Raw genomic sequence first — 144,179 nt, 5'->3', positions numbered from 1 at the left:
GGTCGAACCGGAAGTACTTACTGACGCGCCATTTTAACTTGCGTCCCAAAGCTCTAAACGCTGCTGGAGGAGAGAGGAGAGAGGAGCGAGGAGCGAGGAGCGAGGAGCGAGGAGACTGATCCGAGGAGGGATAATCAAGGAAACACGAGAGCAGACTTTGCGGAAGTCTTTTCTCTGACAGACACGCCCCCTTATCGAATATCACTCACCGATTGGACGCTGCAGCGGCTCAGACTTAACCAAAACTTAACATCAGCTAAGTTTAATAACAGAGAAAAGATGGACCTTAAAACAGTCATTAAGGGTGCCCTGAAACAGATCATAAACATCCGTTGGTTTCTGATCAGTCTGTATTTGATGAGCTGAGATTGAAAAGTGTTTGATATGAATTTTAAAAACAAAATACTGATCGCAAAATCATAAATTCAATATAACAGAGGGTGGATTATGTTATATCTGATTGTTTTTGTCAGATTCACTGTCTAATGAAATAGAGTAATAGAGTCTAACATCATTGATAGAATATATATCAATGATCAGTTATTCCTCCTGTTAGTTTCCCCATTTGTTCTCGTTTTCTTCATGAAGGGAAGTCTGACAGTAAAGTTTGTCTGTTAGTAAAAACACTTGTTATATTTCCTGTCAGGTTAATAAAGTTTCATACGAGGCTGATCATTAATGAGCACAGGGTTTGAAAAGAGTTGCATGGTTTCTATTTTCCCTTAAAGTAATAAATAATTTAATAATGAGACATTTTACCGGTGAATCGATCCGTGATGCTTCAGGACAGAATAAACAGAGAGCTGATTCTCTTCATGTGCAAGTGTGTGTTAAACATGTAAACACAGAGACAGAGCTCTGTTACTGTTTATATTAATCAGAGTTATTACAGTGAACATGTGTGCAGACACAAACAGCTGTTAAAGCCGTCATCACAAACCGACGTCGCTTCACGTGACGCTCCGGAGGAGAGGACGTCTCATTTCTCTAAATACAAATCTCCTCTCTCCTCTCTCCTCTGGTTTCATTTCCTCGCATCTCTGGTGGGCGGGACTAAGACGCGAGGAAGAGACGCGAGGAAGAGACGCGAGGATGGACGTTTAGAGCTTTGAGATGCACCCTGGGTCACAGTAGGCTCAAAATCACGGGTTCAGTACCCCAGAAACTGTAGTATCAGGGGTCAGAGATCAACTGCAGAAGAATACTCCTCCAGGCAGTCGGGACTCAGGGCCAGGATGTCTCAGTATCAGGAGACGTTCTCTGGAGGCTTTGGTATCACTTCATCAATTCATTAGTAGACTGTGTTAAAATATTAGAAATACCAAGTGGAAGGAAAAGTGTGTGTGCAGCAATCCACACTTCAAATAAAAAGTGACCCTTCATTTTATGGATGTTTTTGAACCCTGTAGCCACAATAAGTGTAAAAACATGTTAAAGCTGGGGTTGGTAGTCTCGGAAAACTAGCATGAATTTGAATGTAGCTTTTCCTCATGACTCCGTCTAACCCCTCCCCTCCTCCCCTCAGAGCTCCTCCAAAACGACGCCCCCCCGCTCACATGCACGAGCGCCGCTGATTCTCGACCATATGATGGTGACTGATTCAAAACCGGTCCTCACCAAAACATTATCATAGTGAAAGTTAAAAACACAAACAAACATGGCTGCTGTTAGCACTCACAACTGTCATGCTAGCATTATCCAGTTGTACTGGTGACACGATATCAGGAGAAAAGTTATAACACATATATAATACTGTAACAGCTCTACTGTTTGTTAAACCTGTTCAGTGAAGATGTTCTTAATTCCTACAGTGTTGACAGTCAGTGAAGGCATCAGGAGAGGTGTAGAGTGTGTGAGTGGGAGAGAGGAGAGACAAGAGGAGAAGTTCTTCATTCATTCAAACATTGATTGTGGTTTTGTTGGTTGGCGTGATCACGGCCGACAGTGACCGGTTATTAAAGCTCAACGTGTTCACGAATCGGCTCGTCATCACTACAGCGTCCGGACGGACGCTACAATAAATATATATTTTCTGTAGGACTTACTGAACGTCATTAATTATTCTGCTTGTTGGTGAGAGCTTTTTAGACTCTGATCCGGACTACAGTCCTGAGCAAAGCACCTCATCAGGTCAGAGGGGACAGGCCCGAGGACGAGCGAGAGGGGCAGTAAATAGAGTCAGGGGAAGTAGAGGCAGGAGACGGGGACTCGGAGGAGTGAACGCCGGGGAAATGTACGCGCAGGAGGAGGGCAGAACGGCTGGACGGGATTTGATTGGTTTAAAATTTGGGGAGCCAAAAAACGGCGATTGGTTGGTGTTTTCCCAGGTTTACTCCGGCTGTAGATAGCAGCTTTTTTTCACTCTTTTTTAGGAACACATTATGTATTGATTACCATCAGGACATAAAGATCATTTTAACCAGTATTACAAAAAGCGTATCTAAATCTGATTACCAACCCCAGCTTTAAGCCTTTACCTTGTTTGTGGTAGTTTTTGTATGACCCTAAGTAACTTTTTCACAGCCCTTCACATCAAAGAATGGTGCAACTCTCGGTCAAATCTGTGCTTAGTTTGTCTTTTTATCCGCTCTTTCTGTTCCTTCTTCAGGATCTGGGTCAGTTTAATATCTAATAATGTTCCCTAAACTGGAGCAGCACTGATAGAATAACACTAAACACCAACTTCTAAAGCTTTGGGATGAATGTGTTGTGTTTTTTTTTTTTTTTAAAGCGGCAGCATGATTCAGCATGAGTGTGAGCTGAGGTCTGTGTTGTCTTACTACCTCCTCCATTGCCACCTATGGAACGATCATGGACATAGCAGGAGCAGCTCCCCTCAGGCTGAGCTGAGCACCCCAAGTTGTACTCTTCAAATGATGCTTGTTCTAATAATCTACTGAACTTTTAGAGTACAAGATGAGAAAGAACTTGATGTGATGTGATTCAAACATTAAAAATCCACCGTATTTGTAGTTTCTGTCTATGTTGATTTAAAAAGAATCTGTCTCTCCTTCATCAAACCACAGCACAGAGACAGCTCACAGACTATCTTAGACCTGACTGAGCGTTACCATGAGTCTCAACTCTTCTTTTCCTAGGATGATTTTTCATTTGCAGCCAAAACAATCAGCTGATAACCAGAATGAGAAATCAGAGAGGAGGTCGGGGAAGTCTTCGCAGTAGCAGAAATAAAAGATTAATCAAAATGAGCTGGCGGGGTTTCAGGGTTTTGTGGAGCCGACATGCTGCCAAGATGATAACCTTTTGCTGCACAGATTATATTGCAATAAAGACGAGAGTTAGAGGCCTTTGAAGCGACCCAGATCTAAAGCAGCTGCTCCAATTTTTTTCTTTCCATTTGTCTTTTAATGCTGCATTTTAAAATTTAACTTCTTGTTAGTTGCTGTTTAAGTGGGAGCAAAAAGAGCCTTCTAAAAACAACCTTCAACCCTGGGCAGTGCTTCACATCCTGAGGTATGTGCCTGATGTCCTCTTAAACTGGCTTTTTAAATTTTGTTGATGCAAAAACAAACTTTAATTGAATCTTGTCCAAACCAAAAGGAGCTCCCTTGTCGATTGTAAATCATATATAACTATAATTTTAAAGGTCTTAATGCAAACTATGTTGTATAACTGTATTGTTGTTTTCATTGTCATGCTATCATGTGTTGTTTCCATCTGGTTTTTTTTTTGTCTTAATCGTTTGTTATGAAGTCTGTTTTGAGCTGCCGGGGATGAAAATTAGACTTATGGTTAACTCTGGTATATTTGCATGGATGCTACACTGAAATGTTCATTATTATGCACTGTCCCTTTAAATAAATAAATATATATATACAAATACATAAACTGACATCTCCTCATCAGCTTCCACAGCACTTCTCCATTATATTAGTGCGTACACTAACTCCAGTGATGACGGCAAAATACTGCTTCATTTAGGATTTGATGCAGGATTCAGCACCTTTAGGAGGTTTTGAACAGGTTTTTGTGGTTTGCATTGGATTTAGAAGATTTGAAGTACTATTTGTCTTGCCTAAACATTTCATTTTAACCACTTTCTAATTTCTTTTTTTCTATTTTTCCCCTCAACAATTGTTTTAATTAGCAAAACGCAAACTTTAAAACACAGGTCCAATATAAAAAAAGAGTTTTAAACAGAGTTATAAAAAAAAAAAATTAGCTTACATTTTAAGATAAAAATATTTTTAAAATATTCTTTTAAAAATATTCATTAAAAATAACAATAATTATTATTTTGATAATAATAAAAAAAGGACCAAAAATATATAAGTGAAAAGAAGAGGGGAAAAATTATATAACATAGCAATATTAATAATAGTGATAATAATACAAAAGAAGAAAAAATATATAAATAAAAAGCAGAGAGATAAATATATATATAAATAACAACAATAATAGTGAAAATAATAATACTAAAGTAGAAAAATATATACATAAAAAGAAGATAAATATATAAATAACAATAATAATAAAAGTGATAACAATAATAATAAAAAGGAATAGAAATAGGTGAAAGAAGAGAAAAAATATATACATAAAAATAATCATAATAATAATAATAGTGGTAGTAATAATAAAAAATAAGTAAAAATATAAATACATATAAATACAAAAAATAATAAAAGTGATAACAATAATAAAAAAAGGAATAGAAATAAGTAAAAGAAGAGAAAAAAATATATATATAAAAATAACCATAATAATAATAATAGTGGTAGTAACAATAAAAAATAAGTAAAAATATAAATATATATAAATACAAAAAATAATAAAAGTGATAACAATAATAAAAAAAAGGAATAGAAATAAGTAAAAGAAGAGAAAAAATATATATATATACAAATAATCATAATAATAATAATAGTGGTAGTAATAATAAAAAATAAGTAAAAATATAAATATATATAAATAAAAATAATAATAAAAGTGATAACAATAATAAAAAAAGGAATAGAAATAAGTAAAAGAAGAAAAAAAAATATATATATATATATATATAAATAATCATAATATAATAGTGGTTATAATAATACAAAATAAGTAAAAATATAAATATACATCAATAACAATAATAATAATAATAATATTAGATATAATTATAATAATAAGGAAGAAACATATATAAATAAAAAGAAGAAAAAATATATATAATGAATTAACAATAATACTTGTGATAATAATAATTATAAAAAGGAAGAGAAATATATAAATAAAAAGAAGCTACAAAATATATACATAAATGCATATGCATACAACTCTAATAGTTAAAGATGTTGTTGATGTAGTATTCACAGTGTAATAACTAATCTTCACCATGATAATCATTTATTCTGCACGGTTAATATCTGAGCTCTGACCTCCTAACATTATGACATTTCTCTATAAGCAGAACGTGGAAAAGAACAACAAACCACAAAGGAATGCTGGTGACGTTTGTGACGTCTGTTCTTTAAACAGATCAAAAATATCTGACCCTGGATTTTTCCTCTCATTAGTGAAGCTATGCAGGTATTTGGGATCAATAGCTAAGCCGTCAAACCACCTTATAACAAGGTGTGCAAGCAATCAAAACTTCACACGCTGTTACTTTGCACTCTTGATTGTACATTAGCTGCTATCTGTCTGACACTTCACAGATAAGGTATCAGTGCCTCTGTCCTTGTAGGCTGTGCAGCAATCTGACTGCATTCTCTATCTGTTTAGAGAGGAGAGCGTGTTCTCTGTACCCGAGCTGTTGACTCTGTCCAAACCATCAAACAGCCTGAAGGCATCCGGAGTATGTTATGGTATACAGTATCTGCTGGAGATATGAACGCATGTGTCCAGGTCATGTTTGAAAAGTGTGATCTCTCATGCGGGGAAGGCAAAATGTCATCAGATATCAGGTTTCACTTAATCGCTGCACAGACTGAAGGGATGCCTACAGTGTTTGTTAAATAATACCCACTCTGGGCTTTCCTCTGACAGTCGCTTTCAGTGTGCATGTGAGGTTGATATTCAAAGCTTTGTGTTTTGGTAATTGTCACATAAACTGAAGCAAAAGTTTTCTGAAAATGAACGGAGTCACATGGGAAAGAGAACGCAGACTCAACTGGGGCTTATTATCCTGAATGCATGTCTCTAAATCACTTCATTGAGACTCTTATCTATGATTTTTTTAAAACGTCCTCTGGGTTAAAATGACACAAATTCAATTCAATCTGATGCATTTATTTTGCAAGAGCGTGCACACAACTTAGGGATTTCTTTCTTTCAGTGTGACTTCTTAAATTAATGAATGAATAAAAACAACAAACAAATAAAGTGAGTACAGCAAAGTATCATCAGGGCCTCTGATTACCCTCAAGTTTAAAAAAAACCCCACAGCTTAGTAGTCGTCTGCTTTAAAGACCTAACTAAGTATATTAAACAGAGCCATTTTCCTTGAAAATCCCATAAACACTAATGTCAGGCTTCCCACTGTCAGCCTTGATTGTGCAGCTTTAGAGAAGAAAAAAAAGATGGTCCTCTACAAGGTCTTAAATCTTGAAGCAGGTCCTTTTAGTTTCCCTATACAAAGAGGAGTGCTCTGGCAACTGCATGGACACGCTTAAATTAACATTATGTGTATTTACTGAGATCTACCTGCACATATAAGCTCTACTTAACTCACTTGATTTCCTTTAATTCAAGTTGAGCATGTCTCTTATCTATTCTAAATGTTATATTGTGTGGCAGAGCATTACTATTAATATAACTTTGGTTTTAAATGGACTTTTAACTGATTTAATATCATATTTTATCCAGTATCCACATTTAATATGTGCATTGTGGTGCACATGTTTCATTTTTGTCTACCTGGTTGTTTTAGAACCTGCTTTATAAATAATCTGACTTCAGCAGCAGCTCTCATCTGCAAGCTTTTTTTGGAAAGTACAACTTTTAACCAATCAGCTTCTCTCTTAAAGCACCTTCAATCTAAAAATCATCAATTTCCCATTTACACTTTAAAGGACCATTATGTACGCGTTCCTTAGCTCAAACACGTCTCTTATTGCATCATTACAAGGTGTGCAAAGAGTGTAGAGTGCTCCTGCAGAGCTCGCTCAAGACACTTACTTCTTAGTGCTGCTCATGTCTTCAGGTTGCGTGTGATAAATCTCCTTATACTGAAGGCGCTGAGCAGAGCTGATCACCAGAGCCGCTGCTGCTGCTGCTGCTGATGGACCTGAGAAAGTAACACATGGAGAGGTCAATGCACACTCACTGATTCTTTCACAGCTGAAGCTCGACCTGTGAGGTGATCAGGTACTGGTCTGCTTTCAGTCCCTAGAGTCAGAAGGAAACATGGTGAAGCAGCATTCAGTCATTATGCACCACATATCTGGAACACACTCCCTGAAAGCTGTAGGTGCCTTCACTGCCTTCCTATCTTACCTCATTTTAACCCACTTTCAATTAAAATTTTAATGTCATTTTTAATATATTTCTAATTTTCCTTTTCTTTTCTGTTTTATTATATGTGTCATTTTAATGGTGTTCTTTTATGCTTGTCTGAATGTCTCCAATGCTTTTAATGCTTTAATGTAAAGCACATTGAGTTGCCCTCCTGTATGATGTGCTATACAAATAAAGCTGCCTTGCCTTTCCTTGCCTTGAAGTCTTCTACCTGAAGGGGTCAGGGGGGAAAAAGTGGGGTCATTTTAAAGCACGGGGATCACAGAGACTTGCTGATCAACAATTTGAAAGAGTAGTTGAGCAGAATATGATCACATGTGCACAACAGGCATGCTTTACAATGGAAGAATACAAAAAATGAGCTTTGTTCAACCAACACTGTTACACATTTCTGGACTATTTGCTGAAATGCTCCCAACTTTAGAGTCCAATGCAGCTGTGGAGCCTCTGAAATCTTCCAGTAAACAGCACAGGAGTCTGACACTGCATCATAAATCATGCTTGCTGGCTCTCCTCAGACCGCTTCACCAAAACAAAACAAACTCCAGCTGCGCCTTTTCTGCGTGTAAGACATCTCTGAATCGAGCTGTAAGTCACTCAACTCAGATAAAACTACAGCGTGTGAGTGGAATAACACACAGCTGCATAGATGTCCAGAGCAAAACTTGCAGGAGTAGTATGTTGATCTCTGTCCAAGACGCGTCTGCACACACGCACATGCACACACACACACACATGCACACACACACACACAAAGGCCTGCAGAACTGGAGCTGTCAAAACTTCGTGCGTAAAAGTACTCACCGCTGTACTTCTAGTGCTCAGGCTCTGTGAGTTTGGCTCGTGTTGTCACCCCTGTGGTGGCATGAAGGTGAAGAAGTCTACTTCCACTGCTGGGGGAAGTTTCTATGTGGCATTGTGCGGCCACTGCATTCAGCATGCTGCCGCCTCTATCTGCTGGACCATCCTTCTGTCAACGCCACTCCTCCGGTGGGAGGTCAGACTGCTCCTCTGCTGCGCTATCATCGCCCTGCAGGGTCGCCCCTCCACGCCCCCACGCCCCCACCCACTCACTCACCCCCAGCACGCCCTGTAAGCCCTCATGGAGCTAAAGCATTGAACTCTGCTTCTGCAAGTGGAGTCACAGCTTGAGCTGCACAGCATGAAGACAGTAATCTCTTGACGTTTTAAAGCATAAGACAAAGGAAAGAAGCTGAAATAAAATGTTTTAAAAATGTTAAAACAATGATACATTAAAGTGCATTAAATGATTAATGCAGGCAAGGGTGTTTAAAATCTTAAAATCTGTATCTTAAATCTTACACACAAGATAGATCATTGAAAGGTGAATGAATAAACAAGAAATAGGCCTATAAATATAAAATCAAATGTATCTACACGTGTGCATTAAAAATTATAATTGTATATATTTTGACCCCATTGCTTTGAGTATATTAAAGTGTTTATTTTTAATTTTTAATCCAAATTCACACAGATAAAACATGGCTTACTCCCAAACTACTAAAATGCCTCAAAATTAATATTCCAGTGTCTGTCTTTAAAGTTTCTGCAGGATTCTTGTGATATCTTCATGTGAAACACTTGCTTACTCTTTATTTATGTATCCCACCATTGCCTTATTTGTGGACTGAGTCTATAGCGCCATCTGTTGGGGGTAGCTTTGCAGGGTAAGCTGACATCCATACCATAAATTGAGGCCTGCTTCAGCTGAGATGGGAGAATTTGGTGAAGTAAGAAAATTAGTGGATGCATAAAAAAATCAGTGTTTCAATCCACTTTAATTTAAGGCCATCTTGATTTCACTACCACTATTAATCTTATTCTTATATTAGTTTTATTTCATTCTACTTTATCTATGTATTATGTAGTTCAAATTTTAAATCACCTTTTTAAGCATATACTGTTTTATTTTAAATGAGTTCAGTTAATTTGTATTATTTATTTGCTTATTTTAATATATTGTGGATTATTCCCTTTTTTATTTAATATTTTATTCTGTTTTACTTTGTTGTATTTACTTTAAGTATAGCATCTAAGTCTCTTTTACTGGTTTACTATATTATGTTTTATTATCTTATTAATTAATATTACTTTGGTGAGTTTAATTTCCAGTGTTGACTTGGAACATCTTACCTCCAGTGTTTCCTCAATAAGATATCATGACAGCGTTTCCCTCAGTTCATTCAGCAACTCCTTTTTCATTTTTTCATTTTTTATTGTTAATAAATGTCTGTGTTCTAAAAATCTGTCTGTTTCATATCATCTCTGACTGAAACATATTAATACATAAATATGAACACTATAAGGTTCACATCATTTTTATCCAAAGTAACACTAAGAACAACGCTCATTGTTACACATGTTACATGTATTTCACATTCTATTGACCAGGACAGTAAAAAGAACCCTCCAAACACTAACATCAAACCACCAAAACACTTCTCCAAATAACTTTGCATTCCAATTAAAGCAAAAGTCTCAACATAAACCAAAAAAAAATTTGTTTTCAGACTTTCAAATGCCCAAATCTCCAAAAATCATCAGGCGGTGGCCAGAACAGGCGATGTTGACTTTCAGGCAGTGCATGAACGCACATAGAGATTTCAATGTGGAAATGTAGAAATTATTAAAGGAATTCTTTAATTCGCAGCCCCCCCAAGGGACACCCCCACAACACCGCCCCCACAGCCCCCCAAGACGGAGCCAAAGGAGCCACCAGGGCCGAGGGGGCCCAGGAGCAGACAGCCAGGCAGACGGGCAGGACCAGGACCAGAGCCGGAGCGGGGGGAGGGCGGAGGCGGCAAGGCCAATCCCCCCCCCCCACCCCCCCCCCCCCCCCCCCCCCCCCCCCCCCCCCGATGGCCCGACCACTCCCCCCAGCCACGCCCTGCGACTGATGGACCAGGCCGCGGGGGCATGGAGGGACACCCCAATGGCTGCCGTAGTAACACCCCCCCAGCTGCGCGCCACCCCACCCCCCAAAGAGGACCGCGAGGGAACCCCGGGAAACCCGGCCCCGAGGGGAGCCGCGGACCAGGCCCCCACAGGGGAGGGGGCAGCAGGGGGACGGAGGGTGACAGGAACACCAGCCACCCACCCAGCCCCGATGGACCCCCAACGAGTAGGGCCAAGCCAAACACTAAGGCCCCGCCAAACCTGATCTGTGTGTGTGTGATATGATTTGAATTTTGTTTTGTCTGTTTTTTTGTTGTATGTATGTTTGCTAGTGGGGTGGATTAAAATAGGGGGGGCAGGAAGGGAGGCGGGAGAGAGGGGGGAGAGCCGTAGTGCACTACTGCATCACAATCCGCCGCCCCCCCCCGTATAAAACCCGCCCCCCCAACCCTATATCTTTACCTATATCAGTATCTAGTGAGGTGCATTAAAATAAGGGGGTGGAAGGGAGGCGGGAGAGGGGGGGGGGGAGCCTTGGTGCACTAATGCCCCATCATCTGCCCCTCCCCCCTGTATAAAACCCGTCCACCCATCAGCACCCCCAACCCTATTGTCTTTTTTTTTTTTTTTTTTTTTGTCCAACTGTTCTAGTGTAGTGCGTTAAAAGAGGCAGGGCCTGTCTGCGGCAAGCCCACTCAGGGGGCCCTAGGGCGGTCGCACTCCAGCAGTCCCCGACCCCCCCAGCCCCACCCACCAGCCCCCCCACCCCGCGATAGACAGATTAAAGGAATTCTGTTCAGACTAAAATTGTGGGCGTGGCACACTGTCAAATTTGGAGGTTTTCTTGGCAATCTGCCAAAAACTTGGAACGTTTGCACCACCTAACGCAGCATATACAGTACTCTCAGATCTTGCTTTCGCATCACGCGGCGGCAAATATCAAGCGGCGGTTTACGTGTGGCGGCGGCTCGCGTAGGCAGCGGCTGCGGGTGTGTGAGGGCCCGTTCATCGCAGCTTGCGGCTTTAATTTATTGTTATTTTTTTATTTTTAATATTTTTAATTTATTCCATTTATTATTTTTATGTACAGCACTTTGTGTTATAATACCATTGTATGGAAGCACTTTACAAATATAAATTATTAGCCTTTATAATTAAAAAAATGAGGAATATTGCCTTCAGAGTTTTTAAAAAAAAAAAGACTCAGGTGAGGTACACATACATTAAATATATCTGGGTGTTTTTCAATTATTTGATTTGAATTTTTATTAAAGGCCTACAAAAATATTGTAATTTAAACAGGTTTAAAATGGTTGTAAAAACACCACTCTAACTTTTGTCACTTAGAACAAGTTAAACTACTGAAAAACATGAATTCATCATTTACTGGTTGTAATGTAAATAACTATTAGAGATTATATTATTGTTGAGCAGTTTAATATACACTGCTCAAAAAAATAAAGGGAACACTTAAAAATTACAATGTCACTCCAAATCAAATCACACTTGTAGGATATCAACCTGTCCAGTTAGGAAGCAACACTGATTGTGAATCAATTTCACCTACTGTTGTGCAAATGGAACAGACAACAGGTGGAAATGAGAGGCAATTAGCAAGACAACCCCTATGAAGGAATGGTTCTGCAGGGGAGGCCACAGACCATTTCCCTGTCCTCATCCTTTCTGCCTAATTTTTGGTCACTTTTGCATTTTACCAGTGCCCTCACCACTAGAGGTAGCATGCGGCGGTGTCTGCAACCCACAGAAGTTGCTCAGGTAGTGCAGCTCATCCAGGGTGGCACAGAAGGTTTGCTGTGTCTCCCAGCACAGTGTCAAGAGCATGGAGGAGATACCAGGAGACAGGCCAGTACACAAGGAGACATGGAGGGGGCTGTAGGAGGACAACAACCCAGCAGCAGGACCGCTATCTGCTCGTTTGTGCAAGGAGGAACAGAAGGAGCACTGCCAGAGCCCTACAAAATGACCTCCAGCAGGCCACTCATGTGCATGTTTCTGCTCAGACTGTGAGAAACAGACTCCATGAGGGTGGTATGCGGGCCAGACGTCCACAAGTGGGGCCTGTACTCACAGCCCAACACCGTGCATGCCGATTGGCATTTGCCAGAGAACACCAGGATTGGTAGATTCGCCATTGGCGCCCTGTGCTCTTCACGGATGAGAGCCAGTTCACACTGAGCACATGTGACAGACGTGAGAGAGTCTGGAGACGCCACGGAGAACGTTCTGCTGCTGGAAACATCCTCCAGCATGACCGGTTTGGCGGTGGGCCAGTGATGGTTTGGGGTGGCATATCCTTGGATGGCAGACGTCCATGTGCTAGCCAGAGGTACCCTGACTGCTATTAAGTACCAGGATGAAATCCTCAGACCCATTGTAAGACCATATGCTGGTGCAGTGGGTCCTGGGTTCCTTCTGATGCATGACAATGCCTGACCTCATGTGGCTGGAGTGTGTCAGCAGTCCCTGCATGATGAAGGCATTGATGTTATGGACTGACCTGCCCGTTCCCCAGACCTCTGGGGCATCATCTCGTTCCATCCACCGACGCCACGTTGCACCACAGACTGTCCAGGAGTTGATTGATGCCCTGATCCAGGTCTGGGAGGAGATCCCTCAGGAGAACATCCGTCATCTCATCAGGAGCATGCCCAGACGTTGTAGGGAGTGCATACAAGCACGTGGAGGCCACACACACTACTGAGCCTCATTTTGAATTGTCTTGAGGAATGTCCACAGAATTTGGATCAGCCTGTGATCTGATTTTCAACTTGGATTTTGAGTATGATTCTGAATCCAGACCTCCATGGGTTAATGATTTTGATTTCCATTGATCATTTTTATGTTATTTGGTTCTCAACACATTCAACTTTGTAATGAATAAAGATTTACAACTGGAATATTTCATTAATTGAGATCTAGGATGGGTTGTTTAAGTGTTCCCTTTCTTTTTTTGAGCAGTGTATTATGCACATGTTTTCATATTTAATTTCTGTAATAAAATGTTATTCACCACAAGATAAGAGGTGCTTCCATAACTTCAGGACTTTATTGTATTAAGTTAAATGCCTTGCTCAAGTTAGTAAGGACATCACATTTGTTGGTTTGTAAACACTTGCAGGCCTTCAGCGAGTCCATCCAGCTAGTGATACTCACCAGCTAAATGGCTAACCTGGAGTTCGGCTAGGGATCTAGGAGTCCTATTTGATCAAGATTTATCCTTCAACTCCCAAATTCAGCAAATCTCAAGGTCAGGCTATTTTCACTTCACAAAATTAGACACTTCCTATCTCAGAGCGACGCAGAAAAACTAGTCCATGCATTTGTTACCTCCAGGTTAGATTACTGTAACTCCCTCTTATCAGGCTGCCCCAATAAGTCTCTAAAGATTCTTCAACTAGTTCAAAACGCTACAGCTCAAATATTGACTAAAACTAGGAAGAGGGAGCACATTTCTCCAGTGCTAGCTTCTCTACACTGACTCCCAATAAAATGTAGTCTGACAAAAACAAAGGGGTGAGGTTAGATTGAGAGAGCTCCCTGATTTCTCCACCTGAGCTCAAAAGGAGTCACAACACTTGAGAAATACCTGAGAATCATTTCAGATTTTGATGAGATCTCCTTTTGAACTGAAAGGGAGACTAAGCTGAGACTTTCTGCAACTTTATTTCTGAAGGCAAGAATGAGAAACAGGAGACATAAGCTGTAGTCTCATTTTGCTTTCAAACAGATCTCATTGTTGTCTAGGAGACATAAATGAAACACTTTTGAGATCTCCTCTCTAAATGTATTTTCCTCTGGGCTGGGCAGGAAGATGTTAACAAATGTACAATACAAATAATAAAAAAACATACTATCATTTAGAACAATACATAGGCTACTCAACACAGTCCATCACTAATAACGACACATTTAAAATTACATTTCATTGTCTCTAATTTGATGCATTCAGATGATCACATGATTGTTTTTCCTTGAGCCATAATTTCAGTTTACGTAGTAGCTGGTTTATGACACAGTGTTAAGTGTTCGTCATTGTGATGGCCTGGGGGAAGAAACTGTTCCTGTGTCTGGATGTTTTTGCGAACAGAGCTCTGTAACGCCGACCGGAGGGGAGGAGTTTGAAAAGTGAGTGTCCAGGGTGTGAGGGGTCATTTATCAGGTTATTTTGACTGTCCAAATAACATCTTAAAAAACGGTTCCCAGTGTCGTAGTAGTGGACAAATAAAGGACACCATGACCATGACACTTTGAACTAAAGAGGAAGAAAATGTCAAATTAAGCTTTTTAATGTTATATGAAGAAAAACTCTCTCACTGTTAGCTAATATAGCAAGGCCAAAGGCTGCACTTCTGGTATAACTTGCACCAGAAGTGCAGCCTAATTAATGCTAAGTACTGATTATAACTATGTTTCTCTCTGTATGTGGATAACACTAATTGAACATTCATTCACTCTATGTCTCAGATTGTATGTAGGTGCTTGGGAGTTTCACTTTGGGTATTATGAACCCATTGAACTTAGTTGTTTGTTTGCTCCAAACACAAAGTAAATGAGCTGTTAAATCAAAATAATGACTACACAGATGCCAAGAGGCTCAATGGAGCCACAGAGACATGATGGCACACAAAGTTACATGACTTATTTTTCTTTTCTTGAAGCTAAAATATGTAACATGTGCTTTTCATTTAACTGGAGACTCGTGTCAGCCTTTTATTGTCAACACACTGACAGTAATTGTCATGAAACAGTGTGTTTAAGCAGTCTGCTTAGTTTGTGGATGTCAAATGTTGACTTTGCTTATTCAGTAACAGGAGAGAAATAATTCACTTGTCTGAAATCAAGACTGCACCATTACTTACTTGGGATTTTTAGTGTTTTGAGTGTCATCTACAGTAAGACACACTGATACCTGATACTTCTGGTTATATTGTGTCGTGATAGTTCTGGGGAAACAACAAGAGGGTTATTTAATCCAACAGTCCAACATGTGAGTGATATCATAGTTTAGTTGAGTTTCTATTCATTGTCAATCAATCAATCAATCAATCTTTATTTGTATAGCGCCAAATCACAACAAACGTTATCTCAAGACGCTTTTACAAACATAGGAGGTCTAGACTACTCTATGTCAAATTATGAACAGAGACCCAACTTCAAGACAGGGTAAGACTCAGTCTGACCCCACCTTAATCCATCATGAGCATTGCACATCGCAGTATTTAGCTAGTTACAGTGGTGAGGAAAAACTTCCTTTTAACAGGCAGAAACCTCAGGCAGAACCAGACTCATGTTAGACAGCCATCATGCCTCGACTGAGTTGGGTCTGGAAAGACAGATAGAGGGGAGTAAGAGAGAGAGGTGATAGTGATGAGACGAGTAGTAGAAGCTGTTGCCGCTGGAGTCCAGCACGTCCGTATCAGCTGGAGTCCAGATCGTCCGCAGCAGGAGGACGTCTACGGCAGCTCAGAGGAACCTACGAGACAATGGAGCTCAGGGACTCCAGAAAGGTCTATGGTTAGTAACTTTAATGGGACAGGAAGAGTTAAAGTAAGTGATGAGGGGGTTGGGGGGAAGGGGGTGAGCTAGGATCCCAGTGTGTCAGTGTGCCAGTTCCCCAGGCAGTCTAGGCCTAAAGCAGCATGACAAAAGCTGGTCCAAGCCTGATCCAGCTCTAACTATAAGCTTTATCAAAAAGGACACTTCAGACATTTGGCAGTGACCACAACTAAACCAAACATAGTGTCCTCATACCTGGTTTCTTAAAAAGACCTGTGTCAGCAATTTATCTGGATATTTAAAACCAATGTTTACACTTTTCTTTTTTTTTTTTTTACTTAATTTTTATTCATTTTTCTCATCAACAATACAATGTGAAAAATATGTTGTTTTTTTTCTTTTTCCAGCTGTATAGTTACATTCGGACATTATGACAGAATCAGATAACACAAATACAATAAAGCAAAATGTCCACTCCAGAGAATATACATACAAACAATATTACACACATACATACAAGTGTAAGGATAAATGTTCGTATGAGTAAAGGAGAAATGAAAATCATAATTAAATATTGTAATCATGAAGAAATAAATTCTAATCCACTCAGAAATATCGTGTGTCAAAGTACAGGTGCGAAGTTGAACCCAGGAAAAAGTAATGCATGATCTTGGTCTGCACCTAGATTAAACATCACTCTCTATTGCATTAGTAGAGCCAGCACAGGTCTCCACCTTGTTGTAAAGGTTTCTCTTTAGGTAAATAGGTAAATACACATCTGAGCGGATGAAAATCGTATGTGGAGTACCTCAGGGATCCATTCTGGGGCCTCTACTATTCAACATCTACATGCTCCCCTTAGGTCAGATAATAAGAAACAACCAAATAAAATACCACAGCTATGCAGATGACGCACACATTTACATCACCATATCACCAGGGGATTACAGTCCCATACAAACACTGAGTAAATGCATTGAGCAAATCAATGACTGGACGAGCCAGAACTTTCTTCAGTTAAACAAAGAAAAAACTGAAATGATTGTTTTTGGAGGAAGAAAGGTTAAAGGTTACTGCTCAGCTCCAATCTGCAATGATGAAATGTTCAAACCAAGCCAGAAACCTTGGTGTAGTCTTAGACTCGGACCTTAATTTCAGCAGCCACATTAAGACAATTACAAAGTCCGCCTACTATCACCTTAAGAATATATCAAGGATTAAAGGACTCATGTCTCAGCAGGATGCAGAAAAACTCCTCCATGCATTTATCTTTAGCAGACTAGACTACTGTAACGGGGTCTTTACAGGACTCCCTAAAAAGTCCATCAGACGCCTGCAGCTCATACAGAATGCTGCTGCTCGAGTCCTAACAAGGACCAAGAAAGTAGACCACATCACTCCAGTTCTTAGATCCCTACACTGGCTTCCTGTCTGTCAGAGAATAGACTTTAAAATCCTGCTGATGGTTTATAAAGCACTGAATGGTTTAGGCCCAAAATACATTGCTGATATGCTGCTACTTTATGAACCACCTCGACCTCTGAGGTCATCAGGTACTGGTCTGCTTTCAGTTCCTAGAGTCAGAAGGAAACATGGTGAAGCAGCGTTTAGTCATTATGCACCAGATATCTGGAACACACTCCCTGAAAGCTGCAGGTCTGCTCCAACTCTCACCTCTTTTAAATCAAAGACTAAGACTTTTTTATTTGCCACTGCCTTCCTATCTTAGATTATTTTAACCCACTTTAAATCAAAATTTTTATGTAATTTTTAATATATTTCTAATTTTCCTTTTCTTTTCTGTTTTATCATATTTGTCATTTTAATTATGTTCTTTTATGCCTGTCTGAATGTCTCCAATGCTTTTAATGTTTTAATGTAAAGCACATTGAGTTGCCCTCGTGTATGAAATGCACTATACAAATAAAGCTGCCTTGCCTTGCCTTTGGAGTCTTAATTGGTATGTAATTTGTTCCATTTGATAAATGTCCCAAACCTTCTGGATCCATATATTGTAAGTGGGAGGGTCTGGTTTCAACCAGCGTATGGTGATGCACTTCAGGGCCGCTGTAGACAGGATATTAAATTTGTTTACACTTTTCTGAAAGAGGATTCAGTGAAAAATCAACAAGTGACAAAACAACATGAGATATCCTTTTCAGTACTTATCATAAACACCAACATTTGCCTTCATTTTGAGCTTTTTTTGAGCTTTAGTCAGCGATTCATTGAGAGAGAGGTGACGGTGAAAGGCAATAATACATTCATGATGTAAAGTACAACTGATGTGTTTCATTTCCTGTTTTTGTATCATCCCTAAGCTGCAACCTTTATGTCTTAGAAGCTATGTAGACATCTTTTATGGTTGTCTGTTATACAAGAAGCAGTATCTTAGAATAAAATCATCTAATAACTGTGTGGTTAAAGCTCTTTTGACTGTATCTTATACCCCAGATGTCAAATTTTGCCGTTTGGATTCATGAGCATGACTTTGTGTTGTCTTGTGAGTGCATTATCTAAACACTTTTTCCCGAGCATGTTATTGTCAAAACCAGTAGAAATGCTGTCCTGTGCTTTTTCCAACACTTGCTGAAATTTCCAAAAGAGGAAATTTGTTCTCAAAACATTGTTTTATGTTTTTATTCATAACACAAAATATTGTTAAGGCTAACATCAGTACGAAATATCCGAGACAGGCTAGTGTGAAACATTGTGGTCCCTCATATGTGAGTGTATAATCCAAAACAGCTGCTACTACCAAAAACATGTCAGCACTTCCTCCATATGTGACATGTTTTATTTATGGAGCACATTTCAGACTCTGGGACTCTGTCAGTTTGCAGGTTTCCAACTTCACTTCAATTTCAATTTTAAAAGATAGAGCTGATTCACTTTTCCACCTGATTTCCACTTTAAAGGTGGATTTGTGGAGTATTTGCATGGGTTTGCTGGCCCCTTTGTAGTCTGCAGTGTTTTGGATGTGACTCTGATGCTGCTGTTTTGATCCCTGGTGTCTTTCCACCGGGTTTCATTTCATGCACCGCTCAGGCCTTTGATGTAACTTTGTTCCTGGAAATAAAGTTCCAGCTCCTGCTTTTCATCTGAATTCCTTTACGTCACATCACGACAGCTGAGAGAGCTGAGGAGATTTGTGCTGTTTTGTAATCAACCGAGTGTTTGGCTGCATTAATTCACAGAATCACAGCTGCACACAGTACACAGAAACTGTCTGTCCGGTCAGTTAATCCAAGTTTTGTGTGCCAAATGGAAGCTTTATGTCAAACATAACAGCAGTGTTATTGGTAAAAATGCTCCAATATGGGGGCCCTGAAGTGCAAAACACAACAACATGTAAGAAAACACAACAACAACAACAAAATCTTTAACATCCCTTTATTTATTACCTTCATTCCCTGCACTTCTGTACATCAGTCAATCAATCTTTATTCATATAGCGCCAAATCACATCAAATGTGATCTCAAGACTCTTTCCAAACAGAGCAGGTCTAGACCGTACTCTATGTTCTGTTCACTAGCAAGGACCACGCCACACGAGGATATAAGTTTGAACATGTAATGATTTATTGTGCGTCGTATAGCCCAGCAGATGGAGACTCAGGATGGGGATTACGTCTCAGCGTTATCCTAGCCGGAGCTGATCTTGATCCCAGGCAGTACCTGGAATTAGACAAGGGCACAAAAGAGCGAAGACAAGTTGAGTAGTAAGGGATAAGAAAAAAGGCAACTGAAGCAGAGCAAGGTGAGGGAGGGTGGGTTGAAGAGCAACAGACGAAAGGTTGAGCAGTCTTGCTACGTTTAAATAGGCTTGTCAGGTGATTGAGGGTGTGGTTTAGGCGTGGTCCTGCTCCCGAATTTAAGTTAACACCTTAACTTCATTTATTAACAAAGACCCAACATCAAGACAGGATAAGATCCAGTCCCATCTTACAGACAGGACTACCCATAGGAAAATACATTTAGAGAGGAGATCTCAAAAGTGTTTCATTTCTGTCTCCTAGACAACAATGAGATCAGTTTGAAAGCAAAATGAGACTACAGCTTATGTCTCCTGTTTCTCATTCTTGCCTCCAGAAAAAAAGTTGCAAAAAGTCTCAGCTTAGTCTCCCTTTCAGTTCAAAAGGAGATCTCATCAAAATCTGAAATGATTCTCAGGTATTTCTCAAGTGTTGTGACTCCTTTTGAGCTCAGGTGGAGAAATCAGGGAGCTCTCTCAATCTAACCTCATCCATTTGTTTTTGTCAGACTCAGTTTTTGAGTCTCAAGTTGAGCTCAGATGGAGCAAAGAAGGAGCCTGAGTTCATCTTTTCATGAACATTTATAGTGCCCTGCAAAATTAAGATTTCAATGTAATTGTCCACAAACTTACAATTCTCATTAAAACATTTGAACCACTTGCAAGATCAGCTATTTAGATGTGAAATGATCTCTTCTTTGACTTCACAATATGATCATTCCTTTACAAGTCTGTTTGGAACAAAATAACTTCACAAAGATTTAGTGTCTTTGAGAGAAATTGCAAAAGATAGAGATTTCATACCAGGTATGACAGACCATTTATTTAAAATATGGGCCACCAAGGGCTGACCAGATTTAGCCAGATTATTATGATTAAAGGGGAGGATTCTGTTGGAGCGCTGGTGGCCTAGCGGTCTAAGCGTCCCATATACAGAGGCTACAGTCCTTGTCGCGGGGGTTGCTGGTTCGATTCCCGGCCAGTTGAGCATTATCTGCATGTTGTCCCCCGCTCACTACTTCTCACATTTCCTGTCTCTCTTCAGCTGTCCTGTCAAATAAAGTAAAAAAGGCCAAAAAATATATTTTAAGAAAATGAGCCATTAATGAGATCTCTCATTTAAGTCTCAAATAAGACTCATGTCATGGTCTCAACTATTTCTCCTGGTGAATTTTAGGAGAAACTAATGAGAACAATTTGAAACTTGATTGAGGCTGAAGTGAGAATCTCAATTTTGTCTCCCGAGACTTAGAAGAGAAAGCCTTGAGCAGTAAAATTTTCCTCTGGATCAGTCTGATCTCATCTTAATCCACCATGAGCAGAGCACTTTGCAGCATTTAGCAAGTTACAGTGGCAAGGACAAACTTCCTTTAACAGGCAGAAACCTCCAGCAGGACCAGACTCATGTTAGACACACATCTCCTGAGACTGTGTTGGAGAGAGGGATAGAGGGAGATGAAGAGAGGGAGAGATGATAGTGGTAAAACGTATAGTAGTAGTTGTAGTAGTAGCTTTATCACAAAACTCCTGAAAGTTTCAAACATTTGATGGATGCATGTGTGAACACAAATGGACAAATTGTTTCACCCCAATCATACTCTTTGCTTTTCCCTGTCAGCCTCAAAATCCCCATGAGGACTGCTGGGGGTGATGATGTCTGTATCATGCAAGTGGAAGGAAGCCCATAGAGCGTCATGTCACAGGAGGAACTGAAGCATCTAAACCTAATGAGACTTCCTTATGCTCTTTTCTCTGTGTCCACTCATTCGTTGTTACTGTAGATACAGGTGAAGTATCTGATAGAAAATAAGTAACTGACATAAAACAAGTCAAGGAGAAAACCTATGTTGCCCCAGACTTTCAAGGAAATTTGATTGAGACCCCCATCCAATTTAGTGACATGCATGGATATGTTTTGTGACCCTTAGGCTAGCAGAGCAAAGGGGAGAACAATAAATAACTAGAGGTTAAGATAAGTTTGGACTCTCTAGTTGGCTATGTCATTGGCTCAAAGACCTATAAAAGGTCTTGGTCAACAGCATTCTGGGAGTCAGCAGATTTGCAGAGCTGTCTTCCAGGCATTCCGCGGTGCTTGTCCGATACTGGTATTGTTTTCTTGTAATAAATGCATTACTAAACAAGCAAGCCAGTGTCACGAAGATTCCTTTTGCATCTACACATCACGGGCGGTCAAGATACGACACAGGCAAAAACAAACAATGTCAACATTACACCATGACTACTGCAGCATCACTTTTTACATCATGTCCAATCTGGAGTTTTGAATTTGTGAACTCTTCATGACCTCCATGTTCAGATACGTAATATCTGCCTCATAGCCAACACCGTGACCCCAGACTAACACCAGACAGGAGGCCAGACGTCAGGCCACAGAAGTGTTGCTTGATTCTGAAAAAGCAGGAAATAAGAATTTCACGAGAGAGCTGGATTAATTTCCAACGGGAGGTGAAAAAATCCAGTGTTCAAGATTTGAAAGGAATCATAAAGTCTGCATCTGCCTTTACACAACACCAACAACTTCAAACTTAGAACACTGGGGGTCACAATCAGGTCAGGGAAGTCCTGATCTCTCATAAATGTTCGTTTGAAGTCGTCTGGAAAAAAAAAGCATGATGCCTACGTTAGCTTTGGGGCAGATGTTCCCATGCAGTATGTTATCTGGCAGAGGCCACTGAAGGGGAACAGGAAAGCCTCTCCTGATCCTCCTGCCGGGACCTGTTTGCTCTGACTGAGCACAACTTGACTGTGATATTAACTCTCCATCAGATCATATATTTAAAATCTTTTGAAAATATTCTTGCTCCTCTATGCATGTTTGTTTGTAATTAACTTGTGGTGTTGTATTCATTCATTTTTACTTTAAAGGGCCAAATCACAACGAAGGTGATCTCAGTACACTTCACATAACAATCATAGTAAGAGTTACATCATTTACATCCACTCAACTCAGACTTTAAGTGACTGAGAGGAAGGAATGAAGTCAGCAGAGCAGCTGTGGAGAAATAAATCACAAACACATCTGCCTGAAGTCTGGTTCATCAGTGCTGTATCTCCTCCTGTTGTCCATTTGGGGAATAACATGGGAGGAAAACACTGAGCACAGTGCAAACCAACATCTGAAGGTCCTAAGAAATATCACCTTGAACCAAAAACAAATATCTCCCTCTTGAATCTACTTGTTGCTTAAAAATTCTTAAAGTTAACATCAATACTGTATTTTGTGAATAGAAGATGAACTGATTTGATACTGTAAGAACTCAAAATACGTCCATAATTCAGCATGTTCTGCTTTTACTTTGCTAAAAGCTAAACTGTACTCTGTTTCCTTACTGAAGGAGCACCAGCAGGGATTCAGATTCAAGTAGACAGTATCACATAGGGTCAACCCCTTCCCTAACATTAGTTATCAAGGCCAAAATATTTGTTTAGGGTCACTTTAAAATGGTTCTTTCTTTCCTATTAACGTCAGAATTCTGAGAATTCAGTCAGAATTCTGAGGAAAAAGTTAGAATTCTGTTTACTTTTAGTCTCAACTGACGTCAGTCCATCGGCTTTTATTTTGAAATTCCAATTAGGTGTACCTGTAATTGGCAGCATCACATTTTGTGGTTTTCTCCTTTCAGCCTGAATCAAAACACATCAGTGGAAACTGAGATTAATCGTAATGCCGAATATATATATTTGCCAGGCATATTTTTGTATTTCAGACAGCTTTTATTTTGAAAATCCATCAGAATTCTGACTTTAATCTTAGAATTCTGACTTTTTTCTCAGAATTCTGACTTTTTTCTCAGAATTCAGTCATTAATCTCAGAATTCTGACTTCAATCCCATAATTCTGAGATTAAAGTCAGAATTCTGATTTTAATCTCAGAATTCTGACTTCTTTCTCAGAATTCTGACTTTAATCCCAGAATTCTGACTTTTTTCACAGAATTCTGACTTTTTTCTCAGAGTTCTGATTTTAATCTCGGAATTCTGATTTTAATCTCAGAATTCGGATTTTAATCTCAGAATTCTGACTTTTTTCTCAGAATTCTGACTTTTTTCTCAGAATTCTGATTTATTTTTCTCAGAATTCTGTCTTTAATCTCAGAATTCTGTCTTTAATCTCAGAATTCTGTCTTTAATCTCGGAATTCTGATTTTAATCTCAGAATTCTGACTTTAATCTCAGAATTCTGACTTTAATCTCAGAATTCTGACTTTTTTCTCAGAATTCTGACTTTTTTCTCAGAATTCTGATTTATTTTTCTCAGAATTCTGTCTTTAATCTCAGAATTCTGACTTTTTTCTCAGAATTCTGACTTTTTTCTCAGAATTCTGACATTTTTCTCAGACTTCTGACTTTAATCTCAGAATTCTGACTTTTTTCTCAGAATTCTGACTTTTTTTCTCAGAATTCTGATTTTAATCTCGGAATTCTGATTTTAATCTCGGAATTCTGATTTTAATCTCAGAATTCGGATTTTAATCTCAGAATTCTGACTTTTTTCTCAGAATTCTGACTTTAATCTCAGAATTCTGATTTATTTTTCTCAGAATTCTGTCTTTAATCTCAGAATTCTGACTTTAATCCCAGAATTCTGACTTTTTTCTCAGAATTCTGACTTTAATCCCATAATTCTGACTTTAATCTCAGAATTCTGACTTCAATCCCATAATTCTGAGATTAAAGTCAGAATTCTGATTTTAATCTCAGAATTCTGACTTCTTTCTCAGAATTCTGACTTTAATCCCAGAATTCTGACTTTTTTCACAGAATTCTGACTTTTTTCTCAGAATTCTGATTTTAATCTCGGAATTCTGATTTTAATCTCGGAATTCTGATTTTAATCTCAGAATTCGGATTTTAATCTCAGAATTCTGACTTTTTTCTCAGAATTCTGACTTTAATCTCAGAATTCTGATTTATTTTTCTCAGAATTCTGTCTTTAATCTCAGAATTCTGACTTTAATCCCAGAATTCTGACTTTTTTCTCAGAATTCTGACTTTAATCCCATAATTCTGACTTTAATCTCAGAATTCTGACTTTAATCTCAGAATTCTGACTTCTTTCTCAGAATTATAATTATAATTTTTTTTATTTGACCTCAATTTTTTTTTCAGTGGCCCTCACGCTCCTCCGTAGTTGATGAACGAACTAAAAAGTGAGTCAGACTTTACAGAAATATCAATTCTTTCCCAGCATTTGATCTATTTATAGCCCTGTCTTCTCTTCAGTGCCCTTTAAACACAGAAATATAAAAATACTTCATCAAAGAGTGTAAAAAATGAAGAGGGCACATCTGCGCATGTTTACTCCGCAAGGCATCATGGGTGTAATCCCCGGGTTCAGCGGCCCTGGATCTACTGCTCGTGACTCATCCTCCTCTGTGTTTACCATCTCTGATCCCTGCTGACACAGCGCACAAACTCTCGCGGAATCAGCAGCAGATCTGACCAAAACCTCTATGCGGAGCCATTTCCGGGTCAGGAGGAGGCTGAGGAGGACAGGACGACAGGCGGACTTGATGACTGGAGGTATTTAGGAATAAAGTGACCAGGATATTGGATGTGTTGCTAACCCCGGACCTAGCTAAGGTTCCTGTCAGCCTGCTCGCTGGTCACATGAAGTGAATCCACCGAAGGAGGAAGAAGGATGTCGGAGCAGGATCAGGATCCGGCTCTGCAGACCTCTTTGGAGGTCTCTGAAAGTTCTGGGAGGCAGAATTCATCAGATGAGAACGGACACGCTGACAGCCCGGATGAGACTCTTTCCCCCACCTCTGTGATTTACTTCAAGGAGGCTTTAAACTCCTCCAACTTGAGATTTGGGAAGGCTGGGTCTCTGTCACCGTCACCCACTCCACTTCGACGCTTTGACTTCAAGATCGAAAGGATCGACTCCAAACGCAGAGGTGAGTCCACTTTGGAAATCTCAGATAGCTAACACGAGAAGCCAACATCATGCTGATTCAATAACACCACAGGTTACAGTGTTGTTCTCTGACTTCTGACAACTTCCAACCTCCTGACCACTCCAGACCTCTGTCAGAAGCTCTCACAGCACAGGCCAACCAGGTTCAAAACAACACAGTCATCCCTGTCTCCATCAAACATGCTGAATTAAAGCCAAAGAAGGATCTGGTTGAGTCAGAGGGTTAGCTAAATACAACATGATGTGTAACCAGTCTCTTGTGAGCATTCCTCTGGTGGATTTCAGTGTCATGTGCTGTTTTTGACAGACCTGATCAGCTGATTTGTTGTCGAGGTTCACGTGTGGATTTATCACAGCTGGCTTCCATGGCCGTGGGAAGTAGGGGTGCTGAGGGTGCTGCAGCACCCACTGTTGGAAAAGGCATCACACAATTTTTTTTCTGAATGCATAAATAAGTTGAAATAAAATACATTAATTAACACAATAAATCAGTTTTTTTTTCCTGGTATTATTTTCTGAAAATGTAATGCCTGAGGAAAATTTGAGAAATAATTATAGCAATTTTGAATAATTATTCATTTTAGAGGTGACATATCACGCTTTTTTCATCAATATATATATTGGTCTAAGAGGTCCCCAAAACATGTCTTTAAAGGTGACATATCATGCAAAATTGAGTTTTTAATGGTTCTTTACCTGAAATATGTGTCCCTGTCTACAAACCCCCCCGAGAATGAAAAGAATCCATTCTGCCCCTGTTCTGATTTCTCCACCTTTCTGTAAATGTGTGCTGAAACGAGCCGTTTCAGACTTCCGTGTTTTTGTTACGTCACAACAATATCCGGTCTGTCACGGAGTCAGAGCTCGGAGCTTGTTCAGTCCATAGACTGTATAAAATACAACTCAACCCCTCCTCCGTTTTTCATTACCTGCACAAATGTGTGCTAACAAGGAGCTTAGGAGGGAGGCATGCTAGTTGTAGGCTGTCTTAATAAACACAAAGGTTGGTTTTACTCCCCACGTCTGCAGATTTGAAGATCTAGTGGATGATTTTTATTTATCATGGATAAGTGCTAGCGCTAATTAGCATAGCCACATAGCTATATGTTCATAGCTGTAGCTGTAGCTGTAGCTGTGTACCAAGACACACGTCGACATACTGACAAATAAAACAACAAGAAACACTAAATCTGTGACCAATCCTTCAGAAAGGTCCTGCTGCCTTTCTGGCAGAGGTCGGTTTTAGATCTAGTGGATGATTTTTATTTATCATAGATAAGTGCTAGCGCTAGTTAGCATAGCCACATAGCTACATGTTCGTAGCTGTGTACCAAGACACACATCGACATACTGATAAATAAAACAACAAGAAACACTAAATCTCTGACCAATCAAAGGTCCTGCTGCAGCCGCCTCTCCATCAGGATCAGATTCTGGATCAGATTCAGAGGGTTGAAGTAACGCGATCTCTGAGCAGCCGTGTATATTCAGCCAACATGTAAACATTAGATCAACGTGCTGGACAGCCGAGGCCACATCCACTTCCTGAGGGGGCGTGGTCAGAGGGAAAACAGAGTGTTCTGATGAGGGCTGAAGAAGAGGGTTTTTCAGGCAGACCAAAATCTGATTTCAAAGTGTTTTTTTGAGCATAAACTTTAAAGACATGTTTTGGGGACCTCTTAGACCAATATATATTGATGAAAAAAGCGTGATATGTCACCTTTAAAGTTTATGCTCAAAAAAACACTTTGAAATCAGATTTTGGTCTGCCTGAAAAACCCTCTTCTTCAGCCCTCCTCAGAACACTCTGGCTGTTTCCGAAACGGCCTGCTACATACTACTCACTAATGTAGTAGGCAGTAGGTATTGCCTACTACATACTGCGTTTGAATTTAGTATGTAGTATGACTGTTCTGTCCGATCTGTCATGCAGCATGCTGAGCCAGATTTCGCTGGATTTCCGGTTTTGGAAAGCGGAAGTAAACAACGGCGAAGCCGATACATAAAAAGCTTATTTAGCATCCATTTATGATTTAAAAAGTAAGGAAGTGGTTTATATGTAATTTGATAACTTTCACAGCACCCCAAAACGGATTTCCTCCCGTCAAAAAATGAGGAAAAAGCAAAAGCAGAACGAGCGCTGTACATTATGGGAAACAGTACGCGAGGAAGACTGGTCCGATGCACACTGAGATATTTTCCCGAATCAGTAGACATCCGGGGAGTTTTGGCTTACTGCAGATTTTGCTCTTGTTCACATACTACTTACTACATACTGAATTTTGGAAATCAGTACGTACTGCTAGTATAGTAGGCGATTTCGGAAACAGCCTCTGTTTTCTCTCTGACCACGCCCCCTCAGGAAGTGGATGTGCCTCGGCTCTCCAGCACGTTGATCTAATGTTTACATGTTGGCTGAATATACACGGCTGCTCAGAGATCACGTTACTTCAACCCTCTGATCCAGAATCTGATCCTGACGGAGAGGCGCCTGCAGCAGGACCTTTCTGAACCATTGGTCACAGATTTAGTGTTTCCTGTTGTTTTATTTATCAGTATCAGTGACATGCAGGAAAGGGACCGCAGGCTGGAATCAAAGCCTGCCTCTTTATGTCACAATTGCTGGACAGCAGCAATATGGCTGCCGCCTCCGATTGGCCTCAGAAAAAGGGCGCTTCAGAAACAGATGGGTGTCGTCACGGATACTACGTCCATTTTTTATACAGTCTATGGTTTTGGAGCCCAAATCTGACCCAGAAAGTCTGAAAAGGGACAAAACTTTCAGGCCTCCCCCGGCCTGATTTCAGCCTCCATTTGAAGTTAATTTTGGTACTGTCTCTTTAAGGCACTCTGGAAGCATCATCCACTGTTGCAACGCTTGTTTTGCACTCTCTCTCTCTCTCTCTCTGTATGTATACAAACCATAGACTGTATAAAATATGGACTTAGTATCCATGACACCACCCATCTGTTTCTGAAGAGCTGTTCTGAGCGAGAAATTATCCACCATTGCGGTCCAGCGTGTGGAAACACTTTGGCTTTTACAAAGACGGAGATGTTCTAAATAAGTCCAATCTTCTGCACTCTGGAAGCCTCATCCTCTGTTGCCATGCTTGTTTCTCTCTCTATATATGTTTTTTGAAGTTATATTTTTGGGGCTTTTGCACCTTTTATTAGAGAGGGGATGACAGTGGATAGAGCTGGAAACATGGAGAGAGAGAGTGGGGGAATGACATGCAGGAAAGGGACCGCAGGCTGGAATTAAACCCGGGCCAACCACTTCATGGGCGCACGTGATTTGGACACGAGTCTAAAAAATATGAGTCCAATGCAGAAGTGCTAAAAACTGCAGTTCATTGAGGATCCGCTTGAGGCTGGCTTTGAAAGTAGAGAAGAGAACGTAGAGATCCCCAGGGGGAAATTCAATTTTTTCACTCGTGCTATTTTTGGTCATGCTGCACACACAGTTTTTTTGGTATATACATACAATGCACACACATGCAGTGGACATGCACTTAGGGAGAGACGTCAGAGTGAGGATGCTGCCATCAACCAGCACACCCCGAGCAGTTGGGGGTTCGGTGCCTTGCTCAAAGAGCACCTCAGCAGTGCCCAGGCAAGTGAACCAGCACCTCTCCAGCCACCAGTCCACTTGCCTAACTAAGTCAATACTGGGACTCGAACCAGCGACCCTTCAGTTCCCAAGTCAAGCTACTGCCGCCCACAGAAGTACCGGAAACCACAATGAGTTGTGTCAGAACTAAGCAGTACTCCTCTCATGATGGAAGAGAAGATCAACAACCAATTGAAGCCAATGCTGAAATGCAAAAAAATTGCAGTTCCTCGAGTGTCCACTAGAGGCTGGCTGCAGAAACACCAGAAACCACATACACACCCATTCAAAGGAGACGATCTTTGCAGCAGAAATAAACATGTTTACAGCCTGGTACAAAAGACAAGCGTAGTCTGGATAGCTCATTTCTCGATCGGCACACACTGTGAGGGGGGGGGATTTTTTTCTAATGCAGCAATTTCAAAGAACTTGAGATTACAAGTCTTCCAATGAGAGGCACAGCTGACTTGATTGACAGGCGGGAACACTGTAGCTGTTGGCTAGGAGGCTCAAAGCCCGCCTCTTTACCTCACAATTGCTCGACAGAAGCAATATGGCCACCACCGCCGATTGGCCTCAAAACGGCGCTTCAGAAACAGATGGGTGACGTCACGGCTCCTACGTCCGTATTTTATACAGTCTATGGTTTTGGAGCCCAAATCTGACCCAGAAAGGTCTGAAAAGGGACAAAACTTTCAGGCAACCCCCGGCCTGATTTCAGCCTCAATTTGAAGTCAATTTAGCTACTGTCTCTTTAAGACCTCCTCTGCACTCTGGAAGCCTCCTCAGCTGTTGCCACGGGTGTTTCTTTATATTCAAAACGAAAAAATATGGAATGAGATCCTGTGTTTTGGACCCCAAATCTGACCCAGAAAGGTCTGAAAAAGGGACAACAACCCAAAAGAGCAGAGCAGGGAGCAGAGCAGGGTGTAACAGTTGTCACGCTCTTCTAAAAGAAGACTCAACAATCATGATGTCACGATTTAACCAGATCTCGTGTCACTCTCATAAAACTCTCATGTGACTTTCTGAACGAGCTGTCCGTCTCTTTGTCCTCCTGTGCAGTCATCCTCCATGGCTCGTATCATGTCCATGTGCAGTTTTGCTCCTGATCTGTGGTGGGTAAACCAGCAGCTCTGTCGTGTTTGCTAATTAACAGGAGAAAGTGAAGAGAATAAAGCGTGACGGGAAACAGACGTTCATGGCTCTGCAGGGAGAGAGACTGCAGCTGTGGAGTCAGTCTGTGTCTCAGCTCCTCTGGTAATCATTAAACATTCAATTGCAATGAATCCTTCAGTATGATCTGTGACAGGACAGTACTAAAGCTGTAAAACTTCAATCACAGTCAAGTCCAAAATGTAATAAAGTCCTAGCCTGAAAGTAGACTCAATTTTGACCCTCTCTGTTAGATCTTAACAGATTTAGGAACGAAACACTTCTGATTTAAGAGCAGAAAAACGTGCTGATTATTTAAATGATGTCTGAAATGGTTCATTTTGGTGGATTTTGGAAGTCTTGAATGAAATCAACTTTTGATATTTAGACTTCACGCAAGTTTTACACCCATATGATGATGCAGAGGTACTCAGAAGCATCACATCCTTTCATCGACTCCTGGACAAACTGAAGCGTTCATGTCATTATTGTTTCTGTGAGATTCAGACTTGGAGAACAACTGAGAGACTTCCGCAGGATATCTACATCAGCTCTGCACAGTCATCATACATACATCTCTCTCTCTCTCCTTATCCTTATTCCTAATGTTTAGGGGACTAAATGGGAGCAGGGATGTGTAACAGAGCAGTGTCTTCATGGAGAGCGAGGCATACATGACAGCAGCTGTATGGATTCTGCAGACTGGAGGAAAGTTGCTCAGAACTAGGGATGGGCATTTCAAGCCAAAATACTATTCAATGATCATTGGCACCTTTCTGATTATTCCAGACACACACACACACACCTGTCCAATTAACAGCCCGTTTGTGTGGCAGTCGCGTTAACCAGCAGCAGGACGAGGTGCTGCTAGTATCGGGCACTGAGAGCGTCTGTCTCGATCTTTATGTCGGCGTGGCGTGTGTTTACATTTTACAGCCATGCTCAGTCTCTGGAAATACATGTGTAGTAGTGTGAGATTCAGAAACTGAGACATTCACAGCGACTGTCGCGAATGCTTTCTTCTTCTTTTGCTATTTAATACAGTTAGCATTCTTCTTCTCCTGTTATTTAATGCGGTTAGCAAACAGCTTTAAGATGCTCTGAACCTTTTTCACTAACAGCCTGTCAGTCAAGAGAGCCATGCCCTTATTTGGGCAAAAATCTTGTAAGTTTGATATTTTCAAAAATCATTTTTGTACCAGGCTGTAAACATGTTTATTTCTGCTGTAAAGATCCTCTCCTTTGAATGGGTGTGTATGTGGTTTCTGGTGTTTCTGCAGCCAGCCTCTAGTGGACACTCAAGGAACTGCAGTTTTTAGCACTTCCGCATGAGCTTCATATTTTAAAACCAGAGGTTGCCGCTTGGTCGGACAGCGGTGAAAGAAGACATCGTGACACTTAATTAAACGACTGTTCAGCAAAACATCTTGACATCGTGGTCTGTGTATCCCACATGCTTTCATGTGTCACCATCATAGACCTTTCTGGGTCAGATTTGGGGTCCAAAACACAGGATCTCATTTCATATTTTTTCTTTTTGAATATAAAGAAACACCCGTGGCAACAGCTGAGGAGGCTTCCAGAGTGCAGAGGAGGTCTTAAAGAGACAGTAGCTAAATTGACTTCAAATGGAGGCTGAAATCAGGCCGGGGGTTGCCTGAAAGTTTTGTCCCTTTTCAGACCTTTCTGGGTCAGATTTGGGGTCCAAAAGCATAGACTATATAAAATATGGATGTAGTATCCATGACGTCACCCATCTGTTTCTGAAGCGCTGTTTTGAGGCCAATCGACGGCGGCAGCCATATTGCTGCTGTGGAGCGATTGTGACGTAAAGAGGCGGGCTTTTAGCCTCCTAGCCAACAGCTGCAGTGTTCCCGCCTGTCAATCAAGTCAGCTGTGCCTCTCATTGGAAGACTTGTAATCTCAATATCTTTGAAATTGCTGCGTTAGAAAAGAATTCACCCCGTCACAGAGTGTGTCGATCGAGAAATGAGCTATCCAGACTACGCTTGTCTTTTGTACCAGGCTGTAAACATGTTTATTTCTGCTGTAAAGATCCTCTCCTTTGAATGGGTGTGTATGTGGTTTCTGGTGTTTCTGCAGCCAGCCTCTAGTGGACACTCAAGGAACTGCAGTTTTTAGCACTTCCGCATGAGCTTCATATTTTAAAACCAGAGGTTGCCGCTTGGTCGGACAGCAGTGAAAGAAGACATCATGACACGTAATTAAACGACTGTTCAGCGAAACATCTTGACATCGTGGTCTGTGTATCCCACATGCTTTCATGTGTCACCACCATAGACCTTCCTGGGTCAAGTCCAAAACACATGCTATCCAGACTACGCTTGTCTTTTGAACCAGGCTGTAAACATGTTTATTTCTGCTGCAAAGATCCTCTCCTTTGAATGGGTGTGTATGTGGTTTCTGGTGTTTCTGCAGCCAGCCTCTAGTGGACACTTGAGGAACTGCAATTTTTTAGCATTTCAGCATTGGCTTCAATTGGTTGTCGATCTTCTCTTCCATCATGAGAGGAGTACTGCTTAGTTCTGACACAACTGATTGATAATAAATCAATCAGTGATTAATCAGAACCCTTGCCCTCATCATGACCCCTGCTGCTCCTCTGTCAGTGCCCTTCTTCTCAGTAATTGCATTGTCAACCATCAGTCCTGTGTGTATCAGGTCAGCGGACACTGTTGATGCTTGAGAGACAGATGAGTCCTCTGCTGCATCATTACCAATGGCTGGGTACTCCAGGGACCCCCTCCGTCCCTCCCTCCCTCCCTCCCTCCTTCCCACATTGCCTCCTCCCCCCTTTTTTTTACGCATGCACCAGCTGCTCACGTGACACTGTGTTGCTGTACCCAGCACTACTGTCAGCCATCTTGGTCGACACCCACCCTGTGCATTCACTGCAGCACAGCACAGGCAGTCCAATCAGAGCGAGCCGGTGCTGAGCAGAGCAGAGCAGAGCAGAGCGGAGGAGGGCTGTGATTTCCAGCACGGTGCTCTCTTGCATTTTAAAACCCCCAGTCTGCACAAAAGGGATAATAAGAGGCTGAAGAGGAGAAGGAGGAGGTGCTGGAGGAGAGGGGCAGGGCAGCCTTTCTCAAGACGTGTTTCCCTCAGTTGTAACAGAGAGGAGGAGGAGGAGGATGCAGGCATAAAGAGGAGGAAAAAGCAGCACCTTTGGAACACCTGCTGGAAGCTGCAGTAGGCCTTCACGTCTTGGCCTTTTTGTCCTCTTTGTTTTCATGCTCTCTCTCTTGTCCTCTGATTTCTGAGCTGTTCTCTTTTGGGAGCCTTCACCGGTTCCCAGGAAACAAAACCTACAGCTCCTTTTTTTCCTCCCCTCGGTGGTGCTGCTTCGGCCTGAGCATCAGCTGAGTCATCATGTCTGATCTGACGCCTCAGGGCGAAACCCCGACTCCCACCTCCGACAAGATCACCCAGGCCGCCCGGGAGACTATTTATCTCTGCAACTTTCGCGTCTCCGTCGATGGCGAGTGGCTCTGCCTCCGTGAACTCAACGACATCTCTCTCACCCCGGACCCGGAGCCGGCCCATGAAGGTAATGTGACGGATTAGCTCAGCGTCCGAGGAGGCTTGTGGACACAGTGGGATCTCTGTTAGGGCGTGGTGATGCACTAGATCCTCAGACACTACGTGTTTATTCAGAGTAATGTGGATCTGTTTGGCTGTTTGAGCGGTTTCATGGCGGATTCAGGCGAGACGGGGTGATGTCTGAGGCGATGCCGCGTGTAAATAAACACGGGCCGGTGACAAAACAACCAGGAAGTGTTGTGAGAATTCATTAGCTTGCAGTAAAGGAGTGTTTGATCGGTACCTGTTGTTGTAAGACGACAAACATCCAGCAGGGAAAAAAGCTTTGGACTCATTTAAGACCAGATGTGGATGAATCTGCCCGTGCACAGGGCTCACTTTGAACTGGACTTCTGTATATTATGCATATTATGAAGGACAGGGTATCCCCTTCCTGATTTCCTGCCACGCCTTCTCTCTGGGTTTGCAGATCCAGCGGGGGCAGGTCAGACCTCCTCTGTGGTCAGCTGGTGAATGAAACATGATGATCTCATCTTTAATGTGTCTGGTCTCTTTTAATGGATCTACCTGATAAAGCTTGATGCAAGTGCTTCTCTTAAACTTGGAACAACCTTTATGTTGATAAAAACACATTGTCAAAGTCTGGCTAGTTCACTGCCTGAAATATATAGCCTTTGAATATCACAGTATCAGACTATCAATCAATTAATCTTTATTTGTATAGCGCCAAATCACAACAAACATTATCTCAAGACGCTTTTACAAACATAGGAGGTCTAGACCACTCTATGTCAAATTATTAACAGAGACCAAACACCAAGACAGGGTAGGACTCAGTCTGACCCCACTTTAATCCACCATGAGCATTGCACCTCACAGTATTTAGCTAGTTACAGTGGTGAGAAAAAACTTCTTTTAACAGGCAGAAACCTCAGGCAGAACCAGACTCATGTTAGACAGCCATCTGCCTCGGCCAAGTTGGGTCTGGAAAGAGGGATAGAGGAGAATAAGAGATAATAGTGATGAGACGAGTAGTAGAAGCTGTTGCAGCTGGAGTCCAGCACATCCATCTCAGCTGGAGTCTGGAACATCCACAGCAGGAGGAACCTACGAGACAAGGGAGCTCAAGGACTCCAGAAAGGTCTATGGTTAGTAACTTTAATGGGACAGGAAGAGTTAAAGTAAGAGACAGGCAGACAGAGGAGAGAGATAGGATCCCAGTGTGTCAGTTCCCCCGGCAGTCTAAACCTATAGCAGCATAACTAAGAGCTGGCTCAAGCCTAATCCAGCTCTAACTATAAGCTTTATCAAAAAGGAAAGTTTGAAGCCTACCCCTAAAAGTAGAGAGGGTGTCTCCTCCCTGGTCCTTGACTGGTAGATGATTCCAAAGGAGAGGTGCCTGAAGGCTCTACCTCCCATACTACTTTTAGAGACTTAAAGTACGATGTAATGTTTATGATAAACCCTTAAATCTTTCTAAAAGGCTTTTAAGAGACAGGCAGAGAGAGAAGAGGAAAAGATAGGATCCCAGTGTGTCTGTTCCTCAGACAGTCTAAGTCTATAGCAGCATAACTAAGAGCTGGTCCAAGCCTGATCCTGCTCTAAGTATAAGCTTCATCAAAAAGGAAAGTTTGAAGCCTACTCTTAAAAGTAGAGAGGGTGTCTGCCTCTTGGACCCTGACAGGTAGATGATTCCAAAGGAGAGGTGCCGAATAACTTAAAGCTCTACCTCCCATACTACTTTTATAGACTTTGCGTACGATGTAGTGTTTCAGAGGGGTTTCTGATGTTTATGATAACCCCTTAAATCTTTCTAAAAGGCTTTTAAGAGACAGGCAGAGAGAGAAGAGGAAAAGATAGGATCCCAGTGTGTCAGTCTAAACCTATAGCAGCATAACTAAGAGCTGACTCAAGCCTGATCCATCTCTAACTATAAGCTTCATCAAAAAGGAAAGTTTGAAGCCTACTCTTAAAAGTAGAGAGGGTGTCTGCCTCCTGGACTCTGACTGGGAGATGATTCCAAAGGAGAGGGGCCTGATAACTGAAGGCTCGACCTCCCATACTACTTTTAGAGACTTTAGGTAGGATGAGCAGGCCTGCATGTTGGGAGCGTAGTGTTCTAGAGGGGTAACAGGGCACTCTGAGCTCTTTAAGATATGAAGGTGGCGGATCATTAAGGCTCTGTGGATTCTCAAAACACAGGAAACACCAGGCTGTCATAAACGCCACATAAACGTGTACGGGTTGTCATGATAGCAGAATTTATCGATACGTGTTTTGATACCACAGATACAAACGTTAAACACCGGGTAGCTAGAGTCGTTTTTATCACCGCGCTGGACATTCAGCGGACCAATAAATAACTTCTTCTTCTCTACAGTGCCTTGTTTTCATCCGCCCTGCTCACTCTTTTACAGTAAAAAGAATGGAGGTTGTGTCACTTTAAAACGTGTTGTATTGAAAAGTATCAAAGTATTGAACATTTTGGGGCTCGTGGTTTAAGCGTGCGCCCCATGTACGGAGCCCTTATTGCTGGTGTTGTCATCCACCAATCTCTACTCCCCACATTTCCTCTCTCTCTAAAAAGAGAGGGTATTGAAAATGTTGTTTCCTCACCCGGGACTTCCACCAGATCCGTGTCCGGTCCGTCTCCATGCTCTCTCGTCCGTCAACACCCACCTGTTGCGTTTTCAGAACATTGCACGGAGCAGGACCGCCGGACAGCTGGAGTCATGTGACCGAGGTTTTCCTGCAGTAATCACTGAATCAAGGATTCCCTTCCCCCTCTCCTCCTCCATGTTGTCTTTCTGGTCCTCTGTAAACCTCTGACCTGTTGACTCCAGGCCTGGCTCCGCTCATCATGACTTTGCTTTGTTGTTGTAGTTAAGTGAAATACGATCTGGTGATAACACAGAGTGTTTGATTCTGAAAATTAACCGGATGTTTTCATTTTGTTTTGGTGAAACCTGACTTCCTGTCCCTCCTCCATCTGCTCTGTTGAGATCGATGCATCATGATCCGGCAAAAATAGAAGTCTTGTGTGTCTGATCCGGAGGGCTCTGACCTGCCCGACTGCACTGGAGTGGATCCAGTGGAAGTTAACACATTGACTAGAATAGAAACCTATCAGATCAAAACTGAATCAAACTGAAAGCTTTCACTTTGATGAAATTGTCTCCAGATTTAATGAAAGAGAACAGAAACTGAATATTCCTCATGAACTATCTCTCTACTTTATCCCTGTGTTTTATCATTGTAGCGTATCACTGCTCAGATAAAAGCTTTAAAGCTGTTCAAATGAAGCTCTTAATGCAGACAAACCAATTTAGCCATGAAATATCAAAGTGTTCAGTGTTGGCAGTCCAGATTTCCAAGCTCTGTCCGTGCAAACAGAGAACCAAAGTGAACGTATCTCTGATTTCAACAGATGCTGAAGGGTCGAGTTACTCTGTGCTTGATGCTTCTTAGCGTCCTCACTCAGGTGCATGAATATTTGATGAGTCAGAGATGTAAAGGTGGATCAAAGGCTTCACGGTGGATTGAAATACTTGTAACATCAGGATCTTGAAAGGATCATTCTTTGTAATAACTTAATGCCAGTTGAATTGTTGCGTTTATCAGAGCATAATTCAATTTGAATAATGTGAATTAGGCTCTGCTCAGTCTCAAAAGCTCATCCTCGCTGATCAAATTGCTCCATGATCTGAAACTTTGACTCTGATCTCACTGAGGCCTGTTGGTTTGTGTTCCCACATCAAGAAACATGACTCAGCAGAATTTAAAGAAAAACAGAACTCACTGAAAACAGCTCTGAGTATATTTAGCTCCTGAGTCACTCCTCCAGCCGCTAACATCACTATCAGATTTAAAAGGATGTTTTCTCCCTGTGTGTGTCTCTTCTATTTTTAGATCCCAAGGACCCCATCGCCATCGAAAGGCTGAACTTGATGAACATGGCCAAACTGAGCATCAAAGGCCTGATCGAGTCCGCGCTCAACTTGGGACGCACGCTCGACTCTGACTATGCACCTCTGCAGCAGTTCTTTGTGGTGATGGAGCACTGTCTGAAACACGGGCTGAAGAGTACGTAACGCACCCCTCCTGATGTTTTTATTCTTACCTCAGACTCTTTCCAAACAGAGCAGGTCTAGACCGTACTCTATGTCCTATTATTAACAAAGACCCAACATCAAGACCGGATCAGATCCAGTTCCATCTTACAGACAGGACTCAGTCTGATCTCATCTTAATCCACCATGAGCAGAGCACTTTGCAGCATTTAGCAAGTTACAGTGGCAAGGACAAACTTCCTTTAACAGGCAGAAACCTCCAGCAGGACCAGACTCATGTTAGACACACATCTGCTGAGACCGTGTTGGAGAGAGGGATAGAGGAAGATGAAGAGAGAGAGATGATAGTGGGGAGACGGGTAGTAGTAGTTGTAGAGAGTCTGGCAGATCCACAGCAGCAGAGATCCAGAGGAACCTACGAGACAAGGGAGCTCAGGGACTCCAGAAAGGTCTATGGTTAGTAACTTTAATGGGACAGGAAGAGTTAAAGTAAGAGACAGGCAGAGAGAGAGGAAAAGATAGGGTCCCAGTGTGTCTGTTCCTCAGACAGTCTAAGTTTAATACAGCATAACTAAGAGCTGGTCCAAGCCTGATCCAGCTCTAACTATAAGCTTCATCAAAAAGGAAAAGTTTGAAGCCTACTCTTAAAAGTAGAGAGGGTGTCTCCTTCCTGGTCCTTGACTGGTAGATGATTCCAAAGGAGAGGTGCCTGATAACTGAAGGCTCTACCTCCCATACTACTTTTAGAGACTTTACGTACGATGTAGTGTTTCAGAGGGGTTTATGATGTTTATGATAACCCCTTAAATCTTTCTAAAAGGCTTTTAAGAGACAGGCAGACAGAGGAGAGGAAAAGATAGGATCCCAGTGTGTCTGTCTCTCAGACAGTCTAAGTCTATAGCAGCATAACTAAGAGCTGGTCCAAGCCTGATCCAGCTCTAAGTATAAGCTTCATCAAAAAAGAAAGTTTGAAGCCTACTCTTAAAAGCAGAGAGGGTGTCTCCTTCCTGGTCCCTGACTGGTAGATGATTCCAAAGGAGAGGTGCCTGATAACTGAAGGCTCTACCTCCCATACTACTTTTAGAGACTTCAGGTACGATGTAGTGTTTCAGAGGGGTTTCTGATGTTTATGATAACCCCTTAAATCTTTCTAAAAGGCTTTTAAGAGACAGGCAGACAGAGGAGAGAGTTAAGATCCAAGTGTGTCAGTTCCCCCAGCAGTCTAAGTCTATAGCAGCATAACTAAGAGCTGCTCCAAGCCTGATCCAGCTCTAAGTATAAGCTTTATCAAAAAGGAAAGTTTGAAGCCTACTCTTAAAAGTAGAGAGGGTGTCTCCTTCCTGGTCCTTGACTGGTAGCTGATTCCAAAGGAGAGGATCCTGATAACTGAAGGCTCTACCTCCCATACTACTTTTAGATTCTTTAGATACTATGAGCAGGCCTGCATGTTGGGAGCGTAGTGTTCTAGAGGGGTAATAGGGCGCTCTGAGCTCTAGGTATCTGAATCATTAAGAGCTTTGTAGGTCAGAAGAAGGATTGAGATGTGCTCTCTCTTCCTAGTTCTAGTGAGTACTCGAGCTGCAGGGTTTTGGACCAGCTGAAGAGTCTTAAGAGACTTATTTGGGAATTACAGTAATCCAACCTGGAGGTAACAGATGCACAGACTAGTTTTTCTGCATCGCTCCTCTTTAATATTCTGCCTTTATTCTTTTTGAATAACAAAAAGCTCTAATTTCAGTAGAACTTTGATATTTGTGGAGTTCAGCTTCAGGATATTTATAAAACTCATCATTTTGTCTTAAGTTGTGAGAACTACTTACAGTCTTTGTGCCCGGTCCTTAACTCCACCGCTCACATTCAAACAAACAAAGAGAAACAGGATACAAGAAGTCAGATTTACTGATTACATCTTCTGTTTTTACTGAAGCCAGCGTGTTTATCTCTAGTTGTCTTTGTGTACGTCTGACCCAAAGTCTTCGATCAAACAACTCAAAAAGAACTCTCTTCCTCCTCAGCCAAGAAGACCTTCCTGGGGCAGAACAAGTCCTTCTGGGGGGCGCTGGAGCTGGTGGAGAAGCTGACACCTGAGGCTGGAGAGATCACTGCCAGTGTAAAAGACCTGCCTGGCCTCAAGTAAAGACAGTTTCAACGATTCCCCCAAAGAAGAGGGAGATGCAGACTCTTTATCGACTTCAAATGACTTCAAATACACTTTAAGGAGTTGTGTGTTTTGTGTGTGTTTTGTGTGTGTGTGGTTGCAGAACTCCTCTAGGACGAGGGCGTGCGTGGTTACGGCTGGCTCTGATGCAGAAGAAACTCTCAGACTACATGAAGACCATCATCAACAGAAAGGACCTGCTCAGGTGTGTTTGTGTCTCCCCACAGAGACTGTGTCTCTGTTTTCCACTAAGAGCTTTGTGACGTCCGATCTCATGAAGGCCTGTCGATGCTCACAGATGTCTTTTGAATCTAATATATCCCTCTTATTTTTTGGCCTCTGTTTTAAACACAGCTAGTGAGGAAAACTGCAAACATGTCTGTTGTTACTGCAGTTTGTATCCTCTCTCTGTTCCCTTATGTGATGTGCTTCCACCTATAGCTGACCTATAGCTCTATAGATAGGCCTCGTGAGTGTCAAAGAACAAGAAGAATCTTACTTTAACTCTATCTTTCCACCTTGTCTCTGTAGTGAATTTTATGAGGCCAACGCGCTGATGATGGAGGAGGAGGGAGCTGTCATCGCTGGCCTGCTGGTTGGACTAAACGTCATTGATGCCAATCTGTGTATGAAGGGAGAGGACCTGGACTCTCAGGTGTGTTTCCTCTCGTACATCTAGTGGCTATATGTTGCAGGATAAAGGAAGTTATATGTTCTCTTAGACGACATATTGGTGTTAAAGAACGCTCTGATGTGGCTTTGGGAGCTGAGCAGAGAAAACAGAACCATCAGCAAGAGAGGGATCATTTCTTTGTAGTTAGTTTTTAATGCCTGAAACTGCTGCAGCAGGAGAAGTGTCAGACTGAGTGATTTAAAGAAACAGCCTGCTTTTAGATTTACACTGCAAAGATTCATGTTGGATGCTAGAAGAGAGCAGGACGAGGACATCAATCTATCAGACTTTATTTGTGAAGGACTTCTCAATACAATAGGAAGTGCTGTACATAATAATAATGATGGTAGTAATAAAGTAGAATAAATTAGTAATATTTAAAAAAGAAGACACCCCATCCCCTCACCCCTCAATCTTTATGCAAGGTTAACAACATGATGTATAAAATAATAATACAAAAATAACCATCAAATTAAATAAATCAATATATACATAACTAAATAAATGAATAAAAAATTAATATAAAAAAAAAAAAAAAATTAAAAGTAAATAGATAAATAAATAAGTAGATATATAGATAATAAAATATTAAAATAAAATAAAAATAACACTTAAATAGATAAATAAATAAGTAGATAAATAGATAATAAAATATTAAAATAAAATAAAAATAACAATTAAATAGATAAATAAATAAGTAGGTAAATAGATAATAAAATATTAAAATAAAATAAAAATAACAATTAAATAGATAAATAAATAAGTAGATAAATAGATAATAAAATATTAAAATAAAATAAAAATAACAATTAAGTAGATAAATAAATAAGTAGATATATAGATAATAAAATATTAAAATAAAATAAAAATAACACTTAAATAGATAAATAAATAAGTAGATAAATAGATAATAAAATATTAAAATAAAATAAAAATAACAATTAAATAGATAAATAAATAAGTAGATAAATAGATGATAAAATAGTAAAATAAAATAAAACACAACATTAAGTAAATAAATAAATACTATAATAAAAAGTTTAAATAAAACACAAGTATTATGAAACAAAATTAAATAACAATAACTTAAGAAATACACATACATAATCAATAAATGATCAAATGATAAAATCAAAATGAAATAAGATAAAATGAAATAAAAACACAACATTAAATAAATAAATAAATACTATAATAAAAAATGAAAAAAAAACACAAGTACTATGAAACAAAATTAAATAACAATAAGTTTAAAAAAATACACATACATAATCAATAAATGATAAAATTAAAATGAAATAAAATAAATAAAAAAAGACGTTGCTGAAGGAAATGAGGAAAACGCTGTCATGATATCTGTATGATGAAACACTGGAGGGTCAAATATGATGTGAAAACTTAGGACAGAAAATTAAGCTCACCAAAATAAAATAAATTACTAAGATATTAAGACACTAAAATATTAAACCAGTAAAAGGTACTAAAATGCTACACTAACAGTAAATACAGCAAAGTTAAAAAGGGTAAAATATTGAAATTCTGAGAGGTAATCTGTAAAAATCCTAAGCAGATAAGATCAAATTAATAATTTAATAAATAAGGAAATAATCCACAATATATAAAAAAAAATACAAATTTAAAAATTAGGTAAAAGATTATATATATATGTGTCTATAATAATTTGAAATAAGACAGTACCTGACTTTAAAAGTGATTAAAATTTGAACTAGATAAGAGAGAAATAAAGTTAGAAGGATTAAGACTCAGTTAAAAGAGAGACTAATATATGTAGGTATTAAGTTTGATGACCCGAGGCTTCTCACAGGCTCATATGGTAAAAGCAAATTTGATTAATAAGAAGGACTAAGACCATTAAGAGATTTAAAAACCAATAAAAGATCAATGCATTCTACATGCACATGTGCAGGACTACATCAGGAAAGAGATCAAATGTTCAGCTTTGTTTAAAAAAGTTGCCCACAGGAGCTTTAAATGTTTCTGTTCAACACCTGCAAACAGAGCCTCATATAAGAAACTGTTCCTTTGTTCCTGTAGTCATTCTGCAGATAATAAGCCACCTTTTCATACCCACTCAGGAATCTCAGTATTAGTTGTCGTGCTGGGACTGAAGCCAGGAGGACAGGGAGGACTGGCAGGCTTCCATTTTGTCATTATCAGCTCAGTAAACAAGTTTTGTTGTGAGCACACCGACGTGAAACCACTCCTGTTACAAAGCACTTCCTCAATCGGACTCATTAAAGATGTAGTTCCCCTGAATGAATCAAAGCTGGGATTGCACTTTCTAGGGTTAAATAACGAGTTAAAGTCGTGTTCAAACTAAGTGACACATTGTTATTTACATGTGATGTTTTAAAATCATGAGCTGCAGTGTGGGGGCAGGGAGATCTGTACGGAGCAGCTTGAGCATAAAAAACAACAAATGATTCACAAGAGTTTAAAAACAGAGAGGAGTTTAGAATCAACACTGGAGTTAAACAGCCTGATCAATAAATACACAGAATAAAATCAATAAATACACAAACTAAAATCAATAAATACACAGATTAGAATTAATAAATACACAGATTAGAATCAATAAATACACAGATTAAAATCAATAAATAAACAGATTAGAATCAATAAATACACAGATTAAAATCAATAAATACACAGATTAAAATCAATAAATACACAGATTAAAATCAATAAATACACAGATTAAAATCAATAAATACACAGATTAGAATCAATAAATACACAGATTAAAATCAATAAATACACAGATTAAAATCAATTAATACACAGATTAAAATCAATAAATACACAGATTAGAATCAATAAATACACAGATTAAAATCAATAAATACACAGATTAAAATCAATAAATACACAGATTAAAATCAATAAATACACAGATTAGAATCAATAAATACACAGATTAAAATCAATAAATACACAGATTAAAATCAATAAATACACAGATTAGAATCAATAAATACACAGATTAGAATCAATAAATACACAGACTAAAATCAATTAATACACAGATTAGAATCAATTAATACACAGATTAAAATCAATTAATACACAGATTAAAATCAATAAATACACAGATTAGAATCAATAAATACACATATTAAAATCAATAAATACACAGATTAAAATCAATAAATACACAGATTAGAATCAATAAATACACAGATTAGAATCAATAAATACACAGACTAAAATCAATTAATACACAGATTAGAATCAATTAATACACAGATTAAAATCAATTAATACACAGATTAAAATCAATAAATACACAGATTAGAATCAATAAATACACAGATTAGAATCAATTAATACACAGATTAGAATCTATAAATACACAGACTAAAATCAATAACGTGTTTCTGATTTCTGATCATTTGTGTCTCCAGGTCGGAGTGATTGATTTTTCGATGTACCTCAAAGACGGAGGTCACAGCAGTAAGAGTGCGGAGGGGTGAGTGCTGCATTCTTAACCTTTATTTTTTTGTGTACAGAAAATTCTCAAACTATATAAGAAAGTGTCTCTCTTGTTTTTTATAGGATACATACAAGAAAGTAAAAAGGTGGATAAATCAAAGAATAGCAAATTAGGACTAAAATAAAAAATGCATGTTAAAACATCTGGCATTCTCTGTAAGATAGTGTAGAGCATTACAAAATTACATACAGATTAATAATAATGAGAAAAAGAAGAAGAAGAAAAAAATAAATGGAATCATGAAAGAAATTAATTAATTAATTAAAATTGATAGAAAACAAAATAAATAATTAAAATAATTGAAGTGAATAAAATACAAATAAAATATTAAAAAAACAGACATGTTCAATGATAAATTAAAAAAGATAAAACAATGATAACAAAATATACGAAAAAGTAGTTAAAATTATTATAAAGTTATTTAAAATAATAATTTTAGAAGGAAAAAAGAATTATAATTGATAGATTTTTTTTTAAATATAATGCAAATAATAAAATAAATAATTTAAAAAACAAAGATAGTTACATAATAAGTTAAAATGGATTAAAACAATAATAACCTAAAAAAAATAATAGTTACAATAATTTAAAAAGTATGAAAACAATATTATTACAAAAAGAAAAATGGTTTTAATTGATAGAAAATAAAATTAATAATTAAAATAATTGAAATGAATAAAATAAAAATAAAATATAAAAAAAACAAAGATTTGTTCAATAATAAATTAAAAAAGATAAAACAATGATAACAAAATATATGAAAAAGTAGTTAAAATTAATAGAAATAATAAAATAATTTTAGAAGTAAAAAAAGAATTATAACTGATTAAAAAAACTAAAATAATAATATAAATAATAAAATAAATAATTTAAAAAACAAAGATACTTAAATAATGAATTAAAATGGATTAAAACAATAATAACATAAAATAATAGTTACAAAAAGAAAAATGATTTTAATTGATAGAAAATAAAATAAATAATCAAAATAATATTTGAAATAATAAAATAAATACTTAAAAAAACTAAGATAGTTAAATCATAAATTAAAATCGATCAAAACAATAATAACATAAAATAATTTAAATAATAGTTAAAATTATAAAGAAAAAATAATTATAAAGAAAAGAAAAATAATAAATAAAGATAATAATAATAATTGCCTTCCTGATCTTTAACCACAGATTGTTGATGTGTTGGTATAAAGGATTTATCTGGTTCCTGTTTGAGTGTTAAGGAGCTGACAGGTCACATAGACTTACTAACCTCACTGGACTTGTTTGTTTTGCTGAATGTTGTGAGGGACATGAGACTTAAAGAACAGTATTATTAATAATAGATAAAAAGATAGTGTTTCAGTCCATCTCATGGTCTTCACAACATCATAATCTGTGCTTGTTTACATTCAGGTAGTAGAGCTTATTAGCTTTACAGCAGTAGCTATTAACCAGAGCTCCAGCATGTTTCTCTACATCATGGTCTTTGTTTGCTCACTGTTGTTTCTCTCTTTATGCTCCCTCAGGGACGGTCAGATCACAGCCATCCTGGATCAGAAGAACTATGTGGAGGAGCTGAACAGACATCTAAGGTTGGTCAGAGTGTGGGTCTATCTTTTTGAGCAGCTTGCTGAGTTAAGTCTTCACAATGTGACTCATCTGCTTATTTATAGTGCATCAGTCAACAACCTCCAAGCCAAGGTGGACGCTCTGGAGAAGTCCAACACCAAGCTCACAGAAGAGGTGAGAAGCACTCAAACACTTTCTCCCCACCTGTCTGCCTCTCTGCACAGCTCCAGGTGTTCAGCAGATTCAGGTATCTCATGCTCACTGAAGTCTTTGCTGTCCTTTGTCTCCTCAGCTTGCAGTGGCAAACAACAGGATCATCACTTTGCAGGAAGACGTGGAGAGAGTCGTGGAGGAGAGCTCCTATCAGTTTGAGTCCAGGAAGGTGGGTGTCACACATTTTGTCAACTGAGCCGTCTGGGAGTTTTGTAAAGAGAAACTTTGGATGCAAAAGCACAGCAGTGTCATTATTGTCCATTACAGGCAGCAGGAAGCAGGAAATACTGCAGCCGCTGAGCTGCAGCGTGCCATAAGGGACAAAATATGACAAGATTCAGAAAAAAACATGCTTATATTTTGGATCTTAACCGCATATCAGTCAATGTGTTAGCGCTGACTGTCGTTTTATCGTCCTTCTCAGGCATCCAGAAGCGATTCAGTAGCAGATGGACAAGCTCTTGGTGAAACACGCAAGCAGCTCAAAGAGGAAACTTCGCTTCGATTGGTGAGTTTCAGCTCTTCACAATTCCCCTCCACTCCTTCATCTGGATTTGAACACTGTCCAGTTATTCTGTTACACATGCCATAGTGTTATAATCCCTGCAGGAGATATCAGGACGGGTGCAGTGGTGTGAAACTGCTTCCTTGTGCTGTCCCTGTATTTACTGTCTGCAGTCTTCAGACTGAGCAGTGCTTGTTTCCTCCCTGCAGGACGTGGAGAAGGAGCTGGAGGTGCAGATCGGCATGAAACAGGAGATGGAGTTGTCGATGAAGATGCTGGAGAAAGACGTCTGCGAGAAGCAGGACTCTCTGGTGGAGCTGAGACAGCAGCTGGAGGACCTCCGTGTCATCAACCAACAGCTGGGCCACAAATCGCAGGTGAGGCTGTGGGTCCACTTTAACACGACGTATAAGATATTTGAAGAACAGCCGGTCATCTACTTTTAGGACGTGTTTCAGCAGCTTCTACAGACCATGGAGGGTTTTTCTTACTGTCCTGGTCTTTGTTCTAAAGCCCTTTCAGTATGCACATTTAAAGCCACGAATAAAAACACATTTTTTAAAAGATTATTCTGTGGCTCTTTTACATTTTGGCTTTTATTTTGAAAGGACATCTTGTGAAAGAGACAGGAAGTGTAGGTCTAGACCGTACTCTATGTCCTATTATTAACAAAGACCCAACATCAAGACAGACTAAGATCCAGTCCCATCTTACAGACAGGACTCAGTCTGATCTCATCTTAATCCACTATGAGCAGAGCACTTTGCAGCATTTAGCAAGTTACAGTGGCAAGGACAAACTTCCTTTAACAGGCAGAAACCTCCAGCAGGACCAGACTCATGTTAGACACACATCTGCTGAGACCGTGGTGGAGAGAGGGATAGAGGGAGATGAAGAGAGAGAGAGAGAGAGAGAGATGATAGTGGGGAGACGGATAGTAGTAGTTGTAGCAGCTGGAGTCTGGCACGTCCACAGCAGCACAGATCCAGAGGAACCTACGAGACAAGGGAGCTCAGGGACTCCAGAAAGGTCTATGGTTAGTAACTTTAATGGGACAGGAAGAGTTTAAGTAAGAGACAGGCAGAGAGAGGAGAGGAAAAGATAGGGTCCCAGTGTGTCTGTTCCTCAGACAGTCTAAGTCTATAGCAGCATAACTAAGAGCTGGTCCAAGCCTGATCCAGCTCTAACTATAAGGTTTATCAAAAAGTAAAGTTTGAAGCCTACTCTTAAAAGTAGAGAGGGTGTCTCCTTCCTGGTAGATGATTCCAAAGGAGAGGGGCCTGATAACTGAAGGCTCGACCTCCCATACTACTTTTAGAGACTTTAGGTACGATGTAGTGTTTCAGAGGGGTTTCTGATGTTTATGATAACCCCTTAAATCTTTTTAAAAGGCTTTTAGGAGACAGGCAGAGAGAGGAAAAGATAGGATCCCAGTGTGTCTGTTTCTCAGACAGTCTAAGTCTATAGCAGCATAACTAAGAGCTGGTCCAAGCCTGATCCTGCTCTAACTATAAGCTTTATCAAAAAATGAAAGTTTGAAGCCTACTCTTAAAAGCAGAGAGGGTGTCTCCTTCCTGGTCCTTGACTGGTAGATAATTCCAAAGGAGAGGTGCCTGATAACTGAAGGGTCGACCTCCCATACTACTTTTAGAGACTTTAGGTACGATGTAGTGTTTCAGAGGGGTTTCTGATGTTTATGATAACCCCCTTAAATCTTTCTTTTAAGAGACAGGCAGAGAGAGGAGAGGAAAAGATAGGATCCCAGTGTGTCTGTTCCTCAGACAGTCTAAGTCTATAGCAGCATAACTGAGAGCTGGTCCAAGCCTGATCCAGCTCTAAGTATAAGCTTTATCGAAAAGGAAAGTTTGAAGCCTACTCTTAAAAGTAGAGAGGGTGTCTGCCTCCTGGTCCTTGACTGGTAGATAATTCCAAAGGAGAGGTGCCTGATAACTGAAGGCTCGACCTCCCATACTACTTTTAGAGACTTTAGGTACGATGTAGTGTTTCAGAGGGGTTTCTGATGTTTATGATAACCCCTTAAATCTTTCTAAAAGGCTTTTAAGAGACAGGCAGCAGAGATCCAGAGGAAAAGATAGGATCCCAGTGTGTCAGTCTAAGTCTATAGCAGCATAACTAAGAGCTGGTCCAAGCCTGATCCAGCTCTAACTATAAGCTTCATCAAAAAGGAAAGTTTGAAGCCTGCTCTTAAAAGTAGAGAGGGTGTCTCCTTCCTGGTCCTTGACTGGTAGATGATTCCAAAGGAGAGGTGCCTGATAACTGAAGGTTCTACCTCCCATACTACTTTTACAGACTTTAGTTAGCAGGATCAGCAGAATCAGACTCATGTTAGAAACACATCTGCTGAGACCGTGCTGGAGAGAGAGAGAGAGAGAGAGAGATGATAGTGGAGAGATGGATAGTAGTACTTGTAGCAGCTGGAGTCTGGGACGTAAACAACAGCAGGCCGTCTATGGCAGCGACTCAGAGGAACCTACGAGACAAGGGAGCTCTTATATATATATATATATATACATCATATATCAGATGTATCATGACACTGATGTCAGTTTTTTGAGTACTGAGGCTTCATTTCTCCTCGTTCTCACAGAGCACTGAGGCGAGCTCCAAACAGAAGAGTGAAGCCATCGCTCGCCTGGAGGAGAAAATCAACCAGATGACCGGGACTGTTAAACAGCTGGAGACCAGGTAAGGAAGAACCTCCCTGCAGCCGATTTTGGATAATTTCTACATTTCACAGTTTTTCCTCATGAAATCACAACTTTTTAACATCCTGCTTACTTTTCTCCCTCCTCTTTCATTGTCGTTATTTTTTCATCATCACTATCATTATCCTTTGAAATCGCCGATCAGTGAGAAACATTTGGTGAAGCAGGCCAGAAACCTGAACTCAGCAGCAGGAAAGCTGATCCAGCTGCAGCAGTAGCAGCTCCCCCCCCCCTCGCCTTCATAACTCTAAATACAAACATCCAACCCTGCCTAATATAGAAATAACCAAACTAGGATGTTATCTTTTCTGTACGACGCTCCTTTGTTGTTGAAAAAAAAAAAAAAAAAGAAACATTTTTCCACGACCTCCTGCAGTGGCTCTCCAGCATCAGCTTTGAGTAGTGTGGACTGAACTTAGCAGCCGTTATCCCTTGTGTTCTCTGACAGATGTGCTCGCCACATCAGGTTTATACTTTGGTTTGTATTTCTTACAAATAACCCATTAATGCTTTCTGGCAAAGGCAAGACGAGGCGACCAGGAGGAGTCCGAAAGTGGACCAGTAGACATATTGTTGTGCTAGCAGACGGGTCCTGGATATTTGGGAGGTATTGTCATGTTATCCAAAGAATTCAAGAACTACCAGAGACTGTGCTTCAATATTTCAGCCATCAGAGTCACACAAAATCAGAAAACGAGCAGATCTGAACGGGTGTTTTGTGCGGGATAGGAGCGAGACAAAGTGAGACGAGAAGGGCAAAATTAATTTATTAATTTTGGATTGTACGTGAACATAACATTGGTGTAAACTGTAGTAATCATTAGGCTAATAAAAGATTAAACAAACGCCGCCTGCTTCATCGTCTTTGGCTGAAGTTTCCCTGTTGTCCTCGTCGGGTTTCAGCTCCTCATCTCTCAGTCATCTTTGTGTTTTTGGTGTTTTTAAGTTGTACATGACATCTCTTTCCAACCGCCTTTCTTTCTTTTACTTTCCATCGAGTTTTTCTTTTACCATAAGTTTTCCTGACACCCCCCCCTCCACCCCTCCACCCCCCCTCCCCCCCCCCCAAACCAGATGCAAACAGGCCGAGAGAGAGAGGGACGTGGCTTTTGAGGCCAACCGGCTCTTCAAGCAGGAGTTTGGAGACAAAATCGAGAGTCTGCAGGAGGAGGTGGAGCAGCTCAGGAAGCACAGGTAGAGTCAGGAGGGAGTCCAGTATTCATAAAACCTTCCATGTGTGTGTTTAAGCATAGACTGTATGATAAATGGACGTAGTGTCTGTGTCGTCACCCCTATGTTTTGAAGCCGATCATCGGCGGGAGCCATATTGGAAATTCTGAACTCAACCTAACTTCTGTTGAGCTAGTGTGAGGTAAAGAGGCGGGCTTTGAGACTCCCCGCCAACAGCTACAGTGTTCCCGCCTGTCAATCAAGTCAGCTGTGCCTCTCATTGGAAGACTTGTAATCTCACATAAAAAATAAAAAAATAAATTGGCTGGATAAATGTTTCTCGAAAAATTGTCTACTATAGGTTGCCCTTGGTTTGGAGTGAATCAAAGAAAATCTGTGGAGCGCAACTACGTTTGCGTGCACCCTTATGCTAGCTGCGTTCTTTATGATAAAAGCTAGGTGGCGCTCTTCCTGTTGAGTTTGGGATATGGGTGCAAGAGGCTTTTTTGTGCGGCATGATGTCCTAAATATGCGTACAATTTTTCAGGCATGTAGCTCAAAATAACCCCTATGGGGAGTTGTTTTTGAAACCAGTGAGCACATTTTTTTTACTTTTTTTGCGAAACCCATAAAATGTCACAATTTTTCCATGGACTGATGAGTGAGTTGGAGGTCTTGAAATTACGTGCATATTAAAGTCACAAAAATCAATTTTTTGACGTTTTTTTTTTGATGCCCCGCCCCAAAGTCTGCCACGCCCACATCTTTTGTCTAATTGGAATGCCTTTACTTTGTATTAATCCTCAATGGGTTTGCTATAGAATGTGCCTAGTTTGGACTGAATCAGACAAAAGCTCTAGGAGAAGTGAGCAAAAGTATGCACCCTGATTTGGGCGTTTTTGGGCACTTTTTGGAGCAAATTTAGACTTTCAAAAGTAGGTGGCGCTCTTCCTGTTGAGTTTTGGATATGGATGTGAGAGGCTTTTTTGTGCGTCCTGGTGCCATTAATATGCGTAAAAATTTTCAAGCATGTAGCTCAAAATAACCCCAATAGGAAAGCGATTTTGAAAACTTTAGGGGGCGCTACCGAGCACATTTTTGCACAAAAATTTTGAAACCCATAAATTATCAAATTTTTCACCAGGCCCAATGAGTGTGCAAAAATATCCGCGCTTTCATTAAAGTCCAGGTGGCCAAAAGTCCCCTAGAAGTTGCGTAACAAAGAAGATAAATAATCCCTAGGGTTACAATAGGGCCTTCGCCCCCGGTGGCCACCGGCGGTGCTCGGGCCCTAAATATGCATCAATGAGTCACACTGTTGCACTCTGGGACATGTTCAGTCTTTAAAATCACACTGTTGTTTTTAATTTTTGCCTCAGTCCCACATCAACCATTGCGCCTCTGCAGATACTCACTGTGTTAATCCTCCTCTGAAAATAGCTTCTTCTTCTTCTTCTTACTGTATGAAACAAACACAGTGGCTATTTGGCTTCAAACAAGCTACTGACGTTTTTTTTGGGAGTGTTCTGCAGTGAGTCAGGTATTTTAAATTATGCAGGGAGCCTAATCATGTGTATCTTTGCAAATCGATCAACACTAAGCACATTTAAGACCGTCTCTGTTTGGAGTTCACATCCGTTATCTTGTGGATGTTGCACCGACCTTGCATGTCGTTAAAAACTTCCTTTAACAGGCAGAAACCTCCGGCAAGAAACAAACTCATGTTAGACACACATCTGCTGAGACCGAGTTGGAGAGAGGGATAGAGGGAGAAGAAGAGAGAGAGAGAGAGAGATGATAGTGGTGAGATGGATAGTAGTAGTTGTAGAGTCTGGCACGTCTACGGCAGAGATCCCGAGGAACCTACAAGACAAGGGAGCTCAGGGACTCCAGAAAGGTCTATGGTTAGTAACTTTAATGGGACAGAGAGAGTTAAAGGCAGACAGAGGAGTGAGAGGGAAATATGGGATCCCAGTGTGTCAGTCTAAGCCTATAGCAGCATAACTAAGAGCTGGTCCAAGCCTGATCCAGCTCTAACTATAAGCTTTATCAAAAAGGAAAGTTTGAAGCCTACTCTTAAAAGTAGAGAGGGTGTCTGCCTCCTGGACCCTGACTTTTAGACGATTCCAAAGGAGAGGTGCCTGATAACTGAAGGCTCGACCTCCCATACTACTTTTAGAGACTTTAGGTACGATGTAGTGTTTCAGAGGGGTTTCTGATGTTTATGATAACCCCTTAAATCTTTCTAAAAGGCTTTTAAGAGACAGGCAGAGAGAGGAGAGGAAAAGATAGGATCCCAGTGTGTCTGTTTCTCAGACAGTCTAAGTCTATAGCAGCATAACTGAGAGCTGGTCCAAGCCTGATCCAGCTCTAACTATAAGCTTTATCAAAAAGTAAAGTTTGAAGCCTACTCTTAAAAGTAGAGAGGGTGTCTGCCTCCTGGTCCTTGACTGGTAGATGATTCCAAAGGAGAGGTGCCTGATAACTGAAGGCTCGACCTCCCATACTACTTTTAGAGACTTTAGGTACGATGTAGTGTTTCAGAGGGGTTTCTGATGTTTATGATAACCCCTTAAATCTTTCTAAAAGGCTTTTAAGAGACAGGCAGAGAGAGGAGAGGAAAAGATAGGATCCCAGTGTGTCTGTTTCTCAGACAGTCTAAGTCTATAGCAGCATGACAAAAGCTGGTCCAAAGCCTGATCCAGCTCTAACTATAAGCTTCATCAAAAAGGAAAGTTTGAAGCCTACTCTTACATGTAGAGAGGGTGTCTGCCTTCGGTCCCTGACTGGTAGATGAGTCCAAAGGAGAAGTGCCTGATAACTGAAGGCTCGACCTCCCATACTACTTTTAGAGACTTCAGGTCTGATGTAGTGTTTCAGAGGGGTTTCTGATGTTTATGATCACCCCTTAAATCTTTCTAAAAGGCTTTCATTTATTTTGGTTGTAGTGTCTGTTTTTTGTCTCCTGGATATTTAGAACTACAAAGAAGATCTAAACCGCACACTTCTGCATGTTTCTCTTCTTTTCTCTGTCCATCATTTTCAGCTGACGTCTGTGTTTTGTTCTCTGGCTCAGGTCTCATCTGGAGCTGGAGCTCAGAAAAGAGCGAGAGCGAAAGAGTGAGCAGCATCATGAAGCTTCGTTTGCACAGTCCGGCCCCCCTCACAGGAAGAACCCAGAGAACATCCCTAAAGTAAACCTGCTGAGTCATGTAGACTTAATATCAGAGAAGGTCTTTTTTTTTTTGTTCTCATGCTCTACGTGTGTTTGTTACCAACAGCGTCACAGCGGAGGAGAGGACAAAACGAGTCTGAGCTCCAGCCTGTAAGTACTTTATAATCCTATGTATGAACATGAGAGGAAACACTGTTTGATCCCTGGTCCTTAATTCATTTACCCTTTCCCTTTCAGGTCCTTATCGCACCACGAGGACGAGCAGGAGGAGTCATTCGTGGAGATCAGTCAGCCTACCATCTGTACGATGTGTGAGCAGGAGGACTCGCTCTTGAAAACAAAGGTAGGAGACAGATTATTCTTCTGTGATTAAAACACTTTGAGCTGTCGAACGAGACGACCACTCTGTGTGCTGCTCACCCTGTCAGGATTGTAATCACCACACGTTCAATCAATCAATCAATCAATCAATCTTTATTTGTATAGCGCCAAATCACAACAAACGTTATCTCAAGACGCTTTTACAAACATAGGAGGTCTAGACCACTCTATGTCAAATTATGAACAGAGACCCAACTTCAAGACAGGGTAAGACTCAGTCTGACCCCACCTTAATCCATCATGAGCATTGCACATCACAGTATTTAGCTAGTTACAGTGGTGAGGAAAAACTTCCTTTTAACAGGCAGAAACCTCAGGCAGAACCAGACTCATGTTAGACAGCCATCATGCCTCGACCGAGTTGGGTCTGGAAAGACAGATAGAGGGGAGTAAGAGAGAGAGGTGATAGTGATGAGACGAGTAGTAGAAGCTGTTGCCGCTGGAGTCCAGCACGTCCGTATCAGCTGGAGTCCAGATCGCCCGCAGCAGGAGGACGTCTACGGCAGCTCAGAGGGACCTACGAGACAAGGGAGCTCAGGGACTCCAGAAAGGTCTATGGTTAGGAACTTTAATGGGACAGGCAGAGTTAAAGGCAGACAGAGGAGTGAGAGGGAAATATGGGATCCCAGTGTGTCAGTCTAAGCCTATTGCAGCATAACTTAGAGCTGGTCCAAGCCTGATCCAGCTCTAACTATAAGTTTTATCAAAAAGGAAAGTTTGAAGCCTACTCTTAAAAGTAGAGATGGTGTCTGCCTCCTGGACCCTGACTTGTAGACGATTCCAAAGGAGAGGGGCCTGATAACTGAAGACTCTACCTCCCATACTACTTTTAGAGACTTCAGGTCTGATGTAGTGTTTCAGAGGGGTTTCTGATGTTTATGATAACCCCTTAAACCTTTCTAAAAGGCTTTTAAGAGACAGGCAGAGAGAGGAGAGGAAAAGATAGGATCCCAGTGTGTCTGTTTCTCAGACAGTCTAAGTCTATAGCAGCATAAGTAAGACCTGGTCCAAGCCTGATCCAGCTCTAACTATAAGCTTTATCAAAAAGGAAAGCTTGAAGCCTACTCTTAAAAGTAGAGAGGGTGTCTGCCTCCTGGACCCTGACTTGTAGACGATTCCAAAGGAGAGGGGCCTGATAACTGAAGACTCTACCTCCCATACTACTTTTAGAGACTTCAGGTCTGATGTAGTGTTTCAGAGGGGTTTCTGATGTTTATGATAACCCCTTAAACCTTTCTAAAAGGCTTTTAAGAGACAGGCAAGACAAGTAAGTGATGAAGGGGTTGGGGGGAAGGGGGTGAGCTAGGATCCCAGTGTGTCAGTGTGCCAGTTCCCCCGGCAGTATAGGCCTATAGCAGCATGACAAAAGCTGGTCCAAGCCTGATCCAGCTCTAACTATAAGCTTTATCAAAAAGGAAAGTTTTAAGCCTACTCTTCGTTGACTTTGAGTTTGAGGTTAATGCATGACCAGTCGACAGCGGAGAAAGGCAGACAGAGGAAACCAGTGAGGGATTTTAAAACACACGAGGAGCTGAGTGAAAGCGATGTCGTAACCCATTCCTCATGACCCAACACCCCAAATGTCCAGATAGGAGCTTCATACTGCGTTCATTTAATTGAACAGTCCTGGAGTAAGCAACGTTCAAGAGCTGGAAGTCAGGTTATCCATTATTTTAAGGATCACAATGGCACGAGAGAGAGAACAATACTTGTAATACTACTAAATAGGTGGACACATAAAATAAAGATTTTTTTTTTTAATGTTCAGGTGAATTCTTACCAATGCTTCATTAAAAAAAAATAATCTGTCATTAAAGAAAGTCAAAATAATGTTTGATTAAAGGAAAGACTAAACTTTGATTGGGATTTAGACCGTTTAAATTCAGTGGAAACTGAGTTTGTGTTTCCTGATTTTACCTGAACTTTTATTTATTCCTTTATTTATTTTTGTATATATATATTTTTTTTTTTTTTACTTGAGTACTCCTTTAGAATTTTTTTGAAGGAATTTTATGTCTTTAAAAAATATGTTTAATTTCTTTATCTTGACTTGATTTTATGACACGCTTGTTTTATTTTGTTGCCCATGTAAAAAACTTTGTAACCTTTTTTCTAAAAGTGTGAAATGAATACAATTATTATTATTATTATTATTTATTTTATTTTATTTTTAATTTATTTTATAATTATATGAAATTATTATTTGTTATATTCAATGGTATTATTGTTATATTAAAATATTTGTATTATTAAATAAAATTATTATTATAAAAATATTATATATATTATTATTATATTAAATTTTACTATTATATTAAATTATTATTACTTTTATTATAGTTTATCACAATAAATTATTGGTATTATTATTGTATTTTATTATTATTACATTAAAATGTTGTTGTTATAATTATATTAAATTATTATTAATAATAATACATTTTATTATTATATTCAATTATTATTATTATTATTAAATATCCTGTGAAAGTTATCTTGTGATGACTTCTCTTCCTGGATACGTTGAAGTTTTGATTTCACCTCCCAGTCTTCATAAAGACATCAGCCCGTTCATCAGAGACTCGTTACCTCTCTCTAAACATCTCTCCTTCCTGTCTTTCTCTCTGTGCAGAAACAGTGTAAGAACTGCAGCGGGTTCTTCTGTCTGAGCTGTGTGTCCAACCAGCTGCCGCTACCCTCCTCCATCCTCCCAGAGACCGTGTGCACCGCCTGCTACTCCCTGTTACTCCAACAGTACGCTTCAACGCCTCCATGAAAAGGAGATCCTCTGTGATGAGTGGCATGAAACACCCCGAGGCATTTAATGTAAAACAAAAACAACAAAAAAAGCACTTTTTGACTTCATGACTGGAGACGATGTGAGAGAGCTGATGGAGTCGTGCAGGTTTTGAACTTGCACAGAGTTGAAAGCAGTTTCAGAACATGTTCCATACAGAGCTTTAAGATGCAGGGTTTTTATTTTGAAAAGACTCCTGTAGCTGTAACTCTTCCTTTGAATGCTGGGCTGTTGTGGTATTTCTTTTCTAGTGAAATGTGCATTTAAAAAGCGTAAAAATGCAACAAGCTGGAGGTTAAATCATCTCATATATATATATATATAAAAACTGACTTTAAAACGCGGGCACCAAGTGGATCACTGATTAAAGATCACCTGAGGGTATTCAACTCAGTTTTAAAGATTAGAAACTGGGTTATCTGACACAACTCTGATGTTAAGCTCATCTGTATTTATTAGTTTATACAGCGGTTTCTAATCTATCATGACAAAATCAAATACATGAAACACCTCTGACCAAAAACTCTCTTCTTGCCTGATTCTAAATAAGTGTTATAAAACTGCAATGCATGATTAAACAGCAGCAGAGGACAAATATTGAAGCTCTGAGTCAGGAATCTTGATCTGCTGCACTCTATTTATTCTGTTATAGTGGTGTTAACATGTGACATGGCACATTACATATCATCCAGGTTTGGTGTTCATGCTGCAGGTCAAAAGGTCATTCTGCTGTGCAGTTTTTAAAGGAGTTTGAGCACAAGATGAGAAGATTCTCTTGTCTTTAGAATGTAGCTTAGCTTAGTTTAGCTTCGCCGAAACACTTGAAAGGGGGAGGGGATGAGTTGTGCAATGAAGCACCTTTTAAAGATGTTCGATCTGGCTTCTTATGGTTTACATCGCTGAATATCCCGGGGTGTCACATTTATTTCGTGTTGCTTTGTGTCAGGTAGAAGAACGGCTCAAAAGTCCTCCTCTGTTGATCCTCTGCATCACAGCCTCGTTCCCACACTCTCCTCTTTCGGACCTCCTCAGATATCGCAGCACTTTTAAAAAGCTCCGCTCTCTGCAGCGAGCTCATCAGTTCATCTTCATAATAAAAGCTGTTTTTTAAGTTCTGTTGATTTCTATGAAGAATTATTAGAAGCTCAGTTTAATATGTAGATGTTGTTGAAGCTTATTAACACATGAGATAGAAGCGCTTCTTAGATCAATAAACTTTTATTGAATTTTACTCTTCTTGACTCACTGATTTATTTATTCTCTGTTTTATCTCCAGTTCTTGAGTTCTCGAGCACAAAGGCACTTCCTGTTGGTCTCTCACTGAAGTCATTTATTATTGCCACCCATTTTCTCCTCACATGACCCTCTCACTTCTTCTTTTACATGACTTCAAATGCAAATCAGATTTCTTTTTGGGGCATATTTGGAGAATAATAATGCAAAGCTATCTTCTCTGATGGTCGACACGTCACACCCCCTGCAGGAGACCATACAACAGTGGTGTCCAAACTTTTTTCAAAGAGGGCCACATATGATGTTGTCAGAATACTTCAGGGCCAGTGGCTCCTACTGAGACTTAGGAATCATAAAATTTACATATGAAATATCTATTTAATAACAGTAATAAATCAGTAACTAGGAAGTCCTCAGTTCTTCACAAGCAACGTAAACATGATCAAACTTTATCTTCTTCTGGAAGAGAGTTTTCATTCAGGTCATGCAATGTGGGAAAAAAATGGTATCATTATTTTTCCATGGCAGGATCACGATCTGGATTTCATCACACTTCTTTTTCATGTTGTTTTTCAAGACTTTTCTGACCAGCAGACAACAATTTTAGAACAAAATAATTATTTTCCTGCATTCTAAACCATTTTAATGCACCAAATTTAGCCTTTTCTGTTCAATTTCATAATTTTGATTTTGTCTTGTGTCCTCTTTTGTGCCTTCTGAACTTTTATTGACATTCTCACATCGTGATAAAAACATCAATTTGAAAACCTGTTCACTTTAAGAGTTCTTGTGTTTCTTCTTTATTGCTGTCTTGCAGAATTCCCAGAGCTTTGGCTTTAGACAGGTAGTCCATATGAAGCTTTTTGAGATGTTTCTGGATTGACTTTAGTTTTGTTTGTGCGCTTGAAAGAAACTGCAAATGTCCAGATGATTCAGAATGAGATTAATTTCTGTGCTATAAAAAACACAATTTAAGATGGAAGCTTGGGGCCATAAATAAATGGACCTTGGGCCGCGATTGGCCCCCGGGCCGTACTTTGGACACCCCTGCCATACAACAACACTAAGTAGCTTGTTCAGTGACAGACTTCTTCACACCCGGTGTCTCACAGAGAGATACGGCAGGTCTTTTCTTCCTGCCGTAGAGGCCGCCCTTCCTCCATAAATATAGAAATAAAAACATATCCAATAAGAGACGTTTAAAGAAAAAGTTCTGTATGTTGAAAAAGAAAACATTAATAACATCCTCTCGTTGGATAGAGGCAGGAAGGAAGCATTTCCTTTGATACTGTTTATTGTTGTTTGATTTTCAGTATGACAGGCAGGTAAATAAATAGATGTTATCTTTCTTCATGTTGACATTTACCTGCAGGAGATGATACGAATTACACGAGTTTGTGCACGAGAGAGCAAGAATAAAGACGTTTTTCTTGAGTATCACATGATTTTAAAGACAACCCTCAAACAGGGTTCCTTTGAAAATGTAGATCAGAATTATTAACAGTTCCCTTTTGAGTCAAGATGCAAGAATGTCCAACTCTGTCATCTTCTCATCTTGCATCACAATCTGGTTCAGAGTTCAGGAATAACTCGATGTATCTTTCTCCTAAAGAGAGGAGAGAGAAGGTTGAAATGTTCAGTTAAAAGATGACATCATATCACGTGTTGTTTTTTTTATTTTTTATTTCTAAGTTTGTTTTTGGTATTATAATAATAATACTAATTTATTTATTTTTATTTATTTTTCAATTTTTATTAAACGGGACATATCACGCTTTTTTCATCAATATATATATTGGTCTAAGAGGTCCCCAAAACATGTCTTTAAAGTTTATGCTCAAAAAAACACTTTGAAATCAGATTTTGGTCTGCCTGAAAAGTCCTCTTCTTCAGTCCTCCTCAGAACACTCTGTTTTCTCTCTGACCACGCCCCCTCCGGAAGTGGATGTGCCTCGGCTCTCCAGCACGTTGATCTAATGTTTACATGTTGGCTGAATATACACGGCTGCTCACAGACCCGCGTTACTTCAACCCTCTGAATCTGATCCAGAATCTGATCCTGACGGAGAGGCGCCTGCAGCAGGACCTTTCTGAACCATTGGTCACAGATTTAGTGTTTCTTGTTGTTTTATTTATCAGTATGTAGACGTGTGTCTTGGTACACAGCTACGAACATGTAGCTATGTGGCTATGCTAACTAGCGCTAGCACTTATCCATGATAAATAAAAATCATCCACTAGATCTTCAAATCTGCAGACGTGGGGAGTAAAACCGACCTCTGCCAGAAAGGCAGCAGGACCTTTCTGAAGGATTGGTCACAGATTCTGTGTTTCTTGTTGTTTTATTTGTCAGTATGGAGACGTGTGTCTTGGTACACAGCTACAGCTACAGCTACAGCTACAGCTTCAGCTACAGCTACAGCTACAGCTATGAACATATAGCTATGTGGCTATGCTAACTAGCGCTAGCACTTATCCATGACAAATAAAAATCATCCACTATATCTTCAAATCTGCAGACGTGGGGAGTAAAACCGACCTTTGTGTTTATTAAGACAGCCTACAACTAGCATGCCTCCCTCCTAAGCTCCTTGTTAGCACACATTTGTGCAGGTAATGAAAAACGGAGGGGGGATTCAGTATTATTTTATACAGTCTATGGGCTGAACAAGCTCTGAGCTCTGACTCCGTGACAGACCGGATATTGTTGTTACGTAACAAAAACACGGAAGTCTGAAACGGCTCGTTTCACACACATTTACAGAAAGGTGGAGAAATCAGAACAGGGGCAGAATGGATTTTTTTCATTCTCGGGGGGTTTGTAGACAGGGACACATATTTCAGGTAAAGAACCATTAAAAAGTCAATTTTGCATGATATGTCACCTTTAATATTTAAAAGATAAATCAGTGAAAAAAAATATTGTTTTATTTACAATATTTATTATTATTTATTAACCTATTTATCTTATTGTAGTTTCACTATTATTTATTTTCCTTTTTTATTTATTTATTTATCTTTTATTTCAAATTATTATCATTTATTGTGATTGGCTACTTTTTACCAGACAGGAAATGAAAAGCTGAAACTTCAACGCATGTACAAATGTAAGGGTGTAAAAACAAATGCAGGGTCGGCCTGTGCAGGAGGAAGTAGGAACCTCACAAACCCTTTCAACACCTACCCGAGTGACATTAAGACTGGTGCTAATAACGACCAGCAGGGGGCCACAGGTCTCACGGGAGGATTCTGTGAGAACCTTCTCTTCAGTCTCACCTATGTGCTGTCTGTTTTTGCTCATGGCATCCATGGCCTCCTGATGGCAGCCGAAGTAAACGTCAGCCTCTCCCAGAAACCCCCCGTCACGCCCGCATTCGATCTGGATCTTTGAGACGACGAAAGGAGAGAAGAACTGCAAGAGAAAGACAGAAACATGAATGATATGAAGGGGGTCGACGCAGTAGCTTTAGGGTGCGTGTTTCTTTTACCTTTATGATTTCTTCTACAGAAACCTGGAAGGGAAGACCTCGTGCATGGACGAAATGAAGAGGGGGTCCTGAGGGAGAGGATAGTTTAGACAAGTGAAGCTACACATTTGCTCCAACAGAGAGGGGGACACTTCAATTCTATTTCATAAACAAGTCATTTTATAAAACCAGTTTAAATGAAAAAAATGAGCCTTTAAATCCTCTCACCAGTCCTGTTAGACGTCTGAGAGACGGTCTGAGAAGTAACTGCACTCTTCTTCTTCCCCCGTACGGCACTAATCTCATCACTCCTGCTGGGAAACACCTCGATGTATCTGCAAATACAGAGAGAGAGAGCTGAAGACGAGCAACATGAGAACAATGCAGGATGATGAAGCTCATATCAGCCATTATCCACTCCTTGTTCCCACCCCCTTCAAATCTGCAGCTGTCAGTCCCACCCTGAAGAAACCTGGTACAGACCCCAACGACTTCAATAACCTCCGCCCCATTTCTCACCTCCCTTTCATTTCCAAAATTCTAGAAAAAACCATTGCCTCTCAACTCCACTCCCATCTCACCAGCAACAACCTCTACGAACGATTCCAGTCTGGTTTCCGTCCCCGCCACAGCACAGAAACAGCCCTCATCAAGATCACTAACGACCTCCTCATGGCAGCTGACTCCGGTTTAATCTCCATCCTCATCCTCCTCGATCTGAGTGCGGCCTTCGAAACCATTTCTCACCCCATCCTCCTCAATAGACTCTCCTCCATAGGCGTCACTGACACCCCCCTGCACTGGTTTCACTCCTACCTCACGGGCCGCACTCAGCTCATCCAACTCAAATCCTTCACTTCTCAACCCTGCCCCGTCACTTCAGGTGTGCCCCAGGGCTCTGTCCTGGGGCCCCTCCTCTTCATCACCTACCTTCTCCCACTTGGCAATATCTTCCTCTACCTTTCCAGTAAGCCCGACTCCACTTTCCCACCCTCCTCCCTCACCCTCTGCCTCTCTGAGATCAAGTCCTGGTTCACCTCCAACTTCCTTCAACTCAACAGCAATAAAACAGAACTCCTCCTTATAGGTTCTAAGTCCACCCTATCCAAAGCCGACAGTTTCTCCCTCACCAAAGACAGTTCAACAGTGTCCCCCTCCCCTCAGGTAAAGAGTCTGGGTGTCATCCTCGACAGCTCACTTTCTTTCAACTCTCACATCAATAGCATAACCCGGTCTGCATACTTCCATCTCTGCAACATCAACCGTCTCCGCCCCTCTCTCACCCCTCACACCACTGCTATCCTGGTCCACAGTCTCGTCACCTCCCGTATTGATTATTGTAATTCACTCCTCTTCTGTGTCCCTCACAAATCCCTCCATAAACTTCAACTGGTCCAGAACTCTGCAGCCCGCATCATCACCAGAACCCCCTCCTTTCACTACATCACCCCCGTCCTCCAGCAGCTTCACTGGCTACCGGTCAAACTCAGAATTAATTTCAAAATCCTCCTGTACACATTCAAGGCCATCCACAACCTCTCCCCTCTGTATCTGTCTGATCTCCTCCACATTGTCACCCCCTCTCGCTCCCTCAGGTCTTCCTCCTCCCTCCACCTCTTTGTGCCCCCCTGCCCGTCTCAGCACCATGGGGAGCAGAGCTTTCAGTCGCTCTGCTCCCCAACTCTGGAACTCACTCCCACCAGACATCCGAAACTCTGACTCACTACCCCGGTTCAAATCCAAACTTAAAACTCATCTGTTTCAAACTGCATTCCCTGTCTGATTGCACTGCCTCATTTTAACTTGGTGTAACTGCTTGTTTTTATTTATTTCATCACGTTGTTTTTATTTATTGTGTTTTAATCTGTCTGTAAAGTGACCTTGAGTGCTTTGAAAGGCGCTTCTAAATAAAATGTATTATTATTATTATTATTATTATTATCATGCATGCCTTTCAGTGAGCGTGTGCAGTGTCATACCTGTTCCCGATGAGCTCTTTGTGTCTCTGCAGAGCTTCATTGGCTACTTCTTGAGACGCAAACTGCACATAGCCCTCACCAGTCTTTCTCCCTCTGTTGTCTATGACCAGAGTGATTCCATTCTGCAGGATATCCAAACCTAGAGACACAAAACACAGTTTCACTTTTGGTATTAACATTCAAAAATCCCTCTCTGTGTTCTCTCTTGAGTTCTAGTGTTGTTTGATTCCCTCAATTTGTCAACTCAGCACCTTTCATACATTCAAGCATGCAGCCTAAAGTGCTTGACAAAAATACAAAATAAAACAGAGACAGAAAACTACAGCAACAGGTAAAATAAGATAAGATGGAGGAATGTAATATCAAATACTGAAAAATAAAAATAAATCAAGACATCATGATAGAATAAATCAATAAAATAAAATAATAAATACCAGTAAAATGAAATAAAATCACCTAAAAAAATCAATCGGATAAATACAAGAAAAATGAAATAAAATCAATACAATAAAGTCAATAAAATAAAATCAGATAAATATCAGAAAAATAAAATAAAATGATTATGATCAAAAAAAATCAATCAATTAAAATCTGATAATGGCCAGAAAAATGTAATAAAGATCATTATGATAAAAAAAATAATTTACATAAAAATCATGAAAATACCAGAAAATTTAATTTAATTTAATTTAATTTAATTTAATTTAATTTAAAAATGAAAATGATGCAAATAATGTGGGGTGATTCGTGTATTACAATTTCTAGTTTTCCTTATTGTAAAACATTTATCATCAACACACCCTCTACTCACGACCTGTACAACACTTTTGTTCAATTCCACATACCTGAGGGATCACCAGGTGAGATCCACTACCCCTCAGAGGCTGATATTGTAACTTTTTGCTGCAGTGTTTGTCTGACAGCTTTATTTTGGGTTTGTTTTTTTTATCAGGGATGTAACACAAAGAACGCAAGGACTAAAGTTAAAGAGTTAATAAGATATGAGAAAAAGAATAAGGACACTTTATTTGTGCGCTGACAGATCCAACAACCTCAAAATCAGAGCACTTCTTCTATTTCTGGCTATTAAAAATATGTCATTTTCACAAAGTGTGCTTTGTGTGCTTTGTATCGCTATTGTTGTCGACAAAGGTGATACCAGAAGTCCCATCCCACATAGATTCTGATTGGTGGGTGATAAAAAAGTGACTTTGTTGAGCGCTGTTGTTTCCAAAAGTGTTTGCAACTTCAAACAGCTGACCCTGATGACATTTATGCACTTAGTGTTTGTTTTGGTGGTGCCAGTTTTAGTGGACTTAGCCCCTCACTGTAACAACCACACTGAGCCTGCGGGGTAGATAAGGACTCTTCTTCCTACTCTTGCTGCTGCCAACAACAATATACAACAACAACACCTTTGCACTTTTGACAGGCCAGTGAATCCTTAAAGGTGACATATCACACTTTTTTCATCAATATATATTGGTCTAAGAGGTCCCCAAAACATGTCTTTAAAGTTTATGCTCAAAAAAACACTTTGAAATCAGATTTTGGTCTGCCTGAAAAACCCTCTTCTTCAGCCCTCCTCAGAACAGTCTGTTTTCTCTCTGACCACGCCCCCTCAGGAAGTGGATGTGCCCTCGGCTCTCCAGCACGTTGATCTAATGTTTACATGTTGGCTGAATATACACGGCTGCTCACAGACCCGCGTTACTTCAACCCTCTGAATCTGATCCAGAATCTGATCCTGACGGAGAGGCGCCTGCAGCAGGACCTTTCTGAACCATTGGTCACAGATTTAGTGTTTCTTGTTGTTTTATTTATCAGTATGTCGACGTGTGTCTTGGTGCACAGCTATGAACATGTAGCTATGTGGATATGCTAACTAGCGCTAGCACTTATCCATGACAAATAAAAATCATCCACTAGATCTTCAAATCTGCAGACGTGGGGAGTAAAACCGAGCTCTGCCAGAAAGGCAGCAGGACCTTTCTGAAGAATTGGTCACAGATTCTGTGTTAGTTGTTGTTTTATTTGTCAGTATGTCGACGTCTGTCTTGGTACGCAGCTACAGCTACAGCTACCACATGTAGCTATGTGGCTATGCTAACTGGTGATAGCACTTATCCATGATAAATAAAAATCATCCACTAGATCTTCAAATCTGCAGACGTGGGGAGTAAAACCGACCTTTGTGTTTATTAAGACAGCCTACAACTAGCATGCCTCCCTCCTAAGCTCCTTGTTAGCACACGTGTGCAGGGAATGAAAAACAGAGGAGGGGTTGAGTTGTATTTTATACAGTCTATGGGCTGAACAAGCTCCGAGCTCTGACTCCGTGACAGACCGGATATTGTTGTGACGTAACAAAAACACTGAAGTCTGAAACGGCTGGTTTCACACACATTTACAGAAAGGTGGAGAAATCAGAACAAGGGCAGAATGGATTCTTTTCATTCTCGGGGGGTTTGTAGACAGGGACACATATTTCAGGTAGAGAACCATTAAAAAGTCCATTTTGCATGATATGTCACCTTTAAACACTGTTCATCATGAGGAATCAAAATGTTCTCACACTCAGTCTGTCAGCGTTTCCAGCAATAGTGAGGTCATCATATAGAGAATCAAGTGTTTCCAGAGTACATGGAGGCGGTTGGTGCATACCTGAGAAGAACTGTTCAATGTCGCCCTCCATGCAGCTGAAGGGGAGACCTCTGACCCGGACCACCCCGTCATTAGCTGGAGTCCGGACAACTTTCTTCAGGATCTCTTCTGCATCCTTGTTCGTCACTTCATACACTAATAAAACACACAAAGACCGGCTCAACTCAATGCACAACACTTCAGTCTGCTGCTGAATGTAACATGTATTCATGGGAAGGTGCATCAGCTTCTGTATTATAACAAATAGACAAACCTTCAACGTAGCGTGGACCGAGGTACTGCCGGTGCTTCTCCAGAGCTTTCCTGACGTCCTCCTCGTGCTCCATCTCCATGAAGGCTCTGCCTGTCGGCCTCCCCGACCGGTCCACAGTGAGATGGATCCCTTTCTCTCCATCACGGATTCTACAGTCTGAAGCAGAACAAGTAAGTTAGTGAATATTTACTCTTAGTTTCACTAAATAATAATAATAATAATAATAATAACTGGTATTTATATAGCGCTTTTGAAGAAACCCAAGGTTGCTTCACAGGGTCAGGTAGGGGGTCTGGGGGGTAGGTGGGGATAACACTATCTAATGGGGAAAGACCTTGAGGAAAAGGTGCGTTTTGACTGCTTTTTTAAAACTGTCAAGGGTTGGGGTGCTGCGGATGTCAGGAGGGAGCATAGACTGTAAAAAATATGGACGTAGTATCCGTGACGTCACCCATCTGTTTCCGAAGAGCTGTTTTGAGACCAATCGGCAGCAGCAGCCATATTGCTTCTGTCGAGCCAGTGTGACGTAAAGAGGCGGGCTTTGAGCCTCCTAGCCAACAGCTGCAGTGTTCCCACAGGCAGCTGTGCCTCTCATTGGAAGACTGGTAATCTCAATATCTTCGAAAATTGCCGAATTAGAAAAAAATTCACCCCCTCACAGTGAGAGGACATCGAGAAATTAGCTATCCAGACTACACTCATCTTTTGTACCAGGCTGTAAACATGTTTATTAATGCTGCAAAGATCGTCTTTTCCCCATTCATGTGTATGTGACTTCCGGTACTTCCGGAGCCAGCCTCAAGCGGATCCTCGATGAACTGCAGCTTTTAACACTTCCGCATTGACTCATATTTTTAGACCGGAGGTTGCCGCTTGGGAGGGAGAGAGTTCCACAGAGTAGGGGCTGCCACACTGAATGCTCTGTCTCCAAAAGTCTGCAGCTTAATCCGGGGGAATGGAGAGGAGACCCAGGTCCGAAGACCGTAGGTTCCGGGATGGAGTGTGTTGGTGGAGGACGTCAGCCAGGTATTGGGGGGGTGAGGGCATGCAGGGACTTGTAAGTGAGGAGGAGGAGCTTATAGGAGATACGGTACTTTACAGGGAGCCAGTGGAGGTGAACGAGAGTGGGGGTGATATGCTGCCAGGGCTTAGTGTGCGGGAGAACCCTGGCAGCTGAGTTCTGCACATATTGGAGCCTGTCCAGGAAATTGATGGGTACCCCGAACAGAACTCCATTGCAGTAATCCACTGAAGCGCATTCCACCAAAGCGAGACACTCACCTGAGAAGAATTGCAGGATGTCCTGAGTTGAACACGACCATGGGAGGCCTTTCAACTGCACGATGTACACCTCCTTCTGCTCTGGTTCTGGATCAGACTGGTAGGCTGGCAGTGGAGGGTATTCGTCTTCGCATGATGCTCCTGTCTGCAAGACATGATGTGACATTTAACTCTCTGCTCATGTGCACTTAAACTCTTATTTACAATCTGAAACCACCTGTAGAGTGTTTCTATGAATGTGTGTTGCCCTGTTTTTATTGAATCTGCTCTTAAAATCTCATTTATCAGATGCATTGTACCCAAAAACATCATCATCATGACTGCTATCATCCTTTTAAACAGCTTAATGTGATATTTGTGTCTTAAAAATACCTTTTACATCAATTTAGAGTGTTAACTTGTGTATTCCCACCTCGTTTAACTCAGTAATGCACACATAGGAACACTTTGACAGCTGATGCAATGAGAATCAAGTGATCAGAGATGATCCTCCTCTGTATGTGACCTACCTTTGAACAGAAGCTGACCTGGCTGTTCCTCACTGCAGACGGAAGCTCACACAGCCTCTGCAGACACACAGCCCTGGGTGATAATGATGACAATGATCTCTGCTGGATGAACCTGCCTGTTAAAACGCTGCTTCTTGTTTTGATCCCCGCTGACAGAGCTACCTGTCTAACTGCGACACACCGCTGCATTAACAATAACAGAGACCTACTGTTACCTGACATTTTAGCCAAGAGTGTGAGATAAAGAACATCAGACTGGAACTAATATATGTCCGAAGAGTCTCTTTGGTGTTGGCTGGTTAATGTAGAAACCAAGCTGCCGGTTTACCCTGTTTCTAAGCAGCTAAACTACCTCACGTGGGTCAGTCAAGGGCAGTTTACACTGTGCTATCAAGCTAACGGCAACGAGTTGTAAACTTCCGGTTTACTTCCGGGTTCGTCTTCTTTTTATTTATTTTTTTATTTTTTTTATTTTTTTTGTCACGTTTTTTTTAAGGAATGAGGAGCGACAAAAATACAACAAGAATTACAATAAGAAAATAAGAATTAAAAATGTTAAATATTAAAAAGGAGAAAGGGAGATTGTATTATGTATGTATTAGCATAACATGAAAAGGGGTGTTAAAACTTTGTAGATGACCATAATTATGATAGCTCCTGTATTTATTATTTATTATTTATTATTTATTATTTATTATTTATTATTTATTATTCATTATTTATTATTTATTATTTATTATTTAAAAGGACCATACATATTAATTAACTAATCTGTAAATATGCCAGAGTTAGCCAAAAGGCTAGTTTACACCCATAGTCCCTTGCCAGATGGTAAAAAGGGCTCCCTAAAAAGATCATGATTAAACAAAGATAAAATAGAGGAAAATAAAATAAAAATAAAAAGGTATAGGAAAAACCAAAACACAAACAAACAAACAAAAAAGAGAAGAAAAGAAAAGTGCAAATAGCACCATACGATTAAAAATGACTAAAAGCTACATAAGGACATGATATGACAGTTTTTGAGAAAGTGTCCATGGACATAAAACACATGGAGCAAGACAATCAGGAAGTAGCAATGAGGAAATGTTAAAGAAGACACATGCAGACACAACAGGACAACATTTAACAGTGCTGTATATATTTGCATCTGGCAGTGACTATCAATCATTAAACTAGCTGCATGCAGATCAAATGAGGCAACATATAGACTAAGCGACAGATGAGCATACTGTCAAGCAACAGTATGTTTAAAAAACACAGGACAAATTCACAGATGGTCGACACAAGGTGGCATCAGCAGGGGGAGATGTGTTTAGTGCTGACAGATTTGGTTGCTTATGAGCCGCTGCTTCAAGTGAAAACTGAATGACCGGTATGTGTGTGCGGTATTTGTCAGTCCAGTTCAGTGTCTTCATCGTGTATAACTCTCCCTAGAATATGTTATTTTTAATAAAGAATAAAAATATAACACTGTAAATTAATTTTGGTCCTACATAGCATATTAAGATAAGATAAGATATTACTTTATTGATCCCCTGGGGGAAATTCAGTTGTTGCAGCAACCCAGACTTAAGTGCAATCAAGAAGAAGTTTCAATTATTAACATGAAATAATCAAAAATAAAATAGATAAATAAAGATAGAGTACAAATTTAGATATATACAAATGTTACGAATGGTTTAAATAGTAGTAATTTATTACAGGCAGTATTAAGAATGATTCAGTAGTGACAGGTTGACATGGTGTGATTATGGGTTGGTTATGACAGAGTAAGCAATATAATAAATAAATATGGGTTTATAATATGAATGTGAGTTGTAGTAAACAATAATAATGTAACATAATATAATATAACAATAATAATGTAATATAACAAAATATTATATATCATAAATATTACACAAATATTCAAAATTATTTTAAATTAATCTAACCGTAAGTCATAATTAATGAGTAATTGCCTCAAATCGACTTTTACAGACAACACAAGAATGAGAAAGATAATTGCTAAATGTTTTAATTGAATTATTAAATACAATTTTTATTATTATTATTAAATTAATTCCTCAAATAAACTGTATTCAATTCATACAAATTTATTGTTAACCAAACATTGTTGTTTGTTTGTAGTGAACTCATAAACAGTCCAGATACATGTCCTGTTAATGTTGTTAAAGGGACTATTTCTAAAGTGTCTGTTGTTACATTTGTTATCCTTTATAATTAAGCTGTTTACTCAAACATATGTGATCTGAGAAAACAGTGAAGTACACAATTCATGTATTCAGGCAAACTGCATAAATAATATTCCAGTCTTCTGTCTTTAACTTTGGTGGTATTAAGAGGAAATGGGATTCTACAAACCCCTGTGTGCTTGACGATCATCTTCCCCCTCAGTACTTCCTCTCTCTCTCTCTGCTCAGGTTAATGTTCCCCCTATACTGCCACCTAGAGGTTGGGATGCTGTTAAAAGCCCTCATAAAGTCCTATGTGTTACATTGAAATGATTTAAATTCCTCAGTCACAGAGCATTGTTTGTGGTTGTGAAACACTTGCAGCATTAAGATGATTATCACAAAACTAATTTAGATAAAACGGATACCTCTGACTCTAATGTCTGATCATCTCTGATACAACACCCCACGTACAAACGCTCTCAGTTTGAGTTTGTTCTGATTGGAGCTGCTGCAGGAAGCAGATTAATACGTTTCTAATTCTGATTTAGCCTGAGATAACACACTCAACATCATGTTTATGAGGAAGATTGACGATTACCTCTTCATGAAATTAGATTTTCTCTCATAATATGAAATCTGGTGTTCCTACTGTGAATATATAGCCTTTTACATGCTACTTTATTTCAATAAATACAATTTCTGGGGAAAAAGATCCTCCAATATGGTGTTTATAGTGTACAGCAGTTCAAAATCTAAAAATATTTCATTTAAATGTCACAGATGAGAGTTTATCTTTTGATTGAATGCACCATCAAATACAACTTTGTATTTTGTGTATCCCTGAGGGTTACATTTTTCTTACCATGGGAATGAATTTCTAAATTACAGTATTTTTCTGAGATAGACAAAATGCAGGTTATTCTGTTACATTCAGATACATTAAATTAGTTTCATTAGAAAATTGAAAAATTAATTTTAGGGGTGGACAGAAAAAAATAATCCAGGTTCATGTGGCAATGTTGTGAAGGCGATCCACATCCACCTCATCACCACCAAAGCCCGGACCTCCTTTGGTCTCACCTCCGTCCAGTTTTCTGCTGTAAATGACTGGAATCACCTGCAACAATCCCTAAAGCTGATCTCTCTCATTCCACTCGCCACTTTCAAAAACTTATTACATCCCATAACTCAACATCACTTTCTTTTAAGATAAGATAAGATAAGATAAAATAAGATAAGATAAGATACTCCTTTATTCGTCCCACAACGGGGAAATTCATGAAGTTACAACAGCACACAAAAAGGTGTACAGTACAAGAATTTCAACAAGAATATATATAGGAAAAAATGTTCATCAGAGACGACAGCTTGGCAACAACTCTCCAGTCAGCCACCACCTCCACAGGGTCCAGGAACGGGGATAGAACTGTGTGCACACAACAGTTTGAAACTATGTATGGCATATAGATGGCTATGACAAATGAAAGCCCTGTGGAATATGCATCAGTGGTTGCATTGATGGTTTCTCAAGAAAAATTATACGGCTAGGAGCAAACAAGCATACATTTATTAAATTATTTTTTTGACTTTTCAAAAAAAAAAAAAAAAAATGATTTTACTTTTCCTAAAAAGAATTTTTACTTTTAATTTTTAATTTTTTTTTTACTTTTCCTAAAAAAAAAAAGTCTTCTTTTTCAAATTTTTTTTTAAACTGGCGGAAACCAGCATCCATACAATTTGACCCGCAACATTACAGGAGGGTTAAAATCAAAATGGTTTCTCAAGAAAAATGATAGGGCTAGAAGCATACAAGCATACATTTATTAATTTTTTTTTAACTTTTCCTAAAAAAAAAAAAAGAAAAATAATAATATTTTTTTTTTACTTTTTTTTTTACTTTTCCTAAAAAAGATTTTTTTTTTTTTTTTTTTTTTTTTTTAAACTGGCGGAAACGGGCTTCCATACAATTTGACCCGCAACATTACAGGAGGGTTAAAATCAAAATGGTTTCTCAAGAAAAATGACACAGCTAGAAGCATACAAGCATCCATCCATCCATCCATCTTCTTCCGCTTATCCGGGTCCGGGTCGCGGGGGCAGCAGTCTCAGCAGGGAAGCCCAGACACTCCTCTCCCCGGCCACTTCCACCAGCTCTTCTGGGAGGATACCGAGGCGCTCCAAGGCCAGCTGAGAGACATAGTCTCGCCAGCGTGTCCTGGGCCTTCCCCGTGGCCTCCTCCCAGTCGGACATGCCCGAAACACCTCCCCAGGGAGATGCCCGGGAGGCATCCTAACCAGATGCCCGAACCACCTCATCTGGCTCCTTTCGATCCGGAGGAGCAGCGGCTCTACTTTGAGCCTCTCCCGGATGTCTGAGCTCCTGACCCTATCTCTAAGGTTGAGCACACCCTGCGGAGAAAGCTCATTTCGGCCGCTTGTATTCGCAATCTCGTTCTTTCGGTCACTACCCACAGCTCGTGACCATAGGTGAGGGTCGGAACGTAGATTGACCGGTAAATTGAGAGCTTTGCCTTCTGGCTCAGCTCTCTCTTCATACATACAAGCATACGATTATAATTTTTTTTTTTACTTTTCCTAAAAAAAAAAAAAAAAATTATAATTTTTTTTTTTTTTACTTTTCCTAAAAAAAAAAATCTAAATTATAAAAAAAAAAAAAATTTTTTTTTTTAAACTGGCGGAAACGGGCTTCCATACAATTGGGCCCGCAACATTACAGGAGGGTTAAAATCAAAATGGTTTCTCAAGAAAAATGATGACTAGAAGCATACAAGCATACATTTATTAAATTATTTTTTAACTTTTCAAAAAAAAAATAATAATAATATTTTACTTTTCCTAAAAAGAATTTTTACTTTTAATTTTTAATTTTTTAATTTTTTTCCTAAAAAAATTTTTTTTTATTTTTTATTTTTTATTTTTTTTACTTTTCCTAAAAAAAAAATCTAAATTAAGAAAAAAAAAATAAATTTTTTTTTAAACTGGCGGAAACGGGCTTCCATACAATTGGGCCCGCAACATTACAGGAGGGTTAAAATCAAAATGGTTTCTCAAGAAAAATGATACGACTAGAAGCATACAAGCATACATTTATTAAATTATTTTTTAACTTTTCAAAAAAAAAAATTATAATAATATTTTACTTTTCCTAAAAAGAATTTTTACTTTTAATTTTTTTTTTTTTTTTTTTTTTCCTAAAAAATTTTTTTTTTTTTTTTAATTTTTTTTTTTTTTTACTTTTCCTAAAAAAAGTATTTTTCAATATTTTTTTTTGAAACTGGCGGAAACGAGCATCCATACAATTTGACCCGCTACATTACAGGAGGGTTAAAATCTAAATGGTTTGTTTCCAACCTGTTTGATCTACCTTTCTGTTCCTTTCTGCAGTACCTGAAGGCAACACTGTTCACCAGGATGAAAGGGGGATAGAGGAAAAAAAGGAAAACACCGGATCACATGACCATCTCTGCTCTTCCCTGCAGTAACAATCTCTCCTCCTGCTCCTACTCCTCCCCCTCCTCCTCCTCCTCCTGCCTGCCTGCCTGCGACAGCTCAGCCCTGGTGTGGTCGCTCTAACTAACGCACGTCAACGGAAAGGAAAAACAGTCCGTCCGTCGTGAAGGCCTCTGCCACACCGAGAACTCTGCCCACAGCGACGACGGATTACAGACTCACATTATATACACACACACACTGTGCGTACAGAGGTGCTGCTGCTGTTATTTTAACTTCATAGCCGTGTAAGAGAAAGAAAAAGACAGTTTTCATAATGGCGACAGCTGCGGTGTCTGCCCCTGCGTGCAGCGGCCCCAGCCCCGGGCCGGGCACGGAGCTAGTCCGCGGGCAGGCCTTCGACGTCGGGCCTCGGTACAGCAACCTCTCCTACATCGGGGAAGGAGCCTACGGGATGGTGTGGTAAGTTCCCCCTCGAAAAGCTTCTCTACTTCGGACACATTTGGATACTTTACTGGGTGTATTGTTGAGACAAAGTTGTTTCTTTTTCGGTTATAAAACAACTAAATGTTTGAGCTAAGGAGCAACAGTGTTCTAACCGTCGGGGAGGCTTCTGTAGTTCTGATTCCTCGACTAGACCTTAATGGACTTACCTGGAAATCCACTTAATTAGGATACCAAACACTCACTTGAACAGAAAGGGAGCTGCTTATTAATATTATGTACAACCAAATTCATATTTAACATTTGTTCAATTGTATATTCAACACTAAAGACGATTACCGAATTAGCAAAATTTGGCATTTTGTCAATAACATGTTTTCAACAAGCACACACACAACAGGGTGTGTTCTTCTTCATCCCCCACTTTAGCTTTACTGTGATTTAACTTCCAGTGTAGTGGGTTATATCTCAAAGTACTATTATTCTACTTTAATACTTCCCCACTGAGTATTCCAGATGTGATCAATGTTAAATATATGTTGCTTTATTGTGGACACATTTTTTATTCAGGGTTATATTTCCACCTAGCTGCACCTTTGAGCTGCACATGTTGATGCTGTGTGGAGTACATTTGCATAATTGTGTGGAATTGTATTGTAAGAGACACCTCAAGGGGTTTGTAGTGTGTATTTGTTTCAGATATACTTCATCCTTGGGAGATATTCAGTCATTAAAGTTGCTCTATACACAATAATTAAGATTATCAAATAATATTAATTGAAGAAGTATTTAATAAGATGTAGATACAATGAAAATAATGATAATAAAAGTGTGTACAGAAGACAAAAAATAAGCAATGCAGGAAATAAATGGTTGAAGTCCCCAGAGATCAGGAACGTGAAAAATTCAGTACCTACTTACACAATATATATGACAGAATTTATTATTTTTTTAAATTATATTTTTTATACTTTATTATATATATATAATTTTTTTTACATATTACATTATTTTAATTATTTATTTTCTCTTTATAATTTATTCTTATTTCTTATACTTTATTATTTTTTATTCCTATTTTTATACTTTAATATTTTTTTATTGTTGTTTTTTTTAAAACTTTATTTATGTATTATTTTTTCGATAATACAGAAGTGCTACTTTTTTTCTCTAGGCTGCATAAACATTACACAGAAGTGACTTTATTTTTCAAACATTTAAAAAAATTATATTTTTTATTTAATACATTTCAAGAAATAAAAAAGAGAGAAAATACACATAAACAAAACAAGCCTGTCAGCATTTGCATGGATGATTTTTCTTATATATATATATTTGTTTAAGACTACAAAAAACAATTCGTTTTCAACACATCCATGATTATAAGGTTTGATTAGTCATGCAGTAACAAAATTAAGGAAAATGTACAAAGAGAAAAGAGAGAGCTATAACAACAATAATTAAAAATAATAATATTAAAAATAAAAAATAAGGAAAGTGGAAGAATCTGATTTTATTTAAGGCCTGGAAATGTTTTTGTTATTTTTCCTTTCCCCCTTTAGTTTTTTCGCTGTTTTGTTTTTATGCTACATCAATGTTAGTTATATTTTTCCATCCTTTTCAAACATTTTAAAGGATACAGGATGCAGAACAGCTCTGTTGCACAACATTAATACAAGTCCTGGAATGAAAAGAGTTAAAAACTCAAGATAAGAGAATAAAAATAATATAAATATATGTAAAATATGACAAAAACAACAATAATAATAATACAAAATAATTTAAAGGAAGATTAAAATGATATCAATTGTAAGAGCTTATCTTGTAAGTCATATCTTCCATGCTTTGGATGTTAATCACAATGTCTATCCACTGATTAGTAGTGGGTGGTTCCTTACAGAGCCATCGCCTTGTCATGGCCCTTTTTGGTCGCCATTATAAAGATTGCCAAAAGCTCTCTATCACTTTTCACTTTAAGGTAACTTTAAGTTCCCCAGGTAAAAAGTCAGAATACTAAATCAATCAATCAAACAATTAGACTTTATTTACAATGACATTGTAACACAAAGTGCTGTACAAGAAAAACAACTTCAAATAGAATAAATTAAGAAAAAGATCCCACCCCCAGCCCCGACCACAAACCCACCCCACAATCCTAAGGTTAACAACACAATATGCAACAATAGTAATAAAAACAATACAAATAAAATAAATAAATAAAAAATCTAAATAATTTGCTGAACGAACTGAGGAAACACTCTCATGATATCTTAAAATCACCAAAGTGAAATACATATCTAAGATAATAAAAGACTAAAATATTAAACTATTAGAAGAAAATAAGATGTGAGACTTAAAATAAATAAATAAGTAAATAAATAAATAAAGTAGAATTAAAGTGACTAAATTTGAAATAGATAACTATTAAGAATAAAAAAAATCATATCCCAGGACTTCTCTGGCTGTTCTGTGGACACTGCTGGGATGTGCATTGGGCTGTCTCCAGGGATTCAAGTATTGCCCCACAGCCGGGGCAGATTTTCCACAATATGTTAGATAAACCAAGCGGCAACGTCCGGTCTCCATATAAAAAGCCCATGCGGAAGTGTTACAAACTGCAGTTCATTGAGAATCCACTAGAGGCTGGCTGCAGAAACACCAGAAACCACATACACACCCATTCAAAGAAGACCATCTTTACAGCAGAAATAAACATGTTTACAGCCTGGTTCAAAAAACAGTTCAGGCCTGAATAGCTCATTTCTCTATTGGCACACTCTGTACAGGGGCACATTTTTTTTATAACTTGTTATTTTTGAGGATATAACAATACAAGTTTTGCCCAAAAAAGAGCATGGCTGACTTGATTCACAAGCGGCCGCCCTGTAGCTGTTAACGAAAAGGCTAAAGACCCGCCTCACACTACCTCAACATAAGCTAGGTTGAGTTCAACATATCCAATATGGCACCCGCCGACAATCTGCTTCAAAACAGCGCTTCACAAACAGATGGTTGACGTCACAGATACTACATCCATTTATTATACAGTCTATAGTTTAAATGTAGCTTACAGAATTGTACACGGCATCCTTTTGCATGCTTAAAAGATTTAATTATGATTACAGCTTCTCAAATTACGTCACATTTGCTAGCTTTTGTATTGTAGCACATTTGTACCATCCTCCACTAATACTTTACATTGATTTAAATGGACTTGGCAGCTGTTTCTATCCCCCAAACTAAAGTAACAATCATGGTTAATACTTCACCGCCGTATACAGAGGATTTCATTCACAATCAACAGATACAATAGCATTACATCCTGTTTTCCACTTATGTTCATATCTCCCAAGAAGAGCGTGTGCGCCTGCTTTTGTTTGACATATTTGCATAATACATAGAAAATGACTAGCAGGAGGCACCTCACGGGGTTTCCCTCTTATATTTGTTTTGTGGCGAGCAATATTTCCACTTAATGATCTTCTATAAGTGGCGTAAGGGAAGATAAACTCGTAAGTAAAGTCGATCTATGCACACTTTTATTGTTGTTGTAACATAGCCGGCCTTAAATGTGCACACTGTACCATGTTACATAATATATTGTCCTTGTGTCAAACAGCAGCAGAGTACTTCTTTTTTTTCCCCCCCGTGTGGTGAGAGGAGCTGTGTTTCCTGAGAACACTGCTTCAACACACAGCCTGCCTACAGTGCAGAAACACACACAGCGAGGCGTTCAGTGTCTTTTCTTGTCTGCAAAATGGAAAACCCACCAAAAACAAACAGCCCTGGTTTTTTTCCCCCCATGATAAACCTCATAAAACAACATTTAAGCTCAAGCGTAGAAGAAGACAATGAATCAAGCAACTGTGACGGTTGATTAATCAGTTAATCAGCTACCTTCAAAGAATAACAATTAGGGAAGTCCTCATCAGCTTTTTTGGCCCCCAATACGATTTTTTAAAATTGAATATTTGATGATACCAAGTCCTGATCCGATACTTGTGTTTGCCTAGATAATACTTGCACAAGAGATAAGAGAGTTGAGCTGCACACTGTTTTTTTTTTCCTTTGACAAAAATAAGTGATTAAAAAAAGAACTAAAATATGTCTTATGTTTATTCCATTCAACTTAATCCAGCTAGCGTTGCTGCAAAAAACTCAGCTCTGCTGTATGAGACCCACCAAAACTGGCGTGCATGCATTACAGCACTCTCACGAGACAATGTGTGATTCCCAACGCCAGCGTCCGACTGAGAGACGGAGAACGTAGATATTGGGAGTGACAGCGAGATCGGAACGCGCCCGGTTGCATGCCACAAGCTACGGAGCAACATGTCAGTATAGAGAAAGGCAGCTGCCGCTAGTTTAGGACAGGCGGCAACCTCTGGTCTAAAAATATGGGTCCAATGTGGGAGTGCTAAAAACTGCAGTTCATCGAGGATCGACTTGAGGCTGGCTCCGGAAGTACCAGAAACCACATACACACCCATTCAAAAAAGCCGATCTGTACAGCAGAAATAAACATGTTTACAGCCTGGTACAAAAAACAAGTGTAGTCTGGATAGCTCATTACTGGATTGGCACTCATTGTACGGGGGCGTGATTTTTTTCATAACGTGGTCATTTCGAAGATATTGAGATTACAAGTCTTCCAATGAGAGGCACAGCTGACTTGACTGACAGGCGGGAACACTGTAGCTGTTGGCCAGGAGGCTCAAAGCCCGCCTCTTTCCGTCACAATCGCTCCACAGCAGCAATATGGCTGCCGCCACCAATTGTCCTCAAAACAGCGCTTCAGAAACAGATGGGTGACGTCATGGATACTACGTCCATATTTAATACAGTCTATGGTTTAGGAGCGACATGTCAGTACAGACTGTCCTGTGTTTGTTTTATGTGTTCGTCTTTTTGAGACATACGTCCCCAGAGAGTTACCGTAGGGTGCGTAGAGCAGATGTTTTTTTTTCTGTAATGTGTCTGGTGGTGCTCACGTGAGTTCGACAATAATTTTAATCATAGCTTGAGTTCTACATCAATGTGTCTTTTATTATTTTCTCATTATGTATACACGGTCATTACCTGCACACGTGTGTGCTAACAAGGAGCTTAGGAGGTAGGCATGCTAGTTGTAGGTCTTAATAAACACAAAGGTTGGTTTTACTCTCCACGTCAGCAGATTCGAAGATCTAGTGGATGATTTTTATTTGTCATGGAAAAGTGCTAGCGCTAGTTAGCATAGCCACATAGCTACATGTTCATAGCTGTGTACCAAGACACACGTCTACATTCTGATAAATAAAACAACAAGAAACACTAAATCTGTGACCAATGGTTCAGAAAGGTCCTGCTGCAGGCGCCTCTCCGTCAGGATCAGATTCTGGATCAGATTCAGAGGGTTGAAGTAACGCGGGTCTGTGAGCGGCCGTGTATATTCAGCCAACATGTAAACATTAGATCAACGTGCCGGAGAGCCGAGGGGACATCCACTTCCTGAGGGGGCGTGGTCAGAGAGAAAACAGACTGTTCTGAGGAGGACTGAAGAAGGTTTTTCAGGCAGACCAAAATCTGATTTCAAAGTGTTTTTTTGAGCATAAACTTTAAAGACATGTTTTTGGGACCTCTTAGACCAATATATATTGATGAAAAAAGCGTGATATGTCACCTTTAAGACAATACTATTTTTGAGGTGAGTTCTAAGGCCACATAAAATTACCTGAGAATTAATCATGACGGCTGAATGTTTCAATATTTCCTTTAATTGCGTCTCTAAGCAGATTATATTCCTGCTGTGCAAAGAAGTTAAATCTGCTTTCCAAGCACACTCACATGATCAAAGATTCATGTTAACTGTCTCCTTTAGAAAGACGGATAGATAAACAATCATTAAATATTTATTCCTATAATATTTAAGCAACTATTGGATCACAGGCAGGAGCTGAGTGTCTTTCTCAATGACTCGGATCCAAGAAAAAAATGTAAACCGTCCACTTTCCGAGGAGGATAAACATGACTGTGAAAGCTTAACATGCAAGCAAGCAGATTTAGGTCAAGATACCTGAAACAAAGAGCGTTTCTTATTTATGTAAGTGAAACTGGGCATGCCGCCTCTTTGCCATCAATTACTGTTGAATGGTACAAGCAGTAACTTGCAGGATTTGAGGTTTGCTGTATCTACACTTCACCTTTCAGAGTTTATCCGTCAGTGAAACTCTCGGGAAGGTTTAGCACTTCTTCTTATCACGTTTCACTTTCTGTAAGCGCCGGCCGAGCTCTTTTCTTTCTCTGTAAACTCACATCAGTGCTGTTCAAGAAGTGCTTTCTTCTCCACTAGCGTTATTGCGAGTGCTGCTTCCTGATAACTCGCTGTAATTTCGGGTACATTTTTAGTCCAAAGATGGTCTCTTGATGTGGAGAAAAACCGGATTATTCATGTTGATTTGATTGAGGAAGCATGTTGTGACCAGTTTGTGTCGTCTTGGTATGTTTTAATCCATGTGTTTGCTTTGTTTGGGCAGGTATGAACCGGGTCATGCCGGTCATAACAAAAACCTGAGCAGCTAACGTGTCTTACATCAAAAGTATAATAAACCATATGAAGAGTAAGAATCATAAACTAATAACACAATAAAAACAGTACACCCAGTTCTACATTGCTAACTAGGCCAACTACGTATATATGTGATAGAAGTGGAGTGGCAGGTAAACATAGTAGCGTAGCAGAGTAATATGTGACAGACAACAACGTAGCTCAGACCTCCCTCCTCTCTGTGTTACCCTCTGTGACACCTCAGAGCAGAGCCACACTCATCAACTGCAGGGATCTTCATCTCTGTTCCTACGGCTTTACCTGAAAGTGTGTTGAAACCATAGACTGTATAAAATATGGACGTAGTATCTGTGACGTCACCTATCTGTTCCTGAGAGCTGTTTTGAAGCCAACCGATGGCGGCAGCCATATTGGAAATGCAGAACTCAACAAGGCAGAGTGTGACGTAAAGGGGCGGAGTTTGAGCCTCCTAGCCAACAGCTATGTGTTCCAGACTGGGAGTCAGGTCAGTCATGTCCTTATTTGGGCAAAAACTCAGAATCTTAATATCTTCTGAACTGTTGCTTTAGAAAAAATTCACCCCCCGTACAGTTTGTGCCGATTGAGAAATTAGCTCTTTCCCACATGTCATTCCCCCACTCTCTCCCAGTTACCTACACTATCCACTGTCCTCTCCTATATAAAATAAAGGTGTAAAAAAAAATATATATATATGACTTAAAGGTGACATATCACGCTTTTTTCATCAATATATATTGGTCTAAGAGGTCCCCAAAACATGTCTTTAAAATTATGCTCAAAAAAACACTTTGAAATCAGATTTTAGTCTGCCTGAAAAACCCTCTTCTTCAGTCCTCCTCAGAACAATCTGTTTTCCCTCTGACCACGCCCCCTCAGGAAGTGGATGTCCCCTCGGCTCTCCAGCACGAATATACACGGCTGCTCACAGACCCGCGTTACTTCAACCCTCTGAATCTGATCCAGAATCTGATCCTGACGGAGAGGCGCCTGCAGCAGGACCTTTCTGAACCATTGGTCACAGATTTAGTGTTTCTTGTTGTTTTATTTGTCAGTATGTCGACATGTGTCTTGGTACACAGCTATGTGGCTATGCTAACTAGCGCTAGCACTTATCCATGATAAATAAAAATCATCCACTAGATCTTCAAATCTGCAGACGTGGGGAGTAAAACCGACCTCTGCCAGAAAGGCAGCAGGACCTTTCTGAAGGATTGGTCACAGATTTAGTGTTTCTTGTTGTTTTATTTGTCAGTATGTCGACGTGTGTCTTGGTACACAGCTACAGCTACAGCTGTAGCGCTGTAGCTATGTAGCTATGCTAACTAGTGCTAGCACTTTTCCATGGAAAATAAAAATCCTCCACTAGATCTTCAAATCTGCAGACGTGGGGAGTAAAACCGACCTCTGTGTTTATTAAGACAGCCTACAACTAGCATGCCTCCCTCCTAAACTCCTTGTTAGCACACATGTGTGCAGGGAATGAAAAACAGAGGAGGGATTGAGTTGTATTTTATACAGTCTATGGGCTGAACAAGCTCCGAGCTCTGACTCCGTTACAGACCGGATATTGTTGTGACGTAACAAAAACACAGAAGTCTGAAACGGCTCGTTTCAGCACACATTTACAGAAAGGTGGAGAAATCAGAACAGGGGCAGAATGGATTTTTTTCATTCTTGGGTGGGTTGTAGACATGCCAGGGGGACACATATTTCAGTTAGAGAACCATTAAAAAGTCGCTTTTGCATGATATGTCACCTTTAAAAGAAAAATAATATCAAATATGTTGTTTTTCTCCTAAGTTATATTTTCCGCAGCAACAAAACGTATATATCTGACGGTATTAAATACGGGTACAACAAGTTTAACGAGCTGAGTATCAACAATCAGGCTCATAAAAATAATCTCCACGGACATGCAGTCTCATAAAGTGAAGGCTCGTTCACCAATTCTAGTTTTGCTGCAACAAGACACGTGAACAGAAAATAACTTCAGACTCAGTGTCCAGTTTTCTGTCTACTTGTTCTTATTGAGAAAAATGAGCATGTGTACGCGGGCGGGTGTCATCCGGGAGCGCAACCGGGTTATAATCTAGTGGCAGACAAGCTCAGACGGCTCTGATGTTGCTGCTCTGCAAACAAGACATACTAGCAATTCCCACCAGTCTGTTGGCTTTGTATCTAAAGTTGGAAATGTTCTGTTTAAAGTTGTCAGCCTTCGTGTCCGCGCTGTTATTGGCAGCAGTTGCGTATTGATCGTCTTTAGCCGCCAGCTGAGCGTCTCTGCTGCGCGCAACACCTTTACCAGCCGATTCACATGATAACATGTCTTAAACTTTAAACACCTCCCTGATAGCTGAACCAAATATGAGACCACATGATGGGAAATGAAAACAAAAATGTGTGTTTCGAGTAAGTTCTTAACAATCAATGGATCGATGCTTGATTAATTGTTTATATCCCTGCTTGAAACAGCTACACCAGGAAGCAGCATGTTGAGTAAAATAAAGTATCCATAGATGTCTAAATTATATCAACTGGGAAGAAACAGAGAAACAGAAATTCAGATCACACAGATTTAGTAAGAAGCTACAAAGTCTGAGTTCTGAACAAAAAGAGGATTATAAAATCGTCTCTCTGTGGTCTCAGGCTCAGACAAGAGTTCAGCATTGCAGACTTGTTTCATGGGGGGTCATAGTGAGTCAACATACTTTCACATGCATGATCCCTTCAAACTTTCTAATACTGCAAAAATCAGTTCTATAAAAAAAAGGAAATAATGAACCACAAACGAATGAGAAATAAATAAATAAATGAAAGAATGAAAAGGTCATAAAGTTTGGGAACCACTGCACTAATGGATGAAGATAGAGCAGACACTCGTGTCTACATTGATCCTACTTCCTGACATCAGTGATGATTAATTAAAGCAACAGGCACAGACAGGTCCATCATGCTTGACTAAGGTTTCCAAGACAGGAATGGCTTCCAGTAAAACCCAAATCTCTCAGCTGGCAGGATGACAGACCACTAAAACCCTCATGTAGTTTTGTTTCTTTTTATAACCCCTGTAGTCCCAGAAAGCAGTGAAGCTCACGTCCACCAATGTTCTCACACTCGCAGGCTTCTTCCCCTCACATTAGTAAGACCTGCAGTGACTCTTCCCACCTCGCTGTTCTGAATTATCTGTATTTACAGTCACCTTTTACCCGTAACAAAAGCAGTATAATCAGCCCGGCTCTCAGCTGTAGTGTTGTCTCTGTATTCGTGGCGTGCTAAGAGGCAGTTGGAGTGGGCGATGTGTCAGCTTCCTTGCTCTCGTCTCGTTCTGTTCTTTTTGAAACCTGTAGTTTTGACTCGGTCGGTCGTGTTGCTTTGATGTGCAGCAGCCAGAGAAAGTGTTGCAGCGTGTACTTCATGCTCGTCCTCTAGGTTTGCATAAAGTATTTTTAAACGGTATCAGGAAGTTCTTCCCCGTCCGGCCTCTTGCGATAGTATTTCACCATAGTATACAAGTGTTGCATTTCCTTTCAGCTGCGTACAGCATGTTGACACAGAAAAGACGACTATATGCCAATGCCTCATTATCTTCAGTTCATGCATTGTCGCAAGCTTTACTCACGTTTTTAACAAAGGGAGACAAAGTTTCCAAGACATAGAAAGATGACTGTGATAGCTGAAAACATGCATGTTTGTTTAGGAGTGCTGGTGTGTTTGTTGTGAGAGATGCTCTTGAATACTTCTTCATTTCTCCTCAGAATATGTTACATAGGTGCAGAGTACAAAGAAACAGGCGTTCACACACTGATTCAAACGTGCTTACTGAAGTTGATGGCTGAGGATCTGGTGCAGATTTTGGGATAAGGCTAAAAATAAAATCACAATGACATTTCTTTAAAGCTTACTTTGTTGTAGCTCTTACGGCCAAATTCCACCAGATCCGTGTCCGGTCCGTCTCCGATCTGTCACGGCACCTGATCTGATAGGTTTATATCCTAGTCAATGTTGCCCCTTTTCGACCGAGGAAGTGTCAGGGCCGGTTTTCGGAGCCGGCGCTCAATTGAGCAACGCTGTCCATTTTTTTTTTACTATAGACTGTAAATAAAAATGGACAGCGTTGCTCCGCCTCTTCCCGTTGTACGGTTCTGAAGCCAAAAAATCCCTCTCCTGGGCGCCGCCATTGTGCAGCCAGAGCCTGTGAAGCCACTGTAATAAGCTCCGCCCTACAGCGTAGCGTCACAAGCAAGCGGCAAACTCCGGTCTCAAACGATGAAGCCAATGCGGAAGTGCTATAAACTGCAATACATCGAGAATCCGCTTGAGGCTGGCTGCAGAAACACCGGAAACTACATAGATATGAATGGGAAAAAGACGATCTTTGCAGCATTAATAAACATGTTTACAGCCTGGTTCAAAAAACGGCTTGGCCCTATGAAGATAATCTCTCTAATGGCACACACTGTACGGGGAGTGAATTTTTTTCTAACGTGACGGTTCAGAAGATATTAGGATTACGAGTTTTGCCCAAATAAGGACATGAATGACGTGACTCCCGGTCGGGAACACACAGCCATTGGCTAAGAGGCTCACACTACGTCACACTCTGCCTGGTTGAGTTCCGCATTTCCAATATGGCTGCCGCCGTCGATTTGCTTCAAAACAGCTCTCAGGAACAGATGGGTGACGTCACGGATACTACGTCCATATTTTTTACAGTCTATGGTCACAAGACGCTGTGTGTCCTTTGAAGTTTCACTCCACGGCGGCTGTGAATCAAAAGAAACAGGAAGTAAAACCTTGTTTTTTAAACTCTAATAACTAACGAAAAAGAAACTTTTCCGAAAAAAGAGGACTTGAACACAAAACAGTCAAATACTAACTACATATCACCACAGCATACGGATATGAGAAACGTTCGTACGACGTGTATTTATTTTTTAAAGTTTGACTGAGACAGATTTTTTGACCTATACTGCAGCCAGCCACCAGGGGGCAGACACACTGCTGAAAGCCTCACCACCAGCCACCGGAACCTCTCTCTTGGTTTTGACTGTAAGCTGCCGGCCGGTAAAACCGGTTCCAGAGCGGCTCCAACTCTTTGCTGGTCTAGAACCGCGAACCCCTTATGTCAGGGGCGGGGGGGGGGGGGGGGCGGGGTTACCGTGATCAAATACACAAACAAAACGTGTTTCCACCATCGTCCTGCAGCGAAAAATAAAAGTCTAATAGATTCCAAGACAAAGCAGTGGTCGGCCGAGGGGACTAGGCTGCTGCTGTCCGCCATCGTTGTTGTTGTGAGGGAACGTTCGCGTTAGCGCTGTTGGGAAAAGCGCTCACGTAAATCTGACATCATGACGTGCCTCTTCCTCGGGCTCGAGCGGGTGGGAAAACAAACGGGTGCTTCGACCCCAGATCTATGTCTTCTGGGTGATAGATCTCAAATACAGAACGTTTCAAAGAGTGCTTTTTCTATCATTATGGTTGGTTTGATCACTGCATCCAGAATTATTTTAAGACTTTGGAAACCTGACACAAGCCCAAGACTGAAAGACTGGATAGATGCAATGATAGAGACGGCATCTTCCGAATCCATGCTGAACAGATTAAAAGGTAATACAGAAGGTGGGACCACCTCCTGGGACTGCTTTTGGGCTCACATAAAAACTGACCAAGACACTGTGCAGATCCCAATAGTATCAGGATCTCCTGTAGAACTATTGCTGTAACACTGTATTATTCCAGTCACCTTTCCATCTCTCATTATCTCTTTGAACGGATGTCCTGTCTGTATCCTTTATCCTATGTTTGTGACTGTGTCTGGCCTGTGCAATGTATCCCAGTATTTTGTATTTCTGTTTCATTTTGTTCTTTCTTTTCATTATTGTTTTATTTGTTAAACATTGAAAAGTTAATAAAAACTTTAATGACAAAAAGGATAACAAACGGGTGCCGAGCACCAGCCCGGAAATACAACCCGGTTCGCGTTGGTCGAAAAGAGGTACAAGTTAACTTCCACTTGATCCGCTCCGTTGCGTTCCGGCAAGACTTCTATTTGTTGCCGGATGCCGGAGCACGACGCATCAATCTCAACAGAGCAGATGGAGCGGGACAGGAAGTCAGGTTTCACCAAAACAAAATGAAAACATCCGGTTAATTTTCAGAATAAAACACTCTGTGTTACCACCAGATCGTATTTCACTTAACTACAACAACAAACCAAAGTCATGATGAGCGGAGCCAGGCCTGGAGTCAACAGGTCAGAGGTTTTCAGAGGACCAGAAAGACAGCATGGATGAGGAGAGGAGGAGGAGAATCCTTGATTCAGTGATTACAGTGGGAAAACCTCGGTCACATGACTCCAGCTGTCCGGCGGTCCTGCTCGGACACGGACCTGGTGGAAGTCCCGTGTTAGCTGTAGATGTTAAAAGTAAGTTGTCACGACTGACTTTTCTCAGTGATGTGGAATTTGATTGACATCAGTCAAACTCAGTCTTTATTTTTTAAGAAACTAAAGTCAGATGTTAACATATGATATAAAAAAATCTTGGGATCTTTTGTTGATTTTTACAGAAAGCTCTTGTAATCAGTCTGATGTGTTTTTAGTGCTGATGATCAAATGTTAAGAGGGCAGCCGGCTGTGTACTGCACGCTGTGTCATTTTCAGACTAGGCCTATTTTTGTTTACAACAGCCTCTTGTTGACGCTAAGGCTTTTCATGTCAGGGTTGTCTAGTGGCTGAGCCTCTTAACACGATCCTCAGTTCGTGCACGCCGTCTGCTTACACAATCCCCAGATACTGTATCACCCTCTGTGATGATGTTCAGAGGCTGCCGTGGTGTACTCTACCTCTTCAGCTCGCCCACAATAACAGTGAGATCATGGGGGAATTCAACTGAAGTAGCGTGTGTTTATAAAAAGTTCTGTATCTCAAATACTTTAGTTGGTTGGTCAGCTTTCATCCGATGTTCATGGTGATGTCAGACAGAGTAGGTTGGCGATCAGTGCATTTACTACACTCTTGTTGGTGCCTGTTGTTTGATGGTTTTTATAAGCTAAAGGAGGCGTTAGATCTCATCTAGTGCATTTGCTTACAAGAAGTGCTGATCCTCTTTATTCATTTTTCAAAAATGTGGATACCAAAATCAAAAAAGGCCTTTCAGGAATGGTAGAAATAGTCCTTGCACAAAGTATAAAACTGTAACACTAAGGTCCAAAACTAAACCTATTGGCTTTTACCTTTTATTTCATGGGACAACTGAAGAGAGACAGGAAATGTGGGGAGTAGTGAGCGGGGGAAGACGTGCAGGAAATGGTCGACCAGTCGGGAATCGAACTGGCGACCCCTGCGACGAGGACTGTAGCCTCTGTATGTGGGGTGCTTAGACCGCTAGGCCACCAGCGCCCCACTATGTTGTATTTTTTCTAGTTTCTAGGCCTCTTGTATAAAACAGTGGACATTGTCTCACTAACATCTACCATTGGTTTTCGAAGAGGCATTACAAAGCCAACACATCGTGGTCGCCATATTGGAAATGCTGACTCCAGCTTCCTTCAGGAGTCTCGGGATACAGACCAAGCAGCAACCTCCGAATATATGAAGCCCATATGGAAGTGTTATAGACTGCAGTTCATCAAGTATCCACTAGAGGCTGGCTGCAGAAACACTGGAAACCATATGCACACCCATTCAAAGAAGACGATCTTTACATCAGAAATAATAATAATGTCTTAATAGCTAATTTCTTGATCGGCACACACTGTACGGGGGGGGTGAATTTTTTCATAACGCGACAGTTCAGAAGATATTAAGATTACGAGTTTTGCACATTTAAGGACATGCCTGACTTGAGTGACAGGCAACCTGAAGCTGTTAGCGAAGAGGCTCAAACTTCGCCTATTTACCTCACCCTAGGTTGGGCGAAGTTAGGTTGAGTTCAGCATTTCCAATATGTCACCCGCTGATGATTAGCTTCAAAACCGCGCTTCAGAAACACATGGGTGACGTCATGGATATTACGGCCATTTTTTATACAGGCTATGATGCAGACCAATTAATTATGCCTAGGTAAGCGTAACTCGTAGCCTCAATATGAACAGATGAGTTATAAAATGAATCACCCTCTGTACAATTCTTATGAATACAGAAATGACACTTAGAGACCAAGCGGCAACCTCTGGTCTCAAACTATGAAGCCCTGAAGTGTTATAAACTGCAATTCATAGAGGATCCGCTTGAGGCTGGCTGCAGAAACACCGGAAACCACATAGACCCCAATTCAAAGAAGACGAAGTTTGCAGCATTAATAAACATGTTTATTGGCTACGTAGGACCAAGCCCTACGTAGCTAACCTCTATCGGCACACACTGTACAGGGGGTGAATTTTTTGCCCAAATAAGGACATGACTGACTTGACTCCCGGTTGGGAACACATAGCTGTTGGCTAAGAGGCTCAAACTTTGCCTGGTTGAGTTCCGCATTTCCAATATGGCTGCCGCCATCGATTGGCTTCAAAACAGCGCTCAGGAACAGATGGGTGACGTCACGGATACATACAGTCTATGATCGAGACCAACATTCATTTTTGTACCAGGTTGCCAAGCTGTAGAAAAAAAGGCACTTTGATATGGACTCCAGTGGAGATTCCTTAGCTTTTGGAGCCAGCCCCCTACTGGACCATCAAGGAACTGCAGTTTTTAGCACTTCCCCTTTGCTTAATTCTTCATCACTGCAAGTTGTCCCGTCTGTTTTTGAGTTGTAATAGCAGATGAAAGTAACTTAAGGCTACAAGACTGCCATTGTGCAGTATCTTAAAGTATTTTTTACCATCATTTTGTTCATTCTGGACAAAAGCTAACAAGTCAATATTCAAATGATCTTATTAAGTTGGGAAATGTGGCGTCAAAAAGACGGATAAAACAGTTAATTCTGTAACTTTGTAAAGCTGTTTGTAGTGAGTGTTGTTTTTTATCTTGAACGTACATAATTGTCCTTAAGATCACAAACATTCAACACATTAATTTACATGTTATCTGCTTGTTAAAACTTTTAGAGTTGAGACAGAGCTCACCAGGATATTTGGGTCAGATTAACTACTTACCGGGAAACACAAGATCTTTTTCTGCCATTTTTACCGTTGACCATAAATAATGTTGTTATTTGTCCACTTGAACACATTTTATGTTTACTCAACTCACTGAAAGTAAACATCTCATCCAAAAACCCAAGTTCACTGCCTCCGTCATTCTCCTTCTCCCCCCAATGACTCCTTTTAATCTCGATCCGGGCTCCTTGACCCCCCTGATTCCCAGCCGTTGCCGACGCTTTGCTTCACTCTGCCACGAGCTGTCCTCTTGAAATGCCACCATGGCGCCCGTCTCCATGGCAACCTCTCTGCCTCTGACATCAGTACCACCGCTCGGCAGCCAATGGGAGCTGGAAGGAGATAAATGAGAGCCTTGACACTCTGAAAAATCCTGTTGTGCAATTCACAAGGAGATGTAATTTGGGTGATTACGCCCGCAAAGACGAACACAGCGTCTTCTGGTTCAACAAATAAGCAGATCTGTGCGCTCGGCTGCATGCTGCATTGATATCAGACGTTCATCATCAGTGCCTCATGGAAGCATCTTATCTCTAAATTGCTCCTGCTGCATGCTGGCTTTTAACATGTTGCATCCACATATTGAAGAGTTCTAATGAGCACAAACCCTTCTGATTGAGTTACAGTGAACAAAATAACTCTGTGTAGCAATGTTATGTGAGATGTTACGCAAAGTGAAACTTGCAGAAGTGGTCAGATGGCTTTGATAGCATCTCCTGCTCTCGTCTTTGTATCAGAGCGTGCTTGCAGAAAGTGAAGATGCACTGAAATACGCGCACAGGAGGGCTGTCATGATGAGTTTTTGCAGTTTTTGACTCATTTTTGCTGCCAGCGTCGTCGTGTTTCTGCAGACAAAAAGCCTAAATGTTAGATTTACATCACTGACTAATTCAATGAACTCTATTCTTCATACTAGGGCTCTTTTTTCTGACGTATTATCTGCAGCCTTGAGTGTTGTGCAATGTTAGAGCACAAGAAAGACGTCTTTCTTTTAACTTTTCTTTGTCTTGACTACAGACTATGGAATAAATGGACGTAGTCTCCCTGACATCGCCCATCTGTCCCTGAAGCGCTGTTTTTAAGCCAATCGGCGTGTGCCATATTGTAAATGCTGAACTCAACCTAACTTTTTCTGAGGTAAAGAGGCGGCTTTGAGCCTCCTCGCCAACAACAACAGTGTTCCAGCCTGTTGATCAAGTCAGCTGTGCCTCTCAAATTGTAAAACTTGTAATTAGGGATGCACCGATCCAATCCTGGTATCAGATATCGGGTACATCGGCCATGTGCGTCTCCTACGTCATCAGCGCCGGCCGGTCTGTGCATGTTTGCCCGGTGGAGCATGATGGAGGATAACTACAGAGACTCTGCTGTTTAGGTGCATGTTGCACTTCTTTTGCTAGCAACTCCACCGGAACATGTGCAGCGGTAATGTTTCCACGGATGGCAGTCACGCTGAAAAATATTATGGAAGCCCAAGGAGGAAGTCAGCTGTAGCCGACTGCAAAGAAGGAAGAAACCTTCTATTAATGGATTCAAAGTGTGAAAAAAACAGACAGGTTACTGGATTTAATTGTTCCGACAAAGTCAGAAAAGCCTGAAGTTTCCAAAACATGATTCTATTCTCACATTAAAGCTGGGGTTGGCAGTCTTGGAAAACTAGCATGAATTTGAATGTAGCTTTTCCTCATGACTCCGTCTAACCCCTCCCCTCCTCCCTCAGAGCTCCTCCAAAACGACGCCCCCCCCCCGCTCACATGCAGGAGCGCCACTGACTTGCGACCATATGATCGTGACTGATTCAAAACCGGTCCTCACCAAAACATTCTCATAGTGAAAGTTAAAAACACAAACAAACATGGCTGCTGTTAGTACTCACAACTGTCATGCTAGCATTATCCAGTTGTACTGGTGACACGATATCAGGAGAAAAGTTATAACACATATATAATACTGTAACAGCTCTACTGTTTGTTAAACCTGTTCAGTGTAGATGCTCTTAATTCCTACAGTGTTGACGGTCAGTGAAGGCATCAGGAGAGGTGTAGAGAGTGCGAGCTGGAGAGAGGAGAGACAAGAGGAGAAGTTCTTCATTCATTCAAACATTGATTGTTGTTTTGTTGGTTGGCGTGATCACGGCCGACAGTGACTGGTTATTAAAACTCAACGTGTTCACGAATCGGTTCTGGACGGACGCTACAATACATCTACATTTCTGTAGGACTTACTAAATGTCATTAATTCTTCTGCTTGTCAGAGCCCCCGTGGTGAGAGCTTTTTAGACTCTGATCCGGACTACAGTCCTGAGCAAAGCACCTCATCAGGTCAGAGGGGACAGGCCCGAGGTTGAGTGAGAGGGGCAGTCAGTAGAGTCAGGGGAAGCAGCGGCAGGAGACGGGGAGTGAACACTGGGGAAATGTACGTACAGGAGGCGGGCAGAACGGCAGGACAGGATTTGAATGGTTTAAAATTTTGGCACCCAAAAAACGGTGATTGGTTGGTGTTTTCCCAGGTTTACTCCGGCTGTAGCTCAGCTTTTCTTCGCTCTTTTTTAAGAACACATTATGTATTGATTGCCATCAGGACATAAATATCATTTTAACCAGTATAACAAAAAGTGTATCTAAATCTGATTACCAACCCCAGCTTTAAGGAATAGAGATTGTTAAACCAATACCAGGATCGGATTGGCTAGTATCAGTATCGGCAGAAACCAAAGCCCAGGTATCGATATCGGTATCGGGACCTAAATAGTAGGATCGGTGCATCCCTACTTGTAATCTTAATATCTTCAAAACTGCCACATTATGAAAAAATTCATACCCCATAAAAGAGAAATGAGCAATCCAGACTACACACATTTTTTGAACCAGGCTGTAAACATGTTTATTTCTGCTGTAAAGATTGTCTTCTTTGAATGAGTGTGTATGTGGTTTCTAGCACTTCCAGAGCCAGACTCAAGTGGACACTTGAAGAACTGCAGTTTTTAGCACTCCCGCATTGGCTTCAATACTCGCGGCCGGAGGTTGCTGCTTGGTTTGTAGATGAAGTGCATTAAGGCGAACATTTGCAGCAGCCATGTTTGAATCTTTTATAAGTTTTAGCTGCAAACAAGCACTCATTTTTATTATTGATTGTTTAATAGGAAGAAGAAGAAGAAGAATAGGAAATCACCAAATTCTTCATATTTGTGAATATTTAACCAGATAATGATAATTCCATGAAGGGCTTGAACCAGATAGACATATAGTCGACTAACTAATGGTGGTTTAACGTCGTCACTGTTGCTATTCAGCCCCAGAATTCGCCAGGGAGCTGTAGCTCTGGTTGGTAGCTACTTTTATAATGCTCTACTACCCGGATGTAAACAAACACAGATGAGAGAATATTTATTTATTACATTGCAGAAGATCTGATTATAAAGGAAGGAAGAAGGGTGTGTCAGGCCACCAGGCTTACACAAAAGGACCTCGCCTTTCTTAAGAAATGCAACTACAATCAAACCACGGAAGAGCAGCAATAAAACACAGGATCTAAGCTTATCAATGACATAACTGATGATCTCTTGAAATAATAAAAATGTAGGTCGTATTGTTGAACCAAGATGGAGTTCAAGTTTTATGGAGGCTGTGACAGGTTAAACTGGCGCACTACTTCACCAGAGCAATGCATAACCAGCAGAGGAATGTTGACATTTACTTGCAAGGAGGACTGAAGGCTGGTGGTGCTAGCTCTTCTAATGGTAGGCACACTTAAAAACCAATTTGACATTGTTTAGGGTTAAGGGTTTTCTGTAAATAATAAGGAAATTAGTGTCTTCGAACATCTCTAAGTTGGTTTTGCTTAAAATTAGTCTTTTGCACCTTTTATTTTTTTTTAGCACAACACAATAAAAAACCTATCATCTACATTGAATCATTTTATGGATACAAGATGGGACTACATTTAATTCAAAGTATTTTGATCAGGCAGAAAAGACTGCAGGCTGTAAATCTAGAACCTTCTTGATAACGAGCTCATGCAGAGAGACAAAGGTCTGCGAGAGCTGCACTTCATACAGTAGTTAAATCTGGGAGTGGCAGAGCGCGTATAGGCCGAGGAATGAAAGAAGATAAGTGCTTTTATAGGAGGGCAGCTCTACTTCACATTAAACAGTACTCACAGTGTCGGTCTGCGTGTGGGTTACTCACACACCAGCAAACCTCTGTTGCATTTGAAGGCTCAGACGAATAGAAATCATTATTCTCACAGATCTGTGTTGAGATTGTGTTAAATGTGAACAACACAAAACCAAGACAGTACACAGACAGAATGATGCACAATAATAACAACAGCAATGATAATAATAGTACAGATTATATAGAGAAGTGTATACAAATAATACATGTTTATATATATAGCAAAATAAAATAGTAAATAAATAATAAAAGAATAAAATAAATAAATACAATTTTAATAAATAAATAAATATAATAAAAAATAAAAATCAGTCTGCCACCCTAAACATCACTTTCAAACACAAAACCAAGACAGCACACAGACAAAGTGATACACAATAACAACAACAGCAATAATAATAGTACAGATTATATTAAAATCTTAATTATATAGATAAGTGTATACAAATAATATATGTATGAATATATAGCAAAATAAAGTAGTAAATAAATAATACAAAAAATATATATATATATATATATATATATATATATATATATATATATATAATTTTAATAAATAAATAAATACAATAAAAAATAAAAATCAGTCTGCTACCCTCAACATCACTTTCAAACACAAAACCAAGACAGTACACAGACAGAATGATACACAATAATAACAACAACAATAATAATAATAGTACAGATTATATTAAAATCTTAATTATATAGAGAAGTGTATACAAATAATATATGTATAAATATACAGCAAAATAAAGTATTAAATAAATAATAAAAGAATGAAATAAAAAATATATAATTTTAAGAAATAAATAAATAAATACAATAAAAAATAAAATTCAGTCTGCCACCTTCAACATCACTTTCAAACAACACAAAACCAAGACAGTACACAGACAAAGTGATACACAATAATAACAACAGCAATAATAATAATACTACAGATTATATAGAGAAGTTTATACAAATATGTGTAAATATATATCAAAATAAAATATTATTTGTATAAACTTCTCTATATAATGTGTAAATAAATAAATACAATAAAAAATAGTAAATAGATAATAAAATAAAAAAATAAAAAAATATAATTTAAGAAATAAATACAATAAAAATCAGTCTGCCACCCTCAACATCACTTTCCAACACAAAACCAAGACAGTACACAGACAAAGTGATACACAATAATAATAATAGTACAGATTATATTACAATTTTTAATTATGTAGAGAAGTGTATACAAATATGATAATAATATATGTATAAATAGATAACAAAATAAAGCAGTGTATATTAAAATAAAATAAATGTAATTTAAAAAGATAAATAAATGAAATAAAAAAATAATAATAATAATGAAAATAAAAAAATGAAAATGTTATTGGCCAGTCTGCCGCCCTCAACATCACTGTCAAAAATTGCCAAACTAGGTAATCACCTAATCAGGGATCTCAGAGAAGTCTAGCCCCTGTAGATACTTGAAGAACAAGTCCCACATCCTGTGAAAGCCTCTCACTGAGTGTCTGATTCTCTCCAGCTTCTCAATGTTAAAAAAAAAATTATTTTCTGTTGTATCAGGTGGAGTCTAAATACGTGTTTCAGCGTGCATTAAGAGATCATGTATTCTTTATAGTGGACACAGCTGTTATTTACACACCACCTTTCTTTTGGTATACATTCAGTGTGATCAAACTGGGAGTGCAGCCAAGTTTACTCACCAACATCTAATAAAAAAATATTTAAAATATTGCAAAGATAATAATAAATATGAATGGAAGTCAAAAAGCCAGCTTTCTGTTTATTAAACAAAGAGGTATTCTATGTTTGGCGGGATTATGTTTAAAGTGCGGACCCTGTTAAATTGTGTAATCCTGTGGCTGTGTGAAGAAAGAGGGGAAAGTGAAAGCTTTGATCATACTTGATGAAACAATACAATATACATATTTGTCATTTAGTAAACAAGGCAGTATAGAAAAGCAGGAAACAAAAACCAAAGGTCTGAATGTTGAATTTAGCTGATATCTACTTGAGCTCCAAGATCCAGTTGGTCACAATAAATCGCTAACAGATTTTTAAATCAGTTTAAAGCTGCTGTGAGGAACTTTTGATTTGTATTGATTTTGGCGCCCCCTGTGGACAAAGTGATACCTCTTATCTCTTGTCCTGTACATGCAAAAGTAGTGTTTTGTACAAAAACATTATCCTGTTGTCTTCCAACAGTCAAATTTAGATGTCAATCATCCAGTCTGACACCTACCCCCTCTCAGTGATTTCAAGCCAAGCGTGCCGGATACGGCCCTGGTGGTGAGGCTTTCAGCAGTGTGACTGCCCCCTGGTGGCTGGCTGCAGTATAGGTCAAAAAATCTGTCTCCCCCATTCATTTGAATGGAGGAGCAGTCAAACTTTAAAAAATAAATACACGTCGTACGAATGTTTCTCACATCCGTATGCTGTGGTTATATGTAGTTAGTATTTGAGTGTTTTGTGTTCAAGGCCTCTTTTTTCTGAAAAGTTTATTTTTCGTTAGTTATTAGAGTTTAAAAAACGGGGTTTTACTTCCGGGTTTCCTTTGATTCACAGCCGCCGTAGAACGAAACTTCAAAAGGCACACAGCGTCTTGTGACGCTACGCTGTAGGGCGGAGCTTATTACAAAGGCTTCACAGGCTCTAGCTGCACAATGGCGGCGCCCAGGAGAGGGATTTTTTGGCTTCAGAACTGTACAACGGGAAGAGGCGGAGCAACGCTGTCCATTTTTATTTACAGTCTACGATTCAAGCATTAAAAATGTCAACAGAGCAGGCATCAGTTTTGATGCTGATGGTCTTCTTTGCTCTTAAAGGTTATGAAGAAGCATCAGTATCAGCTTCAGTCTGTTTCTCAGCCAGTTCAAAACTCCTCACAGTGCCTTTAAGAAAGAGGAAATCAAATGTTTCTGATTAAAGCTACTTCAATGCTCTTTTTTACTTTTCTGCGACTTGAACTTGAGTATGACTCTTTTTTTTTTTTTTCCACAAATCCCATCAGTCACCATTTTCTGCATTATAAAAAAAAATACAGGTATACAAGAAAACCAGAAGGCTAGATGAGAAACTATTTGATTTTCAAAGTCATGGACCCACCATGAGTATTCTGGGGTGTTGAGTCAGTAATCTGTTCAGGCCATGCGATCGTGACTTATCACACTCTGATATTTGGTCAACTTTAGACATAAGTTCATGATTTCAGATACAAAACAGTCATATCGAGCAGTTATTTAACAACCATCTATCAAGGGCCTGGTGATACCCAGCCCTAATGATACCGTAGACTGTATAAAATATTGGACGTAGTATCCGTGACGTCACCCGTCTGTTCCTGAGAGCCGTTTTGAAGCCAATCGACGGGGCAGCCATATTGGAAACGCAGAACTCAACCAGGCAGAGTGTGACGTAAAGGGGTGGAGTTCGAGCCTCCTAGCCAACAGCTATGTGTTCCCGACCTGGAGTCAAGTCAGTCATGTCCTTATTTGGGCAAAAAATTCACCCCCTGTACAGTGTGTGCCGATAGAGGTTAGCTACGTAGGGCTTGGTCCTACATAGCTAATAAACATGTTTATTAATGCTGCATTCGTCTTCTTTTTGAATTGGGGTCTATGTGGTTTCCGGTCTTTCTGCAGCCAGCCTCAAACGGATCCTCTATGAATTGCAGTTTATAACACTTCCGCATGGGCTTCATAGTTTGAGACCAGAGGTTGCCGCTTGGTCTGTATGCGTGATTTCTGTATTCATAAGAACTGTACAGAGGGTGATTCATTTTATAACTCATCTGTTCATATTGAGGCTATGATTTACGCTTACCTAGGCATAATTAATTGGTCTGCATCATAGCCTGTATAAAAAATGGCCGTAATATCCGTGACGTCATCCATGTGTTTCTGAAGCGTGGTTTTGAAGCTAATCATTAGCGGGTGACATATTGGAAATCCTGAACTCAACCCAACTTCGCCCAACCTAGGGTGAGGTAAATACAGTGTGTGCCGATAGAGAAATTAGCTATGTAGAGCCAAGCCGTAATTTGAACCAGGCGGTAAACACGTTTATTAATGCTGCAAAGATATTTATCGTCTTTTTTGAATTGTTGTCAAGCGGCAAACTCCGGTCTCAAACGATGAAGCCAATGCGGAAGTGCTATAAACTGCAATACATCGAAAATCCTGCATTAATAAACATGTTTACAGCCTGGTTCAAAAACCGGCTTGGCCCTACAAAGCTAATCTCTCTAATGGCACACACTGTACAGGGGGTGAATTTTTTTCTAACGTGACGGCTCAGAAGATATTAAGATTACGAGTTTTGCCCAAATAAAGACATTACTGACGTGACTCTCGGTCGGGAACACACAGCCATTGGCTAAGAGGCTCACACTACGTCACACTCTGCCTAGTTCAGTTCCGCATTACCAATATGGCTGCTGCCGTCGATTTGCTTCAAAACAGCTCTTAGGAACAGATGGGTGACGTCACGGATACTACGTCCATATTTTATACAGTCTATGATTGTTGTCTATGTGGTTTCCGGTCTTTCTGCAGCCAGCCTGAAGCTGATTCTCGATGAACTGCAGTTTATAACACTTCCTCATGGGTTTCATAGTTTGAGACCGGAGGTTGCCGCTTGTATGACACCCACCAAACTGGTGTGCTTCATTACAGCACACTTAAATCCGAGTCTGCTCTGAACGCAACTCTCACGAGACAGTGCGTGATTCACAACGGCAGCACCTGGCTAAGAGACGGGGAACGTAAATATTAGGAGTGACAGCGAGATTGAAACATGCCTAGTTGCCGGTATAGAGAACGGACTGTCCTGTGTTTGTTTTTGTCTTTTTGAATTGATGTCCCTGGAGAGTTAACCGTACGGTGCGTAGAGCAGATGTTTTTCTGTAATGTGTCTGGAGCTGCTCATGTGAGTTCTACAGTAACATTTAAATCATAGCTTGAGTTCTACATCAATGTCCCATTTATTATTTCCCCATTATGTAGACACAGTTAAGCAACCTCAGAACACTCAATTACACTCCCTTGTTATCCTTCAGCTGCAAACTGTGTTCAATGACAGCGGACGTAAATGATCGGATGAGATGATCGGCTCAAATGCCGATCACCAATCAATTAAAAAATGCCCAGATCAGCTCTGATCTGATAGTTGAGATCGGAATCAGGACGTCCCTACTAATGGAATTTGATACCTGTGATCTCAACTGCAACTGAATCTGTTAGTGCATGCAGTGTTAGTCAAAGTTCTTAAATCCCAAATCTTTGTCACTTGTAGAGTCGTTTTTTGCAATAAACAAGTGCATTCAAGGTAAACTACAGCTGGAAGTAAAGAAATAGGTTAGATAAATAAGATACAAGAGGGGGTTGGAGCTCAGGCCTGTCACACCGGCGCCCATATGTGGGAAAACCTGTTTGTTTTGAGCTGTAGCTGTAGAATGTGGCTCCAACCAGGACGCTGTTATTGTTTTATTTGCTTTTAAAAGCTAAATGATTAGAGGCTTAGATTCTGAGAATATAAGGTCATAGGATGTCTCTAAAAGTCTTGAGAGATCTTAAATTCTTTATACTTTTAGTCTTTGAGTGAGGACTGTAGTTACTTAGCTTTATATGACTTCTTATGAACCTTACTTTGAGGTCTTTCTTGTTCACGTAACAGTTTACAGCAACAACAACAATTATGAAGGACTTATATGGATAGATATACCACATGTCAGGTACGGTAATAAAACATTAAAGCTACTGTAAGGAGATTTCAGCTGGTTGCAAATCAGACTGAAATGAATGCTGATGTCTCTTTAAGACCTGAAATAGCCATGAACACAGTTTACTAGAGGTGTAGTTATTTCTAAAATGTACATTTTTAACGTCTGAAAACACCGGCAGGGAATAGCTTTCAGGCCAAGTCATTCAAAGTTCCTCACATGAGCTTTAATTTAACCTGCAGCTGTAGCTTATGGTTGGATCAACACTTCCAGGAATGGTTGAGAATACCCGATAAAGCTTTTCAATCTGGATAACGCAGCCACTCAAACTTTCACACATTTCTTTAAACGATGTAATCGTGTGTTTTAATCTCTGTTCTCATCTTAATGAAGATGCTCTGCTCACAGTAGACGCTGCAGGCTCTGGTATGCAACAGTGAATCAGCCTTGAGCTGCCTTTCCTGTTTCCTCTGCTTCTGCATTGTAGGAAGGCGCACAGAGGGGAGGTGGGGGGGGGGGGGGGTCTGTTTCCAAGGAGACGGACATACAAGGCTTTACACTGCAGCCGCTGCTGTGTTATGCAATAAGGCTGTTACCATGACTATTTTCAAGGGGTTGGGTTGAAGGAAGAAGGGGAGAAGTTCACTATGCTTAAGGGCAACGCATACCAAGAGGGAGCAGATATGAAAGTCCGTGCAAACACTACACAGACGTGACGGAGTACCACGCTGAGAGCTGCCTTCAAATCCCTCACAGAGCGGAAGGAGCGTTACACATTGGTACAGGAGGATTAAAGGGTCCTTACATTATGCTATTTACAGTGCAGTCCTATATTTGCATTAACTAATGTAGCATGACACCGAGTCACACCGGATTACTGCTCGCTTCACTGATTGTTCACCGTTATCATCATCTCTGCAGAGCTTTACTCACACTTCTGCAATGATCTGTAACTACACTGGGATATAAATTTGACCACTTCAATAGTTCACCAATAATTGGTTTGTGAGAGCTGCCAGCTCTGGTTTCACTGCTCCTATTGATCATGCAAAATTCATGAACGAACAACTCAATAACCAGCTGGCTTGCAAATGTCCGTCAAATATCTTTGGATTTGCTGGTTGGACAAACTGTAAAGCAGTGTTGGAGATATTTAAGTTTAGAGCTCAATTTATTTTAATGAAAAAGATCAAATCAAAAGTTTAAACCACAGCTGTTTGTCTGTTTTGCTACAGAAGAGGATTAGGGCCACTGAAAAGAAAATACATAAATTAAGATCCAATATATATTTGTCATTATTATTCCAAGGAAAAAGTCAGAATCCTGACTGTAATCTCAGAATTCTGACTTAAATCCAAAGGAGAAAAAAAAAATTAGGGTCCAATATATTTTATTATTATTGTTCTCAGAAAAAAGTCAGAGTTCTGAGAAAAAGATCAGAATTCTGACTTTAATCTCAGAATTCAGCATTGAATCTCGGAATTCAGACTTTGATCTCAGAATTCTGAATTTATTTTAATAATTCTGAATTTAACCTCGGAAATTCGGACTTTAATCTCATAATTCTGAATTTAATTTCGGAATTCAGACTTTAATCTCATAATTCTGAATTTAATCTCATAATTCTGAATTTAACCTCGGAAATTCTGACTTTAATCTCATAATTCGGACTTTAATCTCAGAATTCGGACTTTAATCTCATAATTCTGACTTTAATCTCATAATTCTGACTTTAATCTCATAATTCTGAATTTAATCTCAGAATTCGGACTTTAATCTCAGAATTCGGACTTTAATCTCAGAATTCTGAATTTAATCTCAGAATTCGGACTTTAATCTCAGAATTCTGACTTTAATCTCAGAATTCGGACTTTAATCTCATAATTCTGACTAATCTCATAATTCTGACTTTAATCTCATAATTCTGACTAATCTCATAATTCTGACTTTAATCTCATAATTCTGACTTTAATCTCAGAATTCGGACTTTAATCCCATAATTCTGACTTTAATCTCAGAATTTGGACTTTAATCTCAGAATTCGGACTTTAATCCCAGAATTCGGACTTTGATCTCAGAATTCTGAATTTAATCTCAGAACAATAATTATGATAAAATATATTGGACCTTTTTTTTTTTTTCTTTCCAGTGGCCCTCATCCTCCTCTGTAGTTTTTTCAGCTCTAATTTCCAAGCTGCAATCAAAACAGTAGCTTCAAATGAAGTTCTCATATTTCTCATTAATTTGCATTTAAATCCCACGTCACATAATCCAGGATCTTTGAATTTGTGTCTTAACATGGTTTATGTTTAAGTGCTCATTCTACATTTAAAGTGTGTTTTCTTTAGTTTAATCTGATTCTGTTTCTGCATTGGTTTGTCGTCTGTGTGGTTGCAGTAGTAAAGCCCCCGGGCTGCACAATCGCCCACAATAGTTCACACAACACGGCCTGCTTAGTTTAGAAAGAGAAGATCTCAAGCATGAGAGGGTCTCACAGTTTGAAGACAACATGTGCATCTGCATCTTTGATTATCAAGATATGTTTCCTGTTTCTGTATGTGCTGACCACAATAACCTGTTATTAGTGTGAGAGTTCCACTTCACACTCAAGGCTTCTTCAGGATCAAAATGAGCTCAATGTGTTAAAGTAGCTCTATGATGACCTGGAAACCTGTCAGGTTCTCACCTATTCTGCAAAATGCAAGACGCAGCAACCTTCTTTTGAACTAAGACGACATAAACAAGAGCACAAACAACCCCAAATTTAACTTTCAAGAGCTCTACAACATATTTTCTACTAGTGATGATTTTTAATGCAGAATGAAAATCCATAATCAATGTTTAATAATGCAGAATACAAAGAAAAGAGAGGGAACTTTTAATGACTGTGATGAAACTTGTCAACTCTGCAAACCACATAATAAAATGTAAACGCTTAAATGAAGCTAAAACAACAACATTAGAAAAAGGAGAGAGAGAGAGCATGGGCTCACATTGTGTTCCCCTCATCAACAGGACAGAGGTCACTTGCAGCTACGCTTCAGTAAAGCACTTGAACTGAACTGTCTCTAAACTTCTATTTGACACGTCTCACTCTATAAGGCACCTTTAAAGGTGACATATCACACTTTTTTCATCAATATATATCGGTCTAAGAGGTCCCCAAAACATGTCTTTAAAATTTATGCCCAAAAAAACACTTTGAAATCAGATTTTGGTCTGCCTGAAAAACCCTCTTCTTCAGTCCTCCTCAGAACACTCTGTTTTCTCTCTGACCACGCCCCCTCAGGAAGTGGATGTGGCCTCGGCTCTCCAGCACGTTGATCTAATGTTTACATGTTGGCTGAATATACACGGCTGCTCACAGACCCGCGTTACTTCAACCCTCTGAATCTGATCCAGAATCTGATCCTGACGGAGAGGCGCCTGCAGCAGGACCTTTCTGAAGCATTGGTCACAGATTTAGTGTTTCTTGTTATTTTATTTATCAGTATGTAGACGTGTGTCTTGGTACACAGCTACGAACATGTATGTGGCTATACTAACTAGCGTTAGCACTTATCCATGATAAATAAAAATCATCCACTAGATCTTCAAATCTGCAGACGTGGGGAGTAAAACCGACCTCTGCCAGAGAGGCAGCAGGACCTTTCTGAAGGATTGGTCACAGATTCTGTGTTACTTGTTGTTTTATTTGTTAGTATGTCGACGTGTGTCTTGGTACACAGCTACAGCTACAGCTACAGCTACAGCTACAGCTACAGCTACAGCTACAGCTACAGCTACAGCTACGACATGTAGATGTATAGCTATGCTAACTAGCGCTAGCACTTTTCCATGACAAATAATGATCATCCACTAGATCTTCAAATCTGCAGACGTGGGGAGTAAAACCGACCTTTGTGTTTATTAAGACAGCCTACAACTAGCATGCCTCCCTCCTAAGCTCCTTGTTAGCACACATTTGTGCAGGTAATGAAAAACAGAGGAGAGGTTGAGTTGTATGTTATACAGTCTATGGACTGAACAAGCTCCGAGCTCTGACTCCGTGACAGACCGGATATTGTTGTGACGTAACAAAAACACTGAAAACTGAAACGGCTCGCTTCAGCAAACATTTACAGAAAGGTGGAGAAATCAAAACAGGGGCAGGATGGATATTTTTCATTCTCGGGGGGTTTGTAGACATGCCAGGGAAACATATTTCAGGTAGAGAACCATTAAAAAGTCGATTTTGTATGATATGTCACTTTTAATATACATACTATATATCAACACAAACTGATCACAAAATAAGACTCGTCCAGATTTATGCAGTCATACTATTTACATGACTCTGCACACATTTCTTGAAGCCCATCGATATCATCCAAACGTAAGCATTCAAAAGTCCTGATGGTCTTGAAAGCACCATTCCCTGTTAACGCCTCCAGTGATAAGGCCGAACAAGCAGAGTCTCTCGTAGAAACGCCACACACTGACACAAGACGGTGTACTTTGTACTTCCTCAAAAAGTTCCCTCTGTTACATGCCTGGACAAACTGACAAGGAACTGAAGGGCTCGCCTCGGTAAACATGATGACATGTAGAGAGAACAAAGACGGGCTTCACTTTGTCAGCACTGACGTCAGATGTTCATGTTCCTTCTTTACATCCAAACAGACTCCTGTGCATTTCAACTTCAAGGGTCGGGAAAAAAAGGATTACTGCTATGATTTAAACCACAATCTGTGTCAATTTTGTAAAGTATCATGGGAGTTTTTTAAAATTGAATTCACTTGAGTATTGCAGTATCATGTTTTGTGATATTGTAGCTTTCCCCTGAATGACTGCATCAATTTCTGATCAATGCAATGTTTTATTAATTTTTTTCTAAGCAATTTTAACTACTGCTTACTTTGTTTTATTTTAAGTGTTACATTTAAATTTTTTTTTATTATATTACATAGTAATATATATTATAATATTATATTTTAGTATATTTGTATTACATTATATTTTATTTTATTATATTTTATTATTATTTATTTTATTTTATATTTATTGAAACGGAGCCTACCTGCAAAATATTTTTCACACAAAATTTTGGAGTGGCAGTACTTATTAAATCTTGGATCTACTAAAAGTATTTCTGTAATATTAGATGTCACAGTGACTGAGGTAAATATCCATTTAATACAATAATAATAATAATAATAATAATGCATTTTATTTATAAAGGCGCCTTTCTTATCACTCAAGGTCACCGTACAGGGCATAGTTTAAAAAACAACATACAAATTAAGCTTATAAAATCAACAAGGCATTATACAGTGCAATTAAAATACAAATACAATGAACAGGATCAAATACATTGCAGTGAAGAGGTGTAATCAGAGTGAATATGACAGATTAAAAAGATGGGTCTTGAGATGTGATTTTAAAATGGAAAGAGAGGCGATGTTATGGATGTCTGGTGGGAGGGAGTTCCAGAGGCGGGGGGCAGACCGGCTGAAGGCTCTGGACCCCATGGTGGTTAAACGGGCGGGTGGTGTAGTGAGGTAAGTGAGGATTTAGATCCCACCATTAGAATAAATGTAAACTTAATTTTTAAGTACTTAAAAACACAAATTCCTGCACTCATTTTCAATGACATATGAGCATCCTATCAGTCCTAAACTTTGTAGACAGTAGAGCATGTTAAAAAGACTGGTCCTGTGACAGGGTGTCATGTGCAGGTTTAATTGAGTGAACCAAATGGTATTTATTTATGTGCAACTTTCAACTCGTAGTCGTCTGTCACTGTTATTTTATCTGGTCTGTGACTCAGACCTGATACCACGATGTTGATTAGTTGCAGACTGGCAGCCACATCCTTTTGAAGACATCCGGCCCTGTTTGACAAACTGTCTGTCTGATGAAGGTTTAGGACAAAACTGCTGCTACTGATATACAGATTATGTATTTTAGATCTCCTCCTTCCTCTCCTTTGCGCCTGTCCTATGATAAAGATATTAATACAATAATAATAATAGATTTATTTATGTAGCACCTTTTTATAACAAATGTTTACAATGTATTTCGACAAACAAAGCATGGCAGGATTCGGATGACAAAATAAACCTTTCTACAGCAATAAAGTGCAAAAGGTTAAAAAGAATAAACGCAAATTAAACAGAATAAAATGGTAGACAGTATACCGAAAAAAATAAAATAAAAATAAAACAATAATAAATTAAAACGAATTAATTAATTGATAAATTAAAAATATATAAAAATAAGAAAATAAAAGTAAATAAAAGCGTTAAAGGACAAGAAACATTTTTTAATAAGAGATAATAGAAAAGGATAGTTTAGAACATTAAAAAGATACATGGAAAAAGGAAATAAAACAATAAATAATTCAATAAAATTAAAATAATTGGTTAGATAAAAATATATAGAAAAAAAAACAATTAAAAAGTAAATAAAAACATTAAAGGTCACATCAGATGATATAGAAAAGGATAGATTAAGAACATTAATATATTAAATGAAAAAAGAAATTAAACAATACAAAAATCTGTTTAAATACAAAATATTTAGTAAGAAAACAATAAAATAAAAAATGATATGTACTAATAAGTTGATTAAAAAGTAAATAAAAACATTTAAGGACACATCAGATTATATAGAAAAGGATAGATTAAGAACATTAATATATTAAATGAAAAGAGAAATAATAAAATGATAAAAAAATCTATTTAAATAAAAAATATGTAGTAAGAAAACAATTAAATAAAAATAAAAAAAATGATATAAACAAATAAGTTAATAAAAACATAAATGAAAGCTTTAAAAGACAGTAAAAAGGGTTCCAGAAAAAGATGACATCACATCAGATAATATAGAAATTGATAGATTAAGAACATTCATAGTAAATGAAAAAATAAACAATAAAACAATAACAATCTATTTAAATTAAAAAATGTAGCAAGAAAACAATTAAATAAAAAATGATATAAACGAATAAGTTGATTAAAAAGTAAATAAAAACATTAAAGGACACATCAGATGATATAGAAAAGGATAGATTAAGAACATTCATATATTACATGAAAAAAGAAATAATAAAATGATAAAAAAAATCTATTTAAATAAAAATTATTTAGTAAGAAAACAATTAAATAAAAATAAAAAAATGATATAAACAAATAAGTTAATAAAAACATAAATGAAAGCTTTACAGGACAGTAAAAAGGGTTCCAGAAAAAGATGACATCACATCAGATAATATAGAAATGGATAGATTAAGAACATTCATAGTAAATGAAAACATAAATAATAAAACAATAACAAAATCTATTTAAATAAAAAAATGTAGTAAGAAAACAATTAAATTAAAAATGATATAAACTAATAAGTTAATTAAAAAGTAAATAAAAACATTAAAGGACACATCAGATGATATAGAAAAGGATAGATTAAGAACATTAATATATAACATGAAAAAAAAAATTATAGAATGATAAAAGAATCTATTTAAATAAAAAATATTTAGTAAGAAAACAACTAAATAAAAAATGATATAAACAAATAAGTTGATTAAAAAGTAAATAAAAACATTAAAGGACACATCGGATAATATAGAAAAGTATAGATAAAAAACATTCATATATTAAATGAAAAAAGAAATCTACTTAAATAAAAATATTTAGTAAGAAAACAATTGAATAAATAAAAAAAATGAACAAATAAATTAATAAAAACATAAATGAAAGCTTTAAAAGACAGTAAAAAGGGTCCCAGAAAAAGTAGACATCACATCAGACAATATAGAAATGGATAGATAAAATTAAATTAAAAAAAACAATGAATTATCAAATAAAATAAGATAAATAGTTCCATAAAAAATCAAAATATTTAAATACCAAAAGTGGTGCAAATAATTACAAATAGTAACAAATAATTTGAATACAGTTGAATATTAAAAATGAAAGCTCTTTTTTCCCTGATGTCACAGTTATGTTTTCAGATCTTTCTCTTTCTTTCTTTCTTTAACCAGGTAAGAGACTCATTGAGATTTAAACCCTCTTTTTCAAGAGTGACCTGGCCAAGACAGCAGGACAAAATAGGTTACAACACACAAAACAACACAAACAGAATACAGTCACATTTTCACATGGTAACACAGTGCAATCACAAGATCCAAAGGAGCATATTTCTCTGTCTTTGTTTTGTCCATTAAACAGTCCCCAAACACAAAGATATTAACATGTATGAGAATGAAACAGAGTTCTGATCTATTCATCTGCAGGCCATTTGCACTATTTGTGTTTCTTCATGCACGTAGATGTAGCAGAACACTGCAAAGACATTCTGCTCCTGAGTTTACATAATGCATTAGAAATAAATTCAGGGGGCTGTATCATTGTCTGTTCTAAAAAAAAAACAATGTGAGGGTCTGTCGGTGCCAAACTGGCTCTGCTCTGGATCACATCTCAGCTCTGATGAATAAGTCTTGTAGTGGCTCTCTGCTCCTCTGTTCACGAGGGTATCTGCTGCTGTACAACAGTTACATGGAGGACTCTTTTTTTTCTCTCTCTCTCTCTCTCTCTCCCTCCCACACACACATTCCTCTCACACAAGTGGAAAGGAAGGTCACTCATATTTCCCTCACAGAAGGCTGGCACACTTGTGTTTACATTTCAGTCCCTTCACCACCATCACTATAGCAACTCCTTTTCTTATTCTCCCGTACTGTGTGGGCAGTCTTCTTTCATTCCTGTTGTTTGTAATGTGCAGAAAATAAAAATCACACTTGGCTGGATGTAAATGAGGCTGCTGGAGAACTTCAGGAAACCGTTAGAATGCAGCTTTTTGGAGATCTTGGTTTGTGATGGCACCGAGAAGCAAGACCACCCGAGAAATACAGGAAATGAAAGCTAGAAGCAGCTATTTGCACTTCTGGGTGTTGATTTTGCTTTGGTTTGGATGCATGTTTGGCCTGTTTGCACCAAAACTGGACTAATATTTACGACTCTCAAATATGTGAGGTGAATGATATGTAAATAGCCCTTGAGGGACCTTCTTATTTTGCGCTTATGAGATGATTTCTGATCGCAGGTTAAACCTCCACAGGGTTGCGATTCAGATATCTCTCTTTCTACGTTGGAGTGAGGAAGTGGAAACAGCCTGAGTAAAGAGCGAGAAAGTCAACAATAGACGTGTCTGTACCTGGGAAAGTGTGGAGGAGTTGAACTGTACAATTAGTCTGCTGGGTGTAGACGCCCTCAAACAATCAGACATTTCCTCACATGTGAAACTCTATTTTTTTACTGCACTGTGCTTCATTTGTGGAATCGGCTTATTATTGAAACATAAAAAAAAACCTTTCCATGGTAGTTATTAAAGGTGACATATCATGCAAAATGGACTTTTTAATGGTTCTCTACCTGAAATATGTTTCCCTGGCATGTCTACAAACCCCCTGAAAATGAAAATAATCCATTCTGCCTCTGTTCTGATTTCTCCACCTTTCTTTAAATGTGTGTGAAACGAGCCGTTTCAGACTTCAGTGTTTTTGTTACGTCACAACAATATCCGGTCTGTCACGGAGTCAGAGCTCGGAGCTTGTTCAGCCCATAGACTGTATAAAATACAACTCAACCCCTCCTCCATGTTTCATTCCCTGCACACATGTGTGCTAACAAGGAGCTTAGGAGGGAGGCATGCTAGTTGTAGGCTGTCTTAATAAACACAAAGGTCGGTTTTACTCCCCACGTCTGCAGATTTGAAGATCTAGTGGATGATTTTTATTTGTCATGGAAAAGTGCTAGCGCTAGTTAGCATAGCCACATAGCTACATGTTCGTTGCTGTGTACCAAGACACACGTCGACATACTGATAAATAAAACAACAAGAAACACTAAATCTGTGACCAATCGTTCAGAAAGGTCCTGCTGCAGGCGCCTCTCCGTCAGGATCAGATTCTGGATCAGATTCAGAGGGTTGAAGTAACGCGGGTCTGTGAGCAGCCGTGTATATTCAGCCAACATGTAAACATTAGATGCACATCCACTTCCTGAGGGGGCGTGGTCAGAGAGAAAACAGCCTGTTCTGAGGAGGGCTGAAAAAGAGGGGTTTTCAGGCAGACCAAAATCTGATTTTTTTGAGCATAAACTTTAAAGACATGTTTTGGGGACCTCTTGGACCAATATATATATTGATGAAAAAAGCGTGATATGTCACCTTTAATTTCATGAATCTGGAACTGTTAGAAAATATGTTTTGGATGAACCATGTCATGGAATCTTAGATAACTTCCTACGTCCAAAGTCTCACACGTCGTCACTGTGAGCGCTCCAGCTCAGAGAAGTTTGCACCGTGAGTTTTCAGTGTCTGTAACCTGGTGGGAAACCACAGTCAGGTCAGGTTTATCTCGATCAGGAAGTGAAAGCTCTGTCTCTCCCCCCCCTCCTGCGTGGTGCAGCACACTTTGAGTGCATCGTGGTGCGCAGTGGCATGGCGTCTTCATATTTAATTTCACTGCATCCTGTCTGCTGACTTGCAATATTTTGGACCTGTTTATGCTCTCTGATTCAGCTGAGCTGTGTCATTGCGCTAAACTGGTCGGGTATCATTGCTCGGGAGTTTTGTTCCACTCCTACATTCCTGTTCCTTTTGTTTATCATTCAAATACTGCAGCAGTCTGTTTACATCAGAGGTGTGTTTAAAGATACTGATCATGCAAACCCAACAGTATCTGCTTCGTTCCCTCACTTTGAAAGCTCGAACAAACCAATGGAAGGAAGCAGAGTTAGCTGAGGTTACATCTGACTGCTGCTGTTCCATAAATCTTTTTTAATGAAACAGGCTGTAGAAACATTTGCATGAGGAGGGACAAAGTTAGGCGTCACTCTTCTGGGTATTTAATCACCTTTTAAACATCAAGTATCTACAGGATTCTCACGACAGCAGATGATATCCGGTACATAACCCACAATAACGACACCACAGTGCAGCCATCGTGTGATACGTCATGATATGTGATTAACTGTAGACAGCAAAATGCCCCTGAAAGGTAAAGTGCAAGATCGATGTCTTTGCTGCCACTGAGAGGACTCATAAAGTAGTACCCCGATGAGTCGAAGTGAAACTGAAATCTGTTTTCAGCGTCAGAGAAGCAGGAATTGTACAAGAAGAGTTAAATGTCACGTCAAGTGTCTCAAATAAACACATCCAGATATTTAACTCTCTGGACTTCGATGTCTAATTGTTTGCTTTTGTGTCTTCTTAAATTCTAGCTCTGCCTATGACCGGGACAACAAGATCCGCGTGGCCATCAAGAAGATCAGCCCCTTTGAGCACCAGACGTACTGCCAACGCACCCTGAGAGAGATCAAAATCCTGCTGCGCTTCAAACATGAGAACATCATCGGAATCAACGACATTATCCGCACACCCACCATCGACCAGATGAAGGATGTGTATCCTTTTCCAAACAGAGCAGGTCTAGACCGTACTCTATGTTCTATTATTAACAAAGACCCAACATCAAGACAGGATCAGATCCAGTCCCATCTTACAGACAGGACTCAGTCTGATCTCATCTTAATCCACCATGAGCAGAGCACTTTGCAGCATTTAGCAAGTTACAGTGGCAAGGACAAACTTCCTTTAACAGGCAGAAACCTCCAGCAGGACCAGACTCATGTTAGACACACATCTGCTGAGACCGAGTTGGAAAGAGGGATAGAGGGAGATGAAGAGAGAGAGAGAGATGATAGTGGTGAGACAGATAGTAGTAGTTGTAGCAGCTGGAGTCAGGCACAGCCATAGCAGCATGTCCTCTACAGCAGAGATCCAGAGGAACCTACGAGACAAGGGAGCTCAGGGACTCCAGAAAGGTCTATGGTTAGTAACTTTAATGGGATAGGAAGAGTTAAAGTAAGAGACAGGCAAAGAGACGGGATCCCAGTGTGTAAGAGGAAGTGAAGAGAGCAAGCGCTGCTAATGACACAAAGTGATCAATCAGTCTTTATTTGTATAGCACCAAATCACAACAAACCTTATCCTCAGACTCTTTCCAAACAGAGCAGGTCTAGACCGTACTCTCAAGACCCAACATCAAGACAGGATCAGATCCAGTCCCATCTTACAGACAGGACTCAGTCTGATCTCATCTTAATCCACCATGAGCAGAGCACTTTGCAGCATTTAGCAAGTTACAGTGGCAAGGACAAACTTCCTTTAACAGACAGAAACCTCCAGCAGGACCAGACTCATGTTAGACACTCATCTGCCTTCATGTTAATCATGTGGTCTCCAGTGATCCGCCACAGACACTTTGTTTTCATGCTAATGGACGGTTAGAATAACTTCTTTGTGCTCACAGCGAGTTGGTCTCACACCTCAGTGTTTGTTGTTCCTTCTTGTTCTTTCAGTTGTGTTTTATTGCGTAATCGCCACCTGTCACCTTTTACTTGGCAGAGACGATCTTCACTGTTGCCCAGAAGCGATTTGTAGCAAACTGGTTTGAGTCCGTAGTTAGTCAGTTTCATAAATCAGTGTGGGAAGTTTTTACACTCTCCCTCACCTAAAGGAAATATCTCCGACTTAAGCTCTCGGCTTAATCAGCTCACGCTTCCTGCTCGCCAGATAACACGAAGCAGCCACCCTAATACAGACCCTAAACCCTTCCAGATACGATATCTCTCTTTCAAAGAAACAACGTCCTTTCTAGGAGGGGATTCAGGCACTGTTGCAGCATGTTGTAGCATCAAGATTGCTACGTTTTTTGATGACTATTATGCATGCATTGCTGATGAAATCCAATATGAGCAAGACAGCATCACATTTTTAGAGTTTAGCTTCTAAAGGAGGAGATTAGGACTCAAGTCATACAACTTTCTTAATCCCTCTAAGTACAAATGATTTTGAGCAGCTTGTTCAGAAGAGCTAAAATATCAAATAAGAACTAAATATGAATACTGATTTTTTGCTGACTACAACAAAAATAAATACACTCACAAAGACTGATATGACAGCTTACAGTGAGCAGACACATTGAATCTATAAAGGTCATATGTACTGGGATAGAACTATATGAAAAGAACACATTTAAGATAAGATACTCCTTTATTCGTCCCATAATGGGGAAATTCATGGAGTTACAGCAGCAAAGTTAGTTACTTTAATGGGACAGGAAGAGTTAAAGTAAGAGACGGGCAAAGAGAGGGGATCCTAGCATGTAAGAGGAAGTGAAGAGAGCAAGCGCCGCGAATGAAACAAAGTGATCAATCAGTCTTTATTTATATCGCACCAAATCACAACAAACCTTATCCTCAGACTTTTTCCAAACAGAGCTGGTCTAGACCGTACTCTCAAGACCCAACATCAAGCCAGGATCAGATCCAGTCCCATCTTAAAGACAGGACTCAGTCTGATCTCATCTTAATCCACCATGAGCAGAGCACTTTGCAGCATTTAGCAAGTTACAGTAGCAAGGACAAACTTCCTTTAACAGGAAGAAACCTCCAGCAGGACCAGACTCATGTTAGACACACATCTGCTGAGACCGTGTTGGAGGGAGGGATAGAGGGAGATGAAGAGAGAGAGAGAGAGAGATGATAGTGGGGAGACGGATAGTAGTAGTAGTCCCTCTAAGTGCAAATGATTTTGAGCAGCTTGTTCAGAAGAGCTAAAATATCAAATAAGAACTAAATATGAATACTGATTTTTTGCTGACTACAACAAAAATAAATACACTCACAAAGACTGATATGACAGCTTACAGTGAGCAGACACATTGAATCTATAAAGGTCATATGTACTGGGATAGAACTATATGAAAAGAACACATTTAAGATAAGATACTCCTTCATTCGTCCCATAATGGGGAAATTCATGGAGTTACAGCAGCAAAGTTAGTAACTTTAATGGGACAGGAAGAGTTAAAGTAAGAGACGGGCAAAGAGAGGGGATCCCAGCGTGTAAGAGGAAGTGAAGAGAGCAAGCGCCGCTAATGAAACAAAGTGATCAATCAATGTGTATTTTTACAGCACCAAATCACAACAAACCTTATCCTCAGACTCTTTCCAAACAGAGCAGGTCTAGACCGTACTCTCAAGACCCAACATCAAGCCAGGATCAGATCCACTCCCATCTTACAGACAGGACTCAGTCTGATCTCATCTTAATCCACCATGAGCAGAGCACTTTGCAGCACTTAGCAAGTTACAGTGGCATGGACAAACTTCCTTTAACAGGCAGAAACCTCCAGCAGGACCAGACTCATGTTAGACACACATCTGCTGAGACCGTGTTGGATAGAGGGATAGAGGGAGATGAAGAGAGAGAGAGATGATAGTGGAGAGACGGATAGTAGTAGTTGTCCTTCTAAGTGCAAATGATTTTGAGCAGCTTGTTCAGAAGAGCTAAAATATCAAATAAGAACTAAATATGAATACTGATATTTTGCTGACTACAACAAAAATAAATACACTCACAAAGACTGATATGACAGCTTACAGTGAGCAGACACATTGAATCTATAAAGGTCATTTGTACTGGGATAGAACTGTATGAAAAGAACACATTTAAGATAAGATAAGATACTCCTTTATTCGTCCCACAATGGGGAAATTCATGGAGTTACAGCAGCAAACAAAAAGGTGTACAGTACAAGAATTTAACAAGAATATATATACATATATAAAAGAAATGTCCATCAGAGACGACAGCTTGGCCATAATCCTCCTGTCAGCCACCACCTCCACAGGGTCCAGGACTGAGCTGGTCTTCTTCACCAGTTAGTTCAGTCTTGCTCGCCTGTATCCTGTCCGCCCACAGCAGGTGAAATCCTTCCAATGTGGCGTTCGTGTCCGGTGTTAGCTCTGTTAGCATGATGCTGCTCTGCCAGTATTCCCTCTGGTGCTAGGTTAGCTCGTCCACCTTATCGTAGACAGATCTTACAGTCCCCATAACGGTGGGTGGAAGGACAGGTCCATGTCGTCTTTTCCTAGCTTGCACCTCAGTACCAGCACGTCGTCCTTGCCTCCTTCTCCTCAGCTCGCAGGGAACATCAGGCCTAGCATAGTTTAGCATCAACATGCTACGGGCTGCTAACAGCTGATCTCGTATGTAAACAATGTTACCATGGTTACACAGGATCTCCAGACACACACAGGAACAAATATAGTGAAAAGACCACTGCAAACGTGGCCAGTTTGGTGTCTATGGCCAACAAATGAGTCATTAAAAGTCATGACAGGCTCCAAATACAAAGAGAACTAAACAGATGTGAAGAAAGAACATCGAAGAGATAGCCGCCAGCCACTGGAGCGGCGCTAAGCAACGGAAACATTGACATGGCTCACATGACAGTGCAGTGGTCACAAAAATGAAGTGCTAGTTTCTTTAACCGAGCTGTGTGCAGATATATCGTCCAGGATCTCATGGAGACAGACCTGTACAAGCTCCTGAAGACTCAAAATTTGAGCAACGACCACATCTGCTACTTCCTCTACCAGATCCTCCGAGGGCTCAAGTACATCCACTCTGCCAACGTCCTGCACCGTGACCTCAAGCCCTCCAACCTCCTGCTCAACACCACCTGTGATCTCAAGGTAGAGTACAGCTAGCAGATTTCATTGGCCGAAGCACACTCAGACAACACACAAAAATATCAATCAATCAATCAATCTTTATTTGTATAGCGCCAAATCACAACAAACGTTATCTCAAGACGCTTTTACAAACATAGGAGGTCTAGACCACTCTATGTCAAATCATGAACAGAGACCCAACTTCAAGACAGGGTAAGACTCAGTCTGACCCCACCTTAATCCATCATGAGCATTGCACATCACAGTATTTAGCTAGTTACAGTGGTGAGGAAAAACTTCCTTTAACAGGCAGAAACCTCAGGCAGAACCAGACTCATGTTAGACAGCCATCATGCCTCGACTGAGTTGGGTCTGGAAAGACAGATAGAGGGGAGTAAGAGAGAGAGGTGATAGTGATGAGACGAGTAGTAGAAGCTGTTGTCGCTGGAGTCCAGCACGTCTGTATCAGCTGGAGTCCAGATCGTCCGCAGCAGGAGGACGTCTACGGCAACTCAGAGGAATCTACGAGACAAGGGAGCTCAGGGACTCCAGAAAGGTCTATGGTTAGTAACTTTAATGGGACAGGAAGAGTTAAAGTAAGTGATGAAGGGGTTGGGGGGAAGGGGGTGAGCTAGGATCCTAGTGTGTCAGTGTGCCAGTTCCCCTGGCAGTCTAGGCCTATAGCAGCATGACAAAAGCTGGTCCAAGCCTGATCCAGCTCTAACTATAAGCTTTATCAAAAAGGAAAGTTTTAAGCCGACTCTTAAAAGCGGAGAGGGTGTCTGCCTCCCGGACCCTGACTGGTAGATGATTCCAAAGGAGAGGGGCCTGATAATTGAAGGTTCTACCTCCCATACTACTTTTAGAGATTTTAGGTACAACTAGCAAGCCTGCATGTTGGGAGCGTAGAGTTCTAGAGGGGTAATAGGGCGCTATGAGCTCTTTAAGATACGAGGGTGCCTGATTTTTAAGGGCTTTGTAGGTTAAAAGAAGGATTTTAAATTCTATTCTACATTTTATTGGGAGCCAGTGTAGAGAAGCTAACACTGGAGAAATGTGCTCCCTCTTCCTAGTTCTAGTCAATACTCGAGCTGCGGCGTTTTGAACTAGCTGAAGAATCTTCAGAGACTTATTGGGGCAGCCTGATAAGAGGGAGTTACAGTAATCTAACCTGGAGGTAACAAATGCATGGACTAGTTTTTCTGCGTCGCTCTGAGATAGGAAGCGTCTAATTTTAGAAATATTGCGCAAGTGAAAATAGCCTGACCTTGAGATTTGCTGAATTTGGGAGTTGAAGGATAAATCTTGATCAAATAGGACTCCTAGCCGATACAATAAAAACACAATAAAAACAGAAAAAACCTGAATACATGGACAACATAAAAAAATACACATAACACAAAAAGTATAAAGAACCTGTTGAAACCTCCCACATGAAATGCTCCATACATGTTAAAGGAGACAGCAGGGGTAAAATTCACTGTAAGATTTTGTCTTCATTTAATATGTAGGTGAAGAATCTGTCAACTTTTATTGATAAGTCTCTCGAAACCCCATGATAACAGTGAGTCATCCTCAGGAGTAAAAGCCTGGTCACACACACTGTTAGGCCGAACAGCAGTGAGGCATGAAACTCAGGAGTCATTTAAAGAAATGGAGGTTTTCTATTTTATGCAAATCAATGAAACCAAATTTAAATTTCCAAATGATAACAACTCGGCCTTTTGATGAAGAAAGCGTAATATGTCACCTTTTTAAAAACTGAAACGGTTTCTTCTGTCGCTCCTCTCTCTGCAGATCTGTGACTTTGGATTGGCTCGTGTGGCTGATCCTGACCACGATCACACCGGCTTTCTAACAGAGTACGTAGCCACTCGTTGGTACCGGGCACCTGAGATCATGCTCAACTCCAAGGTGAGAGTCCTTACCTGCCGTGGAGAGTGAAGTCTGCAGGCTGGGGGTATAAAGATGAGGAAACATGTCCTGAAGCTGTTTTTACTGTGACACTTTTGATCAGGGTGCTTTGACGTTTCTAATTCTAGTTTGCTGTAGTCGATCTTTTAGATGATGGTGACTTAACCTAGCACCCAGTGTTCCATCTTCTGTGTTAATGCTATCTATGCTACAATCAGCCAATAATGATAATATTATTTAACGCTGTACTCGTCTCTGTTTCTATCTCAGGGCTACACCAAGTCCATAGACATCTGGTCCGTGGGTTGCATCCTGGCTGAGATGTTGTCTAACAGGCCGATCTTTCCGGGGAAGCACTACTTGGATCAGCTCAACCACATTCTGGGTAATTATGTTCTTTAACATCCAAGTCCATCTAGTTAAATCAAAGAATCTCGTGAATTGAAATTGGGCTAACAATTTATTTTATTATATCATTTTCTTGATTGAACTATTCTTTGTCTTGGTTGATGCAGTCATAAGATATCTTAGGGCTTCTAAGAGTCCTTTTAACCAGGGATCAGATTCAGGTTTACCTCCTCAGGAGTAAAGAAAACCAGAGATGGTCACATTTAAGAAGCTGGGATCACATTATTCTGATTTCTAGTTTTCTAAAACTGATTAATAACTCAAATAGTTTCACTTAAATTTGATGTTTGACTTCTTCTGTAATCTAATTAATCATCTGCAAAAGGATCTTTCTGGATTAACAATGATCAAGTTTTACTTTTTGCATCCCATGCTCAACAAACACTGCTTCTTTCGATCTGTCTTTTAACTGTGTGATCAGGGTGACGTTTTATTCCTCAAGCAAACATCAACATACAGCTAAAAGTTTAATTCAAGGCAGCGTGGAATAGTTAACCGTGCATGTGCTAACTCTCTTTGTTGAGTTTAATCAATCTTCTCTCTCTCCTTCAGGGGTCCTGGGCTCTCCCTGTCAGGAGGATCTCAACTGCATCATCAACATCAAGGCCAGGAACTATCTCTTGTCGCTGCCGACACGCTGCAAAGTGCCATGGAGCCGCCTCTTCGCCAACGCTGATCCCAAAGGTCAGAGCCCAGAACCATGTCTTCATCTACACACAGTTTGAATTCCTGCAGTCCTGCAGTGCACAAATCTCAATCAATCAATCATTCAGTCAGTCATGCAGCTCACTAGAGGCAGAATTCAGGGTGTACGTCTGATGGAGCATCAAGCTGTAGTGAGTGTAGCTGCAGCTCTTACTCCTTAAAGGAGGACCCAGAGCACTTCTTGTCTCTCCCTCAGTAGAACGTCTCACTGGCAGGTAAACAGAAACAGCTGTGAGCGCTGAGTGTTTGAAGGATGCATGCTACAGCTTTGATATTCTCTGCTGACATTACTTGTGTGTGTTCAGGGAACAAAACTTGATTTCATTACGACTTTAAACATGCAGAAGCACTGAGTCTCAGACGGCTGTGAGTAATCTTGTATCAGTTTTGTTTTTATGATACTTTAAATTCAAACTCTTTGTACCTCTGGATAAAATCCTAACAGCACACTGGGTGTAATAGTGCCCTCAACTGGACAGGAAGGCTCACTGTGGTTTCCAAATCACTGTAAACTAATATGTTTAATGTTCTTGTTCTTGTGCTGCAGCTCTGGACCTGTTGGACAAGATGTTGACCTTTAACCCTCACAAGAGGATCGAGGTGGAGGAGGCTCTGGCGCACCCCTACCTGGAGCAATATTACGACCCCACAGATGAGGTGGGAGAGTCCACCTGATTATTAGAAGTCATACTTGATGTTTTGCTCATTAAGACATTTATTGTGTCTCTTGATTTAACTTTCTCTGTAGCATCAACTCAGAAACACAGAAAGTCTCCCCTCTGCTCTCCTTTCCAGCCTGTCGCTGAGGCCCCCTTCAAGTTCGACATGGAGCTGGATGACCTACCCAAAGAGACACTGAAGGAGCTCATCTTTGAAGAAACTGCACGTTTCCAGCCCGGCTTTAGGTCCTAACGTCTCACACAGGTGAGTCAGTGCAGACTGCTGCATAAACAAAGAGAGATATAAAAACCACAGCTGAATCACAACGTTGTCATGAGCTGCACTGAAGTCTTAAAACAACCCAACTTTGAAATGTCAAAAAGATCAGGATGATCCTCGCCGCAGTCCCACCCCCACTACTCAAAAACACGCAGCAGCGTTGAGAGTCCATCAGCAGAACTACTTTAAGCTTTAAAACATGGAGTGAGTGGTGTTCCAGCTTCAACACCACTGATTCAGTCCTGCTAAATTTAACAACTCGCCACTGAAGAGCTGAAGTAAAGACCTCGCAGAGTACACATGGTATAGATTAGAGTTCTGCTTTTGCAGAGTGTGAATAAGAGGCTCTTCAGTGGGATGAAAGCTCTTTAAAAACCATCAGTCTAAACTGGTGCTTTAGAGGTAAGTCATCACAAATCATTCTGCAGCCGCAGCAAAACCTGGAACAGTCCTACGTTTGAGTTTACTGGTTTTCAAAGACTAAATGAAGTCTCAGGTGGATGAACGAGTGTTATTCTTTTAGATAATATATAATAATAAGAATAATAATAATACATTTTATTTATAAAAGCGCTTTAAAAGATTCTCTAAGACACTTTACAGGAAAATAAATCATACAATAGAAAAGCAAAGGAAAACAGTGCAAAAAAAGCAAAGAAAAGCAAGGCAGCAAAATAAAACAAAACAAGAAACAATAAAACAAAACAACAACAAAAAATCAATCAATTCTAGTTTAAAAGCCTTTGTTAATAGGTGGGTTTTGAGTCCTGATTTGAATTTGGTGAGTGAGGGAGAGAATCTGAGGTGTTGGGGGAGAGAGTTCCAGAGGGTGGGGGCAGCGACAGAGAGATCGGTGATCGGTATCGGTGATCGGCACTCATGGCTGATCGGTATAGGAATCGGCAGCTATTGCTATTGCAATAATCAAGTCTTGAGGTGATGAAGGCGTGGATGAGAGTTTCAGGGAGGGGCAGAGACGGGCGATGTTTTTTGAGGTGTTAGAAAGCGTTTTTTGAAGTATTGTTAATGTGTTGTTGAAAGTTGAGTGACTGATCAAAAATGATACCAAGGGTACGGATGTGGGTGGATGCTGAAACAGTGGATTTATCAATAGTGAGTGAGAAGTCAGGGCAGGTGGAAGTGAGGGATTTTGGGCCTATGGTAAGAATTTTGGATTTATTACAATTGAGTTTGAGAAAGTTTGTTTGCATCCAGGAGTTTATTTCAAGTGAGGCAGTTTGTGAGGGTGGTGTGGGATATAACATAAATGTAACCCTGAGGTCTTCTTCCTTTAAATGCTATAACATTTGAAATAATGATGATTGATTGAAACTCAGGGAGTGTGTTTTAAACATCACTGATATGTAGAAGGTGTCTCTTATCCCCCCAATCAGCGTCTTGTGACCCCCAGGGTGTCCCAATCCCCACTTCTGGAACCAACACTTATCATAACGAGCTTCAAATCTCGAGAAGCTCAGTACGCAAGCACTGCAAAATAAGGTAGCATGAAACTTTAACATCTGTGAGTAAGCCTAGTAAAGCAAATACCTTATTTGTTGTTTATGCACCAGGAGCATGAACAGTAAACTCACAGTAAAGGATGTAAATGTTGCAGAATTTTAACTAGGGTAAAAAAAAAAAAAATGCATATTCGTCGCCACACAGCGTCATTTCTTCCATTACCTGAAATGACAGAGATGCAGGACCAGGAGTGACCTCATGAACTGATTTGTGGTTTTAATGTAGCTTACAATGTGCTCTGATGCAAAGTGAGTCATACCAGCCAGAAAGCTACAGCTCACAGTGACCATGACGACACAAACTGACTGGTTTGATCACTGATTTGAGTCATGACATTTAGAGGGCAGTTATCCACTAATGTTCAAAATGTTCCTTTAATATTCAAACTTAATTATCTAAGGGATGTGAAGTCATTCAATCAATCAAGCTTTATTTATACAGCACCTTTCATACAAATCAAATGCAATTCATGGTGCTTTCATCATCCAAAGTCCTCAATAGACTCCAGAACTCAGCTGCCCGTCTACTCGCTCACTCCCGTTCCCGTGATCACATCAACCCTGTCCTCCAAAACCTCCACTGGCTTCCTGTCCCCCAACGCATTCACTTCAAACTCCTCCTCCTGACTTAGAAAGCCCTCCATCACCTGGCCCCCTCCTATCTCACTGACCTGCTTCACCCTCACAACCCCTCCCGTGCTCTCCGCTCCTCTGATGAAAACCTCCTCTCCCCACCCTGTAGGACCAAGCACCGAACCTGGGGCGATAGGGCTTACTCCATTGCTGCCCCTGCCCTCTGGAACTCCCTCCCCACACACATACGCAACTCCACTGACCTACAAACATTCAAATCAAACACACCTCTTCAGAACTGCTTTTAACTGTTAATGTTTTTATTTCCACTGTGTTTCTAACTTGTTTCTTTTATTGTGTCTTTTATTGTGTGCTATTTGTGAAGTGTCTTTTGAGTTCTGTGAAAAGCGCTATATAAATAAAATGTATTATTATTATTATTATTATTATTATTATATGTACAGCGGCTGAAAACAAGAAAGAAGAAATAAAATAATGGCAAGCTGTATTAAAAAAAGCAAAAATGGATTTTAAAATAGAGGCTAATGCACACCAACAACAATAAAATATGTAATTAAAATAAGTTAAAGCATCAAATTAACATTAAGAATATTAATAGTTGAAATGAATAAATAAAAAAAGGGGTAAGGATAAGAGCTGAAGATAAAATTAAGGCTAAAATATCAATAAAATGTAGTAGATAAATAAAAAAATATATAGTTAAAATTAATAAAATAAAAAAAAACAATATTCAAACCAATATAAAAAATTAAAGTATCAAAATTGATAATCCCTACTTAAAAGCCAGGCTGAATAAAAACGTTTTTAATTTATGTTTAAAAGTTCTCACAAATATAAAGGCCTGTTCTTTTAAAGGAGCTGCTTGTTCATGCAAATACAATATCTACAAAATACTAAATTAAATCTAAAACTGAATTCAGCTTGTGATGAATGTTGGAACAAAAAATAGACACATTTAAAAGATTAATTCAACACTGTTTCTTAAAGTATGAAAGAGTTAACACCTCTTTTAAAACATGCTTTTATTATCGGGCCTTTCCTGATTTTATCTGAATTTTATTTATTTCAGTTTACCTGTTTAAGGAAATATATTTTTAAATAATGTATTCCTTTAGAATTCTTTTAAGGGAATTTTATGTCTTTTAAAATATATTTTTTTCTTGACCCTGACTTTGTATCTTGGTTTTTGAAAAGTGCTCTATAAATACAATTATTATTATTATTATTATTATTATTATTAACAACAGGTAAAGGGGATTAATGCTGTTAAAAGGCCAGAATACAGAAAAGCATTAAGCAATAACATCATCACTTCCTGCTGTAATGACACTCCTTAGATGCAGTGGCCGCCCCTTCCTGGTCTTTGCTAACCACCAGCTGCTCTGGTCCAGGCCTCTGGGTGTGATAATAACCCTCAGTGATGTGTTTTATAGCCTGTAATCTGCTTGGTGTCAGAGTATGTGATTACTGTTTCCTCTCTGCAGCGCTTCAATCTGTAACAATAGTTCACTGAAAAAAAGAACAGAGTGTGACGTCTTCTCGATATGACTTTCTAAAACAGCAGCTGTGCGCCACTACTGGATGTGTCACTAATAGTCATCGCTACAAACTTAAAACAGGAAACTCAACACCAGACACGGATCAATGATAAATATGTAGGCAGTTATTTTAGATTAAAGGTGACATATCATGCAAAATGAACTTTTTAATGGTTCTCTACCTGAAATATGTGTCCCTGGCATGTCTACAAACCCCCCGAGAATGAAAAGAATCCATTCTGCCCCTGTTCTGATTTCTCCACCTTTCTGTAAATGTGTGCTGAAACCAGCCGTTTCAGACTTCAGTGTTTTTGTTACGTCACAACAATATCCGGTCTGTAACAGGAAGTCAGAGCTCCGAGCTTGTTCAGCCCATAGACTGTATAAAATACAACTCAACCCCTCCTCCGTTTTTCATTCCCTGCACACATGTGTGCTAACAAGGAGCTTAGGAGGGAGGCATGCTAGTTGTAGGCTGTCTTAATAAACACAAAGGTCGGTTTTACTCCCCACGTCTGCAGATTTGAAGATCTAGTGGATGATTTTTATTTATCATGGAAAAGTGCTAGCACTAGTTAGCATAGCTACATGTCGTATCTGTAGCTGTGTACCAAGACACACGTCTACACACTGACAAATAAAACAACAAGAAACACTAAATCTGTGACCAATCCTTCAGAAAGGTCCTGCTGCCTTTCTGGTAGAGGTCATTTTTACTCCCCATGTCTGCAGATTTGAAGATCTAGTGGATGATTTTTATTTATCATGGATAAGTGCTAGTTAGCATAGCCACATAGTTACATGTTCGTAGCTGTGTACCAAGACACACATCAACATACTGATAAATAAAACAACAAGAAACACTAAATCTGTGACCAATGGTTCAGAAAGGTCCTGCTGCAGGCGCCTCTCCGTCAGGATCAGATTCTGGATCAGATTCAGAGGGTTGAAGTAACGCGGGTCTGTGAGCAGCCGTGTATATTCAGCCAACATGTAAACATTAGATCAACGTGCTGGACAGCCGAGGCCACATCCACTTCCTGAGGGGGCGTGGTCAGAGAGAAAACAGACTGTTCTGAGGAGGACTGAAGAAGAGGGTTTTTCAGGCAGACCAAAATCTGATTTCAAAGTGTTTTTTTGAGCATAAACTTTAAAGACATGTTTTGGGGACCTCTTAGACCAATATATGTTGATGAAAAAAGCGTGATATGTCACCTTTAAAGAGACACTCCTCTTGATTTGGTTGTTCTGATTAAAAACAGATGTGTGACAGCTCCTCTCTCTCTCTCTCTCTCTCCTCCTTTCAGATGAATCTGTGGACTGGCTTCTGCATTGCCACTGCTCCTCCTCGCCTCCACACTGTTGCTGTGATGGGTTTTCCGTTTTTTTTTTTTTTGTCTCTTTGTTTCGTTTTTTTTTTTGGTTCTTCCTCGCCTGTTGTCCTCATCACCCGGATTCCTTGGGTCTCACTCGTCAAGTCCACTTTGCTCAGGAATGGCGTCAGGAATCAATCAATCAAATCGATCGCCCTCTGCCTCTCTCTCCCTTTCTGCTCTCGCTCTCTCGGAGCGGAGGGGGGGTGGAGGGGAGGAGACGGAGGGTGGGTATTCACATCACAGCTTACAGTGTGTGTGTGTGTGGGGGGGTGATTTTGTGTTTTAAGCCAAGATAAACAATTTGTGTGTGTGTGTGTGTGTTTCAAAGATGTTTGACTCTGGCTATTCCTATACAAGACCTTCTCTGCTGTCCGGTTGAATGACAGTGATAGATTAGCTGTCGTGGTTATAACTCTGCCTGCATTGCACAAAAGCATCAGTGGATTACTTCTCTAATCACATCCGTCATAAAAATAGAGGTCTTTTGAATTTTCTAACCTTTGTCGCACTGTTACGAGGGATCCTTGATCTGTCTTTATTCTCTCTTTGAAAAAGGTCAAATCCCAAATTGATTTATGCAATGACACCACATGATCAACCCCGATCCTCTGCAGGCCACAAGCCATCACTTAACCAAGACCTTTTACTTTAACTCTTAGAACACATGCACACAAAGGCCCACAAATGCAAATATATAAAGATGAAAAATGATTATAAAAAGACATATATATCTATAGCCCAAAGAGTCTTAACGTATTATAAAGGCAGGCGATCAGATGAGTGTATTCCTGTTTTTTTCCTTGTGTTAAAAACAAAATAAAAAGCCCGTTTTCATTCCTCATCAGCTTCAGTAAAGCATCAGGTTTTGTGTAAGTGCGTAAAAACAAAAAGATCCCCCCCCTTCTGTGTCTGCCTTAGCCATGAGAAACTAAAAAGGAAAAGTTAGTTTAACTCCTACAAGTCTGTATGTACAGTAAGATATGTTTCTTTCTTCTTCTTTGGTCTGCGTTGATCTCTCTCGCCTTGTTAGAAGAAAAACTGTGCCCTCTGCATGACTGTTATAAGCTCTGTATACAAAGACGACCATGTTAAAGTGCCACAGACCGAACGGGGCTCTTTGTGGTGTATCACACGCGACTCTCACATGGTGCTTTTTTTGTTTTCTCTCTCTTCAGCGCTCACTTTCTTTCTTTTCTTTTTCTTTTTCTTGCTTTTCCATCGTCGGGAGTGTTCAGATTTCCGTCTGCTCCACCCGCATGCTGACGGAGGATAACTTTTAAGCCGTCTGTGTCATTGACATTGTGTGAGAGCAGTTAAAACGACATTCAGATCACGTCTCCATCTCCTCTGTGTGCGTCTGTCTTTGCTTTAAGTGACACACTGAAGACAGTCGGCGAGCGTCGGTACCAGCAAAAGGACAGAAGCGAAGTGGAAGTAAAAACCATATTTTGAATTCTTGTCAGTAACTTCTGACTGAAGACTGTTGAACTTAATGATTTTCTTTCAAGCAAGATGATTTATGACTTTTGAAGATTATTACAAACGAGCCTGAAACACCATGCTGCATCAAACAAACCAAGCCCCCCCCCCCCCACTTACTGCAGCGTTCAACTGGCTGTCTCTTAGTTATGTTTACAACAGGGCCTCAAATACAAACACACATCTTCACCACATGCATCTTCAAACAAAACACTCGTTTGATGACATTTGAGAGATACGATTGAATAGTTAGGACCTTAAACGCATCATCAGTCCTTTAAGAATCTCTGCTCGCACTTAAAGTTAGAATGAGAGATTTTTCATTCTATCCAAAAAACGACAACGACGACATGGACTGTGATGGAAGTGTCTCCATAGCTCTAAACCCACATTTTTGTACTCATTCAGCATCATCAGGAATATTTGGGACCTTAAACGCATCATCAGTCCTTTAAGAATCTCTGCTCGCACTTAAAGTTAGAATGAGAGATTTTTCATTCTATCCCAAAACGAGAACGACGACGTGGACTGTGATGGAAGTGTCTCCATAACTCTAAACCCACATTTTTGCACTCATTCAGCATCATCAGGAAGAGGTTTTAGTTACTCAAAGTGTCTCCGAGGGCCGAGAGGAGCCGAAGATCGGCCATCTTTCTTTTCTTTTAGCTGAATAACTCAGACTGAGCGGGGAAAGCACGGGCTAAACAAACAGCGCACGCTAATGCTCTGCTGAAACGCTCTCAAGCCATAACGGGTCAGTCAGTCAGTCAGTCAGTCTGCTGCACCTCTGACCACGCCCACCAGTGATGTCATCGCGGCTTACACGCCCTGCGTCACTGCAGCCAAGTGAGACTTCACACCTCTGAGCAAAAACGGGGACCCCGGATGTTCCAGAAGAAGAACCTGTAATGAGCTAAGCTAGCTGGCTGACTCAGATTATTTTTCTGTTCTTAATTTTTTTTGATAATTTGCAGCTGGTTTTCATGTAATTTGGGATTAACTGTCAGTGAATTAGAACTTTGGTTAATAGGGCTAAAAGAAATGATAATTCTTGTGAGGATTATTATGACAAAATGTTAAAAAACGGAGTCAAAACAAGCTGAGAATGTGCGCTAAAGTTCCCAAGAGCAGCGGTTTTGTCCCCAGATTAAAGGAGGGATTATCAGCGTACCTTTCTGTCAGTCATGTTGTGTTAGGCCATGATGTCATCGCGGCCTAACACGCCCTGCGTCACTGCAGCCAAGTGAGACTTCAAACCTCTGAGCAAAAACGGGGACCCCAGATGTTCCAGAAGAAGAACCTGTAATGAGCTAAGCTAGCTGGCTGACTCAGATTATTTTTCTGTTCTTTATTTTTTGGATAATTTGCAGCTGATTTTCATGTAATTTGGGATTAACTGTCAGTAAATTAGAGCTTTGTGACAGATTTTTTTGTGAGGATTATTTCGACAAAATGTTAAAAAACGGAGTCGAAACAAGCTGAGAATGTGCGCTAAAGTTCCCAAGAGCAGCGGTTTTGTCCCCAGATTAAAGGAGGGATTATCAGCGTATCTTTCTGTTAGTCATGTTGTGTTAGGCCGTGATGTCATCGCAGGTCTGCAGCCAAGTGAGACTTCAAACCTCTGAGCGAAAACAGGGATCCTGGATGTTTGAGAAGAAGAACCTGTAATGAGCTAAACTAGCTAGCTGACTCAGATTATTTTTCTGTTCTTTATTTTTTTGATAATTTGCAGCTGGTTTTCATGTTATTTGGGATTACATGTAATTTACTGTCAGTAAATTTCAACTTTGGTTAATAGGGCTAAAAGAAATGATAATTCTTGTGAGGATTATTATGACTAAATGTTAAAAACGGAGTCAAAACAAGCTGAGAATGTGCGCTAAAGTTCCCAAGAGCAGCGGTTTTGTCCCCAGATTAAAGGAGGGATGATCAGCGTATCTTTCCGTCAGTCATCCAAATGAATTATCAACAAACCGTCGCCTCCTTTTTTCTTTAATTTCTCCACTTCAAATCAGAAAATCCCACGGCGGCCATCTTCACGTGACGTCACGCTCAGGGTGCTCAGCTCAGACATCGCCGTTACCGTCTTATCGTTGTGTCCCAGCCAGGTCGCGAGTCGTGCGAACGCCAACAGCCTGACAAACCGCCGTCTTCACGCCACCCTTCAGATGATAACGCTTTAAATCTTTAAATGAGAATCACGTGTCGGATTGTTGATGTTTGTACGATTTCAGACGCAGCAGGAAGACGTGACGACGACATGTGAGCGTCTCGGTTCGCACCTGGACGGATGAATATTCAAAAGTGTGACAAAAGACGCATGAAAATGACGTTTCTGATTAAAAATGGAGGATGAATTATATTCAAATCAGACATTTGAAAACAAACCAAACCTCCGGTGCCCTCACGCTCTCCGTACACACCCGTCTGTCACACACACACACATCTCTGATTATTAAATGCACTTGCTTCTACAGTAGTTGGGATGGGAGTTGTAATCCAAGGTGCCTGCCAGGACTTGACTTACCTGTAGATAGACTTTTTTCTGGGGGGTTTAGTTTGAACATTTCGGGCACTGGAAACCTTACTGGGATTAGTTGTATAAAAAAGCTTCTGCTGAGTTCTTTGTGCGACCTGTCTGTTTGTGCCTTTTTTGATAGTCTTGATATCCAAGATTTTGATGTGCAGCTTTTGTTTAGTCGGGAATCCGTTGTAATCGCAGTATACGCTCTTTAATAATGAACACAATCAAGTCTGTGGGTTTTTGGGCGGGATGGCGGGTGGGTCTCCTTTCTTTTCTCTCAGTTAATGTACATTTTAAAGAGATTTGTTGCCACAGCTGTGTGATTTGTGACTGTATTGAAAAGATGAAAAGCAAACATTTATATTTTTTGCGTTACCCTTTTTCCTTGAGCCTCTTTTTTTTTTTTCTTTTTTGGATGTTTTTGTGCAGATATTTTTATTGTAAAATGAATGTTATGTTTCTATCAGACACTAATCTTGTTTGAGTTGTCTCCAGTGGAACTACTTCACTCTGTATGTTTTGATCAGTATAAACCTTTAATTGTGTAGTTAAACATTTCTGAAAGAGATAAAAAAAAAAAAAAAGAATAAAAAATGATTACGATCCTTGGTTGTACTTTAAAGGTTCCTGTTTGCCATAGAAGCTCTTTTGAACCATCGGTCAGTTTGATTTCGCCGTCGTTTGAAGGATTGTACGAGGTGTTTCTTCAAGAGACTGACTGCCATTTAGAAAAAAATCTGTTTGTTTAAAAGCTTTTCTTTTTTTTCTTTTGCATCTCTGCCATGACATTTAAATAGACGTTCATTAAAAACACTGTACCTTCATTAACATCTCTGGAGTCTCTTTGTTGGAGATGCGACTGGCATGTTCACAACAGTAAGCATTAGAGACGACATCTGTACCTGCTGTCTGCATCTATCCTTACATACAAGAGTGCAAAATAAAAGTTTCATGGAGCGACACAGTATACAATTAAATGTGTTTAATGAAATGACTGAAAATTCTTAATAAAAATGCTGTATTACTCCAAAAACACGACGTGGGGCTCTCATCATCATTTGACATTTTCAAGAGTTGCGCATCATTTGCCCTCACGGTCTGCTCCGTCTCTACGGGGCGACGTTAGTGAAGTTGTGACCACCGAAAATAACATTTCTCCTCATTAAGCTCCAAAACGCCATGAAAATGTGAATTTTTAAAAGTCACTTTTTTTTTATCACATTTAGAAGAATATTTGTGATCGTCTTCACATTTAATTTTGTTATGGAAAAATATATTAAGTTAAAATCATTGTTAAATCCAAATGCTAAATATAAATCTAAATGTTCAACTTTAAATCTAGATTTTAAATATTAATAGAAATGTTAAATCTAAATGTTCACGTTAAATCTAAATTTTAAATATAGCTAAATGTTAAATATAAATGTTCAACTTTAAATCTAAATTTCAAATATAAATATACATTTTAAATATAAATGGTAAATATAAATATTCAACGCTAAATATTAAATTTAAATAGAAATATACATTTAAAATATATTTTTAAATGTTAAATATAAATCTAAATGTTTAACTTTAAATCTAAATGTTCAACGTTAAATCTAGATTTTAAATATTAATAGAAGTGTTGAATCTAAATGTTCACATTAAATCTCAATTTTAAATATAGCTAAATGTTAAATATAAATATAAATGTTCAACTTCAAATCTAAATTTTAAATATAATATACATTTTAAATATAAATATAAATGTTCATGTTAAATCTCAATTATAAATATAACTAAATGTTAAATACAAATATAAATGTTAAATCTAAATGTTCAACTTTAAATCTAAATTTCAAATATAAATATACATTTTAAATATAAATGGTAAATATAAATGTTCAACGTTAAATCTAAATTTTAAATAGAAATAAAAAAAGTTAAATATAAATGTTCAACGTTAAATATACATTTTAAATAGAAATATAAATTTTAAATATATTTTTAAATGTTAAACATAAATCTAAATGTTTAACGTTAAATATAAATGTTTACCATTAAATCAAAATTTTAAATATAACTCTAAATGTTAAATATAAATATAAATGGTAAATATAAATGTTCAACGTTAAATATAAATTTTAAATAGAAATAGAAATATTAAAAATAAATGTTCAACGTTAAATCTAAATTTTAAATATAACTAAATGTTAAATATAAATGTTCAACTTTAAATCTAAATTATAAATATAAATACACATTTTAAATATAAATATAAATGTTAAATATAAATCTAAATGTTTAATGTAAAATATATATTTTAAATATAACTCTAAATGTTAAATATAAATATAAATGTTAAATATAAATTTAATTGTCAAATAAAAATCTAAATGTTCTCTTCTGTTGGACTGGACCAAGCCTTCACTCCTCACACCTCACTGAGGCCTTGTCTGCCCATGACCCCGTCACCTGCTCACCAGTTCTCCCTCCTTATTGGACCACTTTTGGTAGGTACCAACCACCGCAAACCAGGAACATCTCACTCCACATGTGCTTATTTTTCTGCTTCAAACTCTCAATTCATTTTATCTATACAGCGCCTTTCACACATTTAAGTATGCAGCCCAAATTGCTTCACAAAGAACAGAGAGACGGAAAATGACAGTAAAAGTTAAAAATAAAAATGGGGTGCCGTTGGATCTCAGCATGCGCCCCATATACAGAGGCCATAGCCCTCCCCACATATCCTCTCTCTTCAGCTGCCCTATCTGATAAAGGTGAAAATGCCCAAAAAACATATATTTAAAAAAAATGTAATGATAATAGTAAACCAGGATGATCAAATCAATAAAATTAATTCTAATTTTTTTTTTAAATTGAATAAAATCATTTAATTAAAATCATTTGAATAAAATCAATAAAATAAGATTAGATATATATCAGAAAATTGAATTTTAAAATAAAGTAAAATAAAACCATTACAATCAAATACAATCAAATTTATCAATAAGATAAAATCTAAAGAAAATTACAAAATTAAATAAAATCATTTAAATAAAATCATTTAAATAAAATCATTTAAATAAAATCATTTAAATAAAATCATTTAAATAAAATAAGATTAGATAAATATCAGAAAATGAATTTTAAAATGAAATAAAATAAAACCATGACAATCAAATCAATAAGATAAAATCTGAAAAATGAATTAAAATCAATAAAATAAAATAAGATTAGATAAATATCAGAAAAATAAATATAAAAATATAATATAATAGATAATAGAATATAAGATAGAATACAATAAAAAACAAGAATGATGCTGAAACAATGGTGATAATGGTAATAATACTCCAAGTTAAAAGCCAGATTAAAAAGGTAAGTCTTAAGTTTACTTCTAAAAACACCCAGATAGCTTGAGATTTTATTGTCCAGGAGCAGAGAATTCAGAGTTTACAGAAAGCGCTCTGTCCCGCACATATGGAACATGTAAAAGGGAAGCATTGGAGAACCTCTGTGATCGAGATATGTGATGTATGGAGGAGTAAGGCTGTTAAGAGCTTTATAAACAATTAAAATAACTTTAAAATCAATTCTAAAAGAGACAGGTAACCAGTCATCAACCTCAAGGTTAGGGTTAGGGTTAGCACTGACAGGTGCCACTGTTAGATAACCAATGATAGTGACGTCATATTGTTATGGATGATTGGTGTACACTCATCTCTAAAAGGTGCCTGAGAACATTATCTCCAAGTGTTGTCTTTGAATGCTTCATAACCATCAAATCAGGTATAAATGGTACAGGTATTGATGAATGTGGACTTAGTACTGTAGCTTGAGTCTTCACAAACAGAAACAAAAGTCCAAGTGATGATGTATGATGCATATCGCAGGTGCTTTGTGCCTCAGTGTTCTGTAGAGGGCGCTGTCGTACTGGCTAAAAACCTCCTCTGCAGCCTGATTCATAAATTAGAGCCATTCACAATTGTGGGTTTTAAGCTTCAACTGGGTCAGAGTTTATTAATGATTGTTTTACTTTTAATAGAGAAGTGGATTCTGTCAGATTGATACGTTTGTGTGTTATTCTGAGAGGAGTATTATAAATTTAAAGAGTATAATCCACTTTTATTGCTCTGCTAAACGTGAATGTAAACATATTTGCGTCACAGCCTTATTCTAAAATATAAATATGACTACAGAGATATCAGATTAAAAGATAAAGTCAGATTAAAACTTAATCTAAACACATTAATAAATGTTCTTTTACATACTGATGCTGATTTAAAAGCATCATTTTAAAAACAAAATGAATGTTTGTTATGATAATCCAGTAAACAGCTGTTCCCTTCATCAATCAGCTGTATTGATTCTGTGAGGGGTTTGTTTACCTGCTCCTCTTGACCACGTGCTTGCAATGCGGCCACGCATGCGCACCACAGTGTATAAGCTTTTGGCACGCGTCTGTGTCGGGGGCGCGCACATCTAAAAACAAGCTCCAGCTTCGGGAGCGCGCTGTCAAGAGTCTGACTCATGCTGATTGGCTGTTAAACTTAACCCCGCCCCTTTCGACAGCTGATTGGCCGGACGGGGATTCTTCCGCTCGCTGATTGGATGCTATTTGTGGAAGCGGCTGTGTAGCTAGGCTACTGTTGCGTTCACGTGTATCTCTAAATATCAGATTTAAGAGATGTCAGAGATGAAAGCTTCTTTTGTTTTTTTTTTGTTATGGAGAGAAAAAGAAGTTTGAAGGTTTACAGGAGAGTTTTTAAACTTTATAAGCTACTGTATCAGTAAATCCTCACACAATATAATTATCTTGCCATATGATATTATGTTATATTACATTTTTATTCTAACTACAACTCATGGTCATACTACATACCCATATTATTTTTATTTATTGTTTAATTTGTCATTACCAACCATAATCACACCATGTCAACCTGTCACTACTGATATTTTTAACACTGCCTGTAATTACTGCTATTTAATCTAAATTCCATTTGTAACATTGTATATATATAAATTGTATTCTAGCTTTATTTAGCTATTTCATTTTACTTATTTTATTTTTACTTATTAGAACTTCTTTCTTGATTGTACTTATCTCTGGGTTGCTGTAACAACTGAATTTCCCCCCCAGGGGAATATCTTAATATCTTATCTTATCTTATCTTATCTTATCTTATCTTATCTTATCTTATCTTAAGATAGTGTGAAAGTGTGGATGAGTTCAGCCCTGAGGGGAAATAATTTATTAAATCCACTTAAATCACGTCATCACATACAAAGTCTTTCATTTGTGATTCACCAAGGAGACTTAAACGCACAAAGAACACATCAGTAACCTGAAAATCAGATTAACTACAAGAATATGAACTTTTTATTTATTTAGGCCTATTGCATTTATTTTTTCTTTCTTTATTTAACCAGGTAAAATAATAATAATAATAACAATAATACTTTATTTCTATAGCACTTTTCAATACAAGTAACAAAGTGCTTTACAGGGGGCAATAAAAACAAGCAGTGCAAAGCAAAATGAAGCAATTAAAAATAAAATGAAATAAAAGCTTAAAAACCCTACAAACTCTGAAGATGGGAGTGACTTCCACATTATACAAGCCTCTTTTCAAGTAATAATCACCTTGCTGTGTGGTCTTGCTCTCCCTAACGTATTTAAATGATATTGCTTTTTTGTAATTGTTTTGTCTGTATACCCCTTGTTAATGTTGGTATGGATGTGAGATGTGTGTGAAGTGATCAATGTTATGGAGCGGGTGGGAACTTAAGGGTGTTTTTGTTGTTGTGTTTTATAACATCATCCACAGAACTCTGTTCCAATTACTGCATGTCACAAAACCTATTGTTTGTCTGTCTGTGCATTAAAAAAAACAATAAAGAAACTTTGGAATAAAAACTCTACAAACTTATAAAACAGACCCTTAAAATCAGAGCTAGAATTAAATAAAATCACACATTAAAAGCTTTCCTGTAAAAGTGTGTCTTGAGTAATGACATAAAACAAGGGACTGACTCTGCAAGTCTGATCTCCTCTGGCAGGCTGTTCCAAAAAGTAGGAGCTCTGACTGAAGAAGACCTGTCCCCTTTGGTTCTCAGTCGGGTCCTTGGATCGGCTAACAGAGCACTGCCAGAAGATCTCAGACTGCGACTAGGTTCGTAGGGGGATACAAGCTCAGATATATATAGAGGGTCAAGTCCATGTAGTGCTTTAAAAGTCAATAAAATAATCTTAAAATCAATCCTAAAATCAACAGGCAGCCAGTGTAGATGAGCTAAAATGGGGGGGTGATGTGGTCACACTTTTTAGTTCCTGTTATAAGACTCATGAGATTTCAAACCTCTTTTTCAAGAGTGACCTGGCCAAGACGGCAGCACAAAACAGGTTTCAACACACAACAAGCACACAAAACAACACAAATAAAATACAGTCACAGATTCACATGGTTACATTTTTACACAGTGCAATCACAGGATCCAATGGAGCTTGTTTCTCTGTCTTTTATGAGTGACTTGAATTCCCCCAAAGTTACAAGATGTGTCAGTTTCAAGTCCTTCTGCACATCATTCCAGGTAAACGGGGCTGAAAATGTAAAAACCTCTGTTTAAAAGAATGAATAATAATTAAAGGACTGATGAGTGTGTTGGATGAGGTGAGATTACGTGCATTTTAAAGTCACAAAAATCAATTTTCCGACATTTTTTTTATGCCCCGCCCCAAAGTCTGCCACGCCCACAATTTTCGTCTGAACGGAATGCCTTTACTTTGTTTTAATCGTCAATGGGTTTACTATAGAATGAGCCTAGTTTGGACTGAATCGGAGAAAAGCTCTAGGAGAAATTAGCAAAAGTATGCACCCTTGCTAGGACCCATTTTGGCCCCATTTTTCATGTTCAAAGCTAGGTGGCGCTCTTCCTGTTGAGTTTCAAATATGGGTGCAAGAGGCTTTTTTGTGTGTCCTGATGCCATGAATATGTGTAGTACTTTTCATGTATGTAGTTCAAAAAAACTCTATGCGTAGGGTGTTATTTTTACCTCTAGGGGGCGCTACTGAATTTTTTTTTGCGAGACCTATAATTATTTGCAATTTTCACCAGACCCGATGAGTGTGCAAAAATATCCGCGCTTTCATTCACGTTCAGGGGTGCAAAAATGCGTTCTAAGTGGCGGAAGAAAGAACAATCCTTCGGGTTACAATAGGGCAGGGGTGTCAAACATGCGGCCCGTGGGCCAAAACCGGCTCGCCAGAGGTTCCAATCCGGCCCGCAGAAGACTTTGCAAAGTGAAAAGATTACAGAGAAGACATTAACTGCAATTTTTCAACAAAAGTAACTACTATTTCAGATTTGTCCTCTGGGGGTCGCATACAATCATAGTGCTGACAGAGCAAACCAGAACCTGAACAGTGCTCTTTTTCCAGGACATTTGTTCTCAAAGTGAGAAAATAGATGACTTGCTGTTTGCATAATCGGGTTGAGATTCATGAAGACTTTTTAGAGCACTATAAGATGATCCACTAACTACTTACACTAGCACTACACCCCAGCATACAACACTGTCCAGGAAGCAAACTGTTCATGCTGGAGCTGAGGGGTCCAAAATAATCAACTTTACCTTCTTCATTATTATAATCTCTGCTCTTTTGCAGTAAACATTACACTCTGTGTATCAGGTGAATGGGTAACATGTGTTTGGTGTGTTTGCAGCAGGTTGCAGGGCTTAAACAGAAAAATATTAGGCCCACTGTGAGACTCATCATGGCAAAAAATACAACAGCTGTTTTTGTAAAAAGACAGTTCATTAAATGTGAACATTTTCAGAATGTACTTGTACTTTTTTGCACTAAAACAAAGGGGAAAATGTAGAGTTGTTGTTATTTATAGGTTATTATGTTATGATTTTGCTGGTCCGGCCCACTTCAGATCAACTTGGGCTGTATGTGGCCCCTGAACTGAAATGAGTTTGACGCCCCTGCAATAGGGCCTTCGCCACCAGCGGTGCTCGGGCCCTAATAAGATAACAACAATAAAAAGAGCCAGGATGTAACAGGTAAATTCAATAATAGAACTAACCACTAACTTAAGTGACATGTAATGTGCTTGTAAAGTGGACCTCCTAATAAAAACAATCAACACAAAGACAAAGCATTAATGGAGAACAGAATATCTAGATACAAATAAAAACAAAACAAAAGGGTTAAAAAGAAGGATATCATTTTAAAAACAGTGGTAAGAAAAGAAAAGGATGAAATACATATATGTGTGTGTGTGTGTGTGTGTGTGTGTCTGTGTGTGTTAGGAAAGTAGGGAGAGTATGTGTTTGTAAATATGGATTACACTCAGGATTGGAATCAGTATCATGTTGTATTGCTTAAAGGTACAGTGTGTAGAATTTAGCAGTGTTTAGCCAGACAGACAGAAATGGAATATGATTATATTCTAATACTCATAATAAGTATGTTTCAATGAGTGTATGATGAGCCTTTTATATTTACAGAAGGAGAGGGACCCCTTCCATGGAGGCCGCCATCTTTCTCTGCAACATTCTACAGCAGCACAGACTGAACAAACTAAACACCATGCACATTTATTTTGTATAAAGATGACTTTATAAAGGAAGGATCATACTTCTCAGGGGGTTGAGCAACACTGTTATATATTCCCATTTCTGCACACTGTACCTTTAAGTCATCTTATACAAAGTGTATGGTTTGTTTCCTGGAGGAGGTGAAGTGTGTGTTACTTGTGATATGATAAACCTACTTTCTTTCTTTGTTTTGTTTCATGTTTCATGTTTTTCATTTTAAAAAAGCTTGATGATAAGTGAAGCATTTCATCCAAAAATAATCAACTTCTGAGGAAGACAACCAGATAAGACTGACCGCTAAAAACAGGTAAGTTGTGTTGCTTTAATTTCTATTTTTTATACTTTTTGTTGTTGTTCTGAGCCCCTGAAGTCCCAAAATGTGGATTTTATTTACATGTTTAGATATTTTCTTAAAGGAACAAGTGAATATATTGTGTTCACATACTTTTGAGACTTCCTGTGCTCCAGAATTGTATGTTACTGTTTTATGTAGCCTATACTATGAAAAGGTTTTCCTCCAGACTGTCTTGATTGTTAGCATCTGTGTTTCCTTGTGATTAATGTTTTTATTATCAGACTGGAAACTAAGTTATCCAGCTTTGGAATTTGCTCATGTTGTTGTTCTTGTGCACTAAATAACAACAACAATAATAACAACAATAACAACAATAATAATAATACAAAAACTTTATTTATATAGCACCTTTAAAAACAAATGTTTACAAAGTGCAATGCAAAAGGTTAAAAAGAATACACTTAAATTAAACAGAATGAAGTGGTGGGTGGGATAATAGACCAGTAAATTGTTGTTGAGAGGTTTTTTTTTAAGGATAAATAAATAAATAAAAATAAATAAATAAAAATGGATAAGTAAATAAAAAGCATTTAAAGAAGAATAAAATAAGTTTTCAGAGTAAGAGGACGACATCACATCAGGAAAATTAGAAAAAGTGTTCAGGATAAATTAGGAACATTAAAATAATAAAGGAAAAAAAATTAAGATTATAAATTAAAACAATAAATAATCAAATACAATTTAAAACAATTAATTAGTTGGATAAAAAATATTATTATTCTATTCTAATTGGGTATTCATGGTATTTGTATACAAACCTTAAGTATGTGAATATGCACTCTATATTTTGTAATGTCCATATTTTTATTCATACTTTATTTTTTTGTATTTTTTACTTTATTATATGGAAAGAAAAATAAAATAAAAATTTGATCACAAAAAAAATAAAATTAAAATAAATAATAAAATAGAAGTAAAAGCGGTTAGAAAGATAATGTCACATAAAAGCAAGTCTGTAAAAATTGGTTTTTTTAAGGTCTCTGATTTCCGACAGCACGTAAAGGCAGCATCAGAAGATAATATTAAACACAGTTTTTTCTGCACTTTTAATTTGTATTATTCACCAAAACCAGCTCCCAGCTTTCCTCCTAATGAAAGCCAGAACATATGAAAAGAGATTCGAAGACAGTCTTCGATGAGGGATCCGGTGTTGTGGATGTGTTTGTGCATTATTCAGCGCGCGCTGCGCATCACAGAGCTAATTAGGATTTCAGTATAAATAAGGCCGCAGACGGGACAGCTCGGCCTGTCCTGCCGCTGATGTCGGAGAGCTGAAGGTATAGTTAGAGGTTAAAACGCTTCAAAAAGCTGCGAGCTGCTCCACCATGCACACACTCTGACCCGCCTCACGGATGGGACTCTCCTCAGACCGGACCTGTGCAGAGAAACCCCGCAGACTCCACGCTTTACCGCAGAGACTCTTTGGCTTATCAACATCCAGCGAGGATATTTGAGGTTTTTGGGGACTTTTTAATGGGATTCGGCCCGAGATAGACAGCCTGCTGCTACCTTTATGGGACGGTGAAGCTGTCTTTAATTTTTTTCTTCATTTTGAGCTGACATCCAGACTCCTGCAGCTCCAGCGGGGGAAACAGCGCGCCTCTCCTGGTTGTTTTGGTGTCCGATGGGGGGAAGGCGAAGTGGTTTTGGGGTAAGTGCAGAGCAGAGCCAGTGACCTGCTGGAGGACACGCATGCGTTTGTCAGTTAAACCACAATCAGACTGAAACAGTGTTTTCATATAGAGACTTTAAAGTGTGTTTACATGGAGATTGTGTACCTCATAGTGTGCTCAGTGGCGTGTTATTTGTGGTTATTTGTGGTTTTGGATACACGCAGGGATTTGTTGTTTCTCTTTATTTATACATGGCATAGGATTAGGCTGCTTGTGCATGCGCGTAAAGCCTCTTGGACTTTGTAATGCATGAAAACAACTGCAATATTTAATACATGCATGATATTCCTGCAGAAACTCAACTTGTGGTGTGTTTATGGCGCGGTTTGTGATCATTTAAGCCTCTAAAGTAGGATTTACACAAATGCAGGTCTACAACAACACTCTTGAATAAGTGATATGCTTACAACGTCTCCTTTCTGTAATGAAACACGTTTTGCAATTTGATCTCCGCGTTACATTCAAGATCCAAACACCCTGACGTGCAGCTCCATTCAGCTGAGCGTTTGCGCTATCTCCACTCTGATCGCCGTCATCATGTACGCGCATCTTTGGCTGCAGATCTCGGTCAGTGTTTTTTGGAGGAGGGGTGAGGATGGTGGTGGTGGTGGTGGGGGGGGGGGGGGCTTAAGATGCCACGTGAACAGGCGACAAAAACACTGAAAGGATAGATTTCATAACGCTCACGCGCGCACTTTACCTCTGTGAGGGAAGCTGCAGTGTCCAAATGTTGTGTTTGCATCCTCCATCCTACAGTGGGGCAACTCTTTTGACGATTTCATGGTGTTGCAGCATATAACTGTCTTCAAGCCACACTGTCGACTTTCTTCATGAGTCGCAGAAAGAGATGCGCGTGGATTGTTGTTCTTGTAGTCCTCGACCTGAGGCGCGTGCTCGGCGTTAGGACAGCAAGGGTAGGATGAGGGCAGGCTGCTGTTTTTGGGGATGGAAGCTACTACATCAGTGTTATTCTCAAGGGCTGCTCATACATTAGAATTTAATGTCATCATGTATAACACTGTTTCAGAGGGGGATGCGTTCAGAGTCAGGATGATGCAATGCTGACACATAAACAGTGCAGCAGCAGCAGGAGGAGGAGGAGGAAGAGAAGGAGGGGGGAGGTGATCATCATGCTCTTTTGTTTGTTTTCAATGTATGTTAAAGGAATAAGAACTTCAGCTCTGTCTCATCCCAAATCTCAAAGAAGGAACAAACAGGATTGTTCTGAGAATTAAAAGTTGTTTGTCTCTGTTGTTCTCCTTTTTCTGCCTCACTTTGACATGTCATGCTTCCAATCCCTCCTAACCCTCAATGTGATGATACACTTTAAGTGTTTCTGCCTGTAAAAACCTACCACTACTCTTTTTCTCTGGACTTATTTGAACCTCAAGCCTCTGAAACACTCCCCAGTCTGATTCATCTATAAGTTTAAAATCATTAAACTGTTCACCTGAGTTGAAAAGGAGCAGAAATCAAATCCATTTAAATCCAGAAAGCAGCAGGTCGAACCCAAACACGAGGAAGTGAAATTATTATCATCATAACAGAAAAAGCAGAGGAGTCAGATTCACATTCTCAGCTTGTATTTATTTACACATCCGGGTGTGTGCGCGCTCCCTCCTTCCCTTTGTGGCGCGTTCACGCCGCATGGGAAATAATCTCTCCAGCAATAACGAAACAATAACTTTCACAGATGCACTTTTCTGACGCGTGTTATTATTCTCTTGGTTGCTTCAATAAGTAATTCTCACCTTGATGACACTTGCATGCAGACACCTGAGATGTGGCGTTCACAGGCAGACTGGAAATGACAGAGATGGAGATATAAATGCTTTCAGGAGTTCAAGAATATTTTCACTTGGATCTTGAATTTCTTTAAAGGTGACATATCATGCAAAATTGACTTTTTAATGGTTCTCCACCTGAAATATGTTTCCCTGGCATGTCTACAAACCCCCTGAAAATGAAAAAAAATCCATCCTGCCCCTGTTCTGATTTCTCCACCTTTCTGTAAATGTGTCTGAAACGAGCCGTTTCAGTTTTCAGTGTTTTTCATACATCACAACAATATCCGGTCTGTCACAGGAGTCAGAGCTCGGAGCTTGTTCAGCCCATAGACTGTATAAACTACAACTCAACCCTCCTCTGTTTTTCATTCCCTGCACACATGTGTGCTAACAAGGAGCTTAGGAGGAGGCATGCTAGTTGTAGGCTGTCTTAATAAACACAAAGGCCGGTTTTACTCCCCACGTCTGCAGATTTGAAGATCTAGTGGATGATTTTTAATTTTCATGGATAAGTGCTAGCGCTAGTTAGCATAGCCACATAGCTACATGTTCGTAGCTGTGTACCAAGACACACGTCTACATACTGACAAATGAAACAACAAGAAACACTAAATCTGTGACCAATGGTTCAGAAAGGTCCTGCTGCAGGCGCCTCTCCATCAGATCAGGATTCTGGATCAGATTCAGAGGGTTGAAGTAACGCTGGGTCTGTGAGCAGAGTATATATTCAGCCAACATGTAAACATTAGATCAGCATGCTGGAGAGCCGAGGGGATATCCACTTCCTGAGGGGGCGTGGTCAGAGAGCTCATTCTCATTTAAAGGCACAGACACAGAAAACAGCCTGTTCTTAGCAGGGCTGAAAAAGAGGGGTTTTACAGGCAGACCAAAAGTGTTTTTATGAGCATAAACTTTAAAGACATGTTTTGGGGACCTCTTAGACCAATATATGTTGATAAAAAGGAGCAGAATATGTCACCTTTAATGAATAATTCTCACCTTGATGACACTTGCATGCAGACACCTTGGATGAGGCGTTCACAGGCAGACTGGAAATGACAGAGGGGGGGATATAAATGCTTTCAGGAGTTCAAGAATATTTTGACTTGGATCTTGAATTGCTTTAAGAAGGGTGTTTTATGTCAGAAGTCACTCACTTAAAACTTGAACTCAGAAGAGTCGCTGTTCTGGTGTCTGATGAAGACAAAAGAAGAACTAAAAAAACAAGAGCAATGGGGAAACTGTGAGTAAGAGAAAGAAACATAAAAGATGTAATAACAAAGGGACTTTCAATCTATAGAACAGTTTATTCCCCTCCCTTACTTCAACTCTAAACCTGGTTTCCATCTTTCCCACGGGAGCCTGAAGGCAGCACTCCAACCCGTTGGCCAGCCCGCCTGTCAATCCGCAGGTCCATCTCCCTCCACGTGGTGACGTTTCCGTACCAAAGTAACGAGGCCAGTCCATTACGCACACAAAAGACACAACAAAAGCCCGTGTTGGGAAAAATGAGAACCGTCAGCACCCCAAAGGACACAACAATAAGTTCCCACCTGGCAGCATCACCCATGGACCAGAGCCTGGGACGACGACAATCATAACTTCACTCCAAAAAACAAAACAATCTCTTTTCTCCAGCAAGCAGTCTTCCACCAGGCCTGCGTTCGCTCAGATCTGATCCAGGTGGTGAGTACAGCAGCAGCAGGGCAATGTTTACCTCTAAGGACAACAAGATCTGAAATGTTGTTAGGAAGGAAGCAAACATGGTTCTGGTGATGTGCTGGATTCACAGACTGCATCAGGCTCGGAGAAAAACCAAACATGAAAAAAAACAAAACACAGCGACACTGTTGCGCTGGAGCTGGAGCTGGAGCTGGCGTCGTGCTCTTTGTTGGGGATCAACACGTTTTGAAAATGTGATGGAGGAAAAAGAAAGCATTGATTGACACTGCGAGAGATTGTTATGCCAAGATTCACTCGTTCTGTGTGGAGGACATGTCATATAGAGGCATGTTGTGTTCTTGATTGGCTGCTTTTTTTGGCTTGGATTCTGTGGAGTCCTTTGTCTGGACACTTCTTCCTGTTAGTGGTTACCAGAGACGCACAGTGTGCTGCCTCTTTGTTTTCACTTCGCTCAGTCTGAATATCAGCTGTTCCTGCTGTGTTACATGTCCACTCCACTCGTGTCACTTTTATTTTAGTCATCTCCATTGTCACCTTGATATGTAGTGGTTTGGAAGCTGCTACCAGAGAAGGACTGAAACAAAGGAGGCATGAACTTTAGAGCCAGAGACGAACTCATGAGCACGAAATTACTCGACTCAGTGTTTTGTGTTTTTTTTTTAGTTGATAAACTTGAAAAAGATAAAAATACAAAAAAATAACAAAACAAAAAAGTGACCCAAAATAAAAACATGTGCTGTCAGAGACAAAGTTATCTAAGGAGGGCTCCAAAACAAACAAAAACAGCTCAGACTAATGTTTACATGTCCTTATTTGGCATTTATAAGGAGATGATCAATGTGTGTGCGTCATATGTTGCTGTCAGTGTGCGCGTGCGTGTGTGTTGGAGAAGTGGGGGATGCAAATTACAGCATGCATTATCAGTGTGTGTGTGTGTGTGTGTGAGAGTGAATGACAGCCTCATCTGTAAAGGGATGCACTCCTCAAAGCTGATTTAATCACTCATGTTAATGATGCTGGAGTGTGACACACTTACAGTATAAAGCTACTGTTTGTGTGTGTCTATGTGTGTGTGTGTGTGTGTGTGTGTGTGTGTGTGTGTGTGTGTGTGTGTGTGTGTGTGTTTACTCTTCCACCGTGCATGTGCAGCTGAGGTTAAACTGGGCTAATTCAGAGAGGGGATTTTGTCCTTTTTATGCAGGGATTAAACCTGGAGCACCTGTGCAGATTATACAGTATGTATGTAAATATGGCTCGTCTGGGGCCACTGGGTTGAGCTGTGTTGTCACCTCTGCACCTTCCAAACCCTGTTGAAGAGAGTGTGTGTGTGTGTGTGTGTGTGTGTGTGTGTGTGTTCATGTGTGTGTTTGTGTTTGCAGAGCAGCCATGCGTCACGTCACGGCCGCTTCCTGTTGAGTCGCGGAAGCTCCTTTGTTTTCTCGTCTGGCTGCTGGCTGCTGTCTCGGCGCTGCTCTTCCTGTTGCATTACATGAGCCGACTGGAAACTTCTGGAGCTGCTGAAGCTCATGCTCTTTGTTTTGTCACTCTCAGGGACTGCAGCAGGATTATTGTTGTCCTGTGACAAGGTTCGTGA

General features: G+C 39.5%; 4 protein-coding genes and 2 long non-coding RNA genes across 10 annotated transcripts in view; 3 read left to right on the top strand and 3 right to left on the bottom strand.

Annotated features, from left to right (window-relative positions):
* slc4a4a (solute carrier family 4 member 4a) overlaps positions 1-8,458 on the bottom strand; it is a 114,647-nt gene extending 106,189 nt beyond the window's left edge. The window contains exons 1-2 of one of the 2 annotated variants that reach the window (XM_034692335.1): positions 8,266-8,458; positions 7,123-7,231 (exon numbers count right to left, since the gene is read on the bottom strand). In XM_034692335.1, coding sequence (XP_034548226.1) covers positions 7,123-7,139 — 17 coding nt within the window. In that variant the 5' untranslated portion in view covers positions 7,140-7,231; positions 8,266-8,458. The remainder of the gene's footprint in view (positions 1-7,122; positions 7,232-8,265) is intronic. The other variant, XM_034692336.1, reaches the window with a different exon arrangement.
* Positions 8,459-24,986: 16,528 nt separating this feature from the next.
* Positions 24,987-58,099, top strand: rufy3 (RUN and FYVE domain containing 3). Of its 2 annotated transcripts, XM_034692338.1 has the most exons (17): positions 24,987-25,569; positions 37,831-38,004; positions 40,007-40,124; positions 40,253-40,354; positions 40,681-40,804; positions 44,248-44,312; positions 45,859-45,924; positions 46,006-46,075; positions 46,194-46,283; positions 46,539-46,622; positions 46,829-46,996; positions 49,228-49,325; positions 50,420-50,539; positions 53,592-53,709; positions 53,797-53,840; positions 53,928-54,033; positions 56,704-58,099. In XM_034692338.1, the coding sequence occupies exons 1-17, from the start codon at positions 25,311-25,313 to the stop codon at positions 56,845-56,847; spliced, it is 1,950 nt and encodes a 649-aa protein (XP_034548229.1). In that variant the 5' UTR covers positions 24,987-25,310; the 3' UTR covers positions 56,848-58,099. The 2 variants fall into 2 exon arrangements, with proteins under 2 accessions (XP_034548229.1, XP_034548228.1); XM_034692337.1 differs by having other exon boundaries at positions 25,041-25,569; positions 53,592-53,840.
* Positions 58,100-59,352: 1,253 nt separating this feature from the next.
* On the bottom strand, positions 59,353-68,677 carry grsf1 (G-rich RNA sequence binding factor 1). The gene is made up of 10 exons (XM_034692345.1): positions 68,255-68,677; positions 67,746-67,890; positions 66,465-66,620; positions 66,212-66,346; positions 63,548-63,686; positions 61,797-61,903; positions 61,590-61,657; positions 61,378-61,513; positions 59,656-59,707; positions 59,353-59,467 (listed from the first exon to the last, which is right to left on the bottom strand). Exons 1-10 carry the CDS (start codon positions 68,474-68,476, stop codon positions 59,464-59,466), a joined length of 1,164 nt encoding a protein of 387 aa, XP_034548236.1. The 5' UTR covers positions 68,477-68,677; the 3' UTR covers positions 59,353-59,463.
* A 5,139-nt stretch (positions 68,678-73,816) lies between these two features.
* On the top strand, positions 73,817-129,526 carry mapk1 (mitogen-activated protein kinase 1). The gene is made up of 9 exons (XM_034692346.1): positions 73,817-74,367; positions 111,193-111,375; positions 115,326-115,515; positions 117,292-117,408; positions 117,679-117,793; positions 118,369-118,500; positions 119,069-119,178; positions 119,317-119,445; positions 124,420-129,526. The coding sequence occupies exons 1-8, from the start codon at positions 74,222-74,224 to the stop codon at positions 119,431-119,433; spliced, it is 1,110 nt and encodes a 369-aa protein (XP_034548237.1). The 5' UTR covers positions 73,817-74,221; the 3' UTR covers positions 119,434-119,445; positions 124,420-129,526.
* Positions 129,527-140,698: 11,172 nt separating this feature from the next.
* Positions 140,699-143,046, bottom strand: LOC117819119. Of its 3 annotated transcripts, none has more exons than XR_004632461.1 (4): positions 142,226-143,046; positions 142,060-142,117; positions 141,902-141,951; positions 140,699-140,916 (listed from the first exon to the last, which is right to left on the bottom strand). It is a non-coding gene; the product is annotated as an uncharacterized LOC117819119 (long non-coding RNA). The 3 variants fall into 3 exon arrangements; XR_004632462.1 differs by having other exon boundaries at positions 142,456-143,046; XR_004632463.1 differs by having other exon boundaries at positions 142,060-142,096; positions 142,456-142,501.
* Positions 142,277-144,179, top strand: part of LOC117819118 — a 9,649-nt gene continuing 7,746 nt past the window's right edge. Inside the window, exon 1 of the long non-coding RNA XR_004632459.1 lies at positions 142,277-142,588. This is a non-coding gene — a long non-coding RNA (uncharacterized LOC117819118). The remainder of the gene's footprint in view (positions 142,589-144,179) is intronic.

This window comes from Notolabrus celidotus, chromosome 9 (assembly GCF_009762535.1).
Source record: "Notolabrus celidotus isolate fNotCel1 chromosome 9, fNotCel1.pri, whole genome shotgun sequence".
Classification (NCBI taxonomy): Eukaryota; Metazoa; Chordata; class Actinopteri; order Labriformes; family Labridae; genus Notolabrus; species Notolabrus celidotus.
Note: the sequence above shows the minus strand (reverse complement) of the source record. Positions and strands in the feature narration are given on the sequence as shown.

Coding starts and splice junctions, on each gene's coding strand:
- rufy3 (XM_034692337.1), top strand. CDS start 25,311: ATGTCGGAGCAGGATCAGGATCCGGCTCTGCAGACCTCTTTGGAGGTC. Junction 46,997..49,227: donor AGCTGGGCCACAAATCGCAG/GTGAGGCTGTGG, acceptor TCGTTCTCACAG/AGCACTGAGGCGAGCTCCAA. Junction 54,034..56,703: donor ACTCGCTCTTGAAAACAAAG/GTAGGAGACAGA, acceptor CTCTCTGTGCAG/AAACAGTGTAAGAACTGCAG.
- grsf1 (XM_034692345.1), bottom strand. CDS start 68,476: ATGTCAGGTAACAGTAGGTCTCTGTTATTGTTAATGCAGCGGTGTGTC. Junction 61,904..63,547: donor AAAGAGCTCATCGGGAACAG/GTATGACACTGC, acceptor CTGTATTTGCAG/ATACATCGAGGTGTTTCCCA. Junction 61,658..61,796: donor TCAGACGTCTAACAGGACTG/GTGAGAGGATTT, acceptor CCTCTCCCTCAG/GACCCCCTCTTCATTTCGTC.
- mapk1 (XM_034692346.1), top strand. CDS start 74,222: ATGGCGACAGCTGCGGTGTCTGCCCCTGCGTGCAGCGGCCCCAGCCCC. Junction 115,516..117,291: donor ACACCACCTGTGATCTCAAG/GTAGAGTACAGC, acceptor CTCTCTCTGCAG/ATCTGTGACTTTGGATTGGC. Junction 118,501..119,068: donor CGCCAACGCTGATCCCAAAG/GTCAGAGCCCAG, acceptor CTTGTGCTGCAG/CTCTGGACCTGTTGGACAAG.